The sequence below is a fragment of the Heterodontus francisci genome, chromosome 1, assembly GCF_036365525.1.
Source record: "Heterodontus francisci isolate sHetFra1 chromosome 1, sHetFra1.hap1, whole genome shotgun sequence".
NCBI lineage: Eukaryota > Metazoa > Chordata > Chondrichthyes > Heterodontiformes > Heterodontidae > Heterodontus > Heterodontus francisci.
In genome coordinates, this window is record NC_090371.1 from 284,383,944 (window position 1) to 284,528,122 (window position 144,179).

Here is a 144,179-nt window from a genome sequence, read left to right on the forward strand (position 1 = left end):
TTTCCAAAAGGCATTCGATAAGGTACCACATAAAAGATTAGTACACGAGATAAGAGCTCATGGTGTTGGAGTAATATAGTAGCATGGATAGAGGATTGGCTAATTAACAGGAAAGAGAGTCAGGATAAATGGGGTATTTTCAGGTTGACAAACTGTAATGAGTGGGGTGCCACAGGGATCAGTGCTGGGGCCTCAACTATTTACCATCTATATTAATAACTTGGATGAAGGGACTGAGTCTATTGTAGCCAAATTTGCAGATGATACAAAGATAGGAAGGACAGCAAGTTGTGAGGAGGACACAAAGGGCTGGATTTTAAGAGCCCACCGCTGCTCCCAGCTGCTGCAATTACCTTCACGATGGCTCATTTAAATAGCCAGGGCAGCCCACCCCCTCAATCACATGGAGGAAGCGGGCTGTCCAACACCGGCAATGGTGTCAGCTGCCTGTGCACTGGCACTGGTGCCAGATTTAAAGGGCAGCCGGTATATTTAAATTTTTAAAGGAACACCTGACCCCCCCAAAAATTTATCTAATAAAATTCTATTGCCCCTTTCCCAGCCCCAATAACAATTACAGTAAATATTTGCCCTTTCCTCCCCCAAAACACCTACCTTTGAATTCTGACCTTTCTCCCTCCCAGACTGCACAAAGTTGAAAGTTCATCCCTACCCACCATCCCCTACACTGATGATGATTATTTGACCCCATCTCCCCCAGTAAAAATCTTAGCTCTTCCCCCTCCCCACCAGTGTCATGCCTGCTTTCCCCAGATGGGGAATTGAAGGATTGGGAGTGCTGGCCTCCATGTTGAAGAGCACGGCAGGCCCGGAAGCTTAAAGGTAAGTATATGCTAATTCATTCATTTTATTGATTTAAATATGTAGATTCAGTTTTCGTCGTCCAGTGGCGGGGGGCCGCCACGGAGCCTAGACACCGCAGATAGGATCAAGCCGGGCCCTTCTGGCGTCAGCCTCTGTGGTGGACCTCTGCCAGAACCATCTTCCGTCCGCACCCCCCCCACACCCCCACCCCCACTCTCCCTGTCACAGAGCCCAATGTCGTGGGCTTGATAAAATCCAGCCCAAAGTGTCAGCAAAGAGATATAGATAGATTCAATAAGTGGGCAAAAATTTAGCAGATGGAGTATAATGTGGGAAAATATGAGGTTGTCCACTTAGGCCGGAAGAATAGAAAAGCAGAATATTATTTACATGGAGAGAGACTGCGGAATGCTGTGGTACAGAGGGATCTGGATGTCCTTGTACATGAATCACAAAATGTTCGCATGTAGGTACAGCAAGTAATTAGGAAGGCAAATGGAATGTTGGCATTTATTGCAAAGGGATGGAGTATAAAAGTAGGGAAGTCTTGCCACAACTGTCCAGGGCATTGGTGAGGCTGCACCTGGTGTACAGCGTACAGTTTTTACTTAAGGAGGGATAGAATTGCATTGGAAGCAGTTCAGAGGAAGTTCACTAGGCCGAGTCCTGTGATGAAGGGGTTGTCTTATGAGGAAAGGTTGAGCAGGTTGGGCCTATAATCAATGGAGTTTAGAAGATTGAGAGGTGATCTATTGAAATGTGTAAGATTCTGAGGGGGCTTGACAGGGTGGATGCTGAGAGGATGTTTCCACTTCTGGGCAAATCTAGAACTAGGGGAACACAGTTTCAGAATAAAGGGTCTCTCATTTAAGATGAAGAGAAAAATTTTCTCTCAGAGGCTTGTGAGTCTGTGGAATTCTGGTCCCCAGAGAGCGGTGGAGACTGGATCATTGAATATATTCAAGGCTGAGTTAGATAGATTTTTGATCTACAAGGGAGTCAAGGGTTATGGGCGGTGGGAGCACGGGGAGCGCAGGCAGGAAAGTGCAGTTGAGGCCAAATTCAGATCAACCATGATCTTGTCAAATGGCAGAGCAGGTTTGAGGGGCTGAATGGTTTACTGCTGCTCCTATTTTGTATGTTTGTATAATAGGAAGATGTCCATGACTGGGAAGCTATCAAATCCTCACACCAATGGAGGAAGTGGTCATAGACAGAGGAAGGACAAGACCTGTTGCCATTGGATAGTGTTATGACCAGGTGAGAAAGGTGTCCAGGGTTCCCTCTCAGCCTTCACCTGGTCTTACAGTAACAGGGTTTAATTTTAAACACACTGTTTTTAGCTCCCCCTTGGTGAATCCTTGTTCACCGCTTTAAAAATATAAGGCAAAGAAACCATCACAAACAGGCTTTCTTAGGTTTAAAGAAGAAAGGTTGAAATTTATTAAACTTAAACTCTAATTTGATTAACGCCTACAGATACACAACGCGCCCATGCTAGCATGCTAGATACACACATGCAGATAGAGACAGATAAGAGCAGAAGAAATAAAGTGGAAGAGTTTGAGGCAATATCTGAAGATGGTTTTGGTTACTGTTCTTCGAGCTCACTGTAGAACCGTTGATTGTAGATAGATCTTGCTTTTTGTTGGGGCCCAGAATTCCTCTTAAACCTTGTTCGATGTAGGAGACTTTTCTCTCTTGGGGTTCGTGTGTCTTCGGTGGCTTTGGAGTTCCGTGAGAAAGAGATTGGAGCAGACAGGAGCGGTCTTCTCAGTCCAGGGGCAAACAGTCTCTCTGTGTTCCAACTCTCTGTGCCTAGTTCAAAAAACCCTGGACCAGCCAGTTAGTCATGTGACCAGCTGGTTTAACCAGTCCTGGCTTTTGTGGATTATTTCACCTTAACAGTTTCTGGACTGCTCTTCCTTACACCTTCAATGTCTGGTGATCAAAATCCATTGTAGGTTAAGTGGACCTGGGAATAGCCCTTTGTCTCCACAAGCACTATCTGCACTGTATGCAAATGTCCTTCCAGCCAAGTGTCTGGTGATTTTTTAACAACTCCTTTCTTCACTCCAGCAACAGCTTAAAATCAATATTCATATGATAAAATTATATGCCTCATTCTTGGCAGGTGGGGACCTGCATGACAGATAGGCTGGACCAAATGTCTCACAGGAAGCTTGACCACTTTCTTCTCCTTTTCTTTAGAGATTGAACTCTTTCTCCTTTGCAACCATGGCTTAGTTGGTAGCACTCATAGCTCTGATTCAGGGGTTGTGGGTTCAAGTCCCACTCCAGTGATTTAGTTTTAGTTTTAGTTTTAGAGATACAGCACTGAAACAGGCCCTTCGGCCCACCGAGTCTGTGCCGGCCATCAACCACCCATTTATACTAATCCTACACGAATCCCATATTCCTACCACATCCCCACCTGTCCCTATATTTCCCTACCACCTACCTATACTAGAGGCAATTTATAATGGCCAATTTACCTACCAACCTGCAAGTCTTTGGCTGTGGGAGGAAACCAGAGCACCCGGAGAAAACCCACGCGGACACAGGGAGAACTTGCAAACTCCACAGGCAGTACCCGGAATTGAACCCAGGTCACTGGAGCTGTGAGGCTGCAGTGCTAACCACTGCGCCACTGTGCCGCCAAAAATCTAGGCCGGCACTCCAGTGCCATACTGAAGAAGTGCTGCACTGTCAGAGGTGCCATTTTTCAGATCAGACATTAAACCGAGGCCCTGTCTGCTCTCTCATGTGGACATAAAATATCCCATGGCACGATCTTGAAGAAGAGCAGGGTAGGGGTGGCCTGGTCCAATGTTTATCCCTCAACCAACAACACTAAAGATTATCTGGGTCATTATCACATTGCTGTTTGTGGGATCTTGCTCTGCACAGATTGGCTGCCACGTTACAACAGTGACTACAAAAATACTTCATTGGCTGTAAATTTCTTTGGGATGCCCTGAGGTTGTGAAAGTCACCATAAAAATGCAGGTCTTTCTTCTGCAGACATTGCACGACCAACTAATGGTGCTTCAAGCATCCAATTTTCACTTTGTTGCTTATCTGCACAAGCTTAAAATAACTGTAAAAAACCATCTTTCAAGTCCAAAAAGTAAATTAACATTGGAGCCACTTATCGGAGGTGGTGATAGAGCGTGTCCAACGCGGTCCGACCCAGTCCGACCAGACCCGAGCACGAATGCCAGACCCGAATGTGCAACCCGATCCCGACACATGTAGTCGGCTCCCGTCGGGTCCGGGTCGGGTCGGGTAGCGGCTTTTACCTCACTCTGACCCTGGAAAGCAAAAGTTTCTCAATATACAATCAGCCTCCACTGCCTCCCCTGACAGTTAGGGTTGACAAGCCCCCGGATTGCACTGGAGTCTCCATGAGTTAAATATTAATCTCCAGGAAACTGTAGCAAGAAATCAAGGAGAAAAATTATAGAAGCATTAAAACTTGTTTTCTTTTCATTAAAAGCTTTTGTTTTTTAGTTATCAAGGATGGAGATTGAGAGTGGGGGCAGAACATTTTTAGGTGAGCGGGGTTACTTATATAACACTGAGTTAACGGGAGATATTCTGTTTGCTTTCTCAGGTGGCACATACACAGCAACCAGAAAAATCAGTGTTAGGAACATTCAAACGGGAGTAGGCCATTCAGCCCTTCGAGTCTATTCTGTCATTCAATGAGATCATAGCTGGTCTGTATCTTAACTCCATCTAGCTACCTCGGCTCCATATCCTTTCATACCCTTGCTAGCAACAATCTATCAATCGTAGATTTAAAATTATTAATTGGTCTGGCATCTACTGCTTTTTGTGGGAGAGAGTTTCACACTTTTATCACCTTTTGCATGAAGAAGTGTTTCCTAACTTCTCTCCTGAATGGCCTGGCTCTGATTTTAAGGTGATGTCCCCTTGTCCTAGACTCTCCCACCAGCAGAAGAAAATTCTCTCTCTCAACCCTCTCAATTCCTTTCAAGATCCTGTAAACTTCAATCAAATCACCCTTTAATCTTCTTTATTTCAGGGAATACCAGCCTAGTTTATAATCTCTCTTTATAACCTAACCATAGGGTTTATTAACATGCTGATGAATTTCCAGTCTGCTCTTTCCAAGGTATATATATCCTTTCCAAGGTGCAGTGCCCAGAACTGTAGACATTACTTCAGATGTGGTCTAACCAGGACTTTGTATACCTGTAGCAAATCTTCCTCCCCTTTATATTCGAATCCTCTAGTTATAAAGTCTAACATTCCATAATTTCTTTTTTGAACCTGACGACTACATTTTAGTGATCTGTGTATATGAATCTCTAAATCTCTTTTATTGACCTCCATTGTTCCTAGCTTTTTCACCATTTAAATAATACTCAGATCCATTCTTTTTGGTTTGAAATAGATGACCTTACACTTACCTCAATTGCAATTTGTGTGCCATAGTTTTGCCCATTCACATAATCTGGCATCTGTCACATCAACAACTCCTATTTATACAGCACATCAACCTTGGTAAAACATCCCCATGTGCTTCACAACAGCATAATCAAACATAATTTGACACAGAGGCAGATAAGGAGATATTAGGACAGGTGACCAAAAGCTTGGTCAAGTGGTAGCTTTTAAGGAGAGTCTTACAGGAGGAGAGAGAGCCGGAGAAGTTTAGGGAGGGAATTCCAGAGCTTAGGGCCCAGCCAGCTGAAGACACGGCTGCCAATGGTGGAACGATTAAAATTAGGGATATTCGAGAGGCTAGAATTGAAGCAATGAAGATATCTGGGAGGGTTGTGGAGTTGGAGGAGGTTACAGAGATAGGGAGGGGCGAGGCCATGGAGGGATATCATCAGCTGCACTAACAATTGATCGCTCAACACCACTCACTGGCTCTGGATTTGACAATGAGACACATAAGAAGATATTAGAACAGATAACCAAGAGCCTGGCCAAAGAGAGAGAACTTAAGGAGCATCTTAAAGGAGGCGAGAGAGAGGTGGAGAGGTTTAGGGAATGAATTCCAGAGCTTAGGGCCCAGGCAGCAGAAGACACGGCTGCGAATGTAAAGCCCGGGCGCTTTAATGATAATTGTGCTGCAGATTGCAGCATACTGAGCATGTGGTAGGCACTTAATGAGAGGGGCATGACATCCCCCTGTGGCAGCACCATCAGACTAAGACAGGGAAGAGATTGTCTTACACTCAAATCTATGCTAAGTGACCCGTGGGATTTCTGTCAACTATTTCATAACCGATTTGAAAAATGGACTTGCATTTAGGAGAGCAAAGAAAGCAATGATATACTGTTACACTTTTAAACCTCGTCAATTTCAGAGTTTTGATTCTATCATTTTTAGCCGTAAAGAACCATAAGATTCTTAAATGCTTTCCCCCCCCCCATTCACATCATTTTCCTTAGATACAGACCGAGTTGCAGACTGAAAGTATTTGCTGTGTCGACATGCGTTAAGATCAGGGACTGATCCAGCAATTCATTCATTAAGGCCCTGTGACTATGGTAGAAACGTGCAATCCCTATGCACACTCAATGGGGTAGATCTTGACTTCATGTCTCCTATTTTCAGACACCTTGCCTTCAACTGGTCAAATGCTACACACAAACAGACCCCTAAACACACGCATCACTACACCTACACATGTGGGGAGGCGATGGCATAGTGGTATTGTCACTGGACTAGTGACACAGAGCCCCAGGCTAATACTCTGGGGACATGGATTCAAATTGTGTTTGAGTCTCACCGTGGCAGATGGTGGAATTTGAATTCAATTAATAAATCTGGAATTAAAAAGCTATCTAGTGGTGATCATGAAACCATTGTCGATTGTTGTAAAAACCCATCTGGTTCACTAACGTCCTTTAGGGAAGGAAATCTGCTGTCCTCACCTGGTCTGGCCTATTCCAGACACAGAGCAATGTGGTTGACTCTTAAAAGCCCTCTGAAATAGTCTAACAAGCCACTCATAAAACCACTACAAAGTCTAGGAAAAGGAATGAAACCGGACGGACCACCCGGCATCGACCTAGACACTGGAAACGACAACACAATCCCAGCCCTGTTGACTCTGCAAAGTCCTCCTAACTAACATCTGGGGACTTGTGCCAAAGTTGGGAGAGCTGTCTCACAGACTAGTCAAGCAGGAGCCTGACATAGTCATATTCACGGAATCATACCTTGCAGATAATTTCCCAGACACCACCATTGCCATTGCTGTGTAAGTCCTGTCCCACTGGTAGGGCAGTGGTATACAGTCGGAAGGGAGTTGCCCTGGGAATTCTCAACATTGACTCGAGACCTCATGAAGTCTTATGGCATCAGGTCAAACATTGACATGGAAACCTCCTGCTGATTATCACCTACTGCCCCCTCACCTCCTTGGCTGATGAATCAGTGCTTCTCCATATTGAACACCAATTGGAAGAAGCACTGAGGGTAGCAAGGGCACAAAATGTACTCTGGGTGGGGGACTTGAATGTCCATCACCAAGAGTGGCTCGGTAGCACCACTACTGACCGAGCTGGCCGGGTCCTAAAGGACACAGCTGCTAGACTGGGTCTGCGGCAGGTGGTGGGGGAACCAACACGAGGGAAAAACATACTTGACCTCGTCCTCACCAATCTGCCTGCCACAGATGCTTCTGCCCATGACAGTATTGGTAGGAGTGACCACTGCACAGTCCTTGTGGAGACAAAATCCCATTTTCATGCTGAGGGTACCCACCATCATGTTGTGTGGCACTACCACCGTGCTAAATGGGATAGATTTCGAACAGATCTAGAAATGCAAAACTGGGCATCCATGAGGTGCTGTGGGCCATCAGCAGCAGCAGAATTGTACTTAACCACAATCTGTAACCTCATGGCCCGGCATATCCCCCACTCTACCATTACCATAAAGCCGGGAGACCAACCCTGGTTCAATGAAGAGTGCAGGAGGGCATGCCAGGAGCAGCACCAGACATACCTCAAAATGAGGTGTCAACCCGGTGAAGCTACAACACAGGACTACATGCGTGCCAAACAGCGGAAGCAGCATGCGATAGACAGAGCGAAGCGATCCCATAACCAATGGATCAGATCTAAGCTCTGCAGTCCTGCCACATCCAGTTGTGAATGATGATGGACAATTACACAACTGACAGGAGGAGGTGGCTCCACAAATATCCCCATCCTCAATGATGGGGGGAGCCCAGCACATCAGTGCGAAAGATAAGGCTGAAGCATTTGCAACAATCTTCAGCCAGAAGTGCCGAGTTGATGATCCATCTCGGCCTCCTCCTGAAGTCCCCAGCATCACAGATGCCAGACTTCAGCCAATTCGATTCACTCCGCGTGATATCAAGAAACGACTGAAGGCACTGGATACTGCAAAGGCTATGGATCCTGACAATATTCCGGCAATAGTACTGAAGACCTGTGCTCCAGAACTTGCCGTGCCCCTAGCCAAGCTGTTCCAGTACAGTAACAGCACTGGCATCTACCCTGCAATGTGGAAAATTGCCCAGGTATATCCGGTGCACAAAAAGCAGGACAAATCCAACCCGGCCAATTACAACCCTATCAGTCTACTCTCAATCATCAGTAAAGTGATGGAAGGGGTTGCGACAGTGCACTTGCTCAGCAATAACCTGCTCAGTGACGCTCAGTTTGGGTTCCGCCAGGGCCATTCAGCTCCTGACCTCTTTACAGAGTTGGTCCAAAAGAGCTGAACTCAAGAGGTGAGGTGAGAGTGACTGCCCTTGACATCAAGGCAGCATTTGACCGAGTATGGCATCAAGGAGCCCTAGCAAAACTGGAGTCAATGGGAATCAGAGGGAAAACCCTTCGATGGCTGGAGTCATACCTAGCACAAAGGAAGATGGTTGTGGTTGTTGGAGGTCAATCATCTGAGCTCCAGGACATCACTGCAGGAGTTCCTCAGGATAGTGTCCTAGGCCCAACCATCTTCAGCTGCTTCATCAATGACCTTCCTTCAATCATAAGGTCAGAAGTGGGGATGTTCGCTGATGACTGTACAATGTTCAGCACCATTCGCAACTCCTCAGATTCTGAAGCAGTCCGTGTAGAAATGCAGTGAGACTTGGATAATATCCAGGCTTGGGCTGATAAGTGGCAAGTAACATTCGTGCCACACAAGTGCCAGGCAATGACTATCTCAAACAAGAGAGAATCTAACTATCTCCCCTTGACATTCAATGGCATTACCATCGCTGAATCTACCTCCATCAACATCATAGGGATCACCAATGACCAGAAACTGAACTGGACCAGCCATATAAATGCTGTGGCTACAAGAGCAGGTCAGAGGATAGGAATCCTGAGGCGTGTAACTCATCTCCTGTCTCCCCAATGCCTGTCCACCATCTACAAGGCACAAGTCAGGAGTGTGATGGAATACTTTCCACTTGCCTGGATGGGTGCAGTTCCAACAACACTCAAGAAGCTCAACATCATCCAGGACAAAGCAGCCCGCTTGATTGGCACCCCATCCACAAACATTCACTCCCTCCATCACTGACGCACAGTGGCAGCAGTGTGTACCATCTACAAGATTCACTGCAGCAACTCACCAAGGCTCCCTCAACAGCATCTTCCAAACCCGTGACCTCTACCACCTAGAAGGACAAGGGCAGCAAATGCATGGGAAAATCATCAACTGCAAGTTCCCCTCCAAGTCACACACCATCCTGACTTGGAACTGTATCGCCGTTCCTTCACTGTCACTGGGTCCATTCCTAACAGCCCAAGGACTGCAGCAGTTCAAGAAGGCAGATCAACGTCACCTTCTCAAGGGCAATTAGGGATGGGCAATAAATGTTGGCCCTGCCAGCGACACCCACATCCCCCAAACAAAAAAAAACACTGTACCCTAAATGCACACACACATCACTGCGCTCTACACACTGTACCCTAAACACACACACATCACTGCACTCTACACACTGTATCCTAAACACACACACATCACTGCACTCTACACACTATACCCTAAACACACACACATCACTGCACTCTACACACTATACCCTAAACACACACACATCACTGCACTCTACACACTGTACCCTAAACACACACACATCACTGCACTCTACACACTATACCCTAAACACACACACATCACTGCACTCTACACACTGTACCCTAAACACACACACATCACTGCACTCTACACACTATACCCTAAACACACACACATCACTGCACTCTACACACTGTACCCTAAACACACACACATCACTGCAGTTGTACAACAACGACAATGGCTTTAGTCTTCCCAACATTTATTTGAAAGAATTTTCTGTTCATCCAGTACTGGATGTTGGAGAGTCAATCTGACAATCTAGAGACAGTGAAGTGGGTGAGTGGTGCAAATGAGGTAGAGCTGGGTGACAATATTGTACATGTAAAAATTGACGTGTTTTCAGATGATATCATCGAGGGGCAGCCTGAAGATCAAAAATAGGAGGGGGTCAAGGATAAATCCTTGGGAAACACTAGATGTAGCGGTGCAGGAACCCACATTGGTATGCTTACAAACATACATCACTAAGCCTACACACCCCACACTCTGTCTAAACACACACAGTATAAACATATCAACATAAATGCACAATCCTACTCACACATCCTCATATCTATACATACACACATATCTATGCAGAGATTCCCCCCAACACACCCAGCCGCCAAACACACACACACTTGCACAAGTGCACACACTGCTTTATGCACACAGCCTTCCATGCACATCTCTACAAACTCATACCAACACAATCCTACACAAGCACACCCCTGTATACACTCAGAAACATACACACACCTACCCATGTGCATATTCCTACATATTTCTATACACATGCACACCTTTCTACACATACCCATACATGAACACACACCTCTACAAGCATATATCCTTATACACATCCACCTGTAAACACAGCCCTCCAAGCACACCCTTACATATACCCCCACACAGAGATTGACACATTGTCAATGTATTTATTCATATCTTGTCTCTTATTCTTGCAATAGTAATGTTACAGACAGTTCAATCTAAGTACAGTGTACAAGTAACCCACAGTACTGTACTTAGTTTCTCACATGGAAAGTGGTTTGGCTAACCTGCCTTTAAACTGTGACTCATGTCTGATACCACACTTCTCTGGCTCCATTCTCTTAGACATGATGAAACCATCATTGATCTGCCAAGATATTAGAACAAGGTTTTCCTACAGCCCATCAGCCGGGAACATCCAGACTAGGATCAGCAAAGACTTATCCAAAATACCCTGTACTGATTAGCACACAACAGAATACATCAAAGGTATTAGTTTTAATCCACTTGCCCCGTGATTTATAACTTTTAATTTCCCTTTCCATCTTCACGACTGCTGGTTCCATCCCTTCGAGCCAATAAATGATGGCAGGGTTTTGGACATCACAGTTTCTCAAAGCACAAAAAAAGGAGAATTTGTAAATATTTCATTGGCTTCTAAATATACCTGTAACCTAGAAAATCCACAAGCACTGACCATCGGATATATCAGTCCGCAAACATTGACCAATAATTACGCCAGCATCAAAGCACTGAATCAACTTCAGTGCAACACTTAGGGTCAATGGTTTCTCCATCACCGTCACAAACACCACCAATTTGTACCTTCATAACATTGCTCGTCTCCGCCCCAGGCTCTGCCCATCCCCTACTGAAACCCACGTCAATGCCTTGGTTATCCTTGTACTCAAATATTTGAATGCTCTCCTGTACAGTCACCACCTGCCACTCTCTGTAAACTTGAGTTCATCCAAAACTCTGCTCCCCATATCCTAACTCGCACCAAATCCTGTTCACCCATCACCCCTTGTGCTTTCTGATCTACACTGGCTCCTGGTTAAGCCACACCTTGATTTTAACATTCTCATCCTTATTTTCAAATCCCTCCATGGCCTCACCCCTCCCTATCTCTGTAACCTCCTCCAACCGGACAACCCTCTGAGATCTCTGCACTCCTCCAATTCTGGCCTCTTGCACATCCCCGATTTTAATCATTCTACCATTGCTAACTATGTTTTCTGCTGCCTGGATCCTAAGCTCTGGAATTCCCTCCTTAAATCTCTCCATCTCTATCTCCTCTCATAAGACACTCCGTAAAACCTACCTCTTTGACAATGCTTTTGGTCACCTGTCCTCATATCTCCTTATTTGGCTCAGTGTCAAACTTTGTTTGATAATCCCTCCTGTGAAGCACCTTGGGACATTTTACTACATTAAAGGTGCTATTTAAATGCAAATTATTGTTGTTACCCTTTGACGTTATCACAAGGCGTCAGAGAATAACTTCCGTCTGCTCAGACAGCACTGTCAGAACTTGTGTTTTTCCAGTTCTAATCTCAAGTACAGCACATTCTGGATGTTGGCAGTTGATGTTTATGTCAAAGGCATTGACACTTTTTTTTTTATTCATTCATGGGATGCGGAGGTAGTTGGCAAGGCCAGGATGTATTGCACATCCCAGATTGTCCTTGAGAAGGCAGTGGTGAGCAGCCTTCTTGAATATAACTCAGTATCGTGTTAGACCATTTCAGAGGGCAGTTAAGAGTCAACCACTAAAATAAAAGCAAAATACTGCGGATGCTGGAAATCTGAAACAAAAACAAGAAATGCTGGAATCACTCAGCAGTTCTGGTAGCATCTGTGGAAAGAGAAGCAGAGTTAACGTTTCGGGTCAGTGACCCTTCTTCGGAACTTCTTCGGTTCTGAAGAAGGGTCACTGACCCGAAACGTTAACTCTGCTTCTCTTTCCACAGATGCTGCCAGACCTGCTGAGTGATTCCAGCATTTCTTGTTTTTGTTCAAGAATCAACCACATTGTGGTGGGTCTGGAGTCACACTGAGGCCAGACCGGGTAAGGTTGAAAGATTTCCTTCCTAAAGGACATGAGTGAACCGGATGGGTTTTTACAACAATCCAGTAATTTCATGGTCACCATTACTGATGCTAGCTTTTTATTCCAGATTTTATTTAATTCATTGAATTTAAATTCCCCTGCTGCTGTGGTGGATCTTGAACTCCTATTTACAAAAGCAAAATACTCCAGATGCTAGAAATCTGAAATAAAAATAGAAAGTGCAGGAAATACTCAGCAGGTCTGGGGGCAGCATCTGTGGAGAGAGAGACAGAGTTAACGTTTCAGGTCAGTGACCTTTCATCAGAACTGTGGATTACTAGTCCAGTAACATAACCATAAACTGAATAAACATTGGGATTCCTGAATGTAATAAGTGACTCCCCCGGCTCCCCACCCCACAAAAAAATTACTAGTGTTTAAATATCCTTGTGAAAAATAACCAGATCGAATATTTAGAAATTCAGAATGCAACTGAAAGCCAAATTGGACTATTTAAACCCCCACCCCCATTCCCCACCCCCACTTCAATCCACCCCCAATCACACCACCCAACCCTCACCCCTCCCCCACTCCCACCCCCCCATTCCCCACCCCCACTTCAATCCACCCCCAATCACCCCACCCAACCCTCACCCCTCCCCCACTCCCACCCCCCACTTCAATCCACCCCCAATCACCCCACCCAACCCACCCCTCCCCCACTCCCACCCCCCCACTTCAATCCACCCCCAATCACCCCACCCAACTCTCACCCCTCCCTCATTCCCCACCCCCACTTCAATCCACCCCCAATCACCCCACCCAACCCTCACCCCTCCCCCACTCCCACCCCCCCATTCCCCACCCCCACTTCAATCCACCCACCCAACCCTCACCCCTCCCCCACTCCCACCATTCCCCTCCCCCACTTCAATCCACCCCCAATCACCCCACCCAACCCTCACCCCTCCCCCACTCCCACCCCCCACTTCAATCCACCCCCACTCACCCCACCCAACTCTCACCCCTCCCTCATTCCCCACCCCCACTTCAATCCACCCCCAATCACCCCACCCAACCCTCACCCCTCCCCCACTCCCACCCCCCATTCCCCACCCCCACTTCAATCCACCCCCAATCACCCCACCCAACCCTCACCCCTCCCCCACTCCCACCCCCCCATTCCCCACCCCCACTTCAATCCACCCCCAATCACCCCACCCAACCCTCACCCCTCCCCCACTCCCACCCCCCCATTCCCCACCCCCACTTCAATCCACCCCCAATCACCCCACCCAACCCTCACCCCTCCCCCACTCCCACCCCCCCATTCCCCACCCCACTTCAATCCACCCCCAATCACCCCACCCAACCCTCACCCCTCCCCCACTCCCACCCCCCCATTCCCCACCCCCACTTCAATCCACCCAACTCTCACCCCTCCCCCATTCCCCACCCCCACTTCAATCCACCCCCAATCACCCCACCCAACCCTCGCCCCTCCCCCACTCCCACCATTCCCCACCCCCACTTCAATCCACCCCCAATCACCCCACCCAACCCTCACCCCTCCCCCACTCCCACCCCCCCATTCCCCACCCCCACTTCAATCCACCCCCAATCACCCCACCCAACCCTCACCCCTCCCCCACTCCCACCCCCCCATTCCCCACCCCCACTTCAATCCACCCAACTCTCACCCCTCCCCCATTCCCCACCCCCACTTCAATCCACCCCCAATCACCCCACCCAACCCTCACCCCTCCCCCACTCCCACCATTCCCCACCCCCACTTCAATCCACCCCCAATCACCCCACCCAACCCTCACCCCTCCCCCACTCCCACCCCCCACTTCAATCCACCCCCAATCACCCCACCCAACTCTCACCCCTCCCCCATTCCCCACCCCCACTTCAATCCACCCCCAATCACCCCACCCAACCTTCACCCCTACCCCACCCACCCACCCCCAGCCCCATCCCCACCCCTCCCACCCCCAGCCCCATCCCTCCCCCACCCAACGTCCCCGGCCCCACAAGCTGCCAACATGCTAATGGCCTAGTGAGAGTCTTATTTTTTGTCTGAAAGGCATTTAGACCTTGTATAAAATTTTATGGGTGGACAAATTATCCAGTTAGCGTTAATGTGTTCTTGCTTCAACTATTGATGCCTCCAGAGTCCTACGTAGGGAAATTGCGTGGTTACATGGCACAGTCAACACAGTGAGAATGAATCCATACTTATATGATTGTTTTTGAAATTACAACGGGTTCACGTGAACTTCCAGACAGAATCTCACTTGTGCAGAAAATGGTCCATTTCCCACCTGCTATTCTGGGCTGATTATATGTGTTACACAGGAACATTAGTAGGACATACACTATCTCCAGAGAGAGATAACTAGTACAGAGCTAGGAAGGAAATGATATGAGCAAACTTAGGGAAGTGTTTGTGGAAGGTACAAGGCAGAATGATAGGAGAGAGATTGAATAAGGAGGTGAGAGTGGAATGAGGGAAGAGTTTGTGAAGGAATTAAGGGAATGATGTTAGCAAAGTTTGATTAATGTTTGTGGGTAATATGAGGGAGTTGACAGGTAAGAACTTGCAGTGGCGCAGTGGTTAGCCTCGCAGCTCCAGCAACCCAGGTTCAATTCTGGGTACTGCCTGTGCAAAGTTTGCCCTGTGACTGCGTGGGTTTTTCGCCGGGTGCTCCGGTTTCCTCCCACAGCCAAAGACTTGCAAGTTGATAGGTCAATTGGCCATTGTAAATTGTCCCTAGTTTAGGGTGGGGATGTGAGAGGGTAATGGGATTAATGTAGGATTAGTATAAATGGGTGTTTGATGGTTGGCACAGACTTGGTGGGCCAAAGGGCCTGTTTCAGTGCTGTATCTCTGAAAAAATAATTGATAGAGAGAGTAAGCTGGGCAGTGGCAGCATCAAGGCAGTAATAAATACTATAAAATATTAGACAAACTCCTCAGTGTCCTCCAGTTACATGTTAATAGAGTCTTCTGCTGAACAAGGTACTAATCAGTGTGATGGAGAAGGTCATGTGGGGCTGGTCCAGGCAGAATGAAGAACATCCTCTTCAAGCAATACTTAACAGTGATAGCTTTCTAATTGTGTCAATGACAAAGAGAATGTGGGAATATTTTTTGTAAGAAAAACCTCTCATATAAATATGTATGTGTGTAAACACAACTGTTGAAGTGTTTTTTTTAACAAAGCTTTATTCAGCATAGAACTGCTGCAAAATACAGGTGATGGAGATTACAGATGCCATATAGTGGCAAGGTTACATTCCATTACAGCAGTTAACATACAAGAATTCACCATTAAAACTGCAAAGAGTATCATGAACTTCAGTGCAAGTATCATCTTGTGCCCAAATCCTTCATTCAAAATGAGAAGATTTTCCAATTAGGAAGTTATTCTTTGATCTGAACATTCTCCAGTGAACAACAGCTGCACCATCTACTGTTAACTGACTCAAACTACAGCATACAATTCTAATGACTCACCAAACAAGACTTGCATTTAGATTGATCACATCTTAGAAATAATTCCCATTAACAGCAGTTAATCCTATAGAAAAAGGGGGGACATATACACACAGACTTTGAAAATACAGTACAGTACATTCCTGGGGGACACTGCCGCTGTCCCCCGGCAGGCAAAGCAGGGAGCTGGTTATAAAACTGCACACCCCACAGCTACAACTGTTTGTTCATTAAAGTTAAATGGATGGAAATCACAGGCTTGAAGTGTGCAAGTTATCGAAGTGTGCTCCCATTACAGCACAAGGAGCCAGGCACTTGTATCCTTATGTCACCTTAAACAAAAATATTGATTTATTCACTATTTGCAATTTTCCCAGTAGTAAGCACTAACAAACTAGCTGTTATTATAAATAGTTGAGTTGATAACAGGGACAGCCATCATAAAGAGTGAAGTGCGATACAGTCACATGTCTCTGTAAGGAAATTAAACATGTAAATGTTTTTATGCACGTTGATGGGACTAGTTTAAACTCAATGTAGCAACTCAACTATTGAAAGGCACTGTCACACACAGAGGGCAGAAATTCAACTTGCACTCAGAATGGGCCTAAAGTGAGTGGAGCCCATTGGTCTGGGAAGGTGAGATGTTGGCCAATCAGATAGTAGTTCTTGTGCAACTTTAAACCTTAAAAACTTTGGATGTCCATATGTTAGAAACAGGCTGTATACAGTATATGAAAGCAATGTTCATCACATTTTAAGATAATACAGTTCAAATTTCTAGGCTTCAAGATAACCATCATCTCTTTTGATACATCGCTCAATCCGATTTTCCAACAGTGATCTCTTCTTCTACTGTCCCAGTTTCAATCAGTTACAGCATCAACACAGCATTAACAATAAAAATGCTATGAATTATGTTTTTATGACTGTTTGCAGTTTGTGTCTATCATGTCCATATCCAAAGTTATTAATAGTTAAAGTTGCACAAGGACTTAATAAACAGCCTGTACAAACATACATATCTACAACTGAATAGTTGCTATAATTACGGTGAGCTTGCTTGATAAATCTGGTCAACATGAACAAAAGTCAAGCAAATCTTTTATTCAGTAATAAAACTTTACAATCCTTCTTCACAATACAACAGAAAGAAATAGATTCATACAGCACCTTTCACAAACTCAGGACTTCCCAAAGCGCTTTACAGCCAATGAAATACTTTTTGTAATGCGGTCATTGTTATAATGTAGGAAATGTGGCAGCCAATTTGTGCACAGCAAGATCCCACAAACGGCAATGTTCAACTATCGAATGCAACTACTGTATCCACTTATATAATTTCACTCTTTCATTTATTGCTGAGAATGATCAGTACAAGGTACTTGTTCTGCACTTTCTCCAGACCAGTTGCTGCTCTGACTAGTTACAGTTTTGCACTGAGTATGAGGTCTATGTTGTGGGGGGCAGGGGGTTGGGAGAAAGGCCCTCCCAAATATTTGAAAATCAAATGTTTAATTTAATCAAATTTAAGATATTTGAGAAGAAATAATTGAATCATGGCAATTTTCTTTGCTCCAACCAGCCGTCTGTGCTGAATTCATTCCTTACATTTAATGTCTTCAGCGGGGAGCTAGACGGGTTCTGACTGGGGTAAGAGATCACACCATATAAAAGTAAGTGTCTTTCGACATAACACTTGATCCGTGTGATCACCTGGGCTCGTTTCAATCGTCTGAGGGCGTTGGAGTGGAATTTTCTCGACTATTATTTCCATTATTGGCCATGGATTTTCTGTCGCTCCCAGATTACATGGATGTGGGAAATGGGGGAATGGGGGAATGGGGAAGAAGTGTTTAAACATGATGCTCTGGCCATTATAGTGTGGGCCAGATTTGATCGATCAGCTGGTCTTTTCCTGCCTGTCAGTTTTGTATTCTCATATGTCACTCCTCCTTTATACTCCATGTTAATTCCTGTGTTTTTTTTAATGATGAGCTTCCAACTACGTACTCGCACCATCACTAAGATCGCCTATTTCCCAACTTCGCCCCCATCTCAGCTCATCTGCTGCTGAAACCCTCATTCGTGCCTTTGTTACCTCTCGACTTGACTATTCCAATGCTCTGCTGGCTGGTCTCCTACATTCTACAATCTGTAAATGTAAGGTTATCCAAAACTCTGCTGCCCGTGTTTTAACTCACACCAAGTTCTGTTCATCTATCACCCTTGTGCTCGCTGACCTACAAAGCAACATCTTGATTTGAAAATTCTTATCCTTGTTTTCAAATCCCTCCATGCCTTGCTCCTCTCTCTATCTCTGTAACCTCCTCCAGCCCCACAACCCTCCGAGATATGGTCACCTGAGCTTCCCTGATTTTTATCTCTCCACCTATGATGGCTGCACCTTCAGTTGCTTTGGCCCTAAGCTCTGGAATTCCCTCCCTAAGCCCCTCTGTCATTCTACCTCCTTTCCCAATAAGACATTCCTTAAAACCTATCTCTTTGACCAAGCTGTTGGTCATCTGACCTAATATCTCCTTATGTGGTGTGATATCATACTTTGTTTTATAACGCTCCTGTGAAGTACCTTGGGACGTTTTATTACGTTAAAGGTGCTATATAAATGTAAGTTGTTGTTATAATGTAATAATTGCTTTGGTCAAAGCACTCTGTGTTCACTCACATGTGTCATGTTAGTTCCTGGGAATATTTTTCTTGTTATATAAGTTATGGGCAAACATCATTACTGCACATCCACAGTGAGTGTGTAAACTTTAAGAGCACAAAGGGGGAATGGTTAAAAAAGTAAATTCTGTTACCAGTTGTTTGTGGTGCCTATTAAATGCCAATAATCTGCAATTTACTGAGTAATAGCCCAATACAGAACAGAACACAATCACAGCCCACACCAGTACTCCTTGTTTCCTTACTGCATGCTTGCATTATTGTATCATGTGTTTGAGAAAAGCTCACAAGGTCCTCACATAGAAGCCTATGTGTTCTGAACAGCTGAATATTTCTTGCACATCTCACTGGAAGAAATAACAACCGGTTTTGTTATAGATTTTGAAGGTCTTTCAAATTATGAAGGGGTTTGCTAGGGTAGATAGATTCATAGAGTTATACAGCACAGAAACAGGCCCTTCGGCCCAACGTGTCTGTGCTGGCCATCAAGCACCTAACTATTCAAATCCCATTTTCCAGCACTTGGCCTGTAGCCGTGTATGCTATGGCATTTCAAATGCTCATCTAAATACTTCTTAACTGTTGTGAGGGTTCCTGCCTCTACCACCTCTTCAGGCAGTGTGTTCCAGATTCCAACCACCCTCTGGGTGAAAACATTTTTCCTCAACTCCCCTCTAAATCTCCTGCCCCTTACCTTAAATCTGTGCCCCCTGGTTATTGACCCCTCCACTAAGGGAAAAAGTTTCTTTCTATCTAACCTATCAATGCCCCTCATAATTTTGTATACCTCAATCATGTCCCCCCTCAGCCTTCTCTGCTCTAAGGAAAACAACCCTAGCCTTTTCAGTCTCTCTTCATAGCTGAAATGCTCGAGCCCAGGCAACATCCTGGTGAATCTCCTTTGCACCCTCTCCAGTGCAATCACATCCTTCCTATAGTGTGGCGACCAGAACTGTACACAGTACTGTACACAGATGTAGAGATGTTTCCACTTGTGGGGGAGTCCAGAACTAGGGGCCATCAATATAAGATAGTGACAAATAAACCCAATTCAAGAGAAACTTCTTTACCCAGAGAGTGGTGAGAATGTGGAACTCACTACCACAGGGAGTGGTTGAGGTGAATAGTATAGATACATTTAAAGAGAAGCTGGAAAAGTACATGATGGAGAAAGGAATAGAAGTATATGTTGATAGGGTGAGATGGAGTGGGGAGTAGGAATCTTGTGTGGTGCATAAATGCTGGCAAAGACCAGTCGGGCAAAGTGGTCTGTTTCTGAGCTGTACATTTGATGTAATAACAGTCAGAAGTATGTGACTGCTAGCAATGAAACAGCAGAAAACAGTAAACATTTTTCCAAAGAGTTCTAGAAATACCTTGAGGAAATTGCTAACAGAATTAATTGCGCTTTTTATTAATGAAATCATCACAATGCGGATACGACTTGTCACTTAGTGCCCTAACAGATTGTTTTTCAATTAATTATGAATTTCCCTTTATCCTGAAGCATCTGCATTACAGAATTGAACTCAAATTCTGCCTGTCGTGGCTAAATTTGGGATTTCTGAAAATGCTCCAAAATTGGGCCTATTTTATGGGAAACTTAACAACCTCACACTCGCCATCAAAATTCTGTTGGTGGTTAGTCACAATAAATCGATTAATCATTGCACGGTTGCAATTATACCGAGCAGGATCACAAATCCAAATAATGCTGTTTCAAATGGCCGTCTCTGCACTTGATAGATTGTCCTGCTCTCTGTGCTCCATGATTAGTTTAAAGGAGGCCTTTGCTGGTTGTGGATTCTGCAACAAAATAAAAAAGATAATAAAATACACAAAAACAGAAAGTAAAGATAAATCGTAAATTTATTTTATACTAAATATACAAGCCTGAGCTGTATCCAGCATTCAACTACCCTCGCCATTCACCACCTGATCTGGTCTGGCCACATTCAGGGCCACTGGGCCTTCCTCAGCTCTGGGCCAAATCCTCCCATAGCTGCAGCATCATCCTGCAGAACACGGATAAGCCAGGCTGCTTTCCTCCAGCACCAGACATCTCCTTAAACTCCTGTCCCCTGCCCTCTTTGCCCTTGCCTCTGTTACAAGTGCGAGAAACCCATGGATTTCCTCATCTGCAAGATAGAGACCAGCTGCCCCTTGTCCCCCAGGTGAACCCCACAATCCCACTGACCACTCCCCCCCCCCTTTTCATTCTAGCCCTGACCCTCTGGGATTTATTAGCCTCTGTTAGTAGCACTTTTACAGAGGAATAGATTTATTTAGCACATGATTCCTTATGACAAGCATTCTGTACCATCTCAGTGTTAAATGTAGTAAACAGGACATTCACTATACCTACTGAGGCTGAGCAAGCTCCTTAACCTTTCCATTTTCCACAGCATCATTCCTCCCAGAAGACGCTTCATCTGTACAAGTCAAAAAACATCAAGGTCAAGGACATCAAGATGGTGGCAAATTAAATATTACTTATTGAAGTAATTGTGAGAGGACTGGGTGACAGCAATAGTTAACACACTACCCTTTGACCTCTGGGACCTGTGTTTTAACCAGCCCAGATCGATAGGACTGATATAGTTTTTCTCTCTCCAACACCTGTAAGGGTCCTTTTCGAAATGGGTTTGGGGCAGGTTCAATGAATTTATGGTGGGTGTGTCTCCACATGAGAAGAGGTGATAAACTGGAACAATCACTTGCAGAGTGGTTGGTATGAGAAACACAAATGTCAAACTGGTGTAAATGGAGTTAATTCTAATTAACCTACATCTTTGGGGCCTTTCTGCTATGTGTAGCTGATCCAGGAGTTCTGATTCTGCTGTCGGATATTAAAAGTTCGATCATGTCCCATTCATCACCATGGATGTCCCTCAACTTGATGGGAGCAGCAACAAAAATAAAACAAAAAGTTTCAAACTGCTCTATAGTGGAGATTCTCTGAGTTAGGTTGCCAATGAATGTAAATTAGTGCCATGTTAGGGGCAGTTCTTGAGTTGCTCATGTTCATTAGGACTTGAGCTAAGACTGCCCGAGTCCTTTCACTGAGGAGCCTTGCACCCAGCAGAGAAGGTTTCCTCTCATTGGCTTTCGCTGGATTTGAACTCATAGATGAAAACTCAATTTTGTAAATTTCCATCTTCTCCGCAAGGGCAGTAATGTGGCTGAGTGGGTCAACCACTTGTTATACAACTCATCCGATTTTCAATCTATCGACATTAATGGAATGTATACTGGGTAGGTTGTATAATGGTCAGACTATCTGTTCTGCTAGATTACCATCCATGCGGTAAAAGGGAATTGGATAAATAGACGATGGGGACAAATCGTCAGGGCTATGGGGAAAGGGTAGTGAGGAGTGGGACTAATTAGTTAGCTGTTTCAAATAGCCAGCACAAGTACAATGGGTCAAATGGCCTATTGTATAGGGTTTCATTCTATGATTCTAATATGTAACCTACTGCAACATCTTGTCTCTAATTCTTATTTCTTTCCCAAACTGTCGTATTTTTATCTTTTGTTCAGGAGCCTCCTCGATTGTTAATATTTGGAATTCTCTTCCCCAGCGAGCATTGAAGGCTGGGCCATTGAATATATTCAAGGCTGAGTTAGATTTTTGATTGACAAGGGAGGGGTTGAATGGCCTACTCCTGTCCCTATTTCTTATGTTCTCATCTTCAATGATGCTCGTGAGCATTCACTATAGGCTGAAGCTTGTGGAATTGATGGGCTGAGGTGAACATCTGGGAGGCCACCTCATACTTTCAATCCATCGCAGAATGAATATCTCCCTATTGCCACTCACTGGAGACTGTTGGTCTGTTTGCCGTAATGTTTAGTTTAGAGATACAGCACTGAAACAGGCCCTTCGGCCCACCGAGTCTGTGCCGACCATCAACCACCCATTTATACTAATCCTACACTAATCCCATATTCCTACCACATCCCCACCTGTCCCTATATTTCCCTACCACCTACCTATACTAGGGGCAATTGCTAATGGCCAATTTACCTATCAACCTGCAAGTCTTTGGCATGTGGGAGGAAACCGGAGCACCCGGAGAAAACCCACGCAGACACAGGGAGAACTTGCAAACTCCACACAGGCAGTACCCAGAATTGAACCCGGGTCGCTGGAGCTGTGAGGCTGCGGTGCTAACCACTGCGCCACTGTGCCGCCCCAAATGCTCAACAGTTGCAATAGAAAAGGTTTCTCCTACTTTCTCTGGTGAAGAACGGGAATTAATAATTAACAGATTCATATTCAGAACAGAAAAAGAAATGTCAAAACTCTTCTGGACACTACCGAGCTCTCTGCTGGTTTCCAGATGTAACGCACTGCGATTGCCCTACTCGACTGATCCAAACATTTCCACACAAACTCTGATCTGATGTTTTTGTTTGTTTGTTCAGAATTGTTTCATTACAATGATTCAGATGAAAAAGTGTTTACAAGAACTGCTCATACCAATATCTGTATCCGTTGACCTTATAGAGATGAGGGTGACTTGGTCTTTATTTGTAGTTGTTCTGCATTAATTTTGTGGAAAAGAGAAACACAATTAGAAGGCAATTTCTTAATCACAAAACTCAAATACAGGGCTAGATCCTGCCTTGGTATGATAGAGTCATAGAGAGATACAGCACTGAAACAGGCCCTTTGGCCCACCGAGTCTGTGCCGACCAACAACCACCCATTTATACTAATCCTACATTAATCCCATATTCCCTACCACATCCCCACCATTCTCCTACCACCTACCTACACTAGGGGCAATTTACAATGGCCAATTTACCTATCAACCTGCAAATCTGTGGCTGTGGGAGGAAACCAGAGTACCCGGCGAAAACCCACGTGGTCACAGGGAGAACTTGCAAACTCCGCACAGGCAGTAACCAGAACTGAACCCGGGTCCCTGGAGCTGTGAGGCTGTGGTGCTAACCACTGCGCCACTGTGCATAGTGTAGAGTGAGTCAGCAGCCTGTTCTGCATCTCTCCCCCACTTTTAATTTCAGTTGAAAGTTAAATTACCCCCTGTGAGTTGCACGTGCAAGCAGCTGAGAGAACCGCAAAAAGAATGTTGGGGCTTTCTACCAGTTTTAGTTGTGAAGTGGGGAAGGTTATGATTTCGTGCTCCCAACACAGAACGCTGCTCAGTAGGAACACACACTGAGAATTCTGGTGCAGAGGTCAATGTCCTTGGTTGGAGACCTGCATGAGTTCCTATCTGTTTTTATTGTAAATGGATAGCGCGTTGTTAGGTGTGTGCCTGGATTCCCGAGATGTGCCCCAGTTTGTGAAGGTCTGCGGCATAAATGTTAAATATCGTCTGACGTAAGGTGGCCACTTAATCCAGATTACTTGCAGAACTCCAGAAAAGGACAAAAATACCCCAGCTTTTAAACTGAATCGCAATAATGGTGATAATAGGACAGGTGACCAAAAGCTTTGTCAAAGAGATAGATATTAAGGAGCACTTTAAAGGAGGCGAGAGAGACAGGTTTAAGAAGGGAATTCCAGAGCTTAGGAAAACACGGCCGCCAATGGTGACGCAAAGGAAATCGGGGGATGTACAAGAGACCAGATTTGGAGGAGCGAAGAGATCTCAGAGGGTGGTGGGGCTGGAGAAGGTTACAGAGATAGGGAGAGGTGAGGCCTTGGAGGGAGTTGAAAATAATGATGAGCAGGAGACAATGTAGGTCAGTGAGCAGAGGAGGGGGCGAGCGTTAGGATATGAGTAGCAGAGTTTTGGATGAGCTGAAGCTTGGGGAAGGTGGAAGATGGGAGGCTGGCCAGGACAGCATTGGAATATCTCTATCTGGAAGTTAAAAAAGCCGAATGACAGTTTCAGCAGCAGATGGGCTGAGGTAAGGGCAGAGTCGGGTAATATGCAGATACTTCTTCCTTTAAAGAAAGAGTTTTAAAAACTGGCAAGTTTTTATGGGACAGGCATAGCTAGTGACACAATGATACCATTGCAATGTTGAGCATGGCAGCTTCACTCTGTATTAACTGATCAAGCGCCTTGGCAAGAACTACAGGCCACTACTACAGCAGTGTCCCGATTAGCAGCATCACATTGCCCCGCCTCTTCACATTTTACAAATGAGTATTTTTGGTAACAGGGTTTCACACAACAGCAGCACATTGCGGGAATGAATGGATGGGAAGTTGTGTGGGGTTTCTGCTTTCCACAGTGGAATATGAGTTTGAGAAACTATGCTTTCCTGACTTGTCAATTTGTAAAGAGTTGCCCACTAATGATCTGTGGAGTGAGAGTCTGACCTGAGTTTTAATGTCGGCCTCGATCACTTCTACACGCCCTCAATTATTTTAATAAATTATACTCACTTGTCTGATGTGCCGCCTTTCGCCTCTGTTCAAATAACAGAAATGAAATTACTTAAATTGAGTCTGAGTTACTCCATGAGTAATTTTCCTGCTGCACTTTTCCCATTTAAACTCAACAGAGTTCAATTCATAGCACATTACAATCAGATCACATGACACTGCTACACACACACAAACAATTAAGGAGCTTCACACCAAGAGTGTCATTTTACTGTTGGCTGAATTTTATGTTCCTCTGGAAGGTGGGCTTCTAGGTGGGTGGGTGGGGGGTGCAGAGAATCGGCATGGAGTCGTCCACCACGGAACTCGACACCGTAATGCTGCGTTCCGATTCTGTCAGAGGCAGTGAAATGCCATGGTGACAATTCCACATTGCCGTGACGGCATTGGCATTTATGTTAAACACCCGTTACCATACACCTGAATGTAATTGATAGCAATCTTACCAGGCGTTTGCAATCTTGTGTTGGACGTGAGGCACTCACGTGCCTTCAGTTTCATGTCTTTAACAACCTGGCGGCACCAAGGTGAGAGTCCCTGGTGACTCGAAAGGGTGACTATGCCGCTGTTATTGAGGGTAAGTGGCTGGTTCGAAGAACTCTGCAAATGGATTATCTGTGGGTGTGGTTGGGAGAACACTGTTGTGTGATTGCCTTTAAGAGTGATGTCCCATTAAGAAAAGTGCGGACGACTCTGCCGAAGCATCTTCTGTCCAAATTCTCTGAGATGCAGGAGACATGGCTCGAAAAACAGGGGCGAATGAGGATGGTGAATGACCGACACACGGGGGGTGGAACTACCTCAGTGACACGTAGGACAAAAGGTCAGAGTCATGTGCCTCACAATGAAAACACGGTTACCCGCAGAGGTGTCCAGAGTGTGCGGCGAGTCTCGGTCCTACGAGATTACAATATCTAGCAGAGTGGTGTTGAGAAGGAACTGAAGCCAACTGAGAGAGGTGTGCAATACTGCAACTGTGCACGGCTGACTCGAGGGAACACAGTCTGACAGTGGGGGTGTGACAGATCAACAGGACAGCAGCTAACACATTAACAACATGTCTGTAAACCCAGGGCAGCCAAGGGTGAAATCCACATCCCTAGAAGGTTACACCATAACCAGATCTGGAAAAGCTGCCAAACCACTGGAACTATATTTGGACTCCTGAGCCTCTATATTTGTAAATTTTCACAATCTCAATCCATGTGTTAATAATGTTGATGTTAACTAATTTTATGTATTTTTTTACTTCTAGCATATGAGACTTATCTTTGGAAACAAGGGAGATGTTGTGTGATTGCCTTTAAGAGTGAAGTCCCTTTAAGATCTTAGTATGCTAATAAGCTGCATACCAGAATACAGTCATGTGACTACATGCCAGTCTCACTCTGTAACTGCAACACCAAGAGGCATGTCCTGTAAATAGATAGTTCTGCACTGTATATAGTTGTTAGCTGTTAATCAACCTGTTTGAGATCTTCAACTCCACGCATCGCATTTATGTTCCATCAGACAACATAAAAAGCTTCTCTTTACAAACTCTACAATTGCACCATCTGTCAGGGGCTGGTGCGGGAGATGCATTGGAAGAACTTGACAAGTTTAGAGGTGGTTTTCTTTCAGCAGGCCATTACAGGGCATCACAGTATATACACTTCCCGTGCGCATCACAGTATATACACTCCCCATGTGTTTCAAGTATATACACACCCTGTGCGCATCACAGTATATAAACTGCCCATGCATATAGAGATACAGCACTGAAACAGGCCCTATGGCCCACCAAGTCTGTGCCGACCAACAATAACCCATATTCCCTACCACATCCTCACCATTCTCCTACCATCTACCTACACTAGAGGCAATTTATAATGGCCAATTTACCTATCAACCTGCACGTCTTTGGATGTGGGAGGAAACCGGAGCACCCGGCGGAAACCCACGCAGACACAGGGAGAACTTACAAACTCAGCACAGGCAGTACCCAGAACTGAACCCGGGTCGCTGGAGCTGTGAGGCTGCGGTGCTAACCACTGCACCACTGTGCCGCCCTTCTCCTTGTGATAATTCTCCTCGTGATAAACAATAACATTCTATTAGCTTTCCTAATTACGTGCTGTACCTGCATACTAACCTTTTGCAATTCATGCACTAGGACACCGAGATCCTTCTGCATCTCAGAGCTCCGCAATCTCACACCATTTAGATAATATGCTTCTTTTTTATTCTTCCTGCCAAAATGGACAACTTTGCATTTTCCCACATTATACTCCATCTGCCGGATTTTTGCCCACTCACTTAACCTATCTATATCCCTTTGTAGCTCCCTTATGTCCTCTTCACAACCTACTTTCCTACCTATCTTTGTGTCATCAGCCAAATTTAGCAACCATATCTTCGGTCCCTTCATCTAAGTCATTTATATAAATTGTAAAAACTTGAGGCCCCAGCACAGATCCCTGTAGCACACCACTCGTTACATCTTGCCAACCAGAAAATTCTACCTTCATAACATTACCCACTTTAACCCATTCAGTCTGGAAACCCACATACATTAATATAAAAGCAAAATACTGCGGATGCTGGAAATCTGAAACAAAAACAAGAAATGCTGGAATCACTCAGCAGGTCTGGCAGCATCTGTGGAAAGAGAAGCAGAGTCAACGTTTCGGGTCAGTGACCCTTCTTCGAAACCCACATACATTCATCACCTCCAGACTCTGTCACTCCAGTACTCTCCTTATTGGTGCCTCACCTCCCACCCACCTGATTCTGTAGCTCGCCCATGAGCTCTCTGCTAAATCCTACTAGCATTCCTGGTTTTCACTGGCCTACTATGGCTCCCAGTAGGTCAATGTCTCATATTTATTCTTGCCCATATCTTTAAATCCCTCCCATCTTTAAATTGCTTTGACCCTCACCCCTTCCATCGCCATAACCTCCTCCTGCACTACAACCCTTCCCCTTACTCTTCTCACTTGATTCCGACCACTTGTGCATCTTCACTCCACTTATCTCACCTTTGGCATCCATATCTCATTCACCTACTGTCTGAATTTAATTCCCTAAAGCCGTTTATCTCTTCACTTCCCTCTCCATCCCACCTAACAACTAACAACTTGTTCACCCCTCCTAATCTGTCCTTTATTGACATGGCATCTGTTTTCCTATATTAAAGGGAGCTAGCTAAGTGCAAATTAATGCCATTGATTGGAGCTTTCTCCCGGAGTTACACCATAATACAAACCAATGGTCCTTCAGCATGCGACAGCTCTGGCAAAATATTCAGTTGATTTACAAACACTTATTTGAAATAAAATGATATATTTGTTTAAAATGTTTAACAATTTGACTGATATAGAAATATGAAAAGAATCTCAAATATTCCTGAAACATATCAAACCAGAATCATTTCCTGGGGTTTCCATTGCCCCAGAATAAAAACACCATACTTTGGTTCTGCAACACAAAATTCATAAATTGCCATGAGTGCAAATAGTTGATTTTATAAAGACAAGAAACAATATTAGGAATTCCTATGCACCCTTTAGGAATCTGTTTGATTTCAGTCTTTTGAGGAAATATTAGAATTAGAATTAGAACATTACAGCGCAGTACAGGCCCTTCGGCCCTCGATGTTGCGCCGACCTGTGAAACCATCTGACCTACACTATTCCATTTTCATCCATATGTCTATCCAATGACCACTTAAATGACCTTAAAGTTGGCGAGTCTACTACTGTTGCAGGCAGGGCGTTCCACGCCCCTACTACTCTCTGAGTAAAGAAACTACCTCTAACATCTGTCCTATATCTATCACCCCTCAACTTAAAGCTACGTCCCCTCGTGTTTGCCATCACCATCCGAGGAAAAAGACTCTCACTATCCACCCTATCTAACCCTCTGATTATCTTATATGTCTCTATTAAGTCACCTCTCCTCCTCCTTCTCTCCAACGAAAACAACCTCAAGTCCCTCAGCCTTTCCTCGTAAGACCTTCCCTCCATACCAGGCAACATCCTAGTAAATCTCCTCTGCACCCTTTCCATAGCTTCCACATCCTTCCTATAATGCGGTGACCAGAACTGCACGCAATACTCCAGGTGCGGTCTCACCAGAGTTTTGTACAGCTGCAGCATGACCTCGTGGCTCCGAAACTCGACCCCCCTACTAATAAAAGCTAACACACCATATGCCTTCTTAACAGCCCCATTAACCTGGTTAGCAACCTTCAGGGATTTATGCACCTGGACACCAAGATCTCTCTGTTCATCTACACTACCAAGAATCTTCCCATTAGTCCAGTACTCTGCATTCCTGTTACTCCTTCCAAAGTGAATCACCTCACACTTTTCCGCATTAAACTCCATTTGCCATCTCTCAGCCCAGCTCTGCAGCCTATCTATGTCCCTCTGTACCCTACAACATCCTTCGGCACTATCCACAACTCCACCGACCTTAGTGTCATCCGCAAATTTACTAACCCACCCTTCGACACCCTCTTCCAGGTCATTTATAAAAATGACAAACAGCAGTGGCCCCAAAACAGATCCTTGCGGTACACCACTAGTAACTAAACTCCAGGATGAACATTTGCCATCAACCACCACCCTCTGTCTTCTTTCAGCTAGCCAATTTCTGATCCAAAGCTCTAAATCGCCTTCAACCCCATACTTCCGTATTTTCTGCAATAGCCTACCGTGGGGAACCTTATCAAACGCCTTACTGAAATCCATATACACCACATCCACTGCTTTACCCTCATCCACCTGTTTGGTCACCTTCTCGAAAAACTCAATAAGGTTTGTGAGGCACGACCTACCCGTCACAAAACCGTGCTGACTATCTCTAATGTACTTATTCTTTTCAAGATGATTATAAATCCTGTCTCTTATAACCTTTTCCAACATTTTACCCACAACCGAAGTAAGGCTCACAGGTCTATAATTACCAGGGCTGTCTCTACTCCCCTTCTTGAACAAGGGGACAACATTTGCAATCCTCCAGTCTTCCGGCACTATTCCTGTCGACAATGACGACATAAAGATCAAGGACAAAGGCTCTGCAATCTTCTCCCTAGCTTCCCAGAGAATCCTAGGATAAATCCCATCTGGCCCAGGGGACTTATCTATTTTCACACTTTCCAAAATTGCTAACACCTCCTCCTTGTGAACCTCAATCCCATCTAGCCTAGTAGCCTGAATCTCAGTATTCTCCTCGACAACATTTTCTTTCTCTACTGTAAATACTGACGCAAAATATTCATTTAACACTTCCCCTATCTCCTCTGATTCCACACACAACTTCCCACTACTATCCTTGATTGGCCCTAATCTAACTCTAGTCATTCTTTTATTCCTGATATACCTATAGAAAGCCTTAGGGTTTTCCCTGATCCGATCCACCAATGACTTCTCGTGTCCTCTCCTTGCTCTTCTTAGCTCTCCCTTTAGATCCTTCCTGGCTAGCTTGTAGCTCTCAAGCGCCCTAACTGAGCCTTCACGTCTCATCCTAACATAAGCCTTCTTCTTCCTCTTGACAAGCGCTTCAACTTCTTTAGTAAACCACGGCTCCCTCGCTCGACAACTTCCTCCCTGCCTCACAGGTACATACTTATCAAGGACACGCAGTAGCTGCTCCTTGAATAAGCTCCACATTTCGATTGTTCCCATCCCCTGCAGTTTCCTTCCCCATCCTACGCATCCTAAATCTTGCCTAATCGCATCATAATTTCCTTTCCCCCAGCTATAATTCTTGCCCTGCGGTATATACCTGTCCCTGCCCATCGCTAAGGTAAACCTAACCGAATTGTGATCACTATCACCAAAGTGCTCACCTACATCTAAATCTAACACCTGGCCGGGTTCATTTCCCAGTACCAAATCCAATGTGGCATCGCCCCTGGTTGGCCTGTCTACATACTGTGTCAGAAAACCCTCCTGCACACACTGGACAAAAACTGACCCATCTAAAGTACTCGAACTATAGTATTTCCAGTCGATATTTGGAAAGTTAAAGTCCCCCATAACAACTACCCTGTTACTCTCGCCCCTGTCGAGAATCATCTTCGCTATCCTTTCCTCTACATCTCTGGAACTATTCGGAGGTCTATAAAAGACTCCCAACAGGGTAACCTCACCTCTCCTGTTTCTAACCTCAGCCCATACTACCTCAGTAGACGAGTCCTCAAACGTCCTTTCTGTCGCTGTAATACTCTCCTTGATTAACAATGCCACACCACCCCCTCTTTTACCATCTTCTCTGTTCTTACTGAAACATCTAAATCCCGGAATCTGCAACATCCATTCCTGCCCCTGCTCTACCCATGTCTCCGAAATGGCCACTACATCGAGATCCCAGGTACCAACCCATGCTGCAAGCTCACCCACCTTATTCCGGATGCTCCTGGCATTGAAGTAGACACACTTTAAACCAAGTTCTTGCTTGCCAGTGCCCTCTTGCATCCTTGTAACCCTATCCCTGACCTCACTACTCTCAACATCCTGTACACTGGCACTACAATTTAGGTTCCCATTCCCCTGCTGAATTAGTTTAAACCCCCCCGAAGAGCACTAGCAAACCTCCCCCCCAGGATATTGGTACCCCTCTGGTTCAGGTGAAGACCATCCTGTTTGTAGAGGTCCCACCTACCCCAGAAAGAGCCCCAATTATCCAGGAAACCAAAACCCTCCCTCCTGCACCATCCCTGCAGCCACGTGTTCAACTCATATATCAATATATCAAATTATTATAGATATCCTAACTTGTCAAACAAAGAACAAAGAACAGTACAACACAGGAACAGGCCATTCGGCCCTCCAAGCCTGCGCCAATCTTGATGCCTGCCTAAACTAAAACCTTCTGCACTTCCGGGGTCCGTATCCCTCTATTCCCATCCTATTCATGTATTGTCAAGATGCCTCTTAAACGTCTCTATGGTACCTGCTTCCACCACCTCCCCTGGCAACAAGTTCCAGGCACTGTGTAAAGAACTTGCCTCGCACATCCCCTCTAAACTTTGCCCCTCTCACCTTGAACCTATGTCCCCTAGTAACAGACTCTTCCATCCTGGGAAAAAGCTTCTGACTATCCACTCTGTCCATGCCGCTCATAACTTTGTAAACCTCTATCATGTCGCCCCTCCACCTCCGTCGTTCCAGTGAAAACAATCCGAGTTTATCCAACCTCTCCTCATAGCTATTGCCCTCCAGACCAGGCAACATCCTGGTAAACCTCCTCTGTACCCTCTCCAAAGCCTCCACGTCCTTCTGGTAGTGTGGCGACCAGAATTGCACGCCATATTCTAAGTGTGGCCGAACTAAAGTTCTGTACAGCTGCAGCATGCCTTGCCTATTTTTATACTCTATGCCCCGACCGATGAAGGCAAGCATGCCGTATGCCTTTTGACTACCTTATCCACCTGCGTTGCAACTTTCAGTGACCTGTGGACCTGTACGCCCAGATCTCTCTGCCTGTCAATACTCTTAAGGGTTCTGCCATTTACTGTATACTTCCCACCTGCATTAGACCTTCCAAAATGCATTACCTCACATTTGTCCGGATTAAACTCCATCTGCCATTTCTCCGCCCAAGTCTCCAACCGATCTATATCCTGCTGTATCCTCTGACAATCCTCATCACTATCCGCAACTCCACCAACCTTTGTGTCGTCCGCAAACTTACGAATCAGACCAGCTACATTTTCCTCCAAGTCATTTATATATACTACAAAGGGCAACACATCTTCCACTGCCATTATGATACAGATAACAACCCAACATCAGACCTGTTTTAGAATACTACGATAAACTGCTGACACTCCGCCACTCTGTTAGGACAAAGCAGAGCACCCATGGTTAGGACAAATGGATTCTGTCCACCAGTACTGGAATTCGACCGACACTCAATGTTTGCAGCGAGCTCAGAGTCTTTGCCAGTATTAAAAAAAATATGAAGGGAATCCAATGACTTCCTCTGATCTTTTTAAATTTTAAGAATAGCAAGTTGCTGTCTGTAACCTACACCAAAGGAAGGTTTCAATTTTTATCCTAGCCTCTGCTGATTTAGCTGATCTCAGTACAGTGTAGAAAGGACACTACAAATGATCACAGTCCTGGGTTAGGGAAAGAAAAAAATCAGCTAGACTTTCTGCTCCTACTGGAAACATGGATACCAAGTGAAGACAGAATTGGGTTCAGCTCTGATGTCCACAGCAGGGCAGCCTGCCAGCATTCACACACGATAATGGGGTCACTTCAATGAGATAAAAGAGGCCTGTGGAACTGTAACTCAGGGCTAGAGACAATGCCTTCAGGAAAAGGTGGAAGAAAATGTAACATTTCCAAATTAAAGTTTAAAAAGATGACTTTGCACTGCTCGCAGTTATACTGCAACTTGTGTGAAGTTCAATTAGTTTTAAACTACCTGTCTCACACCAGATCCTAAAATCTGAATGGTAGTGTTAATCAATCCAGAAACTACAGGATCACTGATCTAAAAGGAGACTATGCGACCAGCAAAAACCATTACTGGGTTAAAGTTCATGAATCAAAACCACTCTAAGTAAGTAAAACATACTTGAATTATTTTATTGAAGTGAAATTCTCTCCAATACTGGTAGTTTATCCTTTCTCTTTCCACTTTAAATAGCAGCTCGGTTCAGTTGGCAGCCAGAGTCAGACAATTGCGGACTCACGCCCCGCTCCAAACCTGAGCACATGGCTGACACCCCAGCGTGGTACTGTGTGTGATACTGCCCTTCAGATGTGATGTTAAATGAACAACCCATTTGTTTGTTATGTGACTCAAGTGGATGTTATAGATCCCAAGGCATTATTCAAAGAGCCGCGCAAAGTGTGTTAGTGCCTTAGCTAAATTCAACTTCAATTACCAAAACAAAATAGATGAACTAGTCATTTAACTCAACAATGGAACCTTGTTGAGTGCAAAATGGTTGCTGTATTTGCCTTAATAAGTCACTATACACTAAATTAATATAAACTCCCTGTGCATATCATAGTATATACACACCCCGTGTGTATCACTGTATATACACGCCCCGTGCATATCACAGTATATACACACCCCATGTGTATCACAGTATATACATGCCTCGTGTGTATTACAGTATATACACACCCCGTGTGTATCAGTGAATACACCCCCCATGCATATCACAGTGTATACTCTCCCCATGTGTATCACAGTATATACATGCCTCGTGTGTATTACAGTATATACACTCCCCGTGCCTATCACAGTGTATACAATCCCCTTGCATATCACAGTGTATACACTCCCTGTGTGTATCAGTGTATATACACACCCCATGCGTATCACTGTATATACACGCCCCGTGCATATCACAGTGTATACACACCCCATGCGTATCACAGTGTATACACGCTCCGTGTGCGTATCAGTGTATACACTCCCCATGTGTATCACAGTGTATACACACCCCGTGCGTATCACAGTGTATACACACCCCGTGCGTATCACAGTATATACACACCCCATGCGCATCACAGTATATACACACCCCGTGTGTATCACAGTATATACACACCCCGTGTGTATCACAGTATATACACACCCCATGCGCATCACAGTATATACACATTCCGTGTGTATCACAGTATATACACATTCCGTGCGTATCACAGTATATACACACCCCGTGTGTATCACAGTATATACACACCCCATTCGCATCACAGTATATACACATTCCGTGTGTATCACAGTATATACACATTCCGTGCGTATCACAGTATATACACACCCCGTGTGTATCACAGTATATACACACCCCATTCGCATCACAGTATATACACATTCCGTGTGTATCACAGTATATACACATTCCGTGCGTATCACAGTATATACACACCCCGTGTGTATCACAGTATATACACACCCCATGCGCATCACAGTATATACACATTCCGTGTGTATCACAGTATATACACATTCCGTGCGTATCACAGTATATACACATTCCGTGTGTATCACAGTATATACACACCCCGTGTGTATCACAGTATATACACACCCCATTCGCATCACAGTATATACACACCCCGTGTGTATCACAGTATATACACACCCCGTGTGTATCACAGTATATACACACCCCGTGTGTATCACAGTATATACACATTCCGTGTGTATCACAGTATATACACACCCCGTGTGTATCACAGTGTATACACACCCCGTGTGTATCACAGTGTATACACACCCCGTGTGTATCACAGTATATACACACCCCGTGTGTATCACAGTATATACACACCCCGTGTGTATCACAGTGTATACACACCCCGTGTGTATCACAGTCTATACACACCCCGTGTGTATCACAGTATATACACACCCCATGCGTATCACAGTAGATACACATTCCGTGTGTATCACAGTATATACACATTCCGTGTGTATCACAGTATATACACACCCCGTGTGTATCACAGTATATACACACCCCATGCGCATCACAGTATATACACTCCCCGTGCCTATCACAGTATATACACAGCCCGTGCGTATCACAGTATATACACACCCCATGCGCATCACAGTATATACACACCCCATGCGTATCACAGTATATACACATTCCGTGTGTATCACAGTATATACACACCCCGTGTGTATCACAGTATATACACACCCCATGCGTATCACAGTAGATACACATTCCGTGTGTATCACAGTATATACACACCCCATGCGCCTCACAGTATATACACACCCCGTGTGTATCACAGTATATACACATTCCGTGTGTATCACAGTATATACACATTCCGTGTGTATCACAGTATATACACATTCCGTGTGTATCACAGTATATACACACCCCGTGTGTATCACAGTATATACACACCCCATGCGCATCACAGTATATACACTCCCCGTGCCTATCACAGTATATACACAGCCCGTGCGTATCACAGTATATACATACCCCATGCGCATCACAGTATATACACACCCCATGCGTATCACAGTATATACACATTCCGTGTGTATCACAGTATATACACACCCCATGCGTATCACAGTAGATACACATTCCGTGTGTATCACAGTATATACACATTCCGTGTGTATCACAGTATATACACATTCCGTGTGTATCACAGTATATACACACCCCGTGTGTATCACAGTATATACACACCCCATGCGCATCACAGTATATACACTCCCCGTGCCTATCACAGTATATACACAGCCCGTGCCTATCACAGTATATACACAGCCCATGCGCATCACAGTATATACACACCCCATGCGTATCACAGTATATACACATTCCGTGTGTATCACAGTATATACACACCCCGTGTGTATCACAGTATATACACACCCCATGCGTATCACAGTAGATACACATTCCGTGTGTATCACAGTATATACACACCCCATGCGCATCACAGTATATACACACCCCGTGTGTATCACAGTATATACACATCCCATGCGTATCACAGTATATACACACCCCATGCGTATCACAGTATATACACATTCCGTGTGTATCACAGTATATACACACCCCATGCGTATCACAGTATATACACATTCCGTGTGTATCACAGTATATACACACCCCATGCGCATCACAGTATATACACACCCCGTGTGTATCACAGTATATACACACCCCATGCGCATCACAGTATATACACACCCCGTGTGTATCACAGTATATACACACCCCGTGTGTATCACAGTATATACACACCCCATGCGCATCACAGTATATACACACCCCATGCGCATCACAGTATATACACACCCCGTGTGTATCACAGTCTATACACACCCCATGTGCATCACAGTATATACACACCCCGTGTGCATCAGTGTATACTCTCCCTACTGCAGAGCCATGTGATCTCCTGGGAGAGGCCAAAATTTACTGTCACAAGAAAAGAAGGATGGTGGAGAGAACATGTTCAAGATTTTCCAGATTTTTACAGTTACAAAGTAACCAGATTCAGGAAAGACCATCTTGTGGCAACAGAATTCGAAGTCTTGGGATGCAGCATTTAGTCAAGGCCCCCGACATTCTGGAGTTCCTGTTCTACTGCTGGCAGTACAGCAGTGTAGGGTCTCTACTCTGCTGCAGTGTCTGACACTTAACCAGCCCGAAATCCTGGTGCCAGCTCTTTTGTATAATCCTGGACAGTACAATAGAAAAATAAGGACTGACTTGCATTTTGATAGCGCCTTTCATGATCTCAGGTCATCCCAAAGCAATTTACAGCCAATAAAGTGCTTTTAAATTGTAGTCACTGTCGTAATGTAGGAAATTCATCAGCCAATTTACACACAGCAAGATCCCACAAACAGCAATGTGATAATGACTGGATAATCTGTTTTTGTGATGTTAATTGAGGGATTAATCTTGGACCCAGGACACCAGGGCAAAACCCCCTGCTCTTCTCTGAAATAGTGTCATAGGATCTTTTAACATCCACCTGAGAGGGCAAGCAGAGCCGCGGTTTAACATCTCGTCTGAAAGATGGCACCTCCAACAGTGCAGCACTCCCTCGGTACTGGCATGGATTGTCCTCCTAAATTATGTGCTGATATATCCGGAGTGTGACTTGAAGCTGAGGTGCTGCTACTGAGACACAGCTGGCAGTGATATAAGGATAAGTCCCACCACTGATTAATAATTTAAGCCTGCGATAGTTTAGAAAACTTGTGTGTGGCAGGGCTGAGTGGCTGGTGCAGTTTATAATCAGTGGCGGTGTTTAAAGGCCCTGCATCTACCTAAAGGCACCAGCGACTGCAAGTCAGGCTAAAGTGGAACCAGTGAACGAAGTGCGACAAATTGCACTAAAAATGACATGGGCATACTCTACAGTGAGAAAAGGCGAAGGAGGAATCTCATTCCCCAGTTGGTAGCACGAAACGTGCAAATCCAGCCTCCAGAATAATGTTTGTGTTAGGAAAGACGATACAGAGCCTCTTATTGTAGAATTAGAGAAGGAAACTGATGGGAGGTCTGGACGTGTCGGATAGATGGAAGACTAATCTTCTCTTTGCCTATTTTACTGTGAATAGTAAAGATAAAATCAGGCCCATTGGCTGTTTTAGTCTCTCCCCCCGCCCCCCCATTCCTTCCCATAGCCCTACAAATTTCTCCTTTTCAGACGCACTGACTCGATACATCACCATGTACTAATGATCAGCAATTATCTTGCCACAACCCAACAAAAAGAAACAATAGGTTAAAAAACACACAGCAAGGGCAGAAAATACAATAGCGTTAAATGAGTGGAATTAAGAAGTGTATGGGACGTCAATACTCCTCGTACATTCTGTTTGAGACCAAACTTTGAAAAAAGACGTATTACTGTACCTCGCCTTTGCTTTCGATAGTTTCTGCATTTGAATCTCAGAACAATGAGACTGATGAGAACCACCATCGCAAGTATAAGGAGCAGAACCAGGACCAGGTTTTCTAAAAGAACAGGAAGGAGGAACAATAGCTACAGTAAACAAACTGGCAAATCTCATATCAATAGAGCTGGGTGAAAATAACATCATTACTTGTAAAGAAAAAAAACAACAACTTACATTTCTATAGTGCTTTTCATGATCACATGACACCCTAAACGCTTTACAGCCTATGAAGTACTTTTTGAAGCAGTCACTGTTGTAATGTAGGAAACTTATGCAAAGCAAGATCCCATAAACAGCAATGTGATAATGGCCACATAATCTGTTTTAGTAATATTTTCAAGGGATAAAAATTGGCTCCAGGACATCAGGACGAACCCCCCCCTTCTCTTCAAAATCATGCCATAGGGTCTTTTACACCACCTGAGAGGGCAGACTGTGAAGTTAAAGCCTTGGAGGGGGTGCAGAGGAGATTTACTAGAATTGTTCCAGGGATGAGGGACTTCAGTTATGTGAAGAGACTGGAGAAGCTGGGATTGTTCTCCTTCAAGCAGAGAAAGTTAAGGGGAGATTTAATAGAGGTGTTGAAAATTAGGAAGGGTTTTGATAGAGTGAATATGCAGAAACTGTTTCCACTGTCAGGAGGGTCAGGAACCAGGGGACACAGATTTAAGGTAATTGGCAAAAGAACCAGAGGGAGAGATGAGGAGAATTTTCTTTTGCACAGGGAGTTGTTGTGATCTGGAACATAGATTTATGAGGAAAGAGAAAGAGATAGTGGGACTAATTGGATAGTTCTTTCCAAGAGCTAGCACAGGCATGATGGACTGAATAGCCTCCTTCTGTCCTTTATGATTCAATGTTTAATCTGAACCCCATTGTCAAGGTCATTATTAATATGGCATCCAATAAGGGTTTATCAGACCTCTGAATGCACAGTGATAATTAATCTGGACCCCAATAACACAGTGATTATTAACATGAAATCCCAATATTCAATAACTATAACACAGTGAATGTATAAGTGCATCTCAATAACGTAGTGATCATTAGGAACACCAGTGACGGTGATCATTGATATCAACCCCAATATCACAGGGATCACTTCATGAAAAACACTGTTAAATGTCAGACACGACTTGCTTATAACAAATCCATTCTGAGGTCCTTGAGATGCCATTTATCCAGCAATGAGTTGAGATCGTTTCTGTTAACAAAGTGCTGAACTAGTGATGGTTAATATTATATTATGTAAATGAGAGCCCACACACAGGGCTCTGTGCTGAGAACACTGATCAGAACATTAGATGTGGTGGTGTGTCTCCATGTTTCACAGCCTGCCTCATTTTCTGTCCATTAATCTTTGTTATTTGACAATAGCCTATCATTTTATTGTGGATTATTTTATTCACGTAGAATTCTCAGAATTTTATATATATATATAAACCTAAACACACAAAAAGCTGACAAAAACAGCAAGCAAAGATGTGAAATTGGTATATGTCCATGGTTCAAACACAGCCTGTTTAGAAAGGAACCCAATACATCAGACATAGCAACACTTATTCCTACCGAGGCTGCGTTACTATCTGAAGGAGGTGATGGCAAAGCAAGAATGGATACAACAGCAAAGAGCTTGAGAAGAGGAGCCTGGGAGTCAATAACTTCACTCCAGGATACTCAACCTCAACTACCGAATCTTGTATTTGATCCTAGTTGACCCTGTAGGAGCCAAGGAATCAAATGATTGGGCAAGACCATAGTCAGTCTCAGTTGGATTTATATAGAATATTGTCATATTAGGACAACAAGAATATAAGAACATAAGAAATAGGGGCAGGAGTAGACCATGTGGCCTGTTGAGTCTGTTCGAACATTCAATATAATCATGGCCGATCTTCTGCCTCAACTCCACTTTCCCGCCCACTCGCCATATCCTTGATTCCCTGAGAGACCAAAAATCTGTCTATCCCAGCTTTAAACGTATTCAATGATGGAGCATCCACAACCCTCTGGGATAGAGAATTCCAAAGAGTCACAACCCTTTGAGTGAAGAAATTACTCATCTCAGTCCTAAATAATCGTCCCCTTATCCTGAGACTGTGCCCCCGTGTTCTCAATTCCCCAACCAGGGGAAACAACCTCTCAATAACTATTCTGTCAAGCCCCTTCAGAATCTTATACAAAAAAAAATACTGCAGATGCTGGAAATCTGAAATAAAATAAGAAAGTGCTGGAAATACTCAGCAGGTCTGGCAACATCTGTGGAGAGAGAAGCAGATTTAACATTGCAATAAAGGCCAACATGACATTTGCCTTCCTAATTGCTTGCTGTACCTGCATGCTAACTTTCTGTGATTCTTGCACACGTACACCTAAGTTTTTCTGAACATCAACATTTACAAGTTTCACACCTTTAGAAAATATTCTGCTTTTCTATTCTTACAACCAAAGTGAATAACTTCACACTTCCCCACATTATACTCCATCTGCCACCTTGCTGTCCGCTCACTTAACCTGTCTTTATCTCATTGCAGCCTCTTTGTGTCTTCCTCACAGCTTGCATTCCCACCTAGCTTTGTATTGTCAGCAAACTTAGATACATTACTCTCAGTCTCTTCATCTAAGTCATTAATATAGATTGTAAATAGCTAAGGCCCCAGCACTGATCCTTGAGGCATTCCACTAGTCACAGCCTAAAAATGCCATGTGTATCACTACTCTTTGCTTCCTGTTCAGGAACCAATCCTCTATCCTTGCTAATATATTACCCCCAACTCCATGAGCCCTTGTCTTACTATTAACCTTTCGTGTGGCACCTTGTCATATTCCTTTTGGAAATCCAAGTATACTACATCTACTGGTTCCCCTTTATCTACCCTACTAGTTACATCCTCAAAAATCTCTAACAAATTTGTCAACTACTACTTCCCTTCACAAAACCATGTTGGTTTTGTCTGACCATACTATGATTTTCTAAGTGCATTGTTAAGATTTCCTTAATAATATATTCCAGCATTTTCCCAATGACTGATGTCGGGCTAATTGGCCTGTAGTTCCCTATTTTCTCTCTCTCTCCTTTCTTGAATAGCAGTGTTATATTTGCTAACTTCCAATCGGCTGGGACTGTTCTAGAATCTAGGGAATTTTGGAAAATCCTAACCATTGCATCCACGATCTTTGCAGTTACCTCCTTTAGAACCCTAGGATATAGGCTATTGGGTTCTGTGGATTTAACAGATATTAGTCCCTAAGGTTTCTCCAGTACTTTTTCTCTGCTGATATCTTAATTTCCTCATTCTTATTAGCCCCTAGGTTACCCTATATTTCTGGTATGTAACTTGTGTATTCTCCCACAGAAAGTAGTTGATGCTTGCTCAATTGATAATTATAAATCTGAGATTGATGGATTTTTTTTCTATAGAGGATATTGAAAGGGATATGGAAATAAAGTGGGTGAATGGAGTTTGGACAGATCAGCCATGATCTTATTGAATGGTGGAACAAGCTCGAGGGGCTGAATGGCCTCCTTTGTTCCTATGTGTTGTTGTAAATATTGATTTGTTCAACACACACTAATCACTCCTCCTCCCTGCACCCCATTGATACAGAATCGCGTTCGAAATGAATGGTTCTTACTGGCAGTTGAAAAACCTCCGAGTGGAGCTCCGTTTCTAGTTGAGTCATTCGTGGAATTGTCACTCAGAGATAGAGATGGCCCTAGTGATAGGTAAAGATAATAAAATCTTAAAACATAGATCATCACATGAGAGAGTAGAACTGGAAAAGTCAAGGTCAACACAGCCTCGAGGTAGCTCTCATTCAATTTTCATTCAAGTAGAGAGACCTAAACTGGCATCTACCTCTGTGAGTCAGTTTAAATAATTCATAAATCCAACTACAGATCAATTAAAATTAACCCACAGGGACTGGAGTTTTTGTGAAAAAATATATTTATGTTCTAAATACACTTTATTAAGGAAGGAAACAATTTATCATAGAATCATACAGCAGAAGAGGCCATTCGGCCCATCGCGCCAGTGTCAGCTCTTTGAAAGAGTTATCCAATTGGTCCCACTAACCCCTCTCTTTCCCCATCGTCTTACATATTTTTCCTTTTCAAGTATTTATCCAATTCCCTTTTGAAAGTTACTATTGAATCTGCTTCCACCGCCCTTTCAGGCAGCGCATTCCAGATCACAACAACTCACTGTGTAAAAAAAAAATTCTCCTTATCTCCCCCTCTGGCTCTTTTGCCAATTATCTTAAATCTGTGTCTCTCTGGTTACCAATCCTCCTGCCATTGGAAACAGTTTCTCCCTATCTACTCTATCAAAACCCATCTTAATTGAACTGAAATAGCTAGTGGCATTTTCCTCTGGTTTTATCCCTGGTGTTACTGTGAACTGTACTTGCTGGATTCCTTGACATCTGTATGACCTGACCAACCTTCCAGCGTCACTACTACTGGACACTGGAATTGCCCTTCTAATTATAAATGGGCACAATTAAATGAGGTCGTAATGATGGTGCAATGTCTTACAGCACATTGTCCATTGCTATCATCTCGGCAGAGCTAGACACAACATACGGCTGTACAAAGCAAAGTTTTGCTAGGAGAAGCTTTTATTAAATGCCCATACCACTGGGTCAATTAATGAAAGGGCCAACAGTGGGGAGTGGAGTCCTATACTGTGAAAATCAATGAATAGATCCACCACAGAGAGCACGGAGTAAATCTACAGCCTCATGTTCTTTATTGTCAAGGGCACCAAAGTGTTTTTCTTCTTCAAAGCTGCCTACCCCCTTTAAACTGTTGTAGTATCGGATTGATACAGCACCTGATAGTAACATTACTATGATTGGACAGTGTCAAGACTGACTACCTGGACTGGGCATTTTGCCCACCTCATCCCTAATCATTCCAGGTGGATAAAGTGAGCTCTTTCCTGCGCTGCAAGATTGGTGTATAAAACTGAAGACCATCACCCACTGTGTAGCTCATGTAGCCTCCTTCGTGAGAGAGAATATAATGTGTGCCTCCTCTAATGCACTGGCATGTAACTGTTTATAGTCAAACAGTTTAATTGAGGCATTACCCAGATTACTATTATCGGTTTAATGTGTGGGATAGCTGTTACTACAGTGTCCCCACCCCTGCCTTACCCTTTCTCCCATGACAAACCTCCCTCCCCAGGACTACCTACACAAGCTCTTTCTAGTTTTGCATCTCCCCTATTCCCTCAGCAAGCTTTTTTCAACCATGAGACCCAGCCCTGCCCACTTGACCCAATTCCCACCAAACTCCCAACCACCCATCTTTCTCCTTCGCTCTCATGGTAGCCAAGGTTGCAAGTGGTTCCACCTCCCTAATTCTGTAACCTCCCCCATCCCTACAACGCTCACTATCTCTGTAACCTCCCCTATCCCTACAACCCTCACTATCTCTGTAACCTCCCCTATCCCTACAACCCTCACTATCTCTGTAACCTCCCCTATCCCTACAACCCTCACTATCTCTGTAACCTCCCCTATCCCTACAACCCTCACTATCTCTGTAACCTCCCCTATCCCTACAACCCTCACTATCTCTGTAACCTCCCCTATCCCTACAACCCTCACTATCTCTGTAACGTCCCCTATCCCTACAACCCTCACTATCTCTGTAACCTCCCCCATTCCAACCATTGTCCCTAATAAGAGGTAGGCCATTTAGGACTGAGATGGGGAGGAATTTCTGCACTCGGAGGGTGGTGAATCTGTGGAATTCTCTATCCCCAAGGGCTGTGGAGGCTCAGTCATTGAGTATGTTCAAGACAGAGATTAATAGATTTCTAGACATTAAAGATATCAAGGGATATGGGAATAGTACGGGAAAATGGCGTTGAGGTAGAAGATCAGCCATATCTAGTGGAATGGCAAAGCAGGCTCGAGGGGCTGAATGGCCTACTCTTGTTCCTATTTCCTATGCTCCTATGTAACTCTGTAACCTCGCCCATACCTATATTCCTCCCTATCTCTGTAACCTGCCCAATCCATGGTGATCATGAAACCATTGTCGATTGTTGTGAAAACCCATCTGGTTCACTAATGTCCTTTAGGGAAGGAAATCTGCTGTCCTTACCTGGTCTGGCCTACATGTGACTCCAGACCCAAAGCAATGTGGTTGACTCTTAAAATGCCCTCTGAAATGGCCTAGCAAGCCACTCAGTTCAAGGGCAATTAGGGATGGGCAATAAATGCTGGCCTTGCCAGCAACGCCCACATCCCATGAATGAATTTTTAAAAACCCTACAACCCTCCCTAACTCTGCAACAACTCTATCCCAATGACCCTCCCCTAACTCCCCATTTAGCTGAACCTGGACTCTTGTGTTTTCCCCCTCCCTTTACCCCTTCCTTTGTGAAAATATTTTCAGCAACCTAGGCTCCATGCAGTGGAATTCCTTCCCTATACATTTGGAATACTGTGAACTGTTCTGGTTTCCATATTGGAGAAAGGATATAGAGGCATTGGAGAAGGTGCAAAAATGATTTACAGGGATGATACCAGAAGTAAGAGGTTATAACTAACAGGAAATACTGAACAGGCTGAGAGGCTGAGGGGTGACCTCACTGAGATCTTTAAAATGATGAAGGGGTTCAATGGGGTAGACATAGAGAAGATGTTTCCACTTGTGAGGGAGTCTAAAACTAGAGGCAATCGGGAATTCAGGAGAAACATCTTTACTCAGAGAGTGGTGAGAATGTGGAACTCTCTACCACAGGGAGTGGTTGAGGCGAATAGTATCGAGACATTTAAGGGGAAGCTGGATAAATACATAAGGGAGAAAATAGAAGGATATGCTGATAGCGTGAGATGAAGAGGGGAGGGAGGAGGCTCATGTGGAGCATAAATACCAGCACGGAGCAGATGGGCCGAATGGCCTGTTTCTGTGCTGTAAATCCGATGTAATTAAACCTTCACTTCTTCACATCTCCTTTAAGGCAACTGTTAAAACTCATTTATTTCACAAGTTTCAGTCACACATTCTAATATCTCCCTGTTTAGCTCAATGTCATTATTTTCTTATGCGTTGATGAAAGACTTTGGGATGTTTCTGTTGTTTGAAGGTTTGATATAAATACAGGTTGTTGTTTCACTAGTGCGTACTGGAATGTCATAAAACTGAGTTAAGCAAATATCATCAACTCGGGTTTCTAGGATGTATCTGGAGAAAAGCTTTTCTAATAGCAATTTACAAAGTCAATTTCACCAATGTACAACCAAACAGTCACCAGATATAAACCACAAGGCTCGGTTGGCCAATGGCACCAGGACAAACAGCCCTGCTCTCCTTCAAACATGAACCATGGAACCTTTTACATCCACCTGAGGCAGCAGACGAGGCCTCAGTGCAACACCTCATCTGAAAGGCAGCACTCCCTCAGTACTGACCCTCAAACAGTGCAGCACACCCTCAGTACTGACCCTCAAACAGTGCAGCACACCCTCAGTACAGCCCCTCCAACAGTGTGGCGCTCCCTCAGTACTAACCCTCTGACAGTGCAGCACTCCCTCAGTACTGCCCCTTCAACAGTGTGGCAGTCCCTCAGTACTGACCCTCCGACAGTGCAGCACTCCCTCATTACTGCCCCTCCAACAGTGTGGCGCTCCCTCAGTACTGACCCACCGACAGTGCAGTGCTCCCTCAGTACTGCCCCTCCAACAGTGTGGCGCTTCCTCAGTACTGACCCTCTGACAGTGCAGCACTCCCTCAGAACTGAACTTCCGACAGTGCGGCACTCCCTCAGTACTGACCCACCGACAGTGCAGCACTCCATCAGTACTGACCCTCCGACAGTGCAGCGCTCCCTCAGTACTGACCCTCCGACAGTGCAGCGCTCCCTCAGTACTGACCCTCCGACAGTGCAGCACCCCCCTCAGTTCTGACCCTCCGACAGTGCAGCACCCCCCTCAGTTCTGACCCTCCGACAATGCAGCACTCCCTCGGTACTAACCCTCCGACAGTGCAGCACTCCCTCAGTACTGACCCTCCGACAATGCAGCACTCCCTCAGTACTGACCCTCCGCCACTGCAGTGCTCCTTCAGTTCTGCATTGGGAGTGTCAGCCTCGATTTTCCGTGTTAGGGTTCAGATTATATTCATTTGAAAAGTTACAGTGTTAGAAATATGAGAAGGCAAAGGAGTAATGAGATAACGGAGGGAGTGAGACAGCGTGATCAGAAGTAAAGCATTGAAATGTTTTAAATTTAAAATTGTCCTTTATCTATTTCCATTAATCAGATCGGTTTACTTTCACAGTAATGAAGCTGCTCATGACAGTGACAATCTTTATTATTATATTATAGGGTTTTAGTTGACAGTGTTTGAGATGAAAATGTTAATAACTGACCCCTCATTTATTGAAGTGGATATTCATTTGTCCTGTCAGCATTATAAAGATGCATTACATCATTACATTGAATTTACAGCAGTGAAACAGGCCATTCGGCCCAACTAGACCCTGCCGGTGATAATGCTGCACATGAACCTCCTCCCATCCTACTTCATCTCCCTCGATCAGCAACTTCTTCTATTCACACTATGAAGTAGTTTTGACTCTGCACTGATTGTAACTTTGTGAACTGTAAACTGGCTGTGAAGTGAGTCTCATTTCCAACCTGTCTTCAGGTCCTGACTGTCGCTCCAGGCTGGTGTTACACTGAAACTGCAGCATAGCTGCTACGGTTATCAGATACAGACTGAAAAGGATTCACTTTGGCAGTTACTCGACTGTTTAGTGCTTGTTCAAAGGGGAAGATTAACGTTAAACCCTAGTAGCTCTCTCCCAAATTCAAATAAAAAGAGAGACAGACATAAAGGAAGATGTTGCATTTTCATCATGCCTTTTACCACCTCAGAATGTTTCCAGCCAGTGAAGTACTTTGGAAGTGTTGTAATCATAGAATCCTAGAATGGTTACAGCACAGAAGCAATCCATTCAGCCCATTGTGTCTGTGTTAGCTCTCTACAACAGCAATTCACCTGGGCCCACTCCCCTGTCTTTTCCCCATACCCCTACAAATTTTTTTTCTTCAGATAATTGCATTTCGAAAGTAATGTAGGAAACACAGCAACCAATAACATTCTTCAAATGTGGGAGACTGGGGCAGAATGGGAACTTTTACTGTCGATAGATGAGTGGCTGATAGCGAATGGGGCATTGGCCAATTCTCCGTTCTCCACTTCTGGTATCCTCTTGTTGCACCTGCTGAATTATTCACCCATTTACTCCACATTGTGCTCACCCTGTAGTCTGTATATGTGGGAGAATGTGTGTGAATGTGAGTTTGAGAGTCCAAGAGTATGAGGGTCTGTGTGTTTGAGTGTGAGTGCAAGTTTGTGTGAGCATGTGAGTGTGTTTGAGACTGTATGACTGTGTGAGTGTTTGTGTGTGTGTGTTTTTTTCTATTCATTCATGGGATGTGGGCGTCGCTGGCAAGGCCAGCATTAATTGCCCTTGAACTCAGTGGCTTACTCGGCCATTTCAAAGGGCAGTTAAGAGTCAACCACATTGCTGTGGGTCTGGAGTCACATGTAGGCCAGGCCAGGTGTTACGGACAGAGATGAGAACGAACTGAACCCCCAGTTTTCTTCCCTTTAGTCTGTAATTAGTGTTTTTTTGAAAAGGAAGATGGGTGTGTTTAACCCCTGAGTGTATGGCCCATTTGGATAATTAGCAGCACGCTTTTCGTGGGTTAAAATAGAGAGAATTATTTTTATTCACACGTTCACCCTGACAGTCTAATGCTACGTCACTTACTCACTACTCACACACACTCGAGAAAGAGAACCGTTAAAGAGGATAGTGTACTTTTATAAATTACAAACAAAGGAACAGTTTGTAAGTCATGTGATTTGACTTGTCTTAGGGAAAGGTAGGCGCTACGAGCCCAGTGAAGGAGTCTTCACCCCTGAAGTGTAGTGCGGTGAATTCAATAGCCGGAGTCATATATCAAAGTCAATGTAGGATTCTCTCAAAAGGGTGGATTTTCAGCAGGTCACCAAGTTATTTGTTTGTAGTCTTATTACTAGGAGGTCAGTTTTTTGTACTGGTGGACTTGAAAGGGAACAGGCTTGGAAACCTTAAGATGTTACAGCCTCCAGTGTTAAGGCATAGGTGCTTTGCCTGTCTCTGCAGCAGGTATTCAAAGACTATCCCAGTCTCTCCCTGATGCCTGGAATAATAAGATTCGATATCTGTGATTAGTTTCAATCAGGTTACCACCTGATCAGTACTTCAGTTGTCCACCCAGAACGATTTGAAGTTCAAAGCCATTACTACACAATGGGGAATGGATGCTGGCCATTCGCACCTACTTCTGATTTAACTGGTTACTTACAGCTCTTTTTGTTCAGTTTCGAGCTCGGTGACAGTGAGTCTCGGAGTCCATAGATGTTGAGTTTTGGGTCAGACCACAAACAATCTTCTTCTTCTTTGGCCTCCTTGTCTCGAGAGACAATGGGTAAGCGCCTGGAGGTGGTCAGTGGTTTGTGAAGCAGCGCCTGGAGTGGCTATAAAGGCCAATTCTAGAGTGACAGGCTCTTCCACAGGTGCTGCAGATAAAATTGGTTGTTGGGGCTGTTACACAGTTGGTTCTCCCCTTGCGCATCTGTCTTTTTTCCTGCCAACTGCTAAGTCTCTTCGACTCGCCACACTTTAGCCCCGCCTTTATGGCTGCCCGCCAGCTCTGGCGATCACTGGCAACTGACTCCCACGACTTGTGGTCAATGTTACAGGACTTCATGTTGCATTTGCAGACGTCTTTAAAGCGGAGACATGGATGGCCGGTGGGTCTGATACCAGTGACGAGCTCACTGTACAATGCATCCTTGGGGATCCTGCTATCTTCCATACGGCTCACATGGCCAAGCCATCTCAAGCGCCGCTGTCTCTGTAGGGTATATATGCTGGGGATGTTGGCTGCCTCGAGGACTTCTGCGTTGGAGATACGGTCCTGCCACCTGATGCCAAGGATTCTCCAGAGGCAGCGAAGATGGAATGAGTTGAGACGTCGCTCTTGGCTGACGTACGTTGTCCAGGCCTTGCTGCCGTACAGCAAGGTACTGAGGACACAGGCTTGATACACTTGGACGTTTGTGTTCTGTGTCAGTGCACCATTTTCCCACACTCTCTTGGCCAGTCTGGACATAGCAGTGGAAGCCTTTCCCATGCGCTTGTTGATTTCTGCATCGAGAGACAGGTTACTGGTGATAGTTGAGCCTAGGTAGGTGAACTCTTGAACCACTTCCAGAGCGTTGTCGCCGATATTGATGGATGGGGCATTTCTGAGGTCCTGTCCCATGATGTTCGTTTTCTTGAGGCTGATGGTTGCGCCAAATTTGTTGCAGGCAGCCGCAAACCTGTCGATGAGACTCTGCAGACACTCTTCAGTGTGAGATGTTAAAGCAGCATCATCAGCAAAGAGGAGTTCCCTGATGAAGACTTTCCGTACTTTGGTCTTCGCTTCTAGACGGGCAAGGTTGAACAACCTGCCATCTGATTTTGTGTGGAGCAAAATTCCTTCTTCTGAAGACTTGAACACGTGTGAGAGCAGCAGGGAGAAGAAAATCCCAAACAGTGTAGGTGCAAGAACACAGCCCTGTTTCACACCACTCAGGATAGGAAAGGGGTCTGATGAGGCTCCGCTATGCTGAATTGTGCCTTTCATATTGTCATGGAATGAGGTGATGATACTTAGTAGCTTTGGTGGGCATCCCGTAGTCTGAAGAGACCACGTCTGCTGACGAGGTCAAAGGCTTTGGTGAGATCTATGAAAGCAACGTAGAGGGGCATCTGTTGTTCACGGCATTTCTCCTGTAGCTGGCGAAGGGAGAACAGCATGTCAATGGTGGATCTCTTTGCTCAAAAACCACACTGTGCCTCAGGATAGACACGCTCAGCCAGCTTCAAGAGCCTGTTTAAGGTGACACGAGTGAAGACTTTCCCCACTATGCTGAGCAGGGAGAGTCCACGGTAGTTGTTGCAGTCACCGCGGTCACCCTTGTTCTTAGAGGGTGATGATATTGGCATCGCGCATGTCCTGTGGTACTGCCCCCTCGTCCCAGCACAGGCAAAGCAGTTTGTGCAGTGCTGAGAGTATAGCAGGCTTGGGACTCTTGATGATTTCAGGGATAATGCTGTCCTTCCCAGGGGCTTTTCCGCTGGCTAGAGAATCAATGGCATCACTGAGTTCCGATTTGGTTGGCTGTATGTCCAGCTCATCCATGACTGGTAGAGGCTGGGCTGCATTGAGGGCAGTCTCAGTGACAACATTCTCCCTGGAGTACAGTTCTAGGTAGTGCTCAACCCAGCGGTCCATTTGTTTGTGTTGGTCAGTGATTATGTCCCCCGATTTAGATTTGAGGGGGGCGATCTTCTTGATGGTTGGCCCAAGAGCTCTCTTAAGGCCATCATACATTCCTCTGATGTTTCCGGTGTCTGAGGCCAGCTGAATATGACGGCATAGGTGTTGCCAGTCGTCATTTGCGCAGCGCTTCTGGCATCTTTAAGTGCTACGGATGTTAACTCGCTGGGGGCTTTCTTGTAGTTCAACAGTGCAGTGCGCTTAGCGGCTATGACAGGTTCCAGCTCTTCATTATGAGATTGAAACCAGTCTGCATTCCGCTTCACACGTTTGCCATAGGTGGTCATTGCTGAGTCATTGATGGCGTCTCTGATGCGGGCCCACTTGGTCTCTGCATCCCCTGTGGGAGTGTTTTGAAGGACTTTTTCAAGTGAATTTAGAAACTTACTTAACAGCTGTGGATGAGAAATTCTGCTCGCGTTGATGCGCGGGTGGCCCTTCTGCTTGGAGTGATGCAGCTTCTTTGGTCTGAGTCTAACCTTGCTGCACACCAGGGAGTGGTCGGTGTCGCAGTCCGCACAGTGGAAGCTGCGTGTGATTTGAACACTGTTTAAAGGGGCTCGCCTTGTGATGATGAGGACCAGCTGGTTCCAACGACGTGATCTTGGGTGCCTCCAAGAAACCTGGTGACAGGGTTTAGTGTGAAAGAACGAGTTGGTGATGCAGAGGTTATGATAGGTACACAACTCAAGCAGTCTCTGCCCGTTCTCATTCATCCTTCCAACGCCATAGCGCCCAAGGCAGGAGGGCCATGAGTCATGGTCGGCCCCAACCCTGGCATTAAAGTCCCCCAGCTGGAATAGGGTTCGGTGTTGTGGATGCTACTAATGATATTATGGAGTTCCTCGTAGAACTGGTCTTTAGCTTCAGGCGGGGAGCAGAGTGTTGGAGCATAGATGCTGAGTAGGTGTACTGGACCAGAGGTGGTGAGCAGTCGGATGGACAGTATGCGTTCCGAGCCATTTGAAGGTGCCTCTATCATGCTGAGCAAAGAGTTTCTGATGGCAAAGCCCACTCCATGCTGTCTTGGTTCTTCAGGATCCCTACCCTGCCAGAAGAAGGTGTCGTCTTGCTCTCTTAGAGATCCACTCGCAGGGAGGCGTGTCTTCTGAAGTTCTGCAATGCCCACATTGAGTCTACTGAGCTCGTTGTTGATGATGGAGGTCTTCAGAGAATCGTTGATTTGTGTAAGGTCTCCCGACAGGCCAGGACACATAGTTCTGACGTTCCAGCTTGCAAAACGAAGGGCTGGTACCTTCTTTCCTTTTTTAGTCATGCTGTTTGGTGCGGTGTTACAGTCCACTTGTCGGGCAATAACCCTGAGCTCCAAGCACCCATTGAAGCAGGTGGACTGTGGCGGGACAGAACCTTATTGACCGGGGGCTGCCCGGTTTGAGGCGGGCGGTAGCTGTCCAGTGAGATGCGATGACCTCTCCTACCGACAAAGGGAACCCGTGGCGCCCAATCTCTACGCCAATTGAGCTGGACTTATAACCCATAACTGCTGCCTTCCGTGTTGATTTGGTCACTGTGAGGCGTCTATGGAGTGACCTCTCCATGGCGCATGCCTGGGCGGATGTATGGAGGTTGTGAGTTGCCCAAGCGTCAAAACCTCCCTCTCGGCCTTCCTGGTGGGATCCAAAGGAGGGCAGAGCACGACGTTTAGCACCGGTATGGCTGCAGGAACTGCTGGAAACATGCCAAAGGTGACACATGACCACCTCCGGGGTTCTGCTCCGGATTTTCTGTTAGGGTTTACTCCCTTAGCCTTGGTCTCTCCCGAGATGCCCACAAGGCAGTGGGGTTGTTAGGGCCCCTACACAGGGGTAGGTGGATGCCAGTGGGAGGAAGGGGGTGCGGAGGGGAGGGGGTGCGAGAAGGAGGGGTGCGGTGGGAAGGGGGTGTGGGGGGAGCTGGGAGGGGGGCTGCAGGGGGTAGGGGAGAGGGGTGCAGGGGAAGGGGGTGTGAGGGAAAGATGGTGCAAGGGGGGAGCTGGGAAGGGGGTGCGAGGGGGTGGGGGGGGAAGGGGGCGCGAGGGGGGGTGGGGGGAAGGGGGCGCGAGGGGGGGTGGGGGGAAGGGGGCGCGAGGGGGGGTGGGGGGAAGGGGGCGCGAGGGGGGGTGGGGGGAAGGGGGCGCGAGGGGGGTGAGCTGGGAGCGGGGGTGGGGGTGGGGGGGAAGGGGGTGCAGGTAATAAAACATTGCATCAGCTCCCACCATTGTCCCTTTTACAATGGTGTACTACTACTGGGATCGGGATCAGGATCCGGGAGCCGAGCCGGATTTGTGGGGAAAGTTTGTGTGGATACAGCACGGAGTCGCCGAGTGAGCGGGAGCCGCTGCTGGGACCATGTGGCCGCTCTTCCTCCTGATCGTCACCGTGGACGGGCTCCCCGAACACAGCCATAGGACGTGTGAATTCCACAAATGGTTTTGTCTTGGTATATCCATTCAGGGGAGGCACTCCACCCATGGTCAATCAATTAGGAACTTTCCGGAAGCTTGAGATAATTCTGAGTCTGGCCTGAAATTGCAAAAGTCACCTGACACTTGGCAGCCATCTGATGCAGCAACTTAATGTCCATTGTTGTTCATTTGAAAAGAAAGTTCATCTCCAGAAGATTCTATGCTGAATACAGTCCATGTTTAAAGTTATGAATAGGACATAACTTTACTGGGCATGACACCAGGATGATAGATTCCCTTCCCTAAAGGCCATTAGTGAATCAGATGGGTTTTTATAACAATCGATGATAGTTTCATGGCACCATTACTGAGTCTAGCTTTCAATTCCAGACTTTTATTAAATAATTGAATTAATTAATTGAATTTAAATTCCACCATCTGCTGTGATTTGAACCCATGTCCCCAGGGCATTAGCCTGAGGCTCTAGATTACTAGTCCACTATACTAGTCCACTACCACTATACCACTGTGTCCATGAGTGTGAGTGAAAGTGTGAGTGCATGTGGGATTATGCATTTGTAAGTGTGAGTGTGCAAGTATTTGCATGAGTGTGCGAGTGTGAGTGCGTGTGAGTGAGTATGAGTCTATGTCAGTGTGTGCGTGCATGTGAGTGTGAGAGAGCATGTGTGAGTGTGTAAGTATGTGTGTGCGGGAGAATGTGTGTGTGTGAGAGAGCATGTGTGAGTGTGTAAATATGTGTTAGTGTGTAAGTATTGGTGAATGTGTAAGTATTGGTGAATGTGTAAGTGTGTGTGCAGGAGAATGTGTGAGTGTGTGAGAGAGCATGTGTGTGTGTGTAAGTATGTGTGCGTGTGTAAGTGTGTGTGTGCGGGAGAATGTGTGTGGGTGTGCGGGAGAATGTGTGTGGGTGTGTGAGAGAGCATGTGTGAGTGTGTAAGTATGTGTGAGTGTGTAAGTGTGTGTGCGGGAGAATGTGTGAGTGTGTGAGAGAGCATGTGTGAGTGTGTAAGTATGTGTGAATGTGTAAGTGTGTGTGTGCGGGAGAATGTGAGTGTGTGTGTGTGAGAGAGCATGTATGTGTGAGTGTGTAAGTGTGTGTGTGGGGGGGAATGTGTGTGTGTGAGAGAGCATGTGTGAGTGTGTAAGTGTGTGTGTGCAGGAGAATGTGTGTGAGAGAGCATGTGTGAGTATGTATGTGGGAGAGAGCATGTGTGAGTGTGTAAGTGTGTGTGTGTGGGGGAATGTGTGTGTGTGAGAGAGCATGTGTGAGTGTGTAAGTGTGTGTGTGCAGGAGAATGTGTGTGAGAGAGCATGTGTGAGTATGTATGTGGGAGAGAGCATGTGTGAGTGTGTAAGTATGTGTGAGTGTGTAAGTGTGTGTGTGTGTGGGGGAATGTGTGTGTGTGAGAGAGCATGTGTGAGTGTGTAAGTATGTGTGAGTGTGTAAGTGTGTGTGTGCATGAGAATGTGTGTGAGAGAGCATGTGTGAGTATGTATGTGGGAGAGAGCATGTGTGAATGTGTATAAGTGTGTGAGTGTGGAAGTGATTGTGTGTGTGTGTAAGCCACTCAGATATTTGAGCTGGAATTTTACATTGGGCAGGAGACCCCGCCCACCGGCTGAAAAGTCAGTGGCGATCCCGCCTCCGCCTGTCCTGGGGAGCCAGAACGGATTTTACGGTCCCCAGGCCCTTAATTGGTCTTGGGCGGGATTTTCACCTCCTTGAGGCCGAAAGTCCCGCCTAATGGAGCTGCCGGCCAATCAGCAGGTTGGCAGCTCTTAGTCCCAACAGCATCACTGGGAACAATGGCCACTGCTGGGACTACACCCAGCCATCGGAGGCAACTGGAAGGATGGCCCTGGAAAGAAGGTACGTTTTTAGGGCCTCGCCGGGGACAATTGGTCAGCCCTGGTGAGGCACAGTGGGGTTGGTTAGAGGGCGGGGGGAGTATTGTGCATTGGGGTGGTTGGGGCTTCGGGGGCCACCCTCTGTGGGGCAGAGGGTGCCTGATCAGGCAACCCCCCCAAGCCCACAAAGAGGCTGCCAAGTTTTACCAGGTGGGGTTCTTGAGGCCATTGCCAACTGGCTGCAGGGGTTAAAATACCTGCCGCGGCAGGAGGAGGTCCTTAAGTGCCAGTTAACAGGTCACTTAAGGGTCTTGATTTGCCTGGGGCAGGTGGGCTGTTTCTCACTGTCGCCGCCCCACATAAGATTGCAGCGGTGGCAGGAGGGGGTCGGGAATGGCCCCCCACCCCCCACCTGCCTGTGACTCAATTTTACGCTGCCACCCACCCCCCCCCAGTTGCCACCAGCCCACTCGTTTGGGGGAGCATGAAATTCCAGCCTTGGAAATCATTGTACGGTTACAAGACATGAGATCTGCCTCAATTGTCTTGAGAAACTGTTCTGATCATTTCAATCTGTTTCACTGTGTTTCAGATGTTGGGTAAATCCACAAAACTACTGCACATCTGGAAACTCACCTGTAATGTTTCAAGAATTCACACTGCAACATCTCCTTGGATTGATAGCAGCAGAAACACTCATGACAACAGAGATCTGAATGAAAACGTTCTCTCTCTTCTCTTCTCTTAGGCAATCCCTCGGGAACGAGGATGACTTTCTTCCACTCCAGGTTTTGGGTCCTTCGGTGACTGAATATTCTGCCACAGGTGGGGCAGGTGTTGTTTGGTGAGGTGAGTGAAAGGGATGCTCGAAACGCACTCTTTAAACAGAAACCCTTCCGCTGACAAATTGGCTGTGTCATCCTGCCTGCCCCTCCCTAATTGGTGAGGGAGTCAGGAAGCAGCCTCTTAATTGGTCTGCTCTGGTAAAGAACAACCAGAGGCCCAATAATAATAATAATAATCTGGAGGCTGAATTTCTGACCCGAGAATGTTCCCACCGTTGCACCCGAAATGAAGGCAGTAAGGTTCTGCTGAATGATTCCACAGATTAGTTTTGAATTTATCCCCTTCAAGCTCAGGCTGGGTCCTCTGCTTCTACTGTTCTGGATAAAGTAAGTCAGCTTGTCAGTGATGACATTATCCAGTCCCTTTAGAACGCTAAAAACAACAATCACATCACCTCTCAATCTTCTCTCTCTCAGTGAGATCATCTCCAATTCAAATAATTGCTCTTCCTAATCTAATCCCTCCATTGCCTCATGCAATTCATTATTAGTTTTTCATTCTTAGTTTTTCTTCTCAAGGGCAATTAGCGATGGGTAACAAACACTAGCCTCGCCAGCAACGTTCACATCCCACGGCAGAACCAGGGCAGCTCTTTGGAAACAAGGATGAAAATTTTTAATTTGAGCTGTTGGTGAACTGGGAGCCAGTCTAGATCAGCAAGCACAGAGGAGTGATGAGCGAGTGGGACTCGGTGCGAGTGGGACTCGGTGCGAGTGGGACTCGGTGCGAGTGGGACTCGGTGCGAGTGGGACTCGGTGCGAGTGGGACTCGGTGCGAGTGGGACTCGGTGCGAGTGGGACTCGGTGCGAGTGGGACTCGGTGCGAGTGGGACTCGGTGCGAGTGGGACTCGGTGCGAGTGGGACTCGGTGCGCGTTAGGATACAGACAGCAGAGTTTTGGATGAGACTGAAAGACACGGTATATTTGTTTGACCTTTGACATCAAGGAAGACAGCTAAAAATATAATCTCGTTTTCTGCAGCAAGATCTTTGTTAACTGATGACACTGACATTTACCTGAAAGGGCAGTGGAACAAGTTGCAGTAGTATCTTTCCAAAGGCAATTGGATAATAAATTAAATGATTGAAGAGTGGATCCAGATTCATCAGGTTGAGGATTTGGATTTATCAGCGAGACCTGCTCAGCTGGTGTTTGAATCCAGAATTCTCAATGTGACAGACAGGCCTGATAGTAGGAGCTTGAGCAAGTTAGAATCATAGAATCATATAGCACAGAGAGAGCCTCTTTAAAAGAGCCATCCAATTATCCCACTCTCCCTGTTCTGCTCCCATAGCTCTGTGAATCCCAATTGCCTTTTGAAAGTTACGACTGAATCTGCTTCCACCGCCCTTTCAGGCAGCACGTTCCAGATCACAACAACTCGCTGTGTAAACAGATTTTTCCTCATCTTGCCCCTGGCCAAGATTGATTGCATTGTCCCAAAAAAACTGGCACCTCTGACAGTGCAGATCTCCCTCAGTGCTCCCCTGAGGCGTCAGCCTCGATTATGTGCTTAAATCTTGGGGCAGGGCTTGACACCACCACATTCGTACACAGAGTGAAGAAACACCACATTCCTACACAGCGTGAAGAAACACCACATTCGTACACAGAGTGAAGAAACACCACATTCCTACACTGAGTGAAGAAACACCACATTCCCACACAGAGTGAAGAAACACCACATTCGTACACACTGAGTGAAGAAACACCACATTCGTACACAGAGTGAAGAAACACCACATTCGTACACAGAGTGAAGAAACACCACATTCCCACACTGAGTGAAGAAACACCACATTCGTACACTGAGTGAAGAAACACCACATTCCTACACTGAGTGAAGAAACACCACATTCGTACACTGAGTGAAGAAACACCACATTCGTACACAGAGTGAAGAAACACCACATTCCTACACTGAGTGAAGAAACACCACATTCGTACACTGAGTGAAGAAACACCACATTCCTACACTGAGTGAGAAACACCACATTCGTACACTGAGTGAAGAAACACCACATTCCTACACTGAGTGAAGAAACACCACATTCGTACACTGAGTGAAGAAACACCACATTCCTACACTGAGTGAAGAAACACCACATTCCTACACAGAGTGAAGAAACACCACATTCGTACACAGAGTGAAGAAACACCACATTCCTACACAGAGTGAAGAAACACCACATTCGTACACAGAGTGAAGAAACACCACATTCCTACACAGAGTGAAGAAACACCACATTCGTACACTGAGTGAAGAAACACCACATTCGTACACTGAGTGAAGAAACACCACATTCCTACACTGAGTGAAGAAACACCACATTCCTACACTGAGTGAAGAAACACCACATTCCTACACTGAGTGAAGAAACACCACATTCCTACACAGAGTGAAGAAACACCACATTCCTACACAGAGAGAAGTAACACCACATTCGTACACAGAGTGAAGAAACACCACATTCGTACACAGAGTGAAGAAACACCACATTCCTACACTGAGTGAAGAAACACCACATTCCTACACAGAGTGAAGAAACACCACATTCCTACACAGAGTGAAGAAACACCACATTCGTACACAGAGTGAAGAAACACCACATTCGTACACAGAGTGAAGAAACACCACATTCGTACACTGAGTGAAGAAACACCACATTCCTACACTGAGTGAAGAAACACCACATTCGTACACTGAGTGAAGAAACACCACATTCCTACACTGAGTGAAGAAACACCACATTCCTACACTGAGTGAAGAAACACCACATTCCTACACTGAGTGAAGAAACACGACATTCGTACACTGAGTGAAGAAACACCACATTCGTACACTGAGTGAAGAAACACCACATTCGTACACTGAGTGAAGAAACACCACATTCGTACACTGAGTGAAGAAACACCACATTCCTACAGAGTGAAGAAACACCACATTCCTACAGAGTGAAGAAACACCACATTCCTACACAGAGTGAAGAAACACCACATTCCTACACAGAGTGAAGAAACACCACATTCCTACACAGAGTGAAGAAACACCACATTCGTACACAGAGTGAAGAAACACCACATTCCTACACTGAGTGAAGAAACACCACATTCCTACACTGAGTGAAAAAACACCACATTCCTACACTGAGTGAAAAAACACCACATTCCTACACAGAGTGAAGAAACACCACATTCGTACACTGAGTGAAGAAACACCACATTCGTACACTGAGTGAAGAAACACCACATTCCTACACTGAGTGAAGAAACACCACATTCCTACACTGAGTGAAGAAACACCACATTCGTACACTGAGTGAAGAAACACCACATTCGTACACTGAGTGAAGAAACACCACATTCCTACACTGAGTGAAGAAACACCACATTCCTACACTGAGTGAAGAAACACCACATTCCTACACTGAGTGAAGAAACACCACATTCCTACACTGAGTGAAGAAACACCACATTCGTACACTGAGTGAAGAAACACCACATTCGTACACTGAGTGAAGAAACACCACATTCGTACACAGAGTGAAGAAACACCACATTCGTACACTGAGTGAAGAAACACCACATTCCTACACTGAGTGAAGAAACACCACATTCCTACACTGAGTGAAGAAACACCACATTCCTACACTGAGTGAAGAAACACCACATTCCTAAACTGAGTGAAGAAACACCACATTCCTACACAGAGTGAAGAAACACCACATTCGTACACAGAGTGAAGAAACACCACATTCCTACACAGAGTGAAGAAACACCACATTCGTACACAGAGTGAAGAAACACCACATTCCTACACAGAGTGAAGAAACACCACATTCGTACACTGAGTGAAGAAACACCACATTCCTACACTGAGTGAAGAAACACCACATTCCTACACTGAGTGAAGAAACACCACATTCCTACACTGAGTGAAGAAACACCACATTCCTACACAGAGAGAAGTAACACCACATTCGTACACAGAGTGAAGAAACACCACATTCGTACACAGAGTGAAGAAACACCACATTCCTACACTGAGTGAAGAAACACCACATTCCTACACAGAGTGAAGAAACACCACATTCCTACACAGAGTGAAGAAACACCACATTCGTACACAGAGTGAAGAAACACCACATTCGTACACAGAGTGAAGAAACACCACATTCGTACACTGAGTGAAGAAACACCACATTCCTACACTGAGTGAAGAAACACCACATTCGTACACTGAGTGAAGAAACACCACATTCGTACACTGAGTGAAGAAACACCACATTCCTACACTGAGTGAAGAAACACGACATTCGTACACTGAGTGAAGAAACACCACATTCGTACACTGAGTGAAGAAACACCACATTCGTACACTGAGTGAAGAAACACCACATTCCTACACTGAGTGAAGAAACACCACATTCCTACACTGAGTGAAGAAACACCACATTCCTACAGAGTGAAGAAACACCACATTCCTACAGAGTGAAGAAACACCACATTCCTACACAGAGTGAAGAAACACCACATTCCTACACAGAGTGAAGAAACACCACATTCCTACACAGAGTGAAGAAACACCACATTCGTACACAGAGTGAAGAAACACCACATTCCTACACTGAGTGAAGAAACACCACATTCCTACACTGAGTGAAAAAACACCACATTCCTACACTGAGTGAAAAAACACCACATTCCTACACAGAGTGAAGAAACACCACATTCGTACACTGAGTGAAGAAACACCACATTCGTACACTGAGTGAAGAAACACCACATTCCTACACTGAGTGAAGAAACACCACATTCCTACACTGAGTGAAGAAACACCACATTCGTACACTGAGTGAAGAAACACCACATTCGTACACTGAGTGAAGAAACACCACATTCCTACACTGAGTGAAGAAACACCACATTCCTACACTGAGTGAAGAAACACCACATTCCTACACTGAGTGAAGAAACACCACATTCCTACACTGAGTGAAGAAACACCACATTCCTACACTGAGTGAAGAAACACCACATTCCTACACTGAGTGAAGAAACACCACATTCGTACACTGAGTGAAGAAACACCACATTCGTACACTGAGTGAAGAAACACCACATTCGTACACTGAGTGAAGAAACACCACATTCGTACACAGAGTGAAGAAACACCACATTCGTACACTGAGTGAAGAAACACCACATTCCTACACTGAGTGAAGAAACACCACATTCCTACACTGAGTGAAGAAACACCACATTCCTACACTGAGTGAAGAAACACCACATTCCTAAACTGAGTGAAGAAACACCACATTCCTACACAGAGTGAAGAAACACCACATTCCTACACTGAGTGAAGAAACACCACATTCCTACACAGAGTGAAGAAACACCACATTCCTACACAGAGTGAAGAAACACCACATTCCTACACAGAGTGAAGAAACACCACATTCGTACACAGAGTGAAGAAACACCACATCCCTACACAGAGTGAAGAAACACCACATTCCTACACTGAGTGAAGAAACACCACATTCGTACACAGAGTGAAGAAACACCACATTCCTACACAGAGTGAAGAAACACCACATTCCTACACAGAGTGAAGAAACACCACATTCCTACACTGAGTGAAGAAACACCACATTCGTACACAGAGTGAAGAAACACCACATTCCTACACAGAGTGAAGAAACACCACATTCCTACACTGAGTGAAGAAACACCACATTCCTAAACTGAGTGAAGAAACACCACATTCCTACACAGAGTGAAGAAACACCACATTCCTACACTGAGTGAAGAAACACCACATTCCTAAACTGAGTGAAGAAACACCACATTCCTACACAGAGTGAAGAAACACCACATTCCTACACTGAGTGAAGAAACACCACATTCCTACACAGAGTGAAGAAACACCACATTCCTACACAGAGTGAAGAAACACCACATTCGTACACAGAGTGAAGAAACACCACATTCCTACACAGAGTGAAGAAACACCACATTCCTACACTGAGTGAAGAAACACCACATTCGTACACAGAGTGAAGAAACACCACATTCCTACACAGAGTGAAGAAACACCACATTCCTACACAGAGTGAAGAAACACCACATTCCTACACTGAGTGAAGAAACACCACATTCGTACACAGAGTGAAGAAACACCACATTCGTACACAGAGTGAAGAAACACCACATTCCCACACTGAGTGAAGAAACACCACATTCGTACACTGAGTGAAGAAACACCACATTCCTACACTGAGTGAAGAAACACCACATTCGTACACTGAGTGAAGAAACACCACATTCCTACACTGAGTGAGAAACACCACATTCGTACACTGAGTGAAGAAACACCACATTCCTACACTGAGTGAAGAAACACCACATTCGTACACTGAGTGAAGAAACACCACATTCCTACACTGAGTGAAGAAACACCACATTCCTACACAGAGTGAAGAAACACCACATTCCTACACAGAGTGAAGAAACACCACATTCCTACACAGAGTGAAGAAACACCACATTCCTACACAGAGTGAAGAAACACCACATTCGTACACTGAGTGAAGAAACACCACATTCGTACACTGAGTGAAGAAACACCACATTCCTACACTGAGTGAAGAAACACCACATTCCTACACTGAGTGAAGAAACACCACATTCCTACACTGAGTGAAGAAACACCACATTCCTACACAGAGAGAAGTAACACCACATTCGTACACAGAGTGAAGAAACACCACATTCGTACACAGAGTGAAGAAACACCACATTCCTACACTGAGTGAAGAAACACCACATTCCTACACAGAGTGAAGAAACACCACATTCCTACACAGAGTGAAGAAACACCACATTCGTACACAGAGTGAAGAAACACCACATTCGTACACTGAGTGAAGAAACACCACATTCCTACACTGAGTGAAGAAACACCACATTCCTACACTGAGTGAAGAAACACCACATTCCTACACTGAGTGAAGAAACACGACATTCGTACACTGAGTGAAGAAACACCACATTCGTACACTGAGTGAAGAAACACCACATTCGTACACTGAGTGAAGAAACACCACATTCCTACACTGAGTGAAGAAACACCACATTCGTACACTGAGTGAAGAAACACCACATTCCTACACTGAGTGAAGAAACACCACATTCCTACAGAGTGAAGAAACACCACATTCCTACAGAGTGAAGAAACACCACATTCCTACACAGAGTGAAGAAACACCACATTCCTACACAGAGTGAAGAAACACCACATTCCTACACAGAGTGAAGAAACACCACATTCGTACACAGAGTGAAGAAACACCACATTCCTACACTGAGTGAAGAAACACCACATTCCTACACTGAGTGAAGAAACACCACATTCCTACACTGAGTGAAGAAACACCACATTCGTACACTGAGTGAAGAAACACCACATTCCTACACTGAGTGAAGAAACACCACATTCCTACACTGAGTGAAGAAACACCACATTCCTACACTGAGTGAAGAAACACCACATTCCTACACTGAGTGAAGAAACACCACATTCCTACACTGAGTGAAGAAACACCACATTCGTACACTGAGTGAAGAAACACCACATTCGTACACAGAGTGAAGAAACACCACATTCGTACACTGAGTGAAGAAAAACCACATTCCTACACTGAGTGAAGAAACACCACATTCCTACACTGAGTGAAGAAACACCACATTCCTACACTGAGTGAAGAAACACCACATTCCTAAACTGAGTGAAGAAACACCACATTCCTACACAGAGTGAAGAAACACCACATTCGTACACAGAGTGAAGAAACACCACATTCCTACACAGAGTGAAGAAACACCACATTCGTACACAGAGTGAAGAAACACCACATTCCTACACAGAGTGAAGAAACACCACATTCGTACACTGAGTGAAGAAACACCACATTCGTACACTGAGTGAAGAAACACCACATTCCTACACTGAGTGAAGAAACACCACATTCCTACACTGAGTGAAGAAACACCACATTCCTACACTGAGTGAAGAAACACCACATTCCTACACTGAGTGAAGAAACACCACATTCCTACACAGAGAGAAGTAACACCACATTCGTACACAGAGTGAAGAAACACCACATTCGTACACAGAGTGAAGAAACACCACATTCCTACACTGAGTGAAGAAACACCACATTCCTACACAGAGTGAAGAAACACCACATTCCTACACAGAGTGAAGAAACACCACATTCGTACACAGAGTGAAGAAACACCACATTCGTACACTGAGTGAAGAAACACCACATTCCTACACTGAGTGAAGAAACACCACATTCGTACACTGAGTGAAGAAACACCACATTCCTACACTGAGTGAAGAAACACCACATTCCTACACTGAGTGAAGAAACACGACATTCGTACACTGAGTGAAGAAACACCACATTCGTACACTGAGTGAAGAAACACCACATTCGTACACTGAGTGAAGAAACACCACATTCCTACACTGAGTGAAGAAACACCACATTCGTACACTGAGTGAAGAAACACCACATTCCTACACTGAGTGAAGAAACACCACATTCCTACAGAGTGAAGAAACACCACATTCCTACAGAGTGAAGAAACACCACATTCCTACACAGAGTGAAGAAACACCACATTCCTACACAGAGTGAAGAAACACCACATTCCTACACAGAGTGAAGAAACACCACATTCGTACACAGAGTGAAGAAACACCACATTCCTACACTGAGTGAAGAAACACCACATTCCTACACTGAGTGAAAAAACACCACATTCCTACACTGAGTGAAAAAACACCACATTCCTACACAGAGTGAAGAAACACCACATTCGTACACAGAGTGAAGAAACACCACATTCGTACACTGAGTGAAGAAACACCACATTCGTACACTGAGTGAAGAAACACCACATTCGTACACAGAGTGAAGAAACACCACATTCCTACACAGAGTGAAGAAACACCACATTCCTACACTGAGTGAAAAAACACCACATTCGTACACTGAGTGAAGAAACACCACATTCCTACACTGAGTGAAGAAACACCACATTCCTACACTGAGTGAAGAAACACCACATTCGTACACTGAGTGAAGAAACACCACATTCGTACACTGAGTGAAGAAACACCACATTCCTACACTGAGTGAAGAAACACCACATTCCTACACTGAGTGAAGAAACACCACATTCCTACACTGAGTGAAGAAACACCACATTCCTACACTGAGTGAAGAAACACCACATTCCTACACTGAGTGAAGAAACACCACATTCCTACACTGAGTGAAGAAACACCACATTCGTACACTGAGTGAAGAAACACCACATTCGTACACAGAGTGAAGAAACACCACATTCGTACACTGAGTGAAGAAACACCACATTCCTACACTGAGTGAAGAAACACCACATTCCTACACTGAGTGAAGAAACACCACATTCCTAAACTGAGTGAAGAAACACCACATTCCTACACAGAGTGAAGAAACACCACATTCCTACACTGAGTGAAGAAACACCACATTCCTACACAGAGTGAAGAAACACCACATTCCTACACAGAGTGAAGAAACACCACATTCGTACACAGAGTGAAGAAACACCACATCCCTACACAGAGTGAAGAAACACCACATTCGTACACAGAGTGAAGAAACACCACATTCCTACACAGAGTGAAGAAACACCACATTCCTACACAGAGTGAAGAAACACCACATTCCTACACTGAGTGAAGAAACACCACATTCGTACACAGAGTGAAGAAACACCACATTCCTACACAGAGTGAAGAAACACCACTTTCCTACACTGAGTGAAGAAACACCACATTCCTAAACTGAGTGAAGAAACACCACATTCCTACACAGAGTGAAGAAACACCACATTCCTACACTGAGTGAAGAAACACCACATTCCTACACTGAGTGAAGAAACACCACATTCCTACACAGAGTGAAGAAACACCACATTCCTACACTGAGTGAAGAAACACCACATTCCTACACAGAGTGAAGAAACACCACATTCCTACACAGAGTGAAGAAACACCACATTCCTACACTGAGTGAAGAAACACCACATTCGTACACAGAGTGAAGAAACACCACTTTCCTACACAGAGTGAAGAAACACCACATTCCTACACAGAGTGAAGAAACACCACATTCCTACACTGAGTGAAGAAACACCACATTCGTACACAGAGTGAAGAAACACCACATTCCTACACAGAGTGAAGAAACACCACATTCCTACACTGAGTGAAAAAACACCACATTCGTACACTGAGTGAAGAAACACCACATTCCTACACAGAGTGAAGAAACACCACATTCCTACACAGAGTGAAGAAACACCACATTCCTACACTGAGTGAAGAAACACCACATTCGTACACAGAGTGAAGAAACACCACATTCGTACACTGAGTGAAGAAACACCACATTCCTACACTGAGTGAAGAAACACCACATTCGTACACTGAGTGAAGAAACACCACATTCCTACACTGAGTGAAGAAACACCACATTCCTACACTGAGTGAAGAAACACGACATTCGTACACTGAGTGAAGAAACACCACATTCGTACACTGAGTGAAGAAACACCACATTCGTACACTGAGTGAAGAAACACCACATTCCTACACTGAGTGAAGAAACACCACATTCGTACACTGAGTGAAGAAACACCACATTCCTACACTGAGTGAAGAAACACCACATTCCTACAGAGTGAAGAAACACCACATTCCTACAGAGTGAAGAAACACCACATTCCTACACAGAGTGAAGAAACACCACATTCCTACACAGAGTGAAGAAACACCACATTCCTACACAGAGTGAAGAAACACCACATTCGTACACAGAGTGAAGAAACACCACATTCCTACACTGAGTGAAGAAACACCACATTCCTACACTGAGTGAAAAAACACCACATTCCTACACTGAGTGAAAAAACACCACATTCCTACACAGAGTGAAGAAACACCACATTCGTACACTGAGTGAAGAAACACCACATTCGTACACTGAGTGAAGAAACACCACATTCCTACACTGAGTGAAGAAACACCACATTCCTACACTGAGTGAAGAAACACCACATTCGTACACTGAGTGAAGAAACACAACATTCGTACACTGAGTGAAGAAACACCACATTCCTACACTGAGTGAAGAAACACCACATTCCTACACTGAGTGAAGAAACACCACATTCCTACACTGAGTGAAGAAACACCACATTCCTACACTGAGTGAAGAAACACCACATTCCTACACTGAGTGAAGAAACACCACATTCCTACACTGAGTGAAGAAACACCACATTCGTACACTGAGTGAAGAAACACCACATTCGTACACTGAGTGAAGAAACACCACATTCGTACACAGAGTGAAGAAACACCACATTCGTACACTGAGTGAAGAAACACCACATTCCTACACTGAGTGAAGAAACACCACATTCCTACACTGAGTGAAGAAACACCACATTCCTACACTGAGTGAAGAAACACCACATTCCTAAACTGAGTGAAGAAACACCACATTCCTACACAGAGTGAAGAAACACCACATTCCTACACTGAGTGAAGAAACACCACATTCCTACACAGAGTGAAGAAACACCACATTCCTACACAGAGTGAAGAAACACCACATTCCTACACAGAGTGAAGAAACACCACATTCGTACACAGAGTGAAGAAACACCACATCCCTACACAGAGTGAAGAAACACCACATTCCTACACTGAGTGAAGAAACACCACATTCGTACACAGAGTGAAGAAACACCACATTCCTACACAGAGTGAAGAAACACCACATTCCTACACAGAGTGAAGAAACACCACATTCCTACACTGAGTGAAGAAACACCACATTCGTACACAGAGTGAAGAAACACCACATTCCTACACAGAGTGAAGAAACACCACATTCCTACACTGAGTGAAGAAACACCACATTCCTAAACTGAGTGAAGAAACACCACATTCCTACACAGAGTGAAGAAACACCACATTCCTACACTGAGTGAAGAAACACCACATTCCTAAACTGAGTGAAGAAACACCACATTCCTACACAGAGTGAAGAAACACCACATTCCTACACTGAGTGAAGAAACACCACATTCCTACACAGAGTGAAGAAACACCACATTCCTACACAGAGTGAAGAAACACCACATTCGTACACAGAGTGAAGAAACACCACATTCCTACACAGAGTGAAGAAACACCACATTCCTACACTGAGTGAAGAAACACCACATTCGTACACAGAGTGAAGAAACACCACATTCCTACACAGAGTGAAGAAACACCACATTCCTACACAGAGTGAAGAAACACCACATTCCTACACTGAGTGAAGAAACACCACATTCGTACACAGAGTGAAGAAACACCACATTCCTACACAGAGTGAAGAAACACCACATTCCTACACTGAGTGAAAAAACACCACATTCGTACACTGAGTGAAGAAACACCACATTCCTACACAGAGTGAAGAAACACCACATTCCTACACAGAGAGAAGTAACACCACATTCGTACACAGAGTGAAGAAACACCACATTCGTACACAGAGTGAAGAAACACCACATTCCTACACTGAGTGAAGAAACACCACATTCCTACACAGAGTGAAGAAACACCACATTCCTACACAGAGTGAAGAAACACCACATTCGTACACAGAGTGAAGAAACACCACATTCGTACACAGAGTGAAGAAACACCACATTCGTACACTGAGTGAAGAAACACCACATTCCTACACTGAGTGAAGAAACACCACATTCGTACACTGAGTGAAGAAACACCACATTCGTACACTGAGTGAAGAAACACCACATTCCTACACTGAGTGAAGAAACACGACATTCGTACACTGAGTGAAGAAACACCACATTCGTACACTGAGTGAAGAAACACCACATTCGTACACTGAGTGAAGAAACACCACATTCCTACACTGAGTGAAGAAACACCACATTCGTACACTGAGTGAAGAAACACCACATTCCTACACTGAGTGAAGAAACACCACATTCCTACAGAGTGAAGAAACACCACATTCCTACAGAGTGAAGAAACACCACATTCCTACACAGAGTGAAGAAACACCACATTCCTACACAGAGTGAAGAAACACCACATTCCTACACAGAGTGAAGAAACACCACATTCGTACACAGAGTGAAGAAACACCACATTCCTACACTGAGTGAAGAAACACCACATTCCTACACTGAGTGAAAAAACACCACATTCCTACACTGAGTGAAAAAACACCACATTCCTACACAGAGTGAAGAAACACCACATTCGTACACTGAGTGAAGAAACACCACATTCGTACACTGAGTGAAGAAACACCACATTCCTACACTGAGTGAAGAAACACCACATTCCTACACTGAGTGAAGAAACACCACATTCCTACACTGAGTGAAGAAACACCACATTCGTACACTGAGTGAAGAAACACCACATTCGTACACTGAGTGAAGAAACACCACATTCCTACACTGAGTGAAGAAACACCACATTCCTACACTGAGTGAAGAAACACCACATTCCTACACTGAGTGAAGAAACACCACATTCCTACACTGAGTGAAGAAACACCACATTCCTACACTGAGTGAAGAAACACCACATTCGTACACTGAGTGAAGAAACACCACATTCGTACACTGAGTGAAGAAACACCACATTCGTACACTGAGTGAAGAAACACCACATTCGTACACAGAGTGAAGAAACACCACATTCGTACACTGAGTGAAGAAACACCACATTCCTACACTGAGTGAAGAAACACCACATTCCTACACTGAGTGAAGAAACACCACATTCCTACACTGAGTGAAGAAACACCACATTCCTAAACTGAGTGAAGAAACACCACATTCCTACACAGAGTGAAGAAACACCACATTCCTACACTGAGTGAAGAAACACCACATTCCTACACAGAGTGAAGAAACACCACATTCCTACACAGAGTGAAGAAACACCACATTCGTACACAGAGTGAAGAAACACCACATCCCTACACAGAGTGAAGAAACACCACATACCTACACTGAGTGAAGAAACACCACATTCGTACACAGAGTGAAGAAACACCACATTCCTACACAGAGTGAAGAAACACCACATTCCTACACAGAGTGAAGAAACACCACATTCCTACACTGAGTGAAGAAACACCACATTCGTACACAGAGTGAAGAAACACCACATTCCTACACAGAGTGAAGAAACACCACATTCCTACACTGAGTGAAGAAACACCACATTCCTAAACTGAGTGAAGAAACACCACATTCCTACACAGAGTGAAGAAACACCACATTCCTACACTGAGTGAAGAAACACCACATTCCTAAACTGAGTGAAGAAACACCACATTCCTACACAGAGTGAAGAAACACCACATTCCTACACTGAGTGAAGAAACACCACATTCCTACACAGAGTGAAGAAACACCACATTCCTACACAGAGTGAAGAAACACCACATTCGTACACAGAGTGAAGAAACACCACATTCCTACACAGAGTGAAGAAACACCACATTCCTACACTGAGTGAAGAAACACCACATTCGTACACAGAGTGAAGAAACACCACATTCCTACACAGAGTGAAGAAACACCACATTCCTACACAGAGTGAAGAAACACCACATTCCTACACTGAGTGAAGAAACACCACATTCGTACACAGAGTGAAGAAACACCACATTCGTACACAGAGTGAAGAAACACCACATTCCCACACTGAGTGAAGAAACACCACATTCGTACACTGAGTGAAGAAACACCACATTCCTACACTGAGTGAAGAAACACCACATTCGTACACTGAGTGAAGAAACACCACATTCGTACACAGAGTGAAGAAACACCACATTCCTACACTGAGTGAAGAAACACCACATTCGTACACTGAGTGAAGAAACACCACATTCCTACACTGAGTGAGAAACACCACATTCGTACACTGAGTGAAGAAACACCACATTCCTACACTGAGTGAAGAAACACCACATTCGTACACTGAGTGAAGAAACACCACATTCCTACACTGAGTGAAGAAACACCACATTCCTACACAGAGTGAAGAAACACCACATTCCTACACAGAGTGAAGAAACACCACATTCCTACACAGAGTGAAGAAACACCACATTCCTACACAGAGTGAAGAAACACCACATTCGTACACTGAGTGAAGAAACACCACATTCGTACACTGAGTGAAGAAACACCACATTCCTACACTGAGTGAAGAAACACCACATTCCTACACAGAGAGAAGTAACACCACATTCGTACACAGAGTGAAGAAACACCACATTCGTACACAGAGTGAAGAAACACCACATTCCTACACTGAGTGAAGAAACACCACATTCCTACACAGAGTGAAGAAACACCACATTCCTACACAGAGTGAAGAAACACCACATTCGTACACAGAGTGAAGAAACACCACATTCGTACACAGAGTGAAGAAACACCACATTCGTACACTGAGTGAAGAAACACCACATTCCTACACTGAGTGAAGAAACACCACATTCCTACACTGAGTGAAGAAACACCACATTCCTACACTGAGTGAAGAAACACCACATTCCTACACTGAGTGAAGAAACACCACATTCCTACACTGAGTGAAGAAACACCACATTCGTACACTGAGTGAAGAAACACCACATTCGTACACTGAGTGAAGAAACACCACATTCCTACACTGAGTGAAGAAACACCACATTCGTACACTGAGTGAAGAAACACCACATTCCTACACTGAGTGAAGAAACACCACATTCCTACAGAGTGAAGAAACACCACATTCCTACAGAGTGAAGAAACACCACATTCCTACACAGAGTGAAGAAACACCACATTCCTACACAGAGTGAAGAAACACCACATTCCTACACAGAGTGAAGAAACACCACATTCGTACACAGAGTGAAGAAACACCACATTCCTACACTGAGTGAAGAAACACCACATTCCTACACTGAGTGAAAAAACACCACATTCCTACACTGAGTGAAAAAACACCACATTCCTACACAGAGTGAAGAAACACCACATTCGTACACTGAGTGAAGAAACACCACATTCGTACACTGAGTGAAGAAACACCACATTCCTACACTGAGTGAAGAAACACCACATTCCTACACTGAGTGAAGAAACACCACATTCCTACACTGAGTGAAGAAACACCACATTCGTACACTGAGTGAAGAAACACCACATTCCTACACTGAGTGAAGAAACACCACATTCCTACACTGAGTGAAGAAACACCACATTCCTACACTGAGTGAAGAAACACCACATTCCTACACTGAGTGAAGAAACACCACATTCGTACACTGAGTGAAGAAACACCACATTCGTACACTGAGTGAAGAAACACCACATTCGTACACAGAGTGAAGAAACACCACATTCGTACACTGAGTGAAGAAAAACCACATTCCTACACTGAGTGAAGAAACACCACATTCCTACACTGAGTGAAGAAACACCACATTCCTACACTGAGTGAAGAAACACCACATTCCTAAACTGAGTGAAGAAACACCACATTCCTACACAGAGTGAAGAAACACCACATTCCTACACAGAGTGAAGAAACACCACATTCGTACACAGAGTGAAGAAACACCACATTCCTACACAGAGTGAAGAAACACCACATTCGTACACAGAGTGAAGAAACACCACATTCCTACACAGAGTGAAGAAACACCACATTCGTACACTGAGTGAAGAAACACCACATTCGTACACTGAGTGAAGAAACACCACATTCCTACACTGAGTGAAGAAACACCACATTCCTACACTGAGTGAAGAAACACCACATTCCTACACTGAGTGAAGAAACACCACATTCCTACACTGAGTGAAGAAACACCACATTCCTACACAGAGAGAAGTAACACCACATTCGTACACAGAGTGAAGAAACACCACATTCGTACACAGAGTGAAGAAACACCACATTCCTACACTGAGTGAAGAAACACCACATTCCTACACAGAGTGAAGAAACACCACATTCCTACACAGAGTGAAGAAACACCACATTCGTACACAGAGTGAAGAAACACCACATTCGTACACAGAGTGAAGAAACACCACATTCGTACACTGAGTGAAGAAACACCACATTCCTACACTGAGTGAAGAAACACCACATTCGTACACTGAGTGAAGAAACACCACATTCCTACACTGAGTGAAGAAACACCACATTCCTACACTGAGTGAAGAAACACGACATTCGTACACTGAGTGAAGAAACACCACATTCGTACACTGAGTGAAGAAACACCACATTCGTACACTGAGTGAAGAAACACCACATTCCTACACTGAGTGAAGAAACACCACATTCGTACACTGAGTGAAGAAACACCACATTCCTACACTGAGTGAAGAAACACCACATTCCTACAGAGTGAAGAAACACCACATTCCTACAGAGTGAAGAAACACCACATTCCTACACAGAGTGAAGAAACACCACATTCCTACACAGAGTGAAGAAACACCACATTCCTACACAGAGTGAAGAAACACCACATTCGTACACAGAGTGAAGAAACACCACATTCCTACACTGAGTGAAGAAACACCACATTCCTACACTGAGTGAAAAAACACCACATTCCTACACTGAGTGAAAAAACACCACATTCCTACACAGAGTGAAGAAACACCACATTCGTACACAGAGTGAAGAAACACCACATTCGTACACTGAGTGAAGAAACACCACATTCGTACACTGAGTGAAGAAACACCACATTCCTACACTGAGTGAAGAAACACCACATTCCTACACTGAGTGAAGAAACACCACATTCGTACACTGAGTGAAGAAACACCACATTCGTACACTGAGTGAAGAAACACCACATTCCTACACTGAGTGAAGAAACACCACATTCCTACACTGAGTGAAGAAACACCACATTCCTACACTGAGTGAAGAAACACCACATTCCTACACTGAGTGAAGAAACACCACATTCGTACACTGAGTGAAGAAACACCACATTCGTACACTGAGTGAAGAAACACCACATTCGTACACAGAGTGAAGAAACACCACATTCGTACACTGAGTGAAGAAACACCACATTCCTACACTGAGTGAAGAAACACCACATTCCTACACTGAGTGAAGAAACACCACATTCCTAAACTGAGTGAAGAAACACCACATTCCTACACAGAGTGAAGAAACACCACATTCCTACACTGAGTGAAGAAACACCACATTCCTACACAGAGTGAAGAAACACCACATTCCTACACAGAGTGAAGAAACACCACATTCGTACACAGAGTGAAGAAACACCACATCCCTACACAGAGTGAAGAAACACCACATTCGTACACAGAGTGAAGAAACACCACATTCCTACACAGAGTGAAGAAACACCACATTCCTACACAGAGTGAAGAAACACCACATTCCTACACTGAGTGAAGAAACACCACATTCGTACACAGAGTGAAGAAACACCACATTCCTACACAGAGTGAAGAAACACCACATTCCTACACTGAGTGAAGAAACACCACATTCCTAAACTGAGTGAAGAAACACCACATTCCTACACAGAGTGAAGAAACACCACATTCCTACACTGAGTGAAGAAACACCACATTCCTAAACTGAGTGAAGAAACACCACATTCCTACACAGAGTGAAGAAACACCACATTCCTACACTGAGTGAAGAAACACCACATTCCTACACAGAGTGAAGAAACACCACATTCCTACACAGAGTGAAGAAACACCACATTCCTACACTGAGTGAAGAAACACCACATTCGTACACAGAGTGAAGAAACACCACTTTCCTACACAGAGTGAAGAAACACCACATTCCTACACAGAGTGAAGAAACACCACATTCCTACACTGAGTGAAGAAACACCACATTCGTACACAGAGTGAAGAAACACCACATTCCTACACAGAGTGAAGAAACACCACATTCCTACACAGAGTGAAGAAACACCACATTCCTACACTGAGTGAAAAAACACCACATTCGTACACTGAGTGAAGAAACACCACATTCCTACACAGAGTGAAGAAACACCACATTCCTACACAGAGTGAAGAAACACCACATTCCTACACTGAGTGAAGAAACACCACATTCGTACACAGAGTGAAGAAACACCACATTCGTACACTGAGTGAAGAAACACCACATTCCTACACTGAGTGAAGAAACACCACATTCGTACACTGAGTGAAGAAACACCACATTCCTACACTGAGTGAAGAAACACCACATTCCTACACTGAGTGAAGAAACACGACATTCGTACACTGAGTGAAGAAACACCACATTCGTACACTGAGTGAAGAAACACCACATTCGTACACTGAGTGAAGAAACACCACATTCCTACACTGAGTGAAGAAACACCACATTCGTACACTGAGTGAAGAAACACCACATTCCTACACTGAGTGAAGAAACACCACATTCCTACAGAGTGAAGAAACACCACATTCCTACAGAGTGAAGAAACACCACATTCCTACACAGAGTGAAGAAACACCACATTCCTACACAGAGTGAAGAAACACCACATTCCTACACAGAGTGAAGAAACACCACATTCGTACACAGAGTGAAGAAACACCACATTCCTACACTGAGTGAAGAAACACCACATTCCTACACTGAGTGAAAAAACACCACATTCCTACACTGAGTGAAAAAACACCACATTCCTACACAGAGTGAAGAAACACCACATTCGTACACTGAGTGAAGAAACACCACATTCGTACACTGAGTGAAGAAACACCACATTCCTACACTGAGTGAAGAAACACCACATTCCTACACTGAGTGAAGAAACACCACATTCGTACACTGAGAGAAGAAACACCACATTCGTACACTGAGTGAAGAAACACCACATTCCTACACTGAGTGAAGAAACACCACATTCCTACACTGAGTGAAGAAACACCACATTCCTACACTGAGTGAAGAAACACCACATTCCTACACTGAGTGAAGAAACACCACATTCCTACACTGAGTGAAGAAACACCACATTCGTACACTGAGTGAAGAAACACCACATTCGTACACTGAGTGAAGAAACACCACATTCGTACACTGAGTGAAGAAACACCACATTCGTACACAGAGTGAAGAAACACCACATTCGTACACTGAGTGAAGAAACACCACATTCCTACACTGAGTGAAGAAACACCACATTCCTACACTGAGTGAAGAAACACCACATTCCTACACTGAGTGAAGAAACACCACATTCCTAAACTGAGTGAAGAAACACCACATTCCTACACAGAGTGAAGAAACACCACATTCCTACACTGAGTGAAGAAACACCACATTCCTACACAGAGTGAAGAAACACCACATTCCTACACAGAGTGAAGAAACACCACATTCCTACACAGAGTGAAGAAACACCACATTCGTACACAGAGTGAAGAAACACCACATCCCTACACAGAGTGAAGAAACACCACATTCCTACACTGAGTGAAGAAACACCACATTCGTACACAGAGTGAAGAAACACCACATTCCTACACAGAGTGAAGAAACACCACATTCCTACACAGAGTGAAGAAACACCACATTCCTACACTGAGTGAAGAAACACCACATTCGTACACAGAGTGAAGAAACACCACATTCCTACACAGAGTGAAGAAACACCACATTCCTACACTGAGTGAAGAAACACCACATTCCTAAACTGAGTGAAGAAACACCACATTCCTACACAGAGTGAAGAAACACCACATTCCTACACTGAGTGAAGAAACACCACATTCCTAAACTGAGTGAAGAAACACCACATTCCTACACAGAGTGAAGAAACACCACATTCCTACACTGAGTGAAGAAACACCACATTCCTACACAGAGTGAAGAAACACCACATTCCTACACAGAGTGAAGAAACACCACATTCGTACACAGAGTGAAGAAACACCACATTCCTACACAGAGTGAAGAAACACCACATTCCTACACTGAGTGAAGAAACACCACATTCGTACACAGAGTGAAGAAACACCACATTCCTACACAGAGTGAAGAAACACCACATTCCTACACAGAGTGAAGAAACACCACATTCCTACACTGAGTGAAGAAACACCACATTCGTACACAGAGTGAAGAAACACCACATTCCTACACAGAGTGAAGAAACACCACATTCCTACACTGAGTGAAAAAACACCACATTCGTACACTGAGTGAAGAAACACCACATTCCTACACAGAGTGAAGAAACACCACATTCCTACACAGAGTGAAGAAACACCACATTCCTACACTGAGTGAAGAAACACCACATTCCTACACTGAGTGAAGAAACACCACATTCGTACACAGAGTGAAGAAACACCACATTCCTACACAGAGTGAAGAAACACCACATTCCTACACTGAGTGAAGAAACACCACATTCCTACACTGAGTGAAGAAACACCACATTCGTACACTGAGCAAAACTGATACTAATGTACTAATGGACGATTCTAAAAATGTTCACAGGTGACAGGTGACTATGAGTGACCTCAATGTAGCTTCCCTTTAACTGGATTAGCTTTTCCCACACCTTCCCTTCATTCTATTCCACGTACAGCACAGTACAGTACAGCACAGTACAGTACAGCACAGTACAGCGCGCAGTGTTGCTGTGTTGTTGTTGTTGTGTTCGGTGATGATTTTCCCCCCTGTGGTGTCCCTTGGATTCGAGGAAACTGATTTGCTATCTGCATCAAATCAGTCAAAGAAGTCAAATTTTGTTTTCTAACAGCTTTGGCCATCCATTTCTGACATTAGAAACAGACAAACTTGGCAACCAATCAGAGAGTCGGCCTTTGAAGAAAGGCAGTCTTTGGTGTTACTTGACTATTGGGATAAATCTGACACGTGGAACTGCACCCCCTGCAACCAGAACTATTCTTTTCTGTCACTATTTCAATTCTTCCACTTTCTGGTCCTTCATTGTCAGGTGTTTGAGATCCTTAACACAGCTGGAGAGGTGAGATTACCTTTTATTTTTGATAGGCTGGGCGTATTTCACAATCTACAATGTGAAAGAGCCAAATATTAACCCTAGCTTCATTACCAAGACAACTTATTTTTGCCTTCTGCTCAGTTTTGTTTTCTATCTGTGGCAAAAAGAGTGGGGTAGGCCCCACAGCCCAAACACTAATCCCCAGGCCCCAAGCTCCCACACCCCATCCTGCAGACACCAACCCCTCCCCCACCCCCAAGCCAGGCCTGCACGGAATCAGGCACGAGGAGCATGTGAATTGGTTGTGGTTTACATTGTTCATACCCAGTCACTGTCTGTAGCAAAGCTCCTCTCATTTAACCTATCGTTTCTCCTTATTTCAACAGGAAATATCACTGCTGCCAATCTGCCTCCCATCGTTTAGCACTCGAGCTCACAATAAAATATTGGCCAGTCACTCCTGAAGAAAGGAGAGAGGCAACTTGCATAATTTAAATTAAAATGCAGCTATAATAATGCAAGTAGTCCAAAAATTATTTTGTTGCATAGAGTGTAGTGTACAGCACAGAAACAGTCTATTCAGCCCAACTGGCCAGTGTTTAAGCTCCGCACGAGCCTCCTCCCACCATATCAACATATCCTTCTATTCCTTTCTCCCTCATCCATCTTTCCCTTTTTTGCATCTGTGCCATTCACATCAGCCACTCTTTGTTTTGTAGGCAGCTTACTATCCATTCTGCTATTTGTCTCCTGACTCCACACGCTCTGACCTTCGTCATGAGTTGACTATGCGGTATTTAATTGAAAGCCTTTTGAAAGTCCAAGTATACTACATCTACTACATTACCCTTGTCTACTCTTTCTGTGACTTATGGTCACCCGTTATCCTTCTCCTTTCAAAGGAAAGAGCCCCAGCCTTTCCTGATAGTTCAAATAACATGATGGAGGATGAGCAGTAGCGTGTGTGAGTTATTTTACAGTGTTGAGGTACCTTGCTTATCAGAAGAGCATATCAGAAACTGGACCATTTAAAATAATGAAAACATTTCAAACAATGAGTGGACCATTGTCTGCAGCCTGCTTGAAGTGTCCGATATGTGACACTGGTGGGTAAAACCTCACCCACAGCACAAAGTCGGACAACCATCCTGAAAATGAGGATGTCCTTCTTAATTCAGCCCGTGACCCTGTCACGCCTGAGTGATGTGACGTATGGAATAAATTGGGTGCTGAGTGTGTAACACACGTAGAATATTCAACACTGCAGAAATGGAGAAGTGGATTCTCACCTGTTTAAGAGATTTTTTTGTTGCAGAATTTACAAAACACACTCGCACTGTGAGCAAGTCAACTCTGGAGATAGAAATTCACTGAGATTTCAAATGCAAAAGGCTTATCAGTTATGGGTGTTGCAGCAAGTGCTGCTGATACAGAAGCTATTCCCTGTTATCAGATTTAATGTAGAACTGGTAGATGATGGCAATTCTGAACTTGTTGGTGATACTGAAGGTGAATCAATGTTTCTTCCTATGGTACAAAATACATTGCAACTGAAATCTGCTGTGATGTTTAAAGCTCTTTGTGTTTAACCAATCCAGTAACTTTAAAGGAAAGTTCTAACAAACAGGCTAATGGTGGAAGGAGTTCATTGGTTGCCCCTGACTGATGGGACATGGCTTGGAGTTCTGGATGTCTACAGAGAGAGATGTACGTCTTAGCTTGGAGAGGATGCAGAGGAGAGTTAGCAGAATGGGACCAGGATGGGGGCACTTCAGTTATGTGGAGAGACTGGAGAAGCTAGGATTGTTCTCCTTGGGGCAGAGAGGGTTAAAGGGAGATTAACAGAGGTGTCCAAAATCATGAGGGATTTTGGTAATAAATAAGGAGTAATTATTTCTCCTGGCAGGAGGGTTGGTAACCAGAAGATTTAAGGTAATTGGCAAAAGAGCCAGAGGAGGAGATGAGAATTTTTTTTTTTAACACAGTGAGTTGTTGTGATCTGGAATGCGCTGCCTGAAAGGGCGGTGGAAGCAGATTCAATAGTAACTTTCAAAAGGGAATTGGATAAATAATTGGAGGGAAAAATTTGCAGGGCAATGGGGAAGGAGCAGGGGAGTGGGACTAATTGGATAGCTCTTTCAAAGAGCTGACACAGGCATGATGGGCCGAATGGCCTCCTTCTGTGCTGTATGAGTAATTGATGAGTTTGCAGCCAGACACCAGTAGATGGAGCACTGTATACACAGCAACTCAAACACGAGAAAGCTGACACTGAGCTGCTCATTTCATTGGATGATGGAAGCAAAGCCTGACTGTAAGAAAGCAGTGAAGCAGACACACATACACTGTACTGAATACCTCAGTAAAGTTCAAGAAAAAGCAGTGGCATCAATGTGTTCTCTCCTGGCTGATCCATCTCTCTATTACTCTCTTCTCAGCACGTCCGTCTGTTACACGAGACAGGCAGGTAAAGTGGGGTCAGCTCCGAATCATAGGTTTCAGGGTAAACTCAGGGAGCCTGCACTCAGAGTGATAGAGTCAGAGCTACAGACTTTCTCTCACCTGAAGTCCACTCTGATGAGGCTTCCCACTGAGGAGAACGGTGACATTACTGAATTTACATTTCCAGTTAAAGCTGACAGACAGACAGACACAGACAAAGCGACAGACACAGACAGAGAGAGAGAGACAGAGAGACAGACACACACACAGACAAAGCGATACAGAGACAGAGAGAGAGACAAACAGACAGACACAGACAAAGTGACAGACACAGAGAGAAAGACAGACAGACACACAGATACAGAAAAAAGCAACAGAGAGACAGACAGACACACACACACAGACAAAGCGATACACACAGACAGATAGACACAGACAAAGCGACAGACAGAGAGAGACACACACACAGACAAAGCGATACAGACAGACAGCCAGACACAGACAAAGCGACAGACACAGACAGAGAGACAGAGAAAGAGACAGAAAAAGCGACAGAGTCAAACAGAGACAGAGAGACAAACAGAGACACAGTCAAAGCGACAGACAGACAGAGACAGAAACATAGACAAAGAGACGGAGGGACAGAAAGACAAGTAGAGAGTCAGACAGACTTGCATTTCTATAGCACCTTCCATCACCTCAGGATGTCCCAACGTGCTTCACAACCAATGAAGTACTTTTTGAAGTGGAGTCACTGTTATAATGTAGGAAACACGACAGCCAATTTGCGCACAGCAAGATCCCACAAACAGCAATGTGAAAATGACCAGATAGCCAGTTTTATTGACATTGGTTGAGGGATAAAAATATTGATCAGGACACGAGGAAGAAATCCCTCGTGCCCTGGGAGTGCCATGGAATCTTTTACAGCCACCTGAGAGGACAGACAGTTCCTGTGAACAGCGTATCTGAGGTAATGTTCCAACAAACTTTCTTACATTTTGTAAATTAAAAGTTTTCAATATTATTCCTTGGCCATTAGAGTCCATCAGGCTGTCAGAGTCAAATGGATTAAGAAATGTCGATGTTATTGGAGAGCTGGATATGTGGTGAAGTAAAGTGAATGCTCGTGTTGTTTTCTGTGCAACCATTTAATATTCACCAAATCATGGGCACCTGTGTTTGCAGGCTATATTAAACGCTTATTAAATGTAAAGCCACTCTGGAACGGCCTTTAGTTAAAATCATAAAATAGTTATACCACAAAAGGAGTCCATTCAACCCATCCTGTCTGTGCTGGCTCTCTGTAAGAGCTACTCAGCGAGTCTCACTCCCCCACCTTTTCCCCATAGCCCTGCAATTTTTTCTCTTCAGATAATTATCCAATTCCCTTTTGAATGCCTCAGTTGAACCTGCCTCCACCACACTCTCAGACAGTGCATTCCAGATCCTAAACACTCACTGAACCTGCCTCCACCACACTCTCAGACAGTGCATTCCAGATCCTAAACACACACTGAACCTGCCTCCACCGCACTCTCAGACAGTGCATTCCAGATCCTAAACACTCACTGAACCTGCCTCCACCACACTCTCAGACAGTGCATTCCAGATCCTAAACACTCACTGAACCTGCCTCCACCACACTCTCAGACAGTGCATTCCAGATGCTAAACACTCACTGAACCTGCCTCCACCACACTCTCAGACAGTGCATTCCAGATCCTAAAAACTCACTGAACCTGCCTCCACCGCACTCTCAGACAGTACATTCCAGATCCTAAACACACACTGAACCTGCCTCCACCTCATTCTCAGACAGGGCATTCCAGATCCTAAACACTCACTGAACCTGCCTCCACCTCATTCTCAGACAGTGCATTCCGGATCCTAAACACTCACTGAACCTGCCTCCACCACACTCTCAGACAGTGCATTCCAGATGCTAAACACTCACTGAACCTGCCTCCACCACACTCTCAGACAGTGCATTCCAGATCCTAAACACTCACTGAACCTGCCTCCACCACACTCTCAGACAGTGCATTCCAGATCCTAAACACTCACTGAACCTGCCTCCACCACACTCTCAGACAGTGCATTCCAGATCCTAAACACTCACTGAACCTGCCTCCACCACACTCTCAGACAGTGCATTCCAGATCCTAAACACTCACTGAACCTGCCTCCACCACACTCTCAGACAGTGCATTCCAGATCCTAAACACTCACTGAACCTGCCTCCACCACACTCTCAGACAGTGCATTCCAGATCCTAAACACTCACTGAACCTGCCTCCACCTCACTCTCAGACAGTGCATTCCAGATCCTAAACACTCACTGAACCTGCCTCCACCACACTCTCAGACAGTGCATTCCAGATCCTAAACACTCACTGAACCTGCCTCCACCACACTCTCAGACAGTGCATTCCAGATCCTAAACACTCACTGAACCTGCCTCCACCACACTCTCAGACAGTGCATTCCAGATCCTAAACACTCACTGCATAAAAATGTTTTTCCTCATGTCACCTCTCATTCTGTTGCCAATCGCCTTAAATCACTGTCTTCTGGTTCTGGATACTTCCACCAATGGGAACAGTTTCTCCCTATCTACTCTGTCCAGACCACTCATGATTTTGAACATTATCAGAATTCTCACTTGTTAACCAATGTTGACCAAGTCACTAGTTAATGGTCTCATGGCTTCTTTTTTACATATTAATTACTAACCGTTACAACACGTTGTACCTCCAGAATCGTATATTGAACTGCTCGTCTCAACTTCAGATGATGTTCCGTTTGCTGGCGATGATGATGATGATTGGGTGTGTGTCCCTGCAGTGTGCAATATTCCATATTAGTACTGTCTTGCAATCTTTAACATCCTTCATGTTTTTTTTTTGAATGCAGGAAAGAATAGATAGAATCATACAGCACAGAAGGAGGCCATTCAGCCCATCGTGCCTGTGCTGGCTCTTTGAAAGAGCTATCCAATTAGTCTCACTCCTCCCTACTCTTTCCCCTTAGCCCTGCAAATTTTTCCTTTTCAGGAAAGTTACTATTGAATCTGCTTCCACCGCCCTTTCAGGCAGCACGTTCCAGATCACAACAACTCACTGTAATTGATTCCCCCTCATCTCCACCCAGTCCTTTTGTCAATTACCTTAAATCTGTATCCTCTGGTTACTGACTCGCCTGTCAGTGGAAAGAGTTTCTCCTTATTTACTCTATCAAAATCTTTCCTGATTCTGAACATCTCTATTAAATCTCCCCTTAACCTTCTCTACTCCAAGGGGAACAATCCCTGTCTCTTCACATTAACTGAAGTCCCTCATCCCTGCTATTATTCTAGTAAATCTCCTCTGCTCTCTCTCCAAGACCTTGACATCCTTCCTATAGTGTGGAGCCAGAATTGGACTCAATACCCCAGCTGAGGCCTAACCAGCCATTTATAAATGTTTAGCATAACTTCCTTGCTTTTCCACTCTATGGGCTGAATTTTATCGAGCCCTCAGGGACGGTGGCCAGGGGTAGGTGGGGATGAAGATTGCTCCAGACGAGGCCCACAACCGACTCCGACACCATGAGGACCCGTCCCGATCTCAGTGGAGGTGGAGAAACCTCGTGGCGGCTCCCCCACCCTCCGCTGCTTGGCGACCAGGACCGCGATTTACATATTTAAATAAATTACCTTACCTGATTTAATGAAGGTCCTGTTGCCTCCTGATTTGCCGCACCGATCTTCCTCCCGCCGGCGGGCAGTGTCACGCCTCCGAATCCCCGGCCGGGGAAACGAGACGCGACACCTGTGGGGAGGGGGGAGGAGGTACTTTTCTCAGTATGGGAGGGGGAGTGGGGTCAAACTCTTCGGATTGGTTGAGGGGGTGATGGGAATGACAAAGGTTGTGAACTTTTGGGTGGGTGGGGGGAGGTCATATATTCAAGGTAGGCACTCCGGGGTGGGGAAACATAGGAAGATAGGAACAGAAGTAGGCCATTCAGCCCCTCGAGCCTGTCCCGCCATATAATGAGATCATGGCTGATCCACGGCCTAACTCCATATACCTGCCTTTGACCCATATCCCTTAATATCTTTGCTTAACATAAAATGGGCAGGAATGATGTGTAATTCTATTGGGGGGGTGGGAGAGGGGCTGGAAATATTTTTAAAATGTAAAATATTTTGTACTGCACTTTACTTTAAAAATTTGAATTGTCATTTAGGGTTCTCAGCTCTTTAAAAATGGCGTCTGTGCATTGGCACCAGACGCTGTTGCTGGGGGTGTCTTGCCCGCCCCCTCCACGTCATCGGGTGGGTTGGAGGGGGTGGGGTTTGGCCGCCCGGCTATGCTAATGAGCCACCGCGTTTGGAATTGCAGTGGCTCTACCGAAATAGGCGGCAGGCCTATAGAATGCAGCCCTATGTCTCTGTTTGTAAAGCCCAGGATCCCCTTTGCTTCTCTTAATAACATTGTCAACTTGTCCTGTCACCTTCAAAGATTTTGTACATACACCCCCAGGTATCTCTGTTCGTGCACCTCCTCTGATTAGCAGCGGTTCTGCTACAGTCTCACCTCTAAGTCAACAGGTTCCGGATTTAAGTCCCACTTCAGGGCTGGAGCCCAAAAATCAAGGCTGACACTCCAGTGTAGTCAGGGGGCACTGCACTTTCAGATGAGACGTTAAACCGAGGCCCCATCTGCCTCGTTGGGTGGATGCAAAAGATCCCCTGTCACTATTCAAAGAAGAGCGGGGGAATTATCCAGATGTGCTGCCCAATATTTATCCCTCAGTCAAAAACATTATCTGGTCATGAACATATTGCCTGCTGTGGGATCTTGCTGTGCACATACTGGCTGCTGTGTTTCCTACATTACAACAATGACGACACTTCAAAAGTACTTCATTGGCTGTAACGTGCTTTGAGACATCTGATGGTCATGAAAGGTGCAATATAAATACAAGTTTCTTTTTTTATAGACTTAAGGGTGAATGGGGATGAACCAGGACTAAAATCATTTAAAAAAGAGGAAAGAAACTGACAATTTACCTCCGATCGCATTGCAATTTTCAAGCAGGCCTTGGTTTAGACAGCCCACACGCCTCCACAAAACCGGTGGGGGCCTAATTAATGTATTATAATGAAGGTTCTTTGAGAAAGTTGGAACCCAAACGCCATTTTGTGTCATTGCCAATGAAGTTTCCTCAAGCTGCTTGTAAAACCATGGACTGTACGAGACATCCCAAAAGACATTAACCGAGCTACTTAAAGCGATTGTAAGTTGTATTTGGGTCAAAGCTCAAAGTGGGTCTTTTCTTCATTATTTTTGGGAATTTTAGGCCTTAACAACACTCTTAAGTTTAACCTTTTGTTGATTGTTGCACTTTTTTTATTTTATTTCTCTACCACGTAAATTATCTTGCCAATCTTTTCAGGCCTCCCTGTTAAGGTGTTACTGGAGGCCCCACCAGTGTCTGCTTGCTGGATTTCCCACTTTCCCAAATGCCGGGCTGACCATGAGCAGTGTGAATGGTGGGGGAGCTCACCTTCTGAGGGCCAAACCCACAGTCACTGGGCATGTGGAGCAGATCTGCTGCCCATCCAATGTTGACAAGGAATGAAAACAAGCCTACTGCCACAGGATTAGAGAGGGGGAAATCAGCCGGGGTTCCCAATCCTTACTATGTTTTAGTGACCAATACAGGAAAGTGCTTCATGCAAATGCTGAGCGAGGGCAGGGTGATGTCTGGGCGATGAAGAGGAACATTTTACCCCAAAGAAAAGGATTGCTACAGAAATAGCATGTTGATTTTGAGAGGAAATGAACATTCACAGCGCCATTACACAGGAGCAGTTGATGTTACATTTAACATTGTAAAGCTCCATCCCCGTGCCACGCACACAGGCGTAACAGGTACACATGTGGATTTAAGAGTTCTGTAAAGGGTGAGTTGCATGCGGAACTCCTGTGATCCATTCACAACATACATACATACACAGGGTCATAGTCACTTGTCCTAATATATCCTTATGTAGCTTAGTGTTAAATTCTGTTTGATCCTGTAAAATGCTGCTGTCTGAGTGAGGACAGAGGTGGAAGACAGCTTATATGAAGGAAGACCCTGATTGTGTGTGTTTGTATATATCTCACTGAATCCTCACATCCTCAGGATGTCGCACAGTTATATATCACCTTTATCATAAATCCTGAAAAATTTATAAACTGCAGTGTTGCTAATTTCCATCCTTTCCATCTGCTGGTTTCTGGCGAGTACCAATATTAACACAGCAGTAAACTAGCTTCATCTGGTAGAAAACATTGCAAAAATAACACAGAGGGAAAGAAAATAACCAGCATGATTAGTAGCACCCAGGATCATCTGGTAGCTCGGTAGGCTACGTGAAAGGTTGACATTGGTAAGTGAGTCATCCCGTTGTTGAACAGCTGATCATACCTGAGCTTCAGAGAATCGTCAAGTTCCGTTAGACAGAGAGGCAGATTTCCACTGACGCTGTGTTCTGGCAATTAGCACTGGTGAGATTGTAGTGTCCTTCATGTGATACTCCAATCATAGATCTTACATCACAGAAGGAAGCCATTCGGCCCCCCATCGTGCTTGTGTTGTCTTTTTGAAAGAGCTATCCAATTAGTCCCACTCCCCAGCTTTTCCTCCATAACCAATATTTGATTCAAACAGATTCTTCAATAGAAAACAAAACAGTAGGATCAGGACAGCAGCCAACAGAAACAAACAAGTTACTGATGCAGGAAATGTTAAGAATGGGAATATATACAGATTGTGGCCTATTGGGAGAGTGGATCTATGCAGTCATGTTTGATCTTTTCTATGATCAGAGTGCAGTGAAACCTTAGCCCTGGTCTGGTCCAGTCCTTTGTCAGAGAAAACAGGAAGCAGTCACTTCTCTTGAACGTCAGCAACACCATCCTCTCCCTAATAGGCAATTTGTACTCAATCACCATCCAACTAACTCGCAAGTAAACCATGCACTTAATGATTTAGAAAGAAAGATTGGAGAGTGACAAGTGTGAGACCCTTATTCAAGAAAGGGTGTAAGGACAGTCCTAGCAACTACAGGCCAGTTAGTTTAACATCAGTGGTGGGGAAGGTTTTAGAAACAATAATCAGGAAAAATATCAACAGACACTTGGAGAGGTTTGAGTTAATCAAGGATAGCCAGCACAGATTTGTAAAAGGCAGAACATGCTTGATTAGTCTAATTGAATTTTCGATGAAGTAACAGTTTGATGAACGGTGAATCTCATTTATGTGAATTTTAAGAAAGCATTTGATAACCAGCCTTTTATGTGGCACCTTAACAAACCTGAAGCTCACGGAATAGGAGGGTCAGTGTCCAACTGAATAAAAAATTGACTTACGGACAGAAAACAGCAAGTCGTAGTAAATGGGTGTTTTTCAGACTGGAGGATGGTAGACAGTGGTGTTCCCAATGGTCAGTGCTGGGACCACTGCTTTTTTTGCGATATATAAGTGACTTGGATCTTGGATTATAGAGTAGAATCTCAAAATTTGCTGGCGACACCAAACTTGGAGGTGAGGCAAATAGTGAGGATGATTTGAACTGCCTGGAACAGGACAAAGATAGGCTAGGAGAATGGGCAGACAGGTGGCAGATGGAATTTAATACTGACAACTGTGAAGTGATGCATTTTGGCAGAAGGGATAGGAAGAGACAATATATACTTAATGATCTGGGGGTGCATGTGCATCGATCTTTGAAGGTGGCAGGATATATTGAGAGAGTGGTTAGTAAACCATATGGGATCTTGGTCTTCATAAATAAAGGCATTGAGTACAAAAGCAGGGAAGTTATGCTGGACCTTTAGAAAGCTCTGGTTAGGCCACAACTATAGTATTGCATCCAGTTCTGGCCACCATACTTTAGGAAGGATGTGAGGGTCCTTGAGAGGGTGCAGAGGAGATTTACCAGAATGGTTCCAGGGCTGGGGGATTTTAGTTACAAGGTTCGGTTGGAGAAGCTGGGGTTGTTCTCCTGGCAGCAAAGGAGATTGAGGGGAGATTTGATAGAGGTGCACAAGATTATGACATGCTTAAACCTGCTCAGTGAGGCTCAGTTTGGGTTCCGCTAGGGCCACTCAGCTCCTGACCTTATTACAGCCTTGGTTCAAACATGAACAAAAGAGCTGAACTCCAGAGGTGCAGCGAGAGTGACTGCCCTTGACATCAAGGCAGCATTTGACCGAGTATGGCATCAAGGAGCCCTAGCAAAACTGGAGTCAATGGAAATCAGAGGGAAAACTCTCTTCTAGTTGGAGTTATACCTAGCACAAAGGAAGATGGTTGTGGTTGTTGGAGGTCAATCATCTCAGCTTCAGGACATCACTGCAGGAGTTCCTCAGGGTAGTGTCCTAGGCCCAACCATCTTCAGCTGCTTCATCAATGACCTTCCTTCAATCATAAAGGTCAGAAGTGGGGATGTTCGCTGATGATTGCACAATGTTCAGCACCATTCGCAACTCCTTAGATACTGAAGCAATCCGTGTAGAAATGCAGCAAGAACTGGACAATATCCAGGCTTGGGCCGATAAGTGGCGAGTAATATTCACGCCACACAAGTGCCAGGCAATGACCATCTCCAACAAGAGAGAATCTAACCATCTCCCCTTGACATTCAATGGCATTACGATTGCTGAATCCCCTATCAACATCCTAGGTGTTACCATTGACCAGAAACTTAACTGGAGTAGCCGTATAAATACCGTGACTACAAGAGCAGGTCAGAGACTAGGAATCCTGCAGCGAGTAACTCACCTCCTGATTCCCCAAAGTCTGTCCACCATCTACAAGGCACAAGTCAGGAGTGTGATGGAATACTCTCTACTTGCCTGGATGGGTGCAGCTCCAACAACACTCAAGAAGCTCGACACCATCCAGGACAAAGCACCCCATCTACAAACATTCACTCCCTCCACCACCAACGCACAGTGGCAGCAGTGTGTACCATCTACAAGATGCACTGCAGCAACGCACCAAGGCTCCTTAGACAGCACCTTCCAAACCCGTGACCTCTACCAACTAGAAGGACAAGGTCAGCAAATGCATGGGAACACCACCACCTGCAAGTTCCCCTCCAAGTCACACACCATCCTGACTTGGAACTATATCACCGTTCCTTCACTGTCGCTGGGTCAAAATCCTGGAACTCCCTTCCTAAACAGCACTGTGGGTGTACCTACCCCACATGGACTGCAGCGGTTCAAGAAGGCAGCTCACCACCACCTTCTCAAGGGCAATTAGGGATGGGCAAAAAATGCTGGCCTGGCCAGTGACGCCCACATCCCATGAATGAATTAAAAAAAAGATGTTAGACAAGAAAAAACTGTTCCCATTCAATAATGGTACAAGGACTGGGGGATACAGATTGAAGGTTTTGGGCAAGAGATGCAGAGGAAGAACCGTTTATGCTTTGAGTGGTGATGACCTGGAACTCACTGCTCATGAGGGTTGTGGAAGCAGAGACAATCACTGATTTCAAAAGGAAATTGGTTGGGCACTTGCAGGGCTATGTGCACCGAGCGGGGGAGTGGGACTGACTGGGTAGCTCATTGCAGAACCAGCATGGACTCGAGTGGCTAAATGGCCTCTTTCTGTACCGTAAATGACACGATGACTCTTGAAAGGAAAGAACTTGCATTTCTATAGCGCCTTTCACAACCACAGGATGTCCCAATGTGCTTTTCAGCCAATGAAGGACATTCTGAAGTGAAGTCACTGTTGTCATGTAGGAAATGCAGCAGTTAATTTGCACACAGCAAGATCCCACAAACAGCAGATATCTGCTTTTAATGATATCGGTTGAGGAATAAATATTGGCCAGGACAGTGGGGAGACCTTCTCTGGTCTTCTTCAAAATAGTGTCCACCTGGGAGGGCAAACGAGGCCTTGGTTTAACATCTCAGCTGAAAGGCAGACCTTAAGCAGTGCAGCACTCCCTCAGTACTGACCCTCTGACAGTGCAGCACTCCCTCAGTACTGACCCTCTGACAGTGCAGCACTCCCTCAGTACTGACCCTCTGACAGTGCAGCACTCAATCAGGACTGACCCTCTGACAGTGCAGCACTCGATCAGGACTGACCCTCCGACAGTGCAGCACTCCCTCAGTACTGACCCTCCGACAGTGCAGCACTCCCTCAGTACTGACCCACCGACAGTGCAGCACTCCTTCAGTACTGACCCTCTGACAGTGCAGCGCTCCCTCAGTACTGACTCTCCGACAGTGCAGCACTCCCTCAGTACTGACCCACTGACAGTGCAGCACTCCCTCAGTACTGACCTCCAACAATGCAGCACTCCTTCAGTACTGACCCTCCGACAGTGCAGCGCTCCCTCAGTACTGACCTTCCGACAGTGCAGCACTCCCTCAGTACTGACCTTCCAACAGTGCAGCATTCCCTCAGTACTGACCTACCAACAGTGCAGCACTCCTTCAGTACTGACCCTCCGACAGTGCAGCACTCCCTCAGTACTGACCCTCCGACAGTGCAGCACTCCCTCAGTACTGACCTTCCGACAGTGCAGCACTCCCTCAGTACTGACCTCCAACAATGCAGCACTCCCTCAGTACTGACCCTCCAACAATGCAGCACTCCCTCAGTACTGACCCTCTGACAGTGCAGCACTCCCTCAGTACTGACCCTCTGACAGTGCAGCACTCCCTCAGTACTGACCTTCCGACAGTGCAGCACTCCCTCAGTACTGACCTCCAACAATGCAGCACTCCCTCAGTACTGACCCTCCAACAATGCAGCACTCCCTCAGTACTGACCCTCTGACAGTGCAGCACTCCCTCAGTACTGACCCTCTGACAGTGCAGCACTCCCTCAGTACTGACCCTCTGACAGTGCAGCACTCCCTCAGTACTGACCCTCTGACAGTGCAGCACTCCCTCAGTACTGACCTTCCGACAGTGCAGCACCCTCAGTACTGACCCTCCAACAATGCAGCACTCCCTCAGTACTGACCCTCTGACAGTGCAGCACTCCCTCAGTACTGACCCTCTGACAGTGCAGCACTCCCTCAGTACTGACCTTCCGACAGTGCAGCACTCCCTCAGTACTGACCCTCCAACAATGCAGCACTCCCTCAGTACTGACCCTCTGACAGTGCAGCACTCCCTCAGTACTGACCCTCTGACAGTGCAGCACTCCCTCAGTACTGACCTTCCGACAGTGCAACACTCCCTCAGTACTGACCCCCAGTTCCCCACAACAGTGCAGTGCTCCCTTTCACCAGCATTTATGCCATTCAGCAACCTCGGCCCAGGCAGCACTGAATTCTGTTCAAAGCCAATGTTCGCTGAGGTTGTGTAGCTTTTCACAGGAGGGAGCAAGAATGGAAACTCATTTCGAACTCCCACTCAGAATGAGGATGAGTCGTGCAAAAGGTTGAGATGTGGACATATTGGAGACAGTTTAGAATTTGTTGCTGAACAGTAATCAGGTAATCTCTAAGTCTGAGCATAGCAAATATCAGGAGCCAAGGCTAACCAATTTCAAGCTGGTTATGGGGATACCGAAGGATACAGAACAAAGCGAGATGCAACAAGAGCATTGCACCTCTACCTTAAATATGTTCCAACAGAAAAAAAACACAAATCTCTAATTCTAAAATGAGTCTTCCTAACTGTTGCTGATCTGTCGGTAACTTCCTGAGGGATTAATCTGTTCATTCATTTCCAGGAACCTGGAAAACTCCTCAGATTTACCCTTTGATACTCTGAACATCTGATTGAGCTGCTTTTCATCAGCTCCTCCCTCCTCCCTCCACATAAACCTTAAGACACAAAATCACCGCCATTCCCGCCTGTTTCTAACTTCTTCAGGAAGAGATGGAAATGGTTTCCTTACCGACCAGTGCTTCACAAAAACAGAGCAGCAAATGAACAGTTGCAACTGAGAACCTCATTTTCTGATGTTTTTATCCAGGGACCTGAACACGTTGTTTTCTTTGTAAAGCCACGATGTGTAGTTCACTCAGTGGTGGAAAAGGTTTGAACCGACAGTGACCACTCCTGGTTATTTTAGAACTTCCTCTGATAAGAAACAGAAGGAAATCTGTGCAACCTCACTGAAATCCAGCCTCGGGGAAATTTCCTTTGTGATTTACAACAAATCAGAAGGGTTGTTGTCCAGCTCTTCTTGTCAAAACAAAAAGGAAGACTGCAGTAAGAATTGTCCTGGTAAATCCCCCTTGTCACTGGAGAATGTGGAGATCTTTCTTGAAATATAATTACATCACCAAAGTCCATGATAAACTGAAGCACATCAGCTGTGTTTAAAGTACTAAACTTATTACCATCAAGTGCCTTCTTGTCTTGAGTAATTACAGCCTGTGCATCCTATCTGCACCTAATGAGGTGGGAAGATTGAGCCAGCCGTGACCTCTCTCAATCCAAAGGGTTACAGAATGAATTAACTTGGTTCCAGTCTCCATCACTGAGGTAGCAGAGTGTAAACAAGCATCTCAATATTGTTCATAGCTTTTCCAAAAGACCGGATAAACTGAATCATTCTTTCTGGTTCAACAGAGCTTTATCCTAATGTTTTTTTAAATTAACTCCAGAGATGTGAAGACATAATCCAGGCTGACACTCCCAGTGCAGTACTGAGGGAGTGCTGCAATGTCAGAAGTGCCAGCTTTCAGATGAGACATTAACCTGATCTGCCCTCACAGGTGAACGCAAAAAATCCCACAACATTGTTTTGAAGAAGAGCAGGGGAATGGTCCCTGGGGTCCTGGACAAGATTTATCCCACAACCAACATCACGAAAAACAGATTATCTGGTCATTATCGCATTGCTGTTTGTGGGAGCTTGCTGTGCACAAATTGGCTGCTGCATTTCCTACATTACAACAGTGACTTCAAAAAGAACTTCACTGGGAATAGGAAGGAAGGAAGGAGAGAGAGTTGCATTTATATAGCACCTTTCACAACCTCGGGGCACCTGGAAGTGCTTTACAGCCAATGAAGTACTTTTTTAAGTGTAGTCACTGTTGTAATGTAGGAAACATAGCAGCCAGTTTGTGCACAGCAAGATCCCACAGGCAGAAATGTGATAGTGACCAGATAATGTGCATCAGTGATGTTGGTTGAGGGATAAATATTGGCCCCAGGACACCAGGGAGAACTCCCCTGCTCTCCTTCAAAATAATGTCATGGGATCTTTTACATCCACCTGAGAGGGCAGACAGGAATTTGTTTTAATTTCTCTTCTGAAAGACAATACCTCCAGTTATGCGACGCACCTTCGGTACTGACCCTCCGACAGTGCAGCACTCCCTCAGTACTGACCCTCCGACAGTGCAGCACTCCCTCAGTACTGACCCTCCGACAGTGCAGCACTCCCTCAGTACTGACCCTCCGACAGTGCAGCAATCCCTCAGTACTGACCCTCCGACAGTGCAGCACTCCCTCAGTACTGACCCTCCGACAGTGCAGCACTCCCTCAGTACTGACCCTCCGACAGTGCAGCACTCCCTCAGTACTGACCCTCCGACAGTGCAGCACTCCCTCAGTATTGACCCTCCGACAGTGCAGCACCCCCTCAGTACTGACTCTCCGACAGTGCAGCGCTCCCTCAGTACTGTCCCTCCGACAGCGTGGTGCTCACTCAGTACTGACTCTCCGACAGTGCAGCACTCCCTCAGTACTGACCCTCCGACAGTGCAGCACTCCCTCAGTACTGACCCTCCGACAGTGCAGCACTCCCTCAGTATTGACCCTCCGACAGTGCAGCACCCCCTCAGTACTGTCCCTCCGACAGCGTGGTGCTCACTCAGTACTGACTCTCCGACAGTGCAGCACTCCCTCAGTACTGACCCTCCGACAGTGCAGCACTCCCTCAGTACTGACCCTCCGACAGTGCAGCACTCCCTCAGTACTGTCCCTCCGACAGCGTGGTGCTCACTCAGTACTGACTCTCCGACAGTGCAGCACTCCCTCAGTACTGACCCTCTGACAGTGCAGCGCTCCCTCAGTACTGACCCTCTGACAGTGCAGCACTCCCTCAGTACTGACCCTCTGACAGTGCAGCACTCCCTCAGTACTGACTCTCCGACAGTGCAGCGCTCCCTCAGTACTGTCCCTCCGACAGCGTGGTGCTCACTCAGTACTGACTCTCCGACAGTGCAGCACTCCCTCAGTACTGACCCTCCGACAGTGCAGCACTCCCTCAGTACTGACTCTCCGACAGTGCAGCACTCCCTCAGTACTGACCCTCTGACAGTGCAGCACTCCCTCAGTACTGACCCTCCGACAGTGCAGCACTCCCTCAGTACTGACCCTCCGACAGTGCAGCACTCCCTCAGTACTGACCCTCCGACAGTGCAGCACTCCCTCAGTACTGACCCTCCGACAGTGCAGCACTCCCTCAGTACTGACTCTCCGACAGTGCAGCACTCCCTCAGTACTGACCCTCTGACAGTGCAGCACTCCCTCAGTACTGACCCTCCGACAGTGCAGCACTCCCTCAGTACTGACCCTCTGACAGTGTAGCACTCCCTCAGTACTGACCCTCCGACAGTGCAGCACTCCCTCAGTACTGACTCTCCGACAGTGCAGCACTCCCTCAGTACTGACCCTCCGACAGTGCAGCACTCCCTCAGTACTGACTCTCCGACAGTGCAGCGCTCCCTCAGTACTGTCCCTCCGACAGCGTGGTGCTCACTCAGTACTGACTCTCCGACAGTGCAGCACTCCCTCAGTACTGACCCTCCGACAGTGCAGCACTCCCTCAGTACTGACTCTCCGACAGTGCAGCGCTCCCTCAGTACTGTCCCTCCGACAGCGTGGTGCTCACTCAGTACTGACTCTCCGACAGTGCAGCACTCCCTCAGTACTGACCCTCCGACAGTGCAGCACTCCCTCAGTACTGACTCTCCGACAGTGCAGCACTCCCTCAGTACTGACCCTCTGACAGTGCAGCACTCCCTCAGTACTGACCCTCCGACAGTGCAGCACTCCCTCAGTACTGACCCTCGGACAGTGCAGCACTCCCTCAGTACTGACCCTCCGACAGTGCAGCACTCCCTCAGTACTGACCCTCCGACAGTGCAGCACTCCCTCAGTACTGACTCTCCGACAGTGCAGCACTCCCTCAGTACTGACCCTCTGACAGTGCAGCACTCCCTCAGTACTGACCCTCCGACAGTGCAGCACTCCCTCAGTACTGACCCTCTGACAGTGTAGCACTCCCTCAGTACTGACCCTCCGACAGTGCAGCACTCCCTCAGTACTGACTCTCCGACAGTGCAGCACTCCCTCAGTACTGACCCTCCGACAGTGCAGCACTCCCTCAGTACTGACTCTCCGACAGTGCAGCGCTCCCTCAGTACTGTCCCTCCGACAGCGTGGTGCTCACTCAGTACTGACTCTCCGACAGTGCAGCACTCCCTCAGTACTGACCCTCCGACAGTGCAGCACTCCCTCAGTACTGACTCTCCGACAGTGCAGCAATCCCTCAGTACTGACCCTCCGACAGTGCAGCACTCCCTCAGTACTGACCCTCCGACAGTGCAGCACTCCCTCAGTACTGACCCACTGACAGGGCCGCACTCCCTCAGTACTGACCATCCAACAGTGCAGCGCTACCTCAGTACTGACCTTCCGACAGTGCAGCAATCCCTCAGTACTGAACCTCCGGCAGTGCAGCGCTCCCTCAGTACTGACCCTCCGACAGTGCAGCGCTCCCTCAGTAATGACCCTCCAACAGTGCAGCAATCCCTCAGTACTGACCCTCCGACAGTGCAGCACTCCCTCAGTACTGACCCACTGACAGGGCCGCTCTCCCTCAGTACTGACCCTCCAACAGTGCGGCACTCCCTCAGTACTGACCCACTGACAGGGCCGCACTCCCTCATGTACTGACCATCCAACAGTGCAGCGCTACCTCAGTACTGACCTTCCGACAGTGCAGCGCTCCCTCAGTAATGACCCTCCAACAGTGCAGCACTCCCTCAGTACTGCCCCTCTGACAGTGCAGCACCCCCTCAGTACTGAACCTCCGGCAGTGCAGCGCTCCCTCAGTACTGACCCTCCGACAGTGCAGCGCTCCCTCAGTACTGCCCCTCTGACAGTGCAGCACCCCCTCAGTACTGAACCTCCGGCAGTGCAGCGTTCCCTCAGTACTGACCCTTCGACAGTGCAGCGCTCCCTCAGTACTGACCCTCCGACAGTGCAGCGCTCCCTCAGTACTGACCCTCCGACAGTGCAGCAATCCCTCAGTACTGACCCTCCGACAGTGCAGCAATCCCTCAGTACTGACCCACTGACAGGGCTGCACTCCCTCAGTACTGACCCTCCAACAGTGCGGCATTCCCTCAGTACTGACCCTCCAACAGTGCGGCACTCCCTCAGTACTGACCCTCCGACAATGCAGCACTCCCTCAGTACTGACCCTCCGACAGTGCAGTGCTCCCTCAGTACTGCCCCTCTGACAGTGCAGCACCCCCTCAGTACTGAACCTCCGGCAGTGCAGCGCTCCCTCAGTACTGACCCTTCGACAGTGCAGCGCTCCCTCAGTACTGACCCTCCGACAGTGCAGCGCTCCCTCAGTACTGACCCTCTGACAGTGCAGCACACCCTCAGTACTGACCCTCCGACAGTGCAGCGCTCCCTCAGTACTCACCCTGCGACAGTTCAGCACTCCCTCAGTACCGACCCTCCGACAGTGCAGCTCTCCTTCAGTACTGACCCTCCGACAGTGCGGCACTCCCTCAGTACTGACCGTCCGACAGTGCAGCACTCCGTCGGTACTGACCCTCCGACAGTGTGGCACTCCCTCAGTTCTGACCCTCCGACAGTGCAGCACTTGCTCAGTACTGACCCTCCGACAGTGCAGCACTCCCTCAATACGGACCCTCTGACAGGGCTGCACTCCCTCAATACGGACCCTCCGACAGTGCAGCACTCCCTCAATACGGACCCTCTGACAGGGCCGCACTCCCTCAATACGGACCCTCTGACAGGGCCGCACTCCCTCAATACGGACCCTCTGACAGGGCCGCACTCCCTCAGTACTGACCCTCCGACAGTGCAGCACTCCCTCAATACGGACCCTCTGACAGGGCCGCACTCCCTCAATATGGACCCTCCGACAGTGCGGCACTCCCTCAGTACTGACCCTCCAACACTGCAGCGCTCCGTCGGTACTGACCCTCTGACAGTGCAGCACCTGCTCAGTACTGACCCTCCGACAGTGCAGCACTCCCTCAATACGGACCCTCCGACTGTGCAGCACTCCCTCAGTACTGACCCTCTGACAGTGCAGCACGCCCTCAGTACTGACCCTCCGACAGGGCAGCGCTCCCTCAGTACTGACCCTCTGACAATGCAGTACTCCCTCAGTACTGACCCTCCGACAGTGCAGCACTCCCTCAGTACTGACCCTCTGACAATGCAGTACTCCCTCAGTACTGACCCTCCGACAGTGCAGCACTCTCTCAGTACTGACCCTCCGACAATGCAGCACTCCCTCAGTACTGACCCTCCGACAATGCAGCACTCCCTCAGTACTGACCCTCCGACAATGCAGCACTCCCTCAGTACCGACCCTCCGACAGTGCAGCTCTCCCTCAGTACTGACCCTCTGACAATGCAGCACTCCCTCAGTACCGCAGTTGGAGGGTCAGCCTAGATTATACACTGAAGTGTCAAGAATGGATCAGAGGTGGTTCGTGTTACCCACTGAACCATGGGTGACATTAAAGCTGTAAGAGTGATTGTGTATGTCACAAGCTAAAATAAGAAAGTTTGCTTTCTCAAGTTTCAGTCCTCTTTAGCCAAGTATTCACCAAAACCAATCTGATTATCATTCAGATTGTACAGTTGATAAAGTATCAATGAGTCATTAGAGTCCAGCAACACTAATCAAGCAGTGAACAAAGACAGAACTGGTCGTGGCAGGCTATTTGTGGACTCTCGCACTGCTCCATCAGACAGCAACTCAGGAAAACGATGTGACACATTTTCAAATTGAGCATTCTGGTCACTTGCTCAGTTGAGAACAAACAGGATGTGCCATTCTTTCATAGGAGCTGCCAAGTGTTTACAGATTATCTTCTATTTTAGATATGGCCAACCTCAATTATCCCACTGTTGCCAACCATTTCAACTGTTTTCCCCAGTGCAATTTGAACGTAATTATCAAGCTTAGGAACTGAATGCTTCTAATGGAAGCCATCCTGCATCTTTCTAAAGGAGAGGCAAATGGAGACATCACAATCAACCCTTCTCAACAGCCATTGACTTGGTCTTTGCATCATTGAAGATGATTCATCATTTGACTGAAATTGCCTGCCAAAATCCATTAACAGACCCAGTCGCTGCTTGTTTTAAGGTCGGGCATTAATCACTGTCGGCAAGTGAAGCAACAATAACAGATCAGCTAATAAATTAATGTTTCCACTTGTATCTCCTTCATTGGAAGCGTCTTAAAGAGAGTCCTTGAGTCTGCTCTTTGGACAGAATTGCTGCTCTCACCAACACCCTTTGTTTTCACTTTTCAGAAGAGAAGTTTCCTGTTCCAAATTTTAAAAATCACATTAATAATTGTTGAACTTGAAGAATCAAGAAAGAATTCAAAGGCCATCAAGTCTGACTCATTAGAAAATTCTGTTTTGTATCACTTGATATCTTTTGTTTTAAGGACATTAACCCATAAATATCTAATGGTTTCACTGGAAACTCCACTATTTTAGTTGAACCTTTAACACACTCTGTTATAATAGTGGACAGCGGAATTCATTAAACGTTTGGATGTCAATATCTCAGGGCATATGTTCAATGTCTTACTTTCTTGAGAGGATCTATTTTCCACCGATCATTGTCAAAAAAATATAGTGCCTTTAAAATGGAGAAAGAACTTGTGAATAAATATTGCTAATTCCATGATGTCACCTGGCATGCCATCCAACTAATAGCTTTTATTACCTGGTCTACATGTTTCGTATTACAAGTCAGACAGGTGGAAAAAGCAGACCACAAAAGGTTAATACCATTACAACAACATTCCAGTCAAATTGACATGACATGAACCACAAGTTAGACAATATTGCAGATTGACAGTAATTCACCATTCTGATTACATCTTTGAGGTACCTCAACATAAATATAAGACAGTTACTAATAAACCTAATCGGGAATTCAGGAGAAACTTCTTTACCCAGAGAGTGGTGAGAATGTGGAACTCACTACCACAGAGAGTGGTTGAGGTGAATAGATTAGATACATTTAAGGGGAAGCTGGATAAACACATGAGGGAGAAAGGACAAAAAAGGATTGCTTTTTATTTATTCTTGATAGGGTGAGATGACGAGGGGTGGGAGGAGGCTCGTGTGGAGCATAAATACCAGCTTAGACCATTTGGGCCAAATGGCCTGTTTCTGTGTCGTAAATTCTATGTAATCACGGAAAAGCACTTTGGGACATCCAAATGATATGGAAGGCTGTATAAAGCACAGATAGATCTATCTTTCTGCAGAAAGCAAATCAAGTTGCCGGGCATCAAGGTCACTGTAATGCAGCAACTGCGTATACAAGATGAACAATTAGTAAATATGAGTGAATCGTCAGGGCAAGACTATAATGCTCACTGTTTCAGATGTTTGGCAGAATCACCATAATCACAGTTTAGTTTAGTTTAGAGATACAGCACTGAAACAGGCCCTTCGGCCCACCAAGTCTGTGCCGACTATCAACCACCCATATGTACTAATCCTACACTAATCCCATATTCCTACCACATCCCCACCTGTCCCTCAATTCCACTACCACCTACCTATACTAGGGGCAATTTATAATGGCCAATTTACCTACCAACCTGCAAGTCTTTTGGCTGTGGGAGGAAACCGGAGCACCCGGAGAAAACCCACGCAGACACAGGGAGAACTTGCAAACTCCACACAGGCAGTACCCAGAGTTGAACCCGGGTCGCTGGAGCTGTGAGGCTGTGGTGCTAACCACTGCGCCACTGTACCGCCCAGGTAACAGAGAGGGAGAGACTGGGATTCAGAGGGTAACAGAGGGAGAAATAGAGATGCAGAGAGAAGATGGAAGACAAAGTCCAGTGTTCGTAACACATGGATAAAGAGGAACCGAGAGGTGAGACAGGGATTGAGACAGTAAAAGACAGAGGAAGGAGAGATAGAGATGGAGAGATTACCAGCAAGAGTAAATCTTCAGCACTTTCTTCATGCTTATCACTCCTTTTCTCTGTTACTCTCTCTCCATCTATATCCGATGTTTCACAGGAGAGAGAGAGTGGGAGAGAGAGTGGAAGGAACTGTACTCTATCTAATACATACTGAACCTGCTCTGGGAGTGTTTAATAGGACATATTAATCTGTCGTGCCTGTACCAGGCCGTGAAGAGGATAACACAGCAGGTAAAACAGAACCATTCACTCTTGTCTGCTATTCTATGGCCCGTATGCATCTCATATGATCCAATAGATCAGAAAGTGAGATGAGAGTAACTGCCCTTAACCTCAAGGCAGCATTTGAATGAGTGTGGCATCACAGAGCCTGAGTCAAGTTGAAGTCAGTGGGAATCAGGGGGAAAACTCTCCACTGGCTGGAATCATACCGAGCACAAAGGAAGATGGTTGTGGTTGTTGGAGGTCAATCATCTCAGTCCCAGGACATCACTGCAGGAGTTCCTCAGGGTAGTGTCCGAGGCCCAACCATCTTCAGCTGCTTCCTCAATGACCTGCCCTCCATCGTAAGGTCAGAAGTGGGGATGTTCGCTGATGATTACAGTGTTCAGTTCCATTTACAGACCAGGCAGCATCTTAACATCAAGGCAGTGTAATTAACATATTGTTTGCCTTTGCTCCGTGACCTTTTGGTCAGTTATGTGGCCTTGTCCAATCTACACCTTCTCCTTTGTTATCTCCTGCCCCACCCCCACCTCACTTGCTTATAACCTGTGACATTTTTAATATTTGTCAGTTCCGAAGAAGGGTGACTGACCCGAAACGTTAACTCTGCTTCTCTTTCCACGGATGCTGCCAGACCTGCTGAGTGGTTCCAGCATTTCTTGTTTTTATTGCAAAAGGTATACTGGCCTGGAGCACTGCAAATCACAACCACTCAAGGCACACATTAAAAAAACAGGATAGCCTGGCCCAGGATCTCAAGATCAGGAAAAGATTCGACAGCAGTCAAAACACAAGATGGAAACTAACTAATCAGGTGTGTAAGGCTGTGACTGGGAGACTCCTCATCTCTCCAGAGGAAATTCGTGGAGCTGCTTAGCATGCAGTGTCTGGAGGAGTGACTGAGTCTGAACTAGAACCTACCTACCAAGGAATCCACAAAGTCTCCTCTGCTCCATGTCATGCTATCCAAAGAACCTGCAGTTCTATAGGGCGGCACAGTGGCGCAGTGGTTAGCACCGCAGCCTCACAGCTCCAGGGACCCGGGTTCGATTCCGGGTACTGCCTGTGCGGAGTTTGCAAGTTCTCCCTGTGTCTGCGTGGGTTTCCTCCGGGTGCTCCGGTTTCCTCCCACAGCTAAAGACTTGCAGGTTGATAGGTAAGTTGGCCGTTGTAAATTGCCCCTAGTGTAGGTAGGAGAATTGAGGGAAGATGGGGATGTGGTAGGTAATATGGGATTAATGTAGGATAATGTAGTATAAATGGGTGGTTGATGGTCGGCACAGACTCGGTGAGTTGAAGGGCCTGTTTCAGTGCTGTATCTCTCTATGACTTTCACCACCTCAGGACGTTCCAAAATGCTTTACAGCCAATGAGAGTCAGCCATGAAATAAAAACAAAAAGTGCTGGAAACACTCAGCAGGTCTGGCAGCATCTGTGGAGACAGAAACAGAGTTAACGTTTCAGGTCAGTGACCCTTCATCAGAACTGCCAAATATAAGAAATGTGAAAGGTTTTAAGCAAGTGAAGTGGGTGCGGGGGGTGGGGAGGAGCAAGAGATAACAAAAGAGGTGTAGATAGGACAAGGTCATGGAGCGAAGGCAAACAATATATTAATGGTGTGATGAAAGACAAAGTATTAGTACAAATAGGGTGTTAATGGACTGAATATTGAACAGCTACAAGCACAAACATGATAAAAACAGTGGGTAGGCACAGTGGAAACAAACTGAAATAAAATAAACACAACAAAAAAAAGAAAAAAATAACTAAAGATAAAAGTAAAATGGGAGGCCCGTCATGCTCTGAAATGATTGAACTCAATGTTTAGTCCGGCAGGCTGTAGTGTGCCTAATCGGTAAATGAGATGCTGTTCCTCGAGCTTGCTTTGATGTTCACTGGAACACTGCAGCAATCCCAGGACAGAGATGTGAGCATGAGAGCAGGGGGGAGTGTTGAAATGGCAAGCAACCGGAAGCTCGGGGTCATGCTTTCGCACTGAGCGGAGGTGTTCCGCAAAGCAAATACAGTATACTACACAATGTACTTGTACTTCTTTCAATGTAGTATACTGTATTCGCTGCTCACAATGTGGTCTCCTCTACATTGGGGAGACCAAACGCAGACTGGGTGACCGCTTTGCGGAACACCTCCACTCAGTCTGCAAGCAGGACCCTGAGCTTCCGGTTGCTGGCAATTTCAACACACACCCTGCTCTCATCTCTGTCCTGGGATTGCTGCAGTGTTCCAGTGAACATCAACGCAAGCTCGAGGAGCAGCATCTCATTTACCGATTAGGCACACTACAGCCTGCCGGACTGAACATTGAGTCAATAATTTCAGAGCATGACAGGCCCCCCATTTTACTTTTATCTTTAGTTCTTTTTTCTTTTATTTTTTGTGTTTATTTTATTTCAGTTTGTTTCTACTGTGCCTACCCACTGTTTTTTTTTAATGTTTGTGCTTGTGGCTGTTCAGTTTTCAATCCAGTAACACCCTCTCTGTACTAGTGCTTTGTCTTTCAACACACCATTAACATACCGTTTCCCTTTGCTCCATGAATTTCTGGTCAGTTATTCTCTGTGACCTTGTCCTATCAATACCTTCTCTTTTGTTATCTCTTGCCCCACCCCTGCTTTACTTGCTTATAATCTTTTACATTTCTAATATTTGTCAGTTCTGATGAAGGGTCACTATCCTGAAATGTTAACTCTGCTTCTCTCTCCACAGGTGCTGCCTGACCTGCTGAGTTTTTCCAGCACTTTCTGTTTTTATTTCAGATTTCCAGCAGCTGCAGTATTTTGCTTTTACTTGAGAGTCAGCCATGGCTCGGTGGGCGGCATTTTTGCTTCTGAGTCAGAAAGTCATGGGGTTCAAGTCTCACTGCAGACAGCTGAGCGCAGAAATCTAGGCTGACGCTCCAGTGCAGCACTGAGGGAGTGCTGCAGTGTCACAGGTGCTGCCTTTCAGGTGAGCCATTAAACCCTCTCTGCTGTCTTAGGTGGATGTAAAAGATCCCATGACACTTTCTTTGTATCCCTTTGCTGTTCTTTATATCTTTCACAATCTGTGGCTTTGCCATTATCTTCATTATTCTTTGCATTTGTATAGCTCTCCTGTTTCTGTCTTAAACCATCACTCACTCTCCTTGTTGTTTAAATAAACAAGTAGAGCTCTTGTTTAGGGGTATGTTCAGGTCTTGTATTCTACAAAATGGTACAAGCTCGAGGGGCTGAATGGCCTCCTCTTTTTCCTATCATTGCCTCCAGCCACACATACCATTTCTTCCATAGTGAGCGCCATACAATTGGTCTGAAGTTGAAGGATGGGAGGTGTTTTGGGAAAAGTTCCTCTATCCTTATTATGCAGTGGAAACAAATCCAAGAGTACCTTTCAAAATGGGAATTGGATACATGCGTCAAGGAGATGAAATTGCAGGGATGTGGGGAAAGAGCCAGGGAGTGGGATTAACTGGATTGCTCTTCAAAAGAGCCAGCACAGACTCGATGGGTCAAATGGTCTCCTTCTGTGCTGCACTATTCCATGATTCTGTGAACACCCCAATTGAACATTTGATTCCTTTCTTCCGTTTTTACAAAATAGACAGGATTTGATACGCAGTGTTAACACTGAATACATCATGCAGGGACAGGCTGAGATCTCAGCCACAGGAGATCCACTGTACATTGTAATGAATAATTTCACTGACCCACAAGTCCAAAACAAGCCATGTGTCCACAGGCCAGTATACAGGTCTAACACAACTGTAAACTATCATCATTTCCTCAGCAATTAATTTGTTTCAGTATCCTGCCAAAGGAAGTGATATTTTTCCACACTCAAGCTGTTGTTTGAAATTATAATCAAACAGTGATGGTCAAAGCAAGAGTGGAAACTCGCTAAAGTTATTCACTTCCTTTCACTGTACGCCACCCATCCCATGGTTATGCAAGTGATCATTCATAAATACAAAGGAAATCTATTTCAGGAAAAAGGTTTTTGTGACGGTTTCCTATTCGTTCAGATTCATCTCTTATCCACAAAAAAACATTCACCCATTTATTAAACAAGCATTAATTTGCACTGCACACCCTGATTACATCAATATCAGAACATCACCTGTTTGACCTGTTTTTACATGAATTGTGATATTATGCAGCACTCCTTGGATGCATTATCTGTACAGCTAGAAATTACTAAAATATAAAGAAAAATTAAATAATTGATGAAAACATTACTGAACTTATAAAAACAGGAATTTGCTATCAATTGTAGCTGATAGTTAATGATATAAATGCCACCTTATCATTAGATATTATGTAATACCACAAAGTGTTGCTCATTCTGGTTGAATATATTCCTGAAGGTTCCATCACATGTCTCCGCTCTCCAATCGACCTGTCCACCCTCCTGCTATTGGCTGCCTGGCACATGCATCCTGGCAAAGCCCGGCCTCTCCGCGGCCAAGTGTGAAGTAAACAGTAAAATCAAAGCAAAATACTGCAGATGCTGGAAATCTGAAATAAAAACAAAGTGCTGGAAATACTCAGCAGGTCTGGCAGCATCTGTGGAGAGAGAAGCAGAGATAACATTTCAGGTCAGAGACCCTTCATCAGAACCCATGTGAACTAAACAACCTCTTTGTTACTCGATTGGATGATTGTTTGTTGCCAGTCCAACTGACAATTTTCCAATCTCCAATATTTTTACAAGTAATGAATGAAAGTACTCAAAGAAAATGAAAAGAGACAATTTTTTTTAATGCCACCCTTTGATTTTGCTCCTGCGTTTGCTCACAGCAGTGACCTGGAGCTGGATTGGAGTATAGGAGCATGGTGACTGTGTTACTGGACTAGTAATCCAGAAGCTTGGACTGATGATCTGCAGATGTGAGTTCGATGCTTTGCGGCAGCTGGAGAATATAAATTCAATTAATTAAATATAGCTGGAATTAAAAACAGCTACAATCAGTAATGGTGGCCATGAAATTACTGGACTGTCGCAAAACACATCTAATGTCCTTTAGGGAAGGAAATCTGCCAGCCTTACCCGGTCTGGCCTACATGTGACTCCAGCCCTGCAGCAATGTGGCTGACTCTTAGCAACCCTCTGAAATGGCCCAGCAAGTCACTCGGTTGGAATCAAGAAGGCAGCTCACCACCACCTTCTCAAGGGGCAATTAGGGATGGGCAATAAATGCTGGCCTTGCCAGCAACACCCACATCCTGTAAAAGAATAAAAAAAAATGATTCTTTATTTCCTGGAGACTCCAAGCCATTCCTGGAGGGTTGGCAAACCCTATATATGAAGGGTCACTGATACTGAACTCGGCAGTATTCTTCCCTCAGTAATTGTCTCTCTGACAATCCTGAAGGTGCAATGTCCTTGCTGAGGTTCGGTTCGGTTCTGTATCAGCCATGAGGCCTTAATTTCCTTGACTCTTGACTGTGAAAGGCTACATGCAGTCTGATTGCAGGATTCACAAAAGTCGAGTGCAATCCTGATCTCAGCTCAGCCGATATTCATTCACACGCACACACACACACACAATGCCATGATGAACTGCTGCAAAGTGCTCAGGAGCAGGAACCCTCCATTCCTCTGAGCATTGAAACCATTGACAGCACCCAGACAGGATCACCCTAACTCAGCACTGGGACTGAACGAGAGACCGTTCTACCCTGGCTCTGGATAAAGTCACTGAGACATGGAATTACTTAGAATTTGCAACACAGAAACAGGCCATTCGGCCCAACTAGTCTGTGCTGATGTTTATGCTCCACATGAGTCTCCTATTCCATCTGCTTCATCTCAGCCTTTGAGTATATCTTTCTATTCCCTTTTCTCTCATGTACTTGTCTAGTTACCTTTTGAAACTTTTGGGCGGCACAGTGGCGCAGTGGTTAGCACCGCAGCCTCACAGCTCCAGGGACCCGGGTTCGATTCTGGGTACTGCCTGTGCGGAGTTTGCAAGTTCTCCCTGTGTCTGCGTGGGTTTTCGCCGGGTGCTCCGGTTTCCTCCCACATCCAAAGACTTGCAGGTTGGTAGGTAAATTGGCCTTTGTAAATTGCCCCTAGTGTAGGTAGGTGATAGGGAATATGGGATTACTGTAGGGTTAGTATCAATGGGTGGTTGTTGGTCGGCACAGACTTGGTGGGCCGAAGGGCCTGTTTCAGTGCTGTATCTCTAAATAAAATAAAAAAATAAAACTATTTAAGCTATTTAACTCAACCACTCCCTGTGGTAGTGAGTTCCACATTCTCACCACTCTCTGGGTAAAAATGTTTCTCCTGAATTCCCTATTAGGTTTATTTGTAACTAACTTTATTTACAGCCTCTAGTTTAGGATTATCCCCCAGGTGGAAACATTCTCTCCACGTTTACTCTGTCCAACCCATTCATCATTTTAAAGAGCTCTGTCAGGTCTCCTCTAAGTCTTCCCTTTTCTAAAGAAAAAAACCCAACTTGTTCAATCTTTCCCCGATAGCGGTAAACTCTCAATTCTGGTAACATCCTTGTGAATCTTTTTGCACTTTCTTCAGTGCTGCCATGTCCTTCTTGTAGTGTGGAACCCAGAACCGTACCCAGTACTCTAAGCCTGATCGGAGTCCTGTACAACTTTAACATAACTTCACTAGTCTTAGTTCTATATTCCTAGAAATAAATCCCAGTGCTTTGTTAGCATGTTTTAACTGCTGTGCCGATCTATGATGCTGCTTTGAATGCTAGTTCATAGGGAGAGATCAGCTGAATCACTGGTAGTTCCCTTGAAACTTGTTCCATTTACATACACATGAAAATGTTAACGCGATTTTATTCATTGAGAATTTAACCTAAACCTACCGCAAATTATTTCTCAGAACAAAGTTTTCACAAAATAAATTGTGTCGCTAATTGAGAAGCTCACAGGTAAACTTGCTTCCCTCCCCACAGTTGTTCATCACCTTGATTAGTAATGTGTTACTGTACACAGGCTAAAGAGGGTAGCATGGCATTGAAGTTCTATAATTTGATAGTGGAACATTTCAACGGGTAGATTAAAAGAGCAGAGGAATGGGACAAGTTGGATAGCTCTTCCAGAGAGACAGCAGAGGCATGATGGGCTGAATGGCCTCCTCCTGCAATGTAAAATTCTATGAGGTGCACGTAATGGACAACAATGAGCAACAGTGAAAAGCTTGTTGAAGCGATTGGCTGATGTTCAGAAATCCAATTCTAATTGGTTCAGATTGTCAGATTAATTTGAAGTTCATTCCCAGGGACCACATTCCTAGAAATGTTCTCAAATTCTCCACTAATAAAAGTAATCTTTGTGGCACTTTTCCTTTCAAATCTATTTTCACAAATACTGAGAAAACTGGCTCTTTGTCTGCACTATTTATGCCGCCTGTACTCTTCATTCTAAATCAACCCCACTACAATAATGATGTGTTCATCAGTCTTGAAACAGGGTGGTCCAATAATTATGGACAAACATTTAATGTGTTTGTCCCAAATTTTTCCCCCTCCTTAAAAATTGGGGTGAGAGGAATTTCATATGAATTTGTTAAATATTTTTGTGATCAATTAATAGACAACATAATTCCAAGAGCACAATGTAAGACTGACTGCTTACTGGGTTCTTTCACTACTGAAAGTAAAATATGTCGGAGTTCTTCATGACTCTATCTTGTATTTACGATGTTAACCAGTGCTGAGCAGCGGTCTCCCTGGAGTTTGCTACTTCAAAATAATCTTAAACAAACAAGTTAATCACAAAGAGCTCACCATTCCTCAGAGGATCAATGCAGTATTGTATATTGTTGTCAACCTTCACTCTACATTCATGGAACCCAGGTTCTCTTGTGGCATGATATTAAAGATTATATTTGAATGTACACAAAGCAAGAATGGCTCGGTTCCAAACTCAGTGCTACCTGAGGTGATGAATATCTAACCACTGGCACACATTAATTAAATGTGTGTTCTTGTTTGTAGAAACAGCTCCATGTTAACAACAGCTTTAGTTTACTCATGTAACCAAAATATGCAAAAACACTTGGGATTTTATTAGAAGCCATTTTCAGAAATTGGACAAATACTGCTTCAATTAAAAAAAAAGAACCTTTTTCCTAAACTTAGCAAATAAAATATCATGGCTTCAATAATAACAAGTTAACCCAACACGCCTGCCTATATTTGGTGAATGGTGAAAGTGTTTAAAATTTGGATCATGATGATTTTCTCAGAAAGTTCCATTTAAAAGTGATCTCTTTCTCTGCTTCTGCTAATTCTCACTTTTGTATATCCATTCACTGGAAAGAGAGATGAATGAATTGTTTTTCACAGTTGGGTTTAGAGAACTTCTCCCAGGACGACCAGTCTAAAGGACCCCAGATACAGTGAGATTTCAGTGTGGCTAATGACAGTTTACGTTCCCATAATGCAGAGCAGCAGAGCAAACAGTATATACTTCTAATGACTGTTTGTGATATTAGTAGACAACCTTCAGACACCATCCCTCCGTCTGTACGTGAAACCGTCTGCCCCTTCAGATGGATGTAAAAGATCACTCAACCACTTTTTCAAAGCAGAATAGAGGAGTTTTCCCCAGTGTCCTTGTCAATATTTATCCCTAAAACAGATTACCTGGTCATTCTCACATTGCTGTTTGTGGGATCCCGTTGTGCATAAATTAGCTGCTGCATTTCCTACATAACTACACTTCAGAAAGTACTTCAATGACTGTAAAGCACTTTGGGATGTCTGAAGGTTGTGAAAGGCGCTATAGAAATGAAAGTTCTTTCTTAACTAAGAGATGAGCAAAGAGTGAAGAATCAATATGGATATCTACAACATAAATATTAACCTGTTTATCTGAAATGGATTAATATCTTTGTCAAGATGACAGACAGCGAATGTCTGATGAACATGAGAACCATTCGCCGACTAATATGGAACCAATAGTCTTGAGGTTTATGTCTTTGAAGTGTGCTGCTGTGTATTTGGGAAAGATGCAATAACTGTGTGTCCTGGATCAAAACTCTGAAATGCATCTGAAGATAAAATGGTTCAGGTGCCAGAGAGACACAAACACTAGGAGGGAGGAGAGGCGGGGAACTGAGAGACTGAGAGAATCAATGAGCATCTGCAGCTTGAACCAACAACAATGAGAGTCAAAAAGAGAGAATGAATCAGTAAATACAGCACGATCCATAAACATGAGGGTAGCAGTGAAGAAAGGGAATAAGATTATCTTATACGGTGTCAGTCATGGCTCAGTGAGGAGCATTCTTCTCTCTGAGCCAGAGGATGTGGGTTCAAATCCAACTCCAGAGACTTTGAGCACAAAACCCAAGCTAACACTCCCAGTGACAGTACTGAGGGGGCGCTGCACTGTCGGAGGGTCAGTACTGAGGGAGTGCTGCACTGTCAGAGGGTCAGTATTGAGGGAGTGCTGCACTGTCAGAGGGTCAGTACAGAGGGAGTGCTGCACTGTCGGAGGGTCAGTATTGAGGGAGTGCTGCACTGTCAGAGGGTCAGTACAGAGGGAGTGCTGCACTGTCGGAGGGTCAGTATTGAGGGAGTGCTGCACTGTCAGAGGGTCAGTACTGAGGGAGCACTGCACTGTCAGAGGGTCAGTATTGAGGGAGTGCTGCACTGTCAGAGGGTCAGTATTGAGGGAGTGCTGCACTGTCAGAGGGTCAGTACTGAGGGAGCGTTGCACTGTTCGAGGGTCAGTATTGAGGGAGTGCTGCACTGTCAGAGGGTCAGTATTGAGGGAGTGCTGCACTGTCAGAGGGTCAGTACAGAGGGAGTGCTGCATTGTCGGAGGGTCAGTATTGAGGGAGTGCTGCACTGTCAGAGGGTCAGTACTGAGGGAGCACTGCACTGTCAGAGGGTCAGTATTGAGGGAGTGCTGCACTGTCAGAGGGTCAGTATTGAGGGAGCGCTGCACTGTCAGAGGGTCAGTACTGAGGGAGCGCTGCACTGTTCGAGGGTCAGTATTGAGGGAGTGCTGCACTGTCAGAGGGTCAGTACTGAGGGAGTGCTGCACTGTCAGAGGGTCAGTACTGAGGGAGCGCTGCACTGTTCGAGGGTCAGTACTGAGGGAGCGCTGCACTGTCAGAGGGTCAGTACTGAGGGAGCGCTGCACTGTCAGAGGGTCAGTACTGAGGGAGCGCTGCACTGTTCGAGGGTCAGTACTGAGGGAGCACTGCACTGTCAGAGGGTCAGTACCTAGAGAGCACTGCACTGTTCGAGGGTCAGTATTGAGGGAGCGCTGCACTGTCAGAGGGTCAGTACTGAGGGAGCGCTGCACTGTTCGAGGGTCAGTATTGAGGGAGTGCTGCACTGTCAGAGGGTCAGTACTGAGGGAGCGCTGCACTGTCAGAGGGTCAGTACTGAGGGAGCACTGCACTGTCAGAGGGTCAGTACTGAGGGAGCGCTGCACTGTTCGAGGGTCAGTATTGAGGGAGTGCTGCACTGTCAGAGGGTCAGTACTGAGGGAGCGCTGCACTGTCAGAGGGTCGGTACTGAGGGAGCACTGCACTGTCAGAGGGTCAGTACTGAGGGAGTGCTGCACTGTCAGAGGGTCAGTACCTAGAGAGCACTGCACTGTTCGAGGGCCAGTATTGAGGGAGTGCTGTACTGTCAGAGGGTCAGTACCTAGAGAGCACTGTACTGTTAGAGTAGCCGTACAGGGAGTGCTGTACTGTTGGAGGGCCCATCTTTCAGATGAAATGTTAAACCAAGGTCCTGTTTGCTCCAAAATAAAAGCAAAATACTGCGGATGCTGGAAATCTGAAATAAAAACAAGAAATGCTGGAACCACGCAGCAGGTCTGGCAGCATCTGTGGAAAGAGAAGCAGAGTTAACCCTTCCGAAGAAGGGTCACTGACCCGAAACGTTAACTCTGCTTCTCTTTCCACAGATGCTGCCAGACCTGCTGAGTGGTTCCAGCATTTCTTGTTTTTATCCCTGTTTGCTCCCTTGGGTAAGGGATCCCATGGAACTTTCAAAGAGAGCTCCCTGGTGTCCTGGCTCATACTTATCTTTCAAACAACAATCACAAAAACAGATTATCAGGTAATCACATTGCTGTTTGTGGGATCTTGCTGTGTACAAATGGGCTGTTGTGTTTCCTATATTATAACAGTGACTACACTTCTAAAGTACTTATACAAGGGCTATAGTAGCATAGTGATGATGTTACTTTATTGGATTAATGATCCAGAGATATGAGTTCAAATCCCACCACAGCAGCTGGGGAATTTAAATTCAATTAATTATTTAAATAAATCTGGAATAAAAAGCTGGTCTCAGTAATGGTGACCATGAAACTACCAGATTGTTGTAAAAACCCATCTGGTTCGCTAATGTCCTTTAGAGAAGGAAATCTGCCGTCCTTACCTGGTCTGGCCTACATGTGACTCCAGACCCACATCAATGTGGTTGATTCTTAACTGCCCTCTGAAATGGCCCAGCAAGACACTGAGTTGTATTCATGAAGACTGCTCACCACCACCTTCTCGAGGGCAATTCAGGGTGTCATTTACACCCACATCTTGTGACTGAATAATAATAGCAGTGTTTTGGGATGTCCTGAGATTGTGAAAGGCGTTATAGAAATACACACTTTTCTTTCTTAACAAAGAGAGCAGCAGAGAATTGAGAATTAAGTCATAAGGAAATAGAGGTGAAAACAAACTATGAGAGGAGCAGAGAACTGAGTCAAAGGGAGAAACAAAGAGTAACATCAGTTGGAGCCATGAAGACTATGTGGAGTAGAGAACAGAGAGGACACAGAGAGAATCACAGTGGCGCAGTGGTTAGCACCGCAGCCTCACAGCTCCAGGGACCCGGGTTCGATTCCGGGTACTGCCTGTGTGGAGTTTGCAAGTTCTCCCTGTGTCTGCGTGGGTTTTCTCCGGGTGCTCCGGTTTCCTCCCACAAGCCAAAAGACTTGCAGGTTGATAGGTAAATTGGCCATTATAAATTGTCACTAGTATAGGTAGGTGGTAGGGAAATATAGGGACAGGTGGGGATGTTTGTTGGGAATATGGGATTAGTGTAGGATTAGTATAAAAAAAATGGGTGGTTGATGTTCGGCACAGACTCGGTTGGCCGAAGGGCCTGTTTCAGTGCTGTATCTCTAATCTAATCTAAAAAAATAATTGCAGCTGGAAACACAAAGACTGAGAGTAGAGAACGAAGAAGATAAAAGAAGAGTAACTGTACTCCTGAGTGCAACCAACAATCGATTTCAATCTTACCTTTTTGGCAGATATTCTGAAATTTCTGGTGGATGTTGTGTTTTGTGTTGGGGGAGGGATTTGTATTGGAGAGGGTGGGATTTGTTCTGGGGGTGGGGTTTGTTTTTTTAAAGATACAGCACTGAAACAGGCCCTTCGGCCCACCGAGTCTGTGCCGACCATCAACCACCCATTTATACTAATCCTACACTAATTCCATATTCCTACCACATCCCCACCTATCCCTATATTCCCCTACCACCTACCTATACTAGGGGCAATTTATAACGGCCAATTTACCTATCAACCTGCAAGTCTTTGGCATGTGGGAGGAAACCGGAGCACCCGGAGGAAACCCACGCAGACACAGGGAGAACTTGCAAACTCCACACAGGCAGTACCCAGAATTGAACCCGGGTCGCTGGAGCTGTGAGGCTGCGGTGCTAACCACTGCGCCGCCCTTGGGGAGGGATTTGTGTTGGGGGTGGGGTTTGTGTTGGGGGTGGGGTTTATTTTAGGGGTGGTGTTTGTTTTAGGGGTGGGGTTTGTGTTGGAAAGGGTGGGGTTTCTGTCCTTTTCTCTCTGTGCCTATGTACTAAGCACCTGTAGCATTAGTTAAAAAGCCTTTCTTCCTCCTCCACTCCCACCATCTCCAATATATTTTTACTTCCCTTTCATTTCATTTTCTCCTAGGCTACTTGCAGCAGAGTCCAGTAGATTAATAATTAATTCCTGGAGATTCCTGGACAATTTAAGAGGTTTGATGGCCCTAAGCATAGAACGTGACAACACTGAAGAATGGATTGGATGGGTGGTTGAAGCGATATAGGAAGATGGTGAGTACATTGGATTAGTTTTTTTTTTAGATTAGAGATACAGCACTGAAACAGGCCCTTCGGCCCACTGAGTCTGTGCCGAACATCAACCACCCATTAGGATACTGATTATGTCCGGGATAAACACCAGTGTTGACTAGTTGGGTAAATGGGCTGCTTTCATGTTGTCATTTCTCTGCCAATCTATGTAACATAATATACTGACTTTATATTATTGCATGATTAATTTTAACAGATAAATTTCTTAGTAAAATGCAAATAAGGCTTAATTGATTATGTAACTGGAAAATTGAGGAAAAGCAAAACATAAAATATAAATATTTGGTAAAGCCCTTGCTGTGTGTCAAATGGACAATGAAATAAACAAGAATTTAGTTGAATGTGGAGACATGACAGCAAGTGAGACATTCTCCACTGAACTTAGAACCTTGTGTTTTTATTTGATTTACTTCATAACAAAAATGAATTTCTTGATTCTTTATGAGAAGACAAGATTGTGAAGTGAGAATGATTGAACAAAGCAAAATTTATAAATGTCGCACTTCAATTAAAGCAGTCCAAGGTTACTAAACTCTGGCTACATTCATGCCCAATAATACATTGTGACAGGGGTTGTATAATCTTCAGAACATTGCTTTTCTTGTGACCTCCTTAGCACCAGCTGCTTTGTATAATGAGACACAGGCACAAGCTGACTCGAAGATCCACAAATAGATTTCAGTCTATACTGACGAATATTTGAAATGTAAAAGATTTTAAGAAAGTAAAGCGGGGCGTAGGGCAAGAGATAACAAAAGAGAAGGTGTTGATAGGACAAGGTCACAGAGAATAACTGACCAGAAGGTCATGGAACAAAGGCAAAAGGTATGTTAATGGTGTGCTGAAAGACAAAGTGTTAGTCCAGAGAGGGTGTCAATTGACTGTAAAGCACAAAGCACTCCAAGCACAACCATTAAAAAAACAGAAACAGTGGGTAGACACACTTTCTACTGTACCTACCCACTGTTCCTGTTTTAAAAAATTTTTTTTTTATTGCTTTACTTGCTTAAAATCTTTTACATTTCTAATATTTGTCAGTTCTGATGAAGGGTCACTGACCTGAAACGTTAACTCTGCTTCTCTCTCCAGAGATGCTGCCAGACCTGCTGAGTATTTCCAGCATTTCATGTTTTTATTTCAGATTTCCAGCATCTGCAGTATTTTGCTTTTATATTAGATTTCAGTCTCGTTCAGCCTTCAGGAAACATACCGTTTAGAAAATGTTTTCCCAGGATTACAAAGGAAGTGCAGGCAGTGACTAAAACAATCCCTTGTGCTGCATCCGTCTGCCAACTCATTGTCAAATTGTGGATGCTTTTTAATTGCTCTGATAGTAATTAAAAAATATTGGAAGAAAATCCCAAACAGTGTAGGTGCGAGAACACAGCCCTGTTTCACGCCACTCAGGATAGGAAAGGGGTCTGATGAGGCACCGCTGTGCTGAATTGTGCCTTTCATATTGTCATGGAATGAGGTGATGATACTTAGTAGCTTTGGTGGACATCCGATCTTTTCTAGTCGTCTGAAGAGACCACGTCTGCTGACAAGGTCAAAGACTTTGGTGAGATCAATGAAAGCAATGTAGAGGGGCATCTGTTGTTCGCGGAATTTCTCCTGTAGCTGGCGAAGGGAGAACAACATGTCAATGGTCGATCTCTCTGCCCGAAAGCCACACTGTGCCTCAGGGTAGACACGCTCAGCCAGCTTCTGGAGTCTGTTTAAAACAACTCGAGCCAAGACTTTCCCCACTATGCTGAGCAGGGAGATTCCACGGTAGTTGTTGCAGTCACCACGGTCACCCTTGTTCTTATAGAGGGTGATGATATTGGCATCGTGCATGTCCTGAGGTACTGCTCCCTCATCCCAGCACAGGCAAAGCAGTTCATAGAGTGCTGAGAGTATAGCAGGCTTGGCACTCTTGATTATTTCAGAGGTAATGCCGTCCTTTCCAGGGGCTTTTCCACTGGCTAGAGAATCAATGGCATCACTGAGTTCCGATTTTGTTGGCTGTTCGTCCAGCTCATCCATGACTGGCAGAGACTGGGCTGCATTGAGGGCGGTATCAGTGACAATATTTTCCCTGGAGTACAGTTCTAGGTAGTGCTCCACCCAGCAGTCCATTTGCTTGCGTTGGTCAGTGATTGTTTCCCCTGATTTAGACTTGAGGGGGGCGATCTTCTTGATGGTGGGCCCAAAAGCTCTCTTAATGCCATCATACATTCCTCTGATGTTTCCGGTGTCGGAGGCCAGCTGAATACGACTGCATAGGTGTTGCCAGTAGTCATTTGCACAGCGCCTGGCTGTTCTTTGTGTAGCGCTTCTGGCTATTTTCAGTGCTACGGATGTTAACTCGGTGGGGGCTTTCTTGTAGTTCAACAGTGCAATGCGCTTAGCGGCTATGACAGGTTCCAGCTCTTCAAAGTGAGATTGAAACCAGTCTGCATTCTGCTTCTCACGTTTGCCAAAGGTGGTCATTGCTGAGTCATAGATGGCATCTCTGATGTGGGCCCACTTGGTCTCTGCATCCCCTGTGGGACTGTTTTGAAGGGCTTTTTCAGGTGAATATCGAAACTTATGTAACAGCTGTGGATAAGAAATGGTAAACCCTTTACCTGATCGATTACTAGACCAAACAACAGTTCAGCCCACTTTCCTGTGAACAACTCGATCCAATTCGCAGCTGCTGCTCTCAAGCTTTCCTTATAACACCAGCACATTTGGAAAAATCATTTGCCTACAGGATAAAGGAAACAATATACACAACAAAGGAATATGGGATTAGTGTAGGATTAGTATAAAATGGGTGGTTGATGGTCGGCACAGACACGGTGGGCCGAAGGGCCTGTTTCAGTGCTGTATCTCTAAAACATTGTAATTCCAAACAGGACAGTCCTCATTGTGTCACAGTAATGGCTAAACCACCAGACTGAGTTTTTGATATCTTAATAATGTACTTGGCATTCAACTGAGCAGTAAAAAGTTAAATGTTTTTGCATATCAATTGCTTCCAAATGTATTTTCCATGAGATTTAGGTGTGGAACATTAGCCTAAAATCCAAGAATTCCAGTGGATTGATGAGTCATGATTCAATGCTGACAAAAGTAATGCTAGTTACCTTTTATACTGCAATGCTCTTCACAAGCTTAATACTCTGTAAAATGCTTGCAGTGTTACCCTCACTGGTGGAGCAGGCTCGAGGGGCCGGATGGCCTACTCCTGCTCCTAGTTCTTATGTTTAACCCTTCACTGCAATTTGGTAACGATTGCACAGCCCCCAGTGATCCAGCATCTTTCTGGGGAGTTCTGTGTACCATTGTGAAACTGTCATTATCAAATGTTTATAGTTGACTGCAAGAAGTGAGTCATCACAACTCAAGTTAACACTTTACTGCAAATGAGGCATTAAACCGAGGCCACATCTGCCTTTTCTGATTGAGGTCAGCATTAAAGATCACATGATTCACCAAAAGAGCAGGGAATTCTCCAAATTCTAATCAGGACTGTAAAGAGATAACAAATTGTCGAGGTGGATCTGGAATTATTTTATCATTGGAAGGCAGATGTCAATGATAAATCAAAATGCTCTTGCTGGCAAAGAACAGAACTGGGTGTCTGTAAATGCTGTTACATTTGTTGATGATACAAAGGTTATTGGGTAGATAATGAGTGGAAAGCAGATTGACTACCTTCAGAGAGACTGGGATCAATTATGTAGATTGCCTGAGCTTTGGTAGATCAATTTTGAACAGGTAACAGTGAACTCTCACTGACAGAAACTGAAAAGGAAAAAGAACATTGAATTTTACAACACCAAAGGAGAGCATTTGGCCCAGCTCACCTGTACTGGATCTCTGAAACAGCTTATACTTACAGTTCATCCTATACTTTCCAAGTATTTAGTCAATGCTCAACATTAGGTACAATAGCTAAGAAATTCCTTAATCCCATTTACACTGAAATTTACACTAATTTCTATGCTGATCTTGCCAATGGGATCGTATTCCCAAGTTTCCTGCAGAGTTTATTCCATGAACTGTGCTCTAACTAATGATTTCTGAGATTATTAGCATTCTGCTTTTATACTTCAGGCAGTTGTGGCTGTCAGTTTTCACACAGAAAGATCCTACAAATGGCAAATAAATTGAACGACCAGTTATAAAAGCCAGAATTCCATATGCTTTTGTTTTAAAAAAAACATCGTTTTGTGAATTTGTCCTCCGACAAATTTCCTCACAAGAAACAGTGGAACCACAGAAAAAGTATAGCACAGAAGGAGGCCATTCAGCCCATCGTGTCTGCACCGGCCGAAAAAACTAGCTGCCAATCTAATCCCACCTTCCAGCACCTGGTCCATAGCCTTGCCGGTTACAGCACTTCAGGTGCATGTCCAGGTACCTTTTCAAACAATTGAGCGTTTCTGCCTCCACCACCATTCCTGGCAGTGAATTCTAGACACTCACCACCCTCTGGGTGAAAACGTTTTTCCTCATGCCCCCTCTAATCCTTCTACCAATCACCTTAAATCGGTGCCCCCTGGTAATTGACCTCTCCGTGAGGGGAAACAGGTCCTTCCTGTCTACTCTATCTAGGCCCCTCATCATTTTGTACATCTCAATTAAGTCACCCCACAGCCTCCTCTGTTCTTAGGAAAACAACCCTATCCGATCTTTCCTCAAAGCTGCAACTTTCAAGCCCTGGCAACATTCTTGTAAATCTCCTCTGCACTCTCTCCAGAGCAATTAGGTCCTTCCTGTAATGTGGTGACCAGAACTGTACGCAATACTCCAGCTGTGGCCTAACCAGCGTTTTATACAGTTCCAGCATAACATCCCTGCTTTTGAATTCTATACCTCGGCCAATAAAGGAAAGCATTCCATATGCCTTCTTCACCACTCTATCCACCTGTCCTGCCACCTTCAGGGACCTGTGGACATGCATTCCAAGGTCTCTCACTTCTTCTACCCCTCTCAATATCCTCCCGTTTATTGTGTATTCCCTCACTTTATTTGCCCTCCCCAAATGCATTACCTCACACTTCTCCGGATTGAATTCCATTTGCCACTTTTCTGCCCATCTAACCAAACCATTGATATAATTCTGGAGTCGACCGCTATCCTCTTCACTATTAACTACACGGCCAATTTTTGTGTCATCAGCAAATTTCCCAATCATGCCTCCCACATTTAAGTCCAAATCATTAAGTAGCACACCATAGTTAAACCGAAAAGGTTCAGGAAACTCCCAGCCACATTTGAACTGTGGTTGAACCAATATTGTGAGGTTATTATTATCTCCTTGCTTTTGTACTCCAGGCAGGTGCAACAGTCAGTTGCACACAGCAAGATCCCATAAAAGTGCAAATTAGTTGAATAACCAGTTACCTGATCCAAGATCTATATGTTGTTTTTCCATGAAAAAGCTACATTAATTTGCCTTCCGACTAAATTTAAAAGAAATTCAGGATCCGAGAGGAATGTTCTCCTGAATTTATTTTGATATGGAGACACTGGTGTTGGCAATGGGGGAGCAGGAGGACAGAGTGGCTGACAGAAATCGATCATTGTGCACAGGCAGCACAGTGTCATCTAATCATCAACTCACTATGTAACAATGTGTAAAACATGTACAGGAGGTGGACACACACAGGATGACAGCAGCTCATCAAGGGTACTGGTCACAGTCATTCTGCGGCTGGTTGTGACTTTGGACTGCATAGAGAAAAGGAGACTTGCATTTCTATAGCACCTTCCATGACCTCAGGAAGTCCCAAAGTGCTTTACAGGCAGTAAGGCACTTGTTGAAGTGTAATCACTGTTGTAATGTGGGAAATGTGCAAGCCAATTTGTGCACAGCAAGATCCCACATACAGCAATAACCAGATAATCTGTTTTCGTGATGTTGGTTGATGGATAAATATTGGCCAGAATCCTGGAGAGAATCCTCCAGCTCCTCTTCAAATAGTGACCATCAGATCTTATACATCTACCCAAGAGGGCAGACAGTTTAATGTCTCATCTGAAAGATTAGTAACAGCTGATAAGACCTTGGGAAAACCTCCCTAGCTGTTGGTCTGGTCGTTAACTCTTACCAATAGTCAAAGCATAATTCTTTTGGGCCTCCTTATCTCGAGAGACAATGGATACGCGCCTGGAGGTGGTCAGTGGTTTGTGAAGCAGCGCCTGGAGTGGCTATAAAGGCCAATTCTGGAGTGACAGGCTCTTCCACAGGTGCTGCAGAGAAATTTGTTTGTTGGGGCTGTTGCACAATTGGCTCTCCCCTTGCGCCTCTGTCTTTTTTCCTGCCAACTACTAAGTCTCTTCGACTCGCCACAATTTAGCCCTGTCTTTATGGCTGCCCGCCAGCTCTGGCGAATGCTGGCAACTGACTCCCACGACTTGTGATCAATGTCACACGATTTCATGTCGCGTTTGCAGACGTCTTTATAACGGAGACATGGACGGCCGGTGGGTCTGATACCAGTGGCGAGCTCGCTGTACAATGTGTCTTTGGGGATCCTGCCATCTTCCATGCGGCTCACATGGCCAAGCCATCTCAAGCGCCGCTGACTCAGTAGTGTGTATAAGCTGGGGATGTTGGCCGCTTCAAGGACTTCTGTGTTGGAGATATAGTCCTGCCACCTGATGCCAAGTATTCTCCGAAGGCAGCGAAGATGGAATGAATTGAGACGTCGCTCTTGGCTGGCATACGTTGTCCAGGCCTCGCTGCCGTAGAGCAAGGTACTGAGGACACAGGCCTGATACACTCGGACTTTTGTGTTCCGTGTCAGTGCGCCATTTTCCCACACTCTCTTGGCCAGTCTGAACATAGCAGTGGAAGCCTTACCCATGCGCTTGTTGATTTCTGCATCTAGAGACAGGTTACTGGTGATAGTTGAGCCTAGGTAGGTGAACTCTTGAACCACTTCCAGAGCGTGGTCGCCAATATTGATGGATGGAGCATTTCTGACATCCTGCCCCATGATGTTCGTTTTCTTGAGGCTGATGGTTAGGCCAAATTCATTGCAGGCAGACGCAAACCTGTCGATGAGACTCTGCAGGCATTCTTCAGTGTGAGATGTTAAAGCAGCATCGTCAGCAAAGAGGAGTTCTCTGATGAGGACTTTCCGTACTTTGGACTTCGCTCTTAGACGGGCAAGGTTGAACAACCTGCCCCCTGATCTTGTGTGGAGGAAAATTCCTTCTTCAGAGGATTTGAACGCATGTGAAAGCAGCAGGGAGAAGAAAATCCCAAAAAGTGTGGGTGCGAGAACACAGCCCTGTTTCACACCACTCAGGATAGGAAAGGGCATAATATAAATGCACAAATAAACGTTTTTGGAGGATCGAATGTCAGACACAACTGGATAAACGTATTGTGCAAATTCAGAGGATGCTCTGTGCCGATATAGTTTGTGTGTAATGTGACATGAGGTGATGTTACAGATTCTACTGTATAGAGCATGAGGCTGCCATGTAACATGAACTGCTACATTCAAATAGACTCGGGGCCTTTTCCCCAGATTTAACTGCAGTTGATTTTCAAAACAACAGTTGTAGAAGAAACACAAGAACTAGCAGAAGTAGACCATATGACCCATCGAGCCTGCTCTGCCATTCAAGATGATCATGACTGATCTCAGGCTTCAATTCCACTTTCCTGCCTGCTCCCCCTATCCCTTGATTCCCTGCGAGACCAAAAATCTGTCCATCTCAGCCTTAAATATATTCAACGATGGAGCATCCACAATCCTCTGGGGTAGAGAATTCCAAAGATTCACAACCCTTTGAGTGGTAATTTCTCCTCATCTCAGTCCTGAACGGGAGCACAAGCATCAGGACAAGTCCAGGGATGATGATGTGTCTTTCATTGGTGCTGTAGATGAATCGCAGTAAAATGAATTCCATTGTTCCATTCTGTTCCCCTTTTGACATCTTGTTATGAATTTGAACTCTACAATAAAATAAAATAATGAGAATCCTACTTTTATCCTGTTCCAAGCCCTATCCTCCGATGAGTTGCTCTTGTTCCTTTAAGAGTAACTGCACTACTGTTAATATTTAGACTTAAAAAAGAACTTCAAAAATATATGTGGGCACATTGGATCAGGGTAACAACTTGCAGTGAAACTTCTGTGTAATTAATCTGCATTAACACCATTTTATTTAGCAATTAGCAAAGTTAAGCTTGTTAGCAGCCTCTTATCCTGAGACTGTGTCCCTGTGTTCTAGATTCCCTGACCAGTGGGAACAATCTCAGCTTCTACCCCATCAAGCCCTTTCAGAATCTTGTATGTCTCAATTAGATCCCCTCTCATTCTTCTAAACTCCAAAGAATATAGGCCCAATTTACTCAGCCTCTCATCATAGGACAATCCCCTCATCCCAGGGACCAATTTAGTAAATCTTCACTGCACTGCCTCCAGTGCAAGTATATCCTTTCTTAAATGTGGAGACCAAAACTGCACACAGTATTCCACGTGTGGTCTCACCAAAGCACTGCACAATTTTAGTAAAATTTCTTTATTCCTGTACTCCAATCCCCTTGCAATAAAGGCCAACATGCCATTTGCCTTCCTAATAGCCTGCTGCACCTGCATGTTAACTTTGTGTGTTCCTTGTACGAGTACCCCAAGTCTCTCTGAACTTCAAAGATGTTACATGTTAAAGCAAATTGAACCCCTTCCCTCTGCTAAAAAACCCCATCTGACTTCAATTGTGAATTTTGCATATGTGGACATGGATTGAGAAAGCTCCATCAACAGAGGCTGCTAACAAACTTAACTTTGATAATTGCTAAATCCTCTACAGCCATTACAAAAACACTTTCCTGATAATAAAATGGTGTTAATGCAGATTAATTAGTTAATTACACAGAAGTTTCATTGCCAGGTGTTACCCTGATCCAGTGTGCCCACGTTTATTTTTAAAGTTCTTTTTTAAGTCTAGTTATTGCAGTAGTGGAATTAAAAGCTAGTCTAATGATGGCCATGAAACCATTGTCAATTGTTGCAAAAACCCATCTGGTTCACTAATGTCCTTTCGGGAAGGAAATCTGCCGTCCTTACCTGGTCCGGCCTACATGTGACTCCAGACCCACAGCAATGTGGTTAACTCGTACATGCCCTCTGAAATGGCCTAGCAAGCCACTCAGTTCAAGGCAATTAGGGATGGACAACAAATGCTGGCCTTGCCAGCAATGCCCACATCCCATGAAAGAATAAAAAAGGACCAAAACTGCATGCTAAATCGCTCCACTTATGGAGCATTACCAGGCAGGAGCACATAGTGGGAATGGGGATGTGTGCCCAATATGCAATTCCAGTACGACAAGCTCCATGCTGGTAGTACAGATTTGTAGTAATATCCCCCGTAATCTCACTCATTAAGTGATTCCTGGTGTTATTTAAGACAAAGAGGCATGTTGCAAATATTTGATTTGCCAACCCTTCTATCAAAAACTTTCCTGCATGCAAACATTTGGTGGAGATGAGGGTGATTTTTGCAAAAGTGTACAAACAGGTAGTAAATGGTTGCTGTGCTAATCAGACAAGCCTGTTTGAAAGTCTGGATTTAACACACAATTCTCCCTGTCTGGAGAGTCTAGAACACGGGTTGACTGTCTCAGGATAAGGGGTCGATCATTTAGGACTGAGATGCGCAGAATATCTTCACTTGGAAGGTTGTGAATCTTTGGAATTTTCTACCCCAGAGAGCTATGGACATTCAGATAATGCGTATATTCAAGACTAAGATCAATAGGTTTTTGGACACTGAAGGAAACAAGGGTTATGGGATTGGAAATTTGAGTTGATGCAGTTCAGTCATGATCTTATTGAACGACAGAGCAGGTTCGAGCGGCCAAATGGCCTATTCCTGTTCCTATTTCCTACGTTCAATAGACACTCAGATGTTGCTACAATGATGTGTTTAAACATAACATATCCAATTAATAGAAACGGAACCTAGACTGGAGCTCCGTAACTTCACTTATAACTTTGTAGTTTCCCTATTTTGTCTCTTCTTAGCTTATCTCTTCTTTCAATTTTATTTTGCCTTATTTATCACAGTGAGACAGAGGAATGTTTCAGCTCCTTGCTAAATCTGCATGTTTTCTGTGCAATATATTTAACTGTTTAATAAAGGAACAATTTCAAATTTATTGTGGAATCCATTGTGATTTACTAATTGTACAATGCCAGCTTATTTGCATCCACAGCAAAAAGGAGTTCATTCTGTAACCTACTCTGACATTTTTCAACATGAAAGCACTATATAAGTGCAAATATTGAACATTGTGTGTACTTCAGGCGTAGTTCAAACTGTGCCCAAGGGACAGTTACATCCACTGAATGAAGGGATCGGCTCCTTGAAGCTCAGATCACTCAATCCTGTTTGTGTTTATATTTCTTAGTCAATAACAACTTGAATTTGTATAGCGCCTTTACAATAACAACTTGGTCAGAGTCCTTATGGCAGAGGAGGCCATTCAGCCCATTGAATTCATGCTAGCTCTCTGTACAGGAAGCCAATCAGTCCCATACCCCTGCCCTATCCCTGTAGCCCTGCGGATCTATTTTCCTTAAGTGCCCATCCAATTTCCTTTAGAAATAATTCATCGTCTCCGCTTCCACCATCCTCGTAGGCAGAGAGTTCCAGGTCATTACCACTTGCTGCATAAGTTAGTTCTTTCCCCTGCACATGCCTCCTGCATCTCTTGCCCAAAATCTTAAATCTGTGTCCCCTGGTCCTTGTACTATCAGCTAATAGGAACAGCTTTTCTTTATTGACCTGATCTAAACCTGTCACAATCTTGTACACCTCTGTCAAATCTCCCCTCAATCTCTTTTGCTCCAAGGAGGAGAGCCCCAGTTTCTCCAACCTGACCTTGTAACTAAAGATCTCATTTAAACATACAAAATTCTTACAGGGCATGACAGGATAGATGTAGGAAGATTGCTGAGTCTAGAACCAGGGGACGCAGTCTCAGAACAAGGGGTAGGCCATTTAGAACTGAGATGAGGAGGAATTTCTTCACTCAGAGGGTGGCGAGTCTTTGTAATTTTCTGCCCCAGAGGGCTGTGAAGACTCAGTCATTGAGTATGTTCAAGACTGAGATCAAACTATTTCTACATGTTAAAAATATCAAGGGACATGGGGATAGCGCAAGAAAATGGTGTTGAAGTAGACTGGCCATGATCTCATTGAACGGCGGAGCGGGCTCGAAGGGTTAAATGGCCTACTGCTGCTCCTATTTCTTATGTTCAAAGGACCCTCTCATCCATCCTGAAGCGTGGTGACCAGAACTGGACGCAATACTCTAGATATGGCTTAACCAGAGCTTAATCCAGGTTCAGCAAAGCTTCTCTGCTTCTGTATTCAATACCTCTATTTATGAAGCCCAAGATCCCATATGCTTTTGCTAACTACTCTCTCAATATGTCCTGCTACCTTCAAAGATCTATGCACACAAACCCATAGTGTCCTCTGTCCCTGTACATGCTTTAGAACTTGGCCATTAATTCTATATTGCCTCCCCTATCCCTTCTGCCAAAATGTATCACCTCTTACTTCTCTGTATTAAATTTCATCTGCCACTTGTCTGCCCATTCCCATTCTGCTAGCCTATCAATGTCCTGTTGCAGTCAATTGGTATCATCCTCACTTTCTGCCACACCTCCAAGTTTGGTATCAGCAAATTTTGACATTTTATTCTGTCTTCCAATATCCAAGTCATTTAGATGCATCAAAAATACAGTGGTCCTAGCACTAACCTTTGGGGAACACCACTGTCTACCATGCTCCAGTCTGAAAAACAACCATTTACCATGATAATAAAAGCAAAATACTGCGGATGCTGGAAATCTGAAATAAAAACAAGAAACGCTGGGACCACTCAGCAGGTCTGGCAGCATCTGTGGAAAGAGAAGCAGAGTTAACGTTTCGGGTCAGTTCCGAAGAAGGGTCACTGACCCGAAATGTTAACTCTGCTTCTCTTTCCACAGATGTTGCCAGACCCGCTGAGTGGTTCCAGCATTTCTTGTTTTTATAACCATTTACCATGACTGTTTTCTGTCCTTAAGCCATTTTTAAAATCCAAGCGGACACTGATTGTCAATTTTGTTAACCAGCCTTTTATGTGATACTTTTTCAAACAGTTTCTTAAAATCCATACGGACTACATCCATTGTTCCCGTCATCAATTTTCTCTGTTACTTCATCAAAAAATTCAATTAATCAAGCATGATCTGCCTTTTACAAAACGATGCTGGCTCTCCTTAATGAACTCAAACCTCTTCAAGTGCCTGTTGATTTTTTCCCCGATTGTTTCTAAAACTTTACCCACCACTGATGTTAAACTGACCGACCTGTAGTTACAAGGAATGTCCTTACACCCTATCTTGAATAAGAGTGTCACATTTGTCACTCTCCAATCCTCTGCATCTCCCTGTATCTATGGAAGATTGCAAGCTCTTCCACTATCTCCACTCCCACTTCCTGTAGCAACCTGGGATACAAGCCATCTGGACCAGGTGACTTAGCCATTGTAAACGTAGCCAGGCTTTCCAGTACATTCTGCCTATTAATTTCCATCCCATCCGTTACCTCCACCGCATTTATATAACATGGTAAAACACCTGAAGGTGCTTCACAGGAATATTAACAAACAAAATTTGACACTGAACCACATAAGGAGATATTAGTTTAAGGAGATACGGTCAGAGGTAGGTTTTAAGGAGAAACTTGAGGAGAGAAAGAGAGGCGGAGAGGTTTAGGGAGGGAATTCCAGAGCTTAGGGCCCAGGCAGCTGAAGGCACGGCCGCCAATGGTGAAATGATTAAAATCGGGGATGCACAGGCGGCCAGAATTGGAAGATACCGTGGAGAACTGTAGGTGCTTTAGGTGCTTACGGAGAGTGTTACCTGTTTCAATTCGATGCCTGAGGTGTTTGTAAAGTGCTGTTGCCTCATTGGTGAATGAATCCTGAATCAGAACACAAAGATCTTTTAGGATAAGCAACCCGATTTATACAATTTGCCAGGAACATGAATTAAAACCTTGAGGCTCAATGGTACAAACTAAAGATAAAAAAAAATCCCTGCCCCATTGTTTAGTTAAATGTTTTAATTCTAAGTAGCTCAACATGCATCAATTAGTCCTTATTAAAAAGCAAACACTTTTTGCATCTACCAGTGAACTCTTGTTATACAAGGGAGTCCAAGGGTATAGATAAATCTCAGGAAGAATGTGACAAATACAAGACCTGCAAAACTTACAGAATGCATGCGTGATTACCAAATGAATTTCAGTATAGAAAAACATGATGCAATGCATTTTGTTAGGAAGGATACGGAGGCCACATACTGCTTGGATAATTAGTCTAAATGGAGTAGAGAAACCAAGGGATCGAAGGGCACAGATTCACAAATCACTAAAAGTAGAAACACAGGGTACAAGGTCATAAAAAGCAAACAAAGCACTAAGGTTAATTTCTGGAGGGATAGATTTGAAAAGGAGAGAAGTTAAACTTGTACAGAAACTTAGTTAGACGACACTGAGTACTGTGAACAGTTTTAGTCTCCAAATTACAAAAAGGATAAAGAGGCACTGAAGAAGGTGCAAATAAGATTTGCAAGTGTTATGAACACTGGACCTTGCAACATGATGAAGTTTTAAAAACTGTGATTTTTAAAAGTTCAAGATGGCATCCAGAAAGTCAGGTGACCTCACCTCCACTCAGTGAAAGGTTACCAGGACAACAGAGGACACAAATCAAAGATTTTCTTCTGAAAAACAGAGACTGCAGGGAGAATACCTGAAGAAGAATGGGGTTCTCCCTCCCAGACTTTCAGGTCGGGAGTGTCCGGAGAAGTGAGGGAACATTGATTTTAAAATTGTCTGGGAGATCCAACCCATTACAACTGGGAGAAGTTTGGGACTTTCAACTGCAAAGGATTTCACCATCAAAAAGGACTGTGTAACATATAAGTGTGGTGTGAGGTTTTCAAGCATTTTAATAAGCAAACACCTTTCTTTGTAATTTGGGGTATCAGCTACTTACAAAGTGCTATTCAGTTAATTGGAGATTTATTTTGGTTCAGTTATGTCTTAAAATGTGAAATTGTGCTTAATTCCATGATTCTTCTGTAATTCTTGCAATATCTCATATTTTTCATGTTAACTATCTCACTGAGGTTGTAACAAATGGATGACACTAGAACTGAGGGTTTGTAACTATCAGGAGAGACTGAACAGGCTGGGTCTCTTTTCTCTAGAAAAAGGGAAAAGTGAGGGGTGACCTGATAGAGGTCTTTAAAATTATGAAATGGTTTGACAGGGTAGACATAGAGATGCTTTCACTTGTGGGAGAGTCTGAGACTAAAGATCATAAATATAAGATAGTCATTAATAAATCCAATAGGGAATTCAGGAGAAACTTCTTCACCCAGAGAGTGGTGAGAATGGAGAACTCGCTACCACAAGCAGTAATTGAGTTGAATAGTGTAGATGTGTTTAAGGGGACGCTAAACGCACAAAGAAAGAAATATAAAACTCTGTTGATAGGATGAGATGAAGAGGGGCGGGAGGAGACCGGTGAAAGCATAAACATTAGCATGGACCAGTTGGACCGTGTGGCCTGTAATAAATTTTTGATATCCGAAAATGATTCAACAGTGGCACTACCAGCCACTCGACCCGGTCTCAACCCACCTCCTCCCACTGCTCAATGACTTACCAGATCATGATCATCATTCATGCTGAAAGACCTATATGCTTAGTTGTTAGTGATCCTGACAGCAGACTTATTCATTAACACTCACAAAAGACAAAAGCTATCAATGTAACCATGACAACCATGGGTAGCTCAATCATCTTCCCTAATTTAAAAATGACATTCTTTAACCTGGCCCAAAAACAATGAGTAAAATACGTAGACAAAAATCCCAATATGATTAAATACTACACACAGTAGGCAAAGTTAATCATCGTGTCTAGACAGTTTCTATCAGCACTTTGCCCTCTTTATTTCCTGTTATGATTTCAGATTGATGCTACTCTCAAACTGATAACATGCGATTGCTGAAAGTAGCAATTTCAACAAAAATTTACAGAATTGTCAGTGTTGGGAATGTCCCAGAATATCTTCCTTAAAAAAAAACCTTGATTTTGCAGTTCAGACAGATATATATTCTTCTTCCCCTTCTTTGGCCTCCTTGTCTCGGGAGACAATGGGTAAGCGCCTGGAGGTGGTCAGTGGTTTGTGGAGCAGCGCCTGGAGTGGCTATAAAGGCCAATTCTAGAGTGACAGGCTCTTCCACAGGTGCTGCAGAAAAATTTGATTGTCGGGGCTGTTACACAGTTGGCTTTCCCCTTGCGCTTCTGTCTTTTTTCCTGCCAATTGCTAAGTCTCTTTGACTCGCCACATTTTAGCCCCGCCTTTAGGGCTGCCCGCCAGCGAACGCTGGCAACTGACTCCCACGACTTGTGATCAATGTCACAGGACTTCATGTCGTGTTTGCAGACGTCTTTAAAGCGGAGATATGGACGGCCGGTGGGTCTGATACCAGTGACGAGCTCGTTGTACAATGTATCTTTGGGGATCCTGCCATCTTCCATGGGGCTCACATGGCCAAGCCATCTCAAGCGCCGCTGACTCAGTAGTGTGTATAAGCTGGGGATGTTGGCCACCTCGAGGACTTCTGTGTTGGAGATACGGTCCTGCCACCTGATGCCAAGTATTCTCCGGAGGCAGCGAAGATGGAATGAATTGAGACGTCGCTCTTGGCTGACATACATTGTCCAGGCCTCGCTGCCATACAGCAAGGTACTGAGGACACAGGCTTGATACACGCGGACCTTTGTGTTCAGTGTCAGTGCGCCATTTTCCCACACTCTCTTGGCCAGTCTGGACAGAGCAGTGGAAGCCTTTCCCATGCGCTTGTTGATTTCTGTATCTAGAGACAGGTTACTGGTGATAGTTGAGCCTAGGTAGGTGAACTCTTGAACCACTTCCAGAGCGTGGTCACCAATATTGATGGATGGAGCATTTCTGACGTCCTGCCCCATGATGTTCGTTTTCTTGAGGCTGATGGTTAGGCCAAATTCATTGCAGGCAGCCGCAATCCTGTTGATAAGACTCTGCAGGCACTCTTCAGTGTGAGATGTTAAAGCAGCATCGTCAGCAAAGAGGAGTTCCCTGATGAGGACTTTCCGTACTTTGGACTTTGCTCTTAGATGTGCAAGGTTGAACAACCTGCCTCCAGATCTTGTGGAGGAAAACTCCTTCTTCAGAAGACTTGAACGCATGTGAAAGCAGCAGGGAGAAGAAAATCCCAAAAAGTGTGGGTGCGAGAACACAGCCCTGTTTCACGCCACTCAGGATAGGAAAGGGGTCTACATACAGATACGCATATATATATATATATATATATAATATATATATATATATATATATTATATATATTTTCACACACATGCAGACATTCCTAGAAGTTGAATTCATATTGTAGCTCAGGATGTCCCAAAATGCTTTACAACCAATTAAGTACTTTTGAACTTTAGTCAGTTATAATATAGGAAGTGCAGCAGCCATTTTGCACACAGCAAGCTCCCACAAACAGCAATGTGAGAACAATTGGATAATTTGTTTCTTAGTGATGTTGATCGAGGGATAAATATTTGTCAGAGCTCCCTTGCTCTTCTTTGAATAGTGCCATGGGATCTTTTATTCCACCTGAAAGGGGAGCTGGGACCTCAGTGTAATATCTCATCCAGAAGTTGGAACCTCTGATTGAGGGAATGCTGCATTGTCATCTGGGTTTTGTGTTGAAGTCTCTGGAGTGAGACTTGAATCCAAACCTTCTGGCTCAGATGTGATGGTGTGGCAGTGAACTGGTTATGCAAAAAAAAAAGTACCACCTGTGATTTTTATTAATAAAATCTTACTTCTCTTTCACAACACTAAATAAGTGACATTCTAATAACAAGCATAGAATCCAGGACACCATCCAGGACAAAGCAGCCCGCTTGATTGGCACCCCATCTACAAACATTCACTCCCCACACCACCGACACACAGTGGCAGCAGTGTGTACCATCTACAAGATGCACTGCAGCAATGCACCAAGGCTCCTTAGACAGCACCTTCCAAACCCGCGACCTCTACCAACTAGAAGGACAAGGGCAGCAAATACATGGGAACACCACCACCTACAAGTTCCCCTCCAAGTCACACACCATCCGGACTTGGAACTATATCACCGTTCCTTCACTGTCACTGGGTCAAAATCCTGGAACTCCCTCCCCAACAGCACTGTGGGTGTACCTACCCCACATGGACTGCAGCGGTTCAAGAAGGCAGCTCACCACCATCTTCTCAAGGGCAATTAGGGATGGGCAACAAATGCTGGCCTGGCCAGCAACGCCTACATCCCATGAATGAATAAAAAAAAGAATGATGCAGCACAGGTGGTGGACATTTGGCCCACCATGCCTGTGCAGGCTCTTTGAAAGCGCTATCCAATTAGTCCCACTCCCCATGTCCTTTCTCCAGAGCACTGAAGTAAAGATTCCATTTCAGTTACTGAAACTGCTTCTGCTGCCCTTTCAGGCAGCGCATTCCAGATCATAACACCGTGTAAAAAAAACTGCCCATTCTCCCTCTGGTTACCGACCCACCGGAAACAGTTTCTCGATCAAAACTCTTCATAATTTTAATTCTATTTTACTGCGAACAGCGTGATCTTGCCAGCAAAATGCAGTCAGTAGAGGATTGTTACAGAATATAAATGAGGTGTGTAAAATTCAGTCATTTTCACTTTTGGCAGTGCAGGCTCCAGGCATGATTGTTGGGGGCATTTACCTAATTATCTCCATTCTGGCCGGGAAGATGGTATGACTATGTGCTGTCGTTCTGTTGAACTTTGAAGTAAAGGTTCAGTAACTGTACAGCAAAGCCAATAAAGGAATACACATACCAGTAAGTTCATGCATGTTTTATTGAAATAGTAATATAAAATACTTCCTCATTGTTACAAGTGCATGCTTAAACTGCCGACGTTTCAGAGGTCAAATTACAAAGGCAAGGCATTCAAGGTTGTAGTGAATTACTTGGGCACATTTACAGTTGTTAAAAAAAAAATCAATGGATTATCCATTATGGACCAGTTTTTAACCATATCAAACCCGTAACTGATATACAGCAAAGGTGTAAATACACAATGTTTTATTGTGGCACAAAAGAAAAAAAGTCAGACTCCACTATTGTGACTAAAACAGCATCATGCACCTAGAGTTTTACGTGTACCCACACATCAATTGTTTAGTTTTCACAATGTTTGATAAACATGCTATTCTTCTACATGTGCACTTATGTGTACTGAAAAATGTTCAAAGTTTCACTTCCTTTCTGAATAAATTCAAGAAGTTTCTTTTTTTTTTAAATTACAAAAATTCAAAAGGCATTAAGCAATTTCATACAGTGAATATAAAGTATGCAAGTTTTACATTACATTTCCAGTATATGTCAGATCACTAAGCACATTACAGTCCCATATAGGGACAGTACAGCCAGAAATTGGGAAAAAAAACCATGCATAGGACAGTTTTACAGACTACAGATGCTATTCACTGCATTTTATATGGTATCTCTTGTTCTTCATATAGTTAAAATAAAATTTAAAAAATGAATGCATCACTCATTAATATACAATTCCAGCAAGTCACAAACAACGCAAATGAAATATAAGCAAAATGAATGGTAAAAGTTATAAATAAATTTCCAGTTTTTTTTGGAAAAAGGCTATCCACTGCCAAGTGAGTAAGCTAGGTAAATACATAAACTGGTAGCATCCAAACAAACTAAATCAACCTGAGGTAAGCAGAATTTGTACAAAAATCAAATTTGATTTTTGGCATTTTAATGATTTTGCAACTTTACAATTTTTTTTTTTTTTAAGACTGCCTAATTTGTTTGTAACTCTTGCAAAAGAGTAGCAAAAATGTTAATAAATAGACCACATCTCAAATCAGCTATTTAGTTTGTACAACCTCATATTTTCAATTTTTTTTTTAATATGTCAAACTTTTAGTTCTGCAATCGTAAACGGACACTAGAAGATTAAAGAGCTACTAGACAGAGATCCCATATCCAGTATAGTAAAGGCCTTTTCAAAACAGATCTGCCAGTCTTCCTTGATGCGAAAGGAAAACATTTTGATTCATCTAATGTGTAATATTTAACCAGCATTTAACTTTTTGCTTGTCTAGAAGCATCAAAGGCATAACCCATCTGAGGTAACTTAACTGTCAACAATCACAAAACAATTTCTATCACTCTGTTACTGTAATCTGTCATCCAACACCTAGCTCCCAGAGCATGCAGCAGTAATCAGAGGCAAGAATGTCAAACTGCTTATGTGGCAACAATACAATCATGCCTTGGAACTGGAAACTGCAAAAGGATCACTGAATATTGCCGCTCTCTGTGCCATTCGCCTCTGAGCAGACCACCTTGTTGATGGAGTTAAGACTGCTGTCACTCGGTATTCCATCACGGCGAGGGGGCATTCTTTCATTGATACGATCCAGACCTTTAGCTTCAGCGAAGCTGCTGATCTTATGCTGCGGCGAGAACCCTCGGATAGCTGGACAGAGAGAGGTTTCACAGCAGATGATCCACGGTGAGGTAGGATACAGGAGGAGGAGCAAGGAGACAGAAGTGGGTAGGGGTAATGTGGGAGAGGGAGGAAAGAATGGGGGGGAAAAATGTGAAACAATTTTTTTTTCACCCCAATTAGCATACAAATTCAGTACGGTTACTTGGTTAGCACATTGTGGCGTATTTATTCAGGATTTAAGAAACTATGATCAATTTTTTTGTATTAGACCATACTGAACTGAACCTAGGGAGCACACAGGCAGCAATGGGTTTAATATTTCATCCTTCTCTGAAGTTAATAAAAATGGTACGACTGTAATTGTTGGTATCAGATTTCTATTTAAGAAAGCAATCATGTATATAATTCTGTTCACCTAGTTCCACATCAAACCAGTTTTAGCTCAGTTCTGCTACACGTGGACATGCAGTGAAGTGAAGAGGAAAGGCTGAAGTGATGGCTATTACTCTCAGCTGAAACTCACAAAGCTTAGACAGAGCGTGATTCAGAAGAACCAAAAATTAAAAACTCAATATAAATAAAAAGTTATCATCCACAGCATGGAGCTGATTTGGGAAAGCAAAACTGCTGTACAAATATAATCTCCAATGTAATGTGCATTTGTGACAGGGTACAATGTTCTTATTTTTAGGAGACACATTAGGAAATGGTCCAGGTGCATCCTGCTCAAGCAGCAGATTGTATATTTTCTTGAATTGCACCAGAAAATTAATTAATTTCCTTTCTGCCTGGAACCAGCTGCTGGTTCAACAGCGAATGAAACCCGGAGGAAAATTCCAGCTTTTGCAATAATGCATAAAATTCTTTAGCAGCAGATGGATAGATTGAAGAGAAATACAATGCTTACCCTCAGTTATAGCAGCTTTAAACTTTTCAAAAATCAATCCATTTTGAGGGACTGGGGAGGGGGATAGCACAATAGAGACTTGTAGCAGCCAGAAGGGTTTGGAAAAACTGAGCCTTTCATTGCAAATAAGAGAGACCAAGAGACTGGAGAAGCTGGGGTTGTTCCCCTTAGAACAGAGAAGGTTAAGGGAAGATTTAATAGAGGTGTTCAAAATGATGAAAGGTTTTCATAGAGTAAATAAGGAGTTTCCACTGGCAGGAGGGTCAGTAACCAGAGGACACAGATTTAAAGTAATTGACAAATAACCAGAGGGGAGATAAGGAGAATTTTTTTCAAACGCAGGGATCTGGAATGCGCTGCGCAGTGTCAATAGGGAATTGGATAAATATTTGAAAAGGAAAAATTTGCAGGACTATAGGGAAACAGCAGGGGGAGTGGGACTAATTGGATATCTCTTACAAAGAGCTGGCACAGGCACAAAGGGCCAAATGGCCTCCTTCTGTGCTGAGAGATTGTATGAAACAGGTGAGAACATAAACCCCAAAGAACACTTGAAAAGTGACTGCAAAGTGAATGTATCAGATCAATTGGACAGGTCTTTAATATTGGTTCATTGTTTGATAGCTTTTCATTATTTTGCTACGAGTAATGTAAATAGTAGCTTACTAACCACTGTTTAATCAGCAGTCAGTTTTGAGTTTAAGAGTCTGTGTGCCACAGGGTAGCACAATGATGCTCTCTGCTGGATTTACAAGGTGCTGTTTGATGCTGTGCTAAGATGTAGGTTTGTGCTTGTAATTCCACACACTAAATACTTCCAAGTATGTCAGTGATAGAACTCAGCTCCTCTCCCACTGGGAGGAAGGGCAAAACTCTTAAGGGTCTCATAGTGGCTGGTTAAAAGACACCATCAACAAAAGCCTCGATCAATTTGCTCATCTGTTCTTTTGACTAACCGATCATTTATAGGATGCAGACAGGAAGGGGGGAAAACGAGCTTTAAAAATTGAATAATAAAAATAATTGTGTTTTATGGGTCACAAAATATAAACATTCAGATTTCAAAAGGTGAAGACATCCAGATATGCTTTGCAATGAAAATAGGATTACTGGAAAGAATTGAAGCAGAACATTGGGCTCAAAACTGGTTTAAATGTACAGGCGTTTAATAACATACAGAATCAAGTGACATGTTTAACCCTTTGAGAACAAGGACAATAGCTTTGCATCAGAACACACTTTGCTCTTCAGTCACAGAGCAATATTTTTTGCTCTTTTCTTGAATGGTTGGGGTCAGTTCAATGATTTACATCTGGATAGTTCCCAATTAAAGGGAGAGACAGAAGTCAATTTATGAGTTATTAGCTGTCTCTTAACTGCTTCTCTATCCTCAGAAACCCAGGCTGGAGGCTGTAATCCTTTCTATAACAAAATCTTGGTCTATGACAAGCACAATCCTTTAGTTAAGAGATAGGCCAGTATGTGGTTCATGGGCTTCTTTTGCTCTATAACCAGATGTTATGAGGAGGTACATGTGATAACCACATTGATCTCTGACTCATTGAGGAAGTGGTCTAGCCTCTGTTTGGCATATTCTCACCATTGATTCGATACAATCCTTCCAAGTCATTTTAATTGGCTGCATCTTGTAGAATTGTAGAATGATACAGCACAGTATGCCATTTGGCCCATTGTGTCTGTGCTGGCTTTTTGGTAGAGCTATGTAGAAAAGCACACCTTTTTGCAATCGCTGTACATTAGAAACAATGGACTCATAAGGGAAGAAATCACCAAAGGGAATTCAGTACTCAAAAGGTTAAAAGGAAATGTCACTCCATCTTATAATTGACATATCAAAAAAGAGACACTTCATGCAGGGTGTTACCTGCAGCTCATTAGGAATGTTCAATACAGCCACAATGATTGTTAACCATTCCATTTGTCAACTCCAGAAAACATGCAGCACACAAGCGGTTAATGTGGTTTTGATTATTACAGTGGGATTCCTTTAATAATGAAATGGTGTTTGCTTCAACAGCAACTCCCTGTGTCCAGAGTCCATTAAAGATAAGGGGCAGTTTTGACAAAATAACATTTTCAAGTTCAGTTGCACTCAAGATCTTGAAGTGAATTCCAGATTCTGAACTGACCCAAGTGCTTTTCAAAAATTTTAAACACAAAGATGAAACACTTCACAACTGGAAGCATTTTATCTTGAATTCATGTTTGACACATGCCACTAATTAGATTAACTAAAGAAAGGGGAAATTAATATTTATATTTTCAGACAAATTGAATGCTTTCATTGCAACAGGGAGTTATAGTTTTAATTAACCGTAAACTTTGAAAGTTTACTGTAATTAAAGGACACTGTAAGCAGGTCCCACTGCATATCACTCAAGGGTTAGTAATTATTAATAGACCTCTCTGAAAAAGCTGGTGATTCAGATATCATCCATCATGTGTAACACAGTAATCCAACTTGTTGCTCTTGTTCCTGGTTAGACAGCAGGATAACACTGTAGTTTACACAGATACTAATAAACAAAACACACAGCAAAGCCACAGAGAAAAAAAAAGCAAAAATGAATTTCCACCACCGATGCGGACTGTGGATCAGAGTTTAAGAAGGAGGTTTTAAAATTGTGCAAATAGTAGTTAGTAACCACTATTTATTCAGCAGTCGCTTTTGTTCTTGCTTAAGCATCTCAAGCCAATTTTGAAGCATCAAAGTTGTTGTTAATAGCTCTCCTGGATAAAGTACAGCACAACTGAGTAATATTACAGTTTAGCCAGAAGACACAGGTGGGTTTTTGCAAGAACAAAGGAGGCAACCGCATAAAAGGATAAATCTACTTAAAAGCAAGCCACACTTCAATATAGTTAATATGACACAGTGTTAAGGAGTGTTAGACAACTGCTGGTTAGCCCAACACCCGCACATCATATACACACTACAGAAATATATATACACACACACATTTATGTATAAACCCAGCACAGCCCCTATCAGTTTTACAACAGAAAGGGGACTGTCCAATATATTACCTTCATCAGCCTCAATAGCCTCAACAGTCGCTGAAGAAAAGAAAAGGGTTGCAAATTGGATGAGAAAGTTGAGCTGAGAATTTACACTCTTAACAACAACGAGTAGCAAAAAATAGCAACTGCAGCAAGTCTAATACAAGCTTTAGTACTCTTATGTGGAGATGAGAAACTATGAACAACACGTTCACAAAGGACAACATATACAGTCAGTTTATATGGAAGGAGGAAAAAGAAAAATTGTGATCGAGCAGAAAAATCAGTGTGCTATTTGTGTCTGTGTGTGTATGCATGGATTACTGAATCAATTTATTGTTTTACAGTATCTGATGGAAGATAAGTGCAAATTCTCTCAGGGTAAAGTGCTCAAGAAGAAAGGTATACCAGGCCCAAAGTATGCATTGTGTTACCAATGTTCTCTCATTACTGGGAAAGACATGCAAAGCTCACTTAGTCTGTGGCACTTGTTAGGAGTCTTTCACCATTCTCCACACATAATAATGCACAGGTGAATGATGCCTGCTTGAAAAGAGAGTTTTGGAATGATTAACAGAACACTGGTTTAGGTCCTCACTTTGTGAACTGCATTGAATATGCTCAGATTGAATAATGATGATGGGTTGTATTGTGACAGCAGTGTTAATTTTCAGCCAAAGGGAAACACTCAAAATGTTCAGGGTCCCCATGGATAGGTTCTAACTTCTGGTGTCGTGCTGTTTTATCATTCAGATTTTGTTCTGTAATTCTTGCCAGTGAGCTTTGGATACATTTTACCTGGGAAAATATTCATGTTGCAGAGGACAATCCTTTTCTTGCAAGTGTGAAAGTCTCATTGTTCAAGTGCTTCAGACCAAGTGAGTTATTGCAAGTGGAAACACACCTACAATCAGTAATATTGAGAGGCTGGCCATAGATACTACCAGTTCTTGTCAGTGCACTCTCCTGTTGAGAACTACTTAAGGCTATTATTTGTCATTACAGTCTTCCTGTACATAGTCCTAACCATTTGGGTTTTGGCATTCCATATACTCTTTTCCCGCCTGGAACCCATTCCATCAATTTCTAAAGATCGTAATCTTCAGTTCCGTGACATGCACATCCTGTCCACTTGAATCTTCTCACTATTGTACACTCTATTCTTCCTCATTCCTTCAGTGTTGGTAATTCTATCCTCCAAACTGACACCCCACGCCCCCTGAGCTCAGCACATCCCAAGAATGACCAGTTTCTGCTTGTATGCTTCCTTTGAGATCAGCCTTCCAGGGAAGTGCTAATTGGAAACTAGCCTCACAGACACTCTCTCTCTTGGAAACATCAGTTAACACCTAGTTTAACCGTCACCAGTAAAATTTATTACTTTTCTAATCTGGATGTAGAAATTTTATTGTTAAACTTTGGGAAATGCAACCAGTTTGGGTTGATGACCTTACTGCATTGTTTTTATGCATTTAATATAAATCCATCTACACAGCAGATGCAGAGAATTAAAAAAAAATTGTTTAAAAATCTAAGTTCTCCAAAAAGGTTTTCTGTTGACCATAAAACAAACATTTTGTGTGTGAAATGAAATTCAGAACAGTTACTCTTGATGTGTTTCCAGCTGGAACAAATCTGGCTGTGGGTTTGCAGTGGGGTCTGCAGAGTTGCACAGCAGACACCCAGGGGCTGGCCAGTTTGGAATACATTCCATGATCCTGTAATCTGCCATAGGGTGTGCTGACATAATCACAATCAGATCCTGGTGGTCGTCGAGAACTCCTAGCAGCAGCAGAGTTTTTAAAAAATGGCACTCGAGAAAGATCAGATAATAGTCCAGTTTATGAAGACGAATATTGGTTTGGGGGGTGGGGGGGGGGGGGGGGGGGGAGAAAGAGAGTGGAGACAATTTCAGCAAAGCATTGTAGACTGATACCAAACAAAGCCCTGCAGTCAGACTGGATTAGAATGAAGAAATGGATAGTTTTGAGACTGAAAAGATTAGAGGATTGGCATAGAGCAAGCTCGACAAATAGGGAAGAGGGTCTGAGATACAGCTAGGTGATTGGAAGATTTGAGACACCATGGGATGGACAGATTATTGAAAACAATGGGGATGAAAGTGACAAAAGGTAGTAGTGTGAAGAAGATTGGAGCACTTTGAATTAGATACATCTAACACATGAAATGCTGCTGAGAGAAGAGAAGCTGTGTAAGATTGGGAGGTGAGGTGAACTAGCCAATACCCTCTCTAGTTGACTCTTGGACTGAGTGGTAATATTAAAGGAGTAAAAGTCACAATGTTGTTTGGCAAAAACAGATGCCCTCCATGGTAAGGGAAGAACTAGATTACTGATCCTGGCAGTCTCTTCATCCTTTGAATAGAAAGAGTTTCTACACACAATGCGTATCTGGAATCTTCTAATTGGTTACTAGGAAATCTGTCCTCAGTGCAAAAAAGTCGATGTCACCTGCATTGATGAGGACACTTGTTCCACTGTGTCTGACCTTTATCGAAGCAGGCATCTTACCTGCATGTCCACCAATGCCTCTATTTGAAAATTTCCATCCTTTCAAATCCCTCCATGGCTTCACCTCTCACTATCTCTGTAATCTCCTCCAGCCCTACAATCCTCCAATTTATGTGCGCTCTTTCAGTTCTGATCTCTGTGTATCCGATTTTAATTGCTCCACCTTTGGTGGCTGTACCCTCAACTGTTTGGGCTCGAAGCTCTGGAATTCCTTCCTTAAACGCCTTTACGCCTCTCTCCTCCTTTAAGACACTCCTTGAAACCTACCTCTTTGACCAAGCTTTCAGTTACCTGATCTAATATCTCCTTATGTAACGCAGTGTCACAATTTTGTTTGATTAACACTCCCGAGAACACCGTGGGAAGTTTTATATTAAAGGTGCTATACAAATGGAAACTTTTGCTGCTTGTTTTGATCTAGACTCCCATCAATTAACTCACTGTAATATCCTCACACTAACACATTTACCACTCAGCTGAGAGTGTACATATGTGGTCACTGTTGGTGGATAATACCTCTATTTCAACAATGACGAAACTCCCATCAAGTAAAATAACCTTTCTCCTTCATCCTAACAGAATATTTTTTTTTATTTTTTATTTTTATTTAGAGATACAGCACTGAAACAGGCCCTTCGGCCCACCGAGTCTGTGCCGACCAACAACCACCCATTTATACTAATCCTACATTAATCCCATATTCTCTACCACATCCCCACAATTCTCCTACCACCTAGCTACACTAGGGGCAATTTTTAATGGCCAATTTACCTATCAACCTGCAAGTCTTTGGAGGTGGGAGGAAACCGGAGCACCCGGCGGAAACCCACGCAGACACAGGGAGAACTTGCAAACTCTGCACAGGCAGTACCCAGAACTGAACCCGGGTCGCTGTGAGGCTGCGGTGCTAACCACTGCACCGCCCAATAGAAGCATTTAGACGAAGGGCCCCACAATGGTGCTTTAACATCTACCATATGGATACCTCTGCTAAAGACGTTATCCAGTACAGTCACCAGGTGAAATGAGTACTGTTTAGTGGATGTAAAGAATATTCCACATGGCACCCTTTTTGGGGACACTGGGTCCCAGGTTAGTAACAGTGAGATCCAGAGTTCAAATCTCACCATGATAAATTGACAATTTGTAGACTGTACTGGGAAAAAAATGATTATGAAAGCTGCCAAACTGATATGAAAGCCAATGAGCTCCTTAATATCCTTGAAGGAAGGGAACCTTGTACTGCTACTTGGACTGGCCTACAGGTGACTAGTGTTAATCACTAGAGGTGGTTTGACTTTTAATGTCCTCTCAAGCAGCAAGTCATTCAGTTCCAATTGACTTCTGCACACTTTCAAAAGAGCACCTCTCATAAAAAGTTAGAGAGACAATACAAGCACAGTCAAAAGTGATCTCCCGGATTAGTTTCAATCTCCTTAAGGCAATCAGAGGGGAATTTTGCAGATTTATTCCCCTTCCCCCGCCCCCAAATGAACCTGGTTTTGTTTATAATTTGTTTTGCCTTGCCTAGGAGATTACAACATGGATGCTAATGGTTGGATGGGTGCCTCTAAGATTCTACACCTTTTCAGTTCTTCATTGGTTAGGGAACTGCAATTACTTCGGCAGTTTTATGGTCTGTTATCCTGACCATTCAACTTTCAATTTGAAATCTGAAACTTTTTTTTTTTACACGGCTTCCAGTTTATTACTTCTCCTTTTCTCATTCTCGACAGTGAGACATGCGTTGTAACATGAGTTGATCTCAATTACCATCTTCTGTCTGACAGCCACACCCCCCCCCCCCCCCATCTTTTGGATTCATGTCCTTGAAAGCCTTGACGTTTAAAAGTGCTCACAGGGCCCATTTTTATCAGGATATTTCTTCCGTCAAGTGATGGTAACTCAGTTGATTTGGCCGAGTGCTGTCCCTTACTGTACCAGGCTTTCAATGATTTCCTGTAGTATTGCAGTATTACAATAGCAGAGGAAACCATAAATCGCCAGTGTGTACATGCACGAGTATATTATTTTATATTCCATCAAATACTGCAGATATTCCAGTGACCCAGCTTATCCCACCAATTAAATAATCCTTTATGTAGACGTTTTAAGATCTGACACCTTTAACCACAGACATATTTCTAGGGTGATGCTGTCAGGGTCTGCTTTTCTGCTTTAGTTTAAATAAAGCAATAAGAAATGAAGTAGTTTATTGAATAATAAAATAAATAAAAACAGAGGTAGTGACAATCTAGGATGGTGCAACTACACAGCAAGTGGCTGCGAGCTGCCAGGAAACCAAACAATCCTCGGTTGAGGGAACTGCTTTCCTCAGTACTGGTAATGTTTGGGTCCACGTAGAAAATGTTTTTTGTTGTGATCCCATATGTCAGGTTGCACAGGTGAATGTTATTAGCATGTGTGAGTTAGCACCAACACACAGAACACTGACATACAAAGGTACACGGGTGAAGTGAATGAAACGGGTACCTGATTCGTCTGAACAGAAGGGAGAGAGAAAGAGTATATCAGAAAGCAAATAGAATATTGGAAAGAGTGAAGCAGAGAGGAAGTTCACAGGGAGCATTGAACAGACAGCCCCACTCCACACACAATACCCAGTTCACACATACACATCAGGAGACAATTTACTTCCGTTAATTAAATGCAACAATATAAGTCAACAATTCTGGAAAAAATTTGTGCTGAGTGACTTCAACACGCAACTGGGTAATGGTCAGTTTCATTCATGCCCAAGGCTCACCCAACATTTATCATGTGAAATCTATATATTCAATTATGTACATCATATGGTGAATGGGGGGGGAAAGATTGTGTGATATTATCAATAACCAGGAGCAGCTAGCAAAACTGATGTCTAGGGGGCACTAAATATATATTACTGACTGTTATGTCAATAATTAATTAATAGAAAGATATTAAGGGGTTAATCTATCTGCCGAGCCAAGGACTGGCATTAGTTTTCATGGAACTACAGAAACATGTTAAACTCAATCTTTTGGGACCTCTTCAGTTAGCATTACAGATTTTCAACCCAAATACACAATTGTATATCAGCAGCAATATTGGACCACTGCAATCAAAAGACGCGTTAACAGAACAGAACAACATTCATTTAAAGTTAGGTTTCCAAATAACTACAACTCTTGGCTTTCCTTCTTTAACACTTCTGGAAAAAATAATTTTACAAATACTTTTAGAATATAGATGTACGTTAGACCTGCACCCAAGTAAAGGCTTATTAGAATTCACATATTTAAGTGTCTTGTCCAATTTTTTAAAAAAAAGATCAAATTCAACAAAGGAAATGATGTTCTAGCTTACCACTTAACTCAAACACACATGTGGAGGGATTAGGGAAAGGCTACAGTATGCTTTAAACACAAAAGTAACACCTGTAACAAGCAAAAGGGAATAGCGAGGTTACCTGTAATAAACTAAACAGTAGAGATAAGCAGATTAAAAGGTGCCATCACTTACAGTGGCCCTTTAAGTTAATTTTTGTAATAAGGGAAAATAGTGCAGGGGTGGGGACATTTGTAGGAAATATTCCTTTACAAAGTATTTTAACCAGCATAATTTAAATAATTTGATAGAAATGAATCTCAATTTCCTCTCCATCAG

The 144,179-nt window shown here is 44.5% G+C and overlaps 2 protein-coding genes across 7 annotated transcripts in view; both read right to left on the reverse strand.

The window, feature by feature from the left end:
- Positions 1-16,002: 16,002 nt before the first annotated feature.
- LOC137377420 (endothelial cell-specific chemotaxis regulator-like) lies at positions 16,003-93,018 on the reverse strand. 5 transcript variants are annotated; one of them, XM_068047008.1, is made up of 8 exons: positions 92,822-93,018; positions 83,660-83,746; positions 42,374-42,454; positions 38,694-38,795; positions 25,310-25,334; positions 23,426-23,487; positions 21,305-21,371; positions 16,003-20,745 (listed from the first exon to the last, which is right to left on the reverse strand). In XM_068047008.1, exons 1-8 carry the CDS (start codon positions 92,877-92,879, stop codon positions 20,712-20,714), a joined length of 516 nt encoding a protein of 171 aa, XP_067903109.1. In that variant the 5' UTR covers positions 92,880-93,018; the 3' UTR covers positions 16,003-20,711. The 5 variants fall into 5 exon arrangements, with proteins under 5 accessions (XP_067903109.1, XP_067903103.1, XP_067903115.1 ...); XM_068047002.1 differs by having other exon boundaries at positions 83,642-83,746; positions 92,822-93,016; XM_068047014.1 differs by having other exon boundaries at positions 21,301-21,371; positions 83,642-83,746; positions 92,822-93,016.
- Positions 93,019-132,434: 39,416 nt separating this feature from the next.
- Positions 132,435-144,179, reverse strand: part of LOC137377455 (protein phosphatase 3 catalytic subunit alpha) — a 310,308-nt gene continuing 298,563 nt past the window's right edge. Inside the window, exons 13-14 of one of the 2 annotated variants that reach the window (XM_068047038.1) lie at positions 138,028-138,057; positions 132,435-134,099 (exon numbers count right to left, since the gene is read on the reverse strand). In XM_068047038.1, coding sequence (XP_067903139.1) covers positions 133,918-134,099; positions 138,028-138,057 — 212 coding nt within the window. In that variant the 3' untranslated portion in view covers positions 132,435-133,917. The remainder of the gene's footprint in view (positions 134,100-138,027; positions 138,058-144,179) is intronic. The other variant, XM_068047049.1, reaches the window with a different exon arrangement.

Excerpts from the sequence above, each read along its gene's own strand:
- LOC137377420 (XM_068047002.1), bottom strand. The coding sequence starts at position 92,879 with ATGAGGTTCTCAGTTGCAACTGTTCATTTGCTGCTCTGTTTTTGTGAA. Across the intron at positions 25,335-38,693 it reads CTATCGAAAGCAAAGGCGAG|AGGCGAAAGGCGGCACATCA; the intron begins GTACAGTAATAC and ends TTATTTGAACAG. Across the intron at positions 20,746-21,304 it reads AAGGAGCTTGCTCAGCCTCA|AATCCACAACCAGCAAAGGC; the intron begins GTAGGTATAGTG and ends ATTTTGTTGCAG.